General features: G+C 45.2%; 4 protein-coding genes across 5 annotated transcripts; 1 reads left to right on the plus strand and 3 right to left on the minus strand.

Moving 5' to 3' along the window:
* Nucleotides 1-46,866: 46,866 nt before the first annotated feature.
* Nucleotides 46,867-67,784, minus strand: LOC310776351 (pepsin A-like; the record flags this gene model as incomplete). The annotated part of the gene is made up of 13 exons (XM_083636547.1): nt 46,867-46,884; nt 55,615-55,627; nt 55,815-55,923; nt 57,419-57,432; nt 60,121-60,248; nt 60,505-60,603; nt 63,012-63,156; nt 63,251-63,367; nt 63,743-63,939; nt 65,223-65,341; nt 66,963-67,080; nt 67,336-67,477; nt 67,726-67,784. 13 exons carry the CDS (start codon nt 67,782-67,784, stop codon nt 46,867-46,869), a joined length of 1,278 nt encoding a protein of 425 aa, XP_083492673.1.
* A 2,532-nt stretch (nt 67,785-70,316) lies between these two features.
* On the minus strand, nt 70,317-75,114 carry wdr74 (WD repeat domain 74; the record flags this gene model as incomplete). The annotated part of the gene is made up of 6 exons (XM_083636548.1): nt 74,901-75,114; nt 73,760-74,086; nt 73,092-73,256; nt 72,182-72,559; nt 70,520-70,659; nt 70,317-70,395 (listed from the first exon to the last, which is right to left on the minus strand). The coding sequence occupies exons 1-6, from the start codon at nt 75,024-75,026 to the stop codon at nt 70,317-70,319; spliced, it is 1,215 nt and encodes a 404-aa protein (XP_083492674.1). The 5' UTR covers nt 75,027-75,114.
* A 312-nt stretch (nt 75,115-75,426) lies between these two features.
* On the plus strand, nt 75,427-121,197 carry iws1 (interacts with SUPT6H, CTD assembly factor 1). 2 transcript variants are annotated; one of them, XM_083637142.1, is made up of 15 exons: nt 75,427-75,583; nt 83,482-83,567; nt 86,441-88,193; nt 93,618-93,677; nt 96,834-97,020; nt 97,849-97,906; nt 98,597-98,706; nt 100,811-100,961; nt 101,699-101,781; nt 103,597-103,726; nt 104,279-104,396; nt 108,124-108,235; nt 114,331-114,387; nt 114,615-114,729; nt 119,158-121,197. In XM_083637142.1, the coding sequence occupies exons 1-15, from the start codon at nt 75,541-75,543 to the stop codon at nt 119,281-119,283; spliced, it is 3,189 nt and encodes a 1,062-aa protein (XP_083493268.1). In that variant the 5' UTR covers nt 75,427-75,540; the 3' UTR covers nt 119,284-121,197. The 2 variants fall into 2 exon arrangements, with proteins under 2 accessions (XP_083493268.1, XP_083493269.1); XM_083637143.1 differs by lacking the exon at nt 93,618-93,677.
* A 4,244-nt stretch (nt 121,198-125,441) lies between these two features.
* ostn (osteocrin) lies at nt 125,442-138,952 on the minus strand (the record flags this gene model as incomplete). Its single annotated transcript, XM_083636549.1, has 3 exons — nt 125,442-125,549; nt 125,708-125,940; nt 138,860-138,952. The coding sequence occupies 3 exons, from the start codon at nt 138,950-138,952 to the stop codon at nt 125,465-125,467; spliced, it is 411 nt and encodes a 136-aa protein (XP_083492675.1). The 3' UTR covers nt 125,442-125,464.
* Nucleotides 138,953-143,120: the final 4,168 nt, after the last annotated feature.

Here is a 143,120-nt window from a genome sequence, read left to right on the forward strand (position 1 = left end):
TGACTGACCGCCCAGGATAGGTGTGTCTGTGTGTGTGTGTGTGTGTGTGTGTGTGTGTGTGTGTGTGTGTGTGTGTGGGTGTGTGTGTGTGTGTGTGTGTGTGTGTGTGTGTGTGTGTGTGTGTGTGTGTGTGTGTGTGTGTGTGTGTGTGTGTGTGGGTGTGTGGGTGTGTGTATGTGTATGTGTGCACGTGCATGAGAGGGAGAGGGAGACAGAGAGAGAGAAACAGAAAGTATAACACTATCTGCAGCACGATAACCAAAGTTTAAAGGACAAAGGAGGAGAGATTTATGGCCTCATATCTTCAGATAGAGGGTGGACAAAATCATGGAAACACTTTTACTTTGACTTTACTTTATTGATATTTGGCAGACGCCTTTATCCAAAGCGACATACAACCAGGTTATAAAACAGTACAGCAATAAAAAGAAAAAAGAAAAAAAAATTGGAACAGACAAATGAAAACAGATGTACAGACAATAGAAGTGAGGATAAGAAGAATAGGAGGCAGCAAGATCAAAGATAAAAGAAATAAAAGTGCATAAGAATCAAAGTGCATGAACTAGAGAGGGTGTTACAGGGGGTCAAGATGTAGTCTGAAAAGATGAGTTTTACTTCGTTTCGAACTCGAGCTCTCACTCTAGTGCCTTATCCGCTGCGCACGCAGCCCACTGGAAGACTGTTATTTTTGCTCCAAAAATGACTTTTAACATTAAAACCGACCACCCACCAGTAGGTGGCGTGGTGCCCCCCTGGGGCTGATGCGGCCACCCACCTCACCCACGTGACTACGTCACACCCGCTCAGCCCCGGGATAGCCACTCTCCGTTCTTCCAGCCACGACTGAGGATGTGTTATCTCAAAGCTCCGTGTTAGCTCAAATTAGCGCTCTCAGAAGCTAAAGAAATAAGGGCTCATTCCGTCTCACTTTGCCCACCTCGAGAGGTTTTGTGTGGACGAGATTATTCAGGCTTCGGGGACCCGATCCTGTTTCTCTTCACCAGTGGCGTTGGAACAAGTCATCTAAAGCTAAGAGTGTCTTCTTTACAGTTAACACCTGTATAAAAGGCTACCGCCGTGTAGCGTGTTTCATTTTCCCCGGCTGGGGTAGCGAACGATAGGCTTGAGGGCTGACCAAGGTCCGCTCTCAAAATAGTGTGAAAGCTAGCTTGCATACGTGCAGATAGCATTAGTACTGTTTAGCACAGAACGATAGTATTGTTGCAGATAGATCGTTAGGTTTTCTTCTATATCAGACACAGGTTTGTGTTCCTACCTGACATGTTTCGACGGCAATGCTTCCGTCTTCATCAGAGGTGTCACTAGATGGTGTGTGACGTGCCTTAAACAGCTGATGTTGTTTACAGAGGCGTGGTCGTCCTGTCAGATTTGACAGGACGACCACGCCCCCCGCTGTCATTCCGCCGTTTGAGAACGCTGCTCCAGGTGGTGGAAAGGGGGGGGGGGGGGGGGGGGGCTTACATCGCAGTTCCCCCAGCCTGCGAAAGTCGCACAGCGGGGGGTTACTTCGATACGACACACGTCCTGCCCCCCCCATTTTCTTCCCCCATCAGGGTACCGGATCAGGTCCCGGTGCCCAACGATATACTCAGGACCAGGGGGGTGGGTTCCGCCCCCTTTGGCCACCAGAGACCATCTTTGTCCAACAGGCTCAAGGCCTGGGAGCGTCTATGTTCCCCATGGTTACGGCGCACCCTCCAGAAGGGATACGCCCTGCAGTTTGCTAGGCCCCTGCCCAGGTTCGACGGGATCCCCGATTCGGCCGTGGAAGGGGAGTCCAGGGACATACTCCACAAGGAGGTGATTTCGCTCCTCGCCAAAGGGGCGATTCGCTCGGTTCCCAAGGCAGAGGTGCGCTCGGGTTTCTACCACAGGTACTTTGTCGTGCCCAAGAAGGACGGCTCCATGCGTCCAATTCTGGACCTTTCGGCGTCTCAACAAGACACTAAGGAAGTTCCCATTCCGAATGCTCTCTTTTCCCCGTCTGTTCAACGCGTTGAGACAGGGGGATTTCTTTACTTCCGTGGATCTGAAAGATGCGTTCTTCCACATCCACGTGGTCGAGAGACACAGGAAATACCTGAGGTTCTCCTTCCTAGGGAAGGCTTAGGAATTCTGTGTCTTGCCATTCGGCATGTCTTTGAGCCCACAAACCTTCACGGTGTGCGTGGCGACAGCCTTGGCCCCCCTCCGCGCAAGGGGGACCGTGTCTTCCTATATCTCGACGACGCTCTCATAGTGGCCGACTCGAGGGTCTGTGCCACGGAACATACCAAGCTAGTGACCGATCACCTGCAAACCTTGGAGTAGAGTTGCCTCGTCCCAGCGCAGGCGGCGACCTTCCTGGGGCTCGAGCTAGACTCCCGGAGCATGCGGGCGCGCCTTTCGCCAGAGCGACAGGCTCGCGCGGTGCGGACAGCAAGGACGGTAGGCCTGTGCCCCTCGGTGTCAGTGCATCAGTGCACAGTCATGTTGGGCCTGATGGCCTCAGCACTGCATGTGCTCCCACTGGGAAGGCTACACATGCGTCCGTTCCAAATCTGGTTCCTGAGGCTTCGCCTGGACCCGGCCAGGGACCGTCATCGCAGGGTTCCTCTGACAGGTCAGGCCCGGCAGGCGCTGGCCATATGGGCGGACCCCTGTTACCTCTCGAGAGGCACTCGGTTGGGCCCTGTCCCGCTCAGGTTGGTGATTCGCACCGATGCCTCCCTCTGGGGATGGGGTGCGGTTTGCGGGCATTTTTCGGTGAATGGCCGGTGGGAGGCTCAGGAGCTTCGCCACATAAACGTGCTAGAGCTGGAGGTGATTCGCCTGGCTCTGCTTCACTTCCAGCGGATCATACATGGACAGCTTGTTCTGATTCGCTCGGACAATATGGCGGCGATCGCCCACCTGAACAAACAGGGCGGTGTGCGGTCGGAGGCGCTGAACCAGTTAGCGGCAGGGATTCACCTGTGGGCGTATCCCCGTCTCCTTTCAGTGTCAGCGGTTTATCTGCCGGGACGGCTGAATTACGGGGCCGACCTGCTGTCTCGAGGCAATCCCCGTCATTCGGAATGGTGCCTCCACCCTCAGGTGGTGGAGCAGATTTGGGCCAGGTTTGGTCGTGCCCACGTCGATCTCTTCGCATCGCGGCGCGCGACGCACTGCCCTCTGTGGTTCTCGATCCAGGAGGACAGCCCCCCATTGGGAGACGACGCGCTAGCGCACGCGTGGCCACGGGAGGGGCTTTATGCGTTTCCCCCGATCCCCCTGATCCGTCAGGTAAAGGTAAAGGTAAAGGTAAAGTCCTTGTGCTGGACAGGGTGAAGGAACAGCGCCTCCGGCTCGTTCTGGTGGCCCCGTTTTGGCCCAGGCAGACATGGTTTGCGGACCTAGTCTCCCTGGCGCAAGGTCCGCCCTGGGCGTTGCCGGTACGGGCGGATCTCCTATCCCAGGCGGAGGGGAAGGTGTTCCACCCCTCCCCAAGCTGGTGGAAGCTAGCAGTCTGGCTCCTGAACGGGACCATTTGCTAGCCCAGGGTTTGCCCGATAATGTGGTATGCACTATTCAGAGTGCTAGGGCTGCTTCGACCCGCTCTCAGTACACGTACAAGTGGCAGGTCTTTTCGCGTTGGTGCACAAGTAAGGGCGTGGATCCAGTGAACTGCAGTGTGCGACCAGTTCTCTGTTTCCTTCAGAGGCTGCTTGACGCGGGTCAGTCCCCGCAGTCGCTTAAGGTGTACGTAGCCGCGATTTCTGCTTGCCACATGGGAATTGAAGGGAGCCCCATGGGGGCATGCCCTTTGGTCTCGCGCTTCATGAAGGGAGTGCGTAGACTGCGCCCGCCGTCGCGGTGCGTCTTTCCCAAATGGGATCTGGTTACGGTGCTAACGGGTCATCCGTTTGAGCCCTTGGACTCCGGCGATTTGAAAATTCTGTCTTTAAAGAGCGCGCTGCTGCTGGCCTTGTCATCAGGAAAAAGAGTTGGTGACCTGATTGCCCTCTCGGTGCAGCAGGCCTGTATGGTTTTTGGGAATGATGGGTGCAGGGTTACGTTGCGACCTAACCCGGCTTACCAGCCTAAGAATATTAATGCCAGCATAGGTCTATGGTCATAGACTTGTCAGCATTCTGTCCCCCGCCGTTCAGTTCGGGTGAGGAGAGGCGCTTGCACATGCTGTGCCCCGTAAGGGCGCTCTCGGCCTATGTGGCCAGGACGCGTTCATTACGCACTACAAACCAGTTGTTGGTCTGCTTTGGGCAGAAGGCCCAGGGTGGGCCCCTTTCCAAAGATCGCTTATCACACTGGATAGTGGAGGCGATCGCTTTGGCATACTCTGCCGTGGGTAAGATTCCCCTGGAGGGTATCAAGGCGCATTCTACGCGAGGTGTTGCGACATCCTCCGCGTTGTTGCGTGGTGTTTCGGTGGAGGACATGTGCGCTGCGGCCTCATGCTCCTCTCATCACACGTTTGTTAGGTACTACAGCCTCGACGTGTCCGGTTCGCGGTTCGCGCACGCGTTACTGTCAGTGGCAAGAAAGTAGTATCGTTGCCACTCTAAAATGTCATACGGTCGGGCATGAACGTTATGCCATGCGGCCGTGGTTGACCGATGCCTCTCGGGTCGCTCTGTGGGGTGCTCCCGGCAGCAAGGGCGGTTGAATTTGGCACTAGAGTGAGAGCTCGAGTTCGAAACGAAGTAAAACGTTAGGGTTGTACTACAACCTGGGTTTTACGAGTGAGAAGGAGAGCTCTCACTACCCAGCCTTGCTGCGTCGATGCGTCGTTGGTTGCATCGATCCTCAGCGGGCTGGAAGAATGAGTGGCTATCCCGGGGCTGAGCGGGCGTGACGTAGTCTTGTGGGTGAGGTGGGTGGCCGCATCAGCCCCAGGGGGGCACCACGCCACCTACTCGTGGGTGGTCTGTTTTAATGTTAAAAGTCATTTTTGGAGCAAAAATAACAGTCTTCCAGTGGGCTGCGTGCGCAGTGGATAAGGCACTAGAGTGAGAGCTCTCCTTCTCACTCGTAAAACCCGGGTTGTAGTACAACCCTAACGTTTTTAACTGTTTTTTGAAGATGGGTAGTGATTCGGCCGTTCTTATTGCAGAGGGGAGCTCGTTCCACCATTTTGGTGCGAGATGGGAAAAAAGTTGTGATCGGGAGCTGTTAAAACCACGTAGGGGGGGAGGGGCGAGACGTCCTGAGCTAGTGGAGGGTCGGAGCGAGCGGTGAGGGATCTGGAAACTGACCATGGGTTGTAGGTATGGTGGGGCTGTGAGGTGAACTGCTGAGTAGGCCAGAACCAGTGGTTTGCATTTGATCCTTGCAATGATGGGAAGCCAGTGAAGTTCATGAAAGAGGGAGGTGATGTGGGAAAACTTTTGTTGGTTGAATACAAGGCGGGCTGCGGCATTTTGAATAAGTTGGAGGGGTTGAATGTCAGAAGCAGGGAGACCGGCCAGTAGAACATTGCAATAGTTCAAACACCACATGGAAAGAACTTAAAATGTGAAGTAATCAAATCACAATTACAAAGGCAGCTACATTATTATGAAAGGTAATTATTGGACCAAAATAACTCTACCTGACAGTGACTCTGTAGTTGTAGGAAATAGTCACACATATGTGTACTGTATCAATGAATTTGAAGTCACAAAATTGCAGACTTGTAGATTGTTCTCTCTCTCCCACAAACACCACACAACACTTTCTCAAATTCTTCATTGCAGGTGCATAAATTATATTCTTCGACTCACAAAACAAGAAAGTATGCTTACTTCTTTTTTGCACCAGTTGCGACAGTGAATATGGTGCAAAACACACTCACACAGCCATATCAAATAATATGAAATCAAGGACAAAATTTGAAGATCCGCAAATCATGATGTGGAATGAATGTTTTCTCACAAATATATATTTTTTCTATGATTTTTTTCTAGCACAAATGCAATTCAATAACTACAACTGCTTGAATCTGCTGTTATGAGTCTCAAATGCTGTTTTATCACTCACAAATTACAAGTTCCCCATGCTCTGCTTTTTCCACCACTTCAGTGAAATGTTGATTTGTACCTGTAGATCCTATGTGGATTTATCTGTACCCTTTGACGTATCAAAGGAGCTCATTGGCACCAATTGGCACCCAGGGCAAAATGTCTCTTTTCCCTCAGAGAGGAGCTACGGTACCTGGCTAGCTTTCCCCACCCATGCGCATTCATGGATGCGTGTTCATGGACCCCCAGAAAATACAGCTTAAATACGGCTCTTGGTGGAAAAAAAGAAAAATGAGTTCATGAAAAAATATTTGATAATTAAAAGAGTCATTTCCGACTTTGAGTGACACAAGGGAAAAAATGTGCCTGGGCTCAACAGCTGCTGCTTCCCCGATGTAAGTGGATGAGAATGTATCTTTCTCGGCTGCATGGTGTCACGTGACTTGTAACACAGAGCTTGGCTACCCTGTTCAATTTGCTTCACAGCCCAGCGCTGTTCCTGGGGTCCTAGTTCAGTCACCCAAAATACACATTCCAACAGCGCCAGAAACACTTACATGTTGTGACTTGTGTACTCACCACGCAATGAAATAATAATCCAAAGTTACGGGAAACGGTCATTTTCGAAGTAAATGCATAGCTAGAACTAATGTGCCGGCACCAAAGTTACTTGCGCGTTTGCCTGAGGTGCATGCGCTGTGTGCAGTCATCAGAGTTCCTGATGTGGAGCTGTTGCTAAAGCAAGAGGCGACTGGCCCCATGTATAGACATTGAGAATATACCCGCACTGGAGATTGATGCAACTGAGTGGCTAATCTGAGTTACTCAACTCGCAGAAGGCTGTTAAACATGGGTTATGTCCCAGCTTTATTTTAACATGCACAAGCTATATGTCTTAAACATTTGATAATGAAATAGCCATCTCAATAAAGGCTTTTAATTGTTTTTGCCAGAAGAGTGTCCTGGACCTTTATTTTTTAACTTGTGTTCCCCGGTCCACCAAAGAGCACCTTCATCACATCTGTTTGGACCTCTGTGAACTCTGGAGCCTTTTCTTTTTTCTTTTCAGAGTTACAGTTGGCATGGAGATTCTAAATACTAGCCACAAGCAATAAACATTTTCATAGAGCTGGACTATATACTTTAACAACATTACCACGTGATTCTCACACACCTACTCAATAAAAACCACAACGGCGAAGATTGAGCTGGTCCACTAGCCTGGGTAAACCCAGCCTTCAACGTGACGTCACAGGCAGCAGATGGAGAGGTGAAATGTTTTGCATTGTGCATGTACATTTTTTGCGGGAATGTCACCACATAATTACTGTCATATTACTGCAAATATGTATCAAAACTTTCATCAGTGGGCCAAGTCAAGTCAAATTTATTTGTATAGCCCTAATTCACAAGCATGTCTCAGAGGATTTCACAGAAAATATGTCTAGCTTAATCTAGCTGACACAACAGCAACAGATACAGTAGTAATAATAACAACATGATTGAACAATCATATGATAGAGAGAGACAGATAGAATGGGAGAAAAGGGGGGTGGAATGTGGGGGAGGGGAGAGCAGGGAAAGGGAGGAGGTGGGGGGGAGCAAGCGAGCGAGAGCAGGGGGAATGTGGGGGAGGAGAGAGCAGGAAAAGGGAGGAGGTGGGGAGGGAGCAGGGAGGGAGAGCGTGGGTATGTGGGGGAGAAGAGTGCATGGAAAGGGAGGAGGTGGGGAAGGAGCAAGGGAAGGGGGAAAGAGGAGAGAGCAGGAAAAGGGAGGGGGGAGCAAGGCAGGGAGAGCGGTGGGGAGGTGGGGAGGAGAGAGCAGGGCAAGGGAGGAGGAGGTCGGGAGGGGACAGGGAAAGTGGGGGAGGAGAGAGCAGGGAAAGGGAGGAGGTGGGGAGGGAGCAGGGGAAGGGGGAAGAGGAGAGAGAGCAGAACAGGTAGAATATAATGTGGCGGTCATAGGCTCAATCAGCTTTGTATTAGCTCATTTGGTGATAGTGATTTAACAGACATTTATTTAAATAAACAATCTTTGAGAGTAAAGTATCCAGACACAGTCAGTAGACACGATTCTGCCTGACCAATCAGTCGTCTGCAGTGTTTTCACGTCACCGTGGTACCGGCTGGAACCTCAACAAAGCAAGGACTAAAGCTAGCATGACTCAACCCGGGCTGTCCAGGTTTTTGATCGGTGGAATGACACAAAAAAGCAAGTCGAGCTGGGCGGGGCCGCGCTAATACCACTCTCTATGGTGCTGAACCTGCATGTCTTCAGTCATTTTGGCCACTAATTAGCTATTTTTGCCCATTTAGTCTGCCTACTGTAATTACCTAATTAAAAAATCCGGCTCTGCTAGGTCAACTGCAGGGGTGCTCTTTACACTTCCTGAAAGATAGCGCGATTGCATGTAAAATGGCATAGTAATTTAGTTGTCAAACACTTGTTCAGTCACAATTCTACACACACACACACACACACACACACACACACACACACACACACACACACACACACACTCACACACACACACACACACACACACACACACACACACACACACACACACGCACAGTGTCGAGTCTATCTCAATGTTATTTTTATATTATGCTATTGCTGTATATTTTATAACAGCATGGAATATGCCTGCCCAACCTAGGGAACAATCTCAATAAAATCACATGAACGAAAACAAAAAGGTAAGATATAATATTTATGGCCACCTACTTTGGCCTTTAAAGAGGAAGTCCAGCTCAGCAATAAAAAGACTATGCAGTGATTCCCAAAGTGTGGGCCGCGGCCCACTGGTGGGCCATGGAGGTACTGCAGGTGGGACGTGAGAGGCATACCTGCCTAAATTAATGAAGTACTGAGCAGATATTTGCGTTGTAATTATTTGATTCAAACAGCATGCAGAGTGAAGTGCTGTTCAGCCAGGCTCCTTTAGGGGGCGATATCAGCACACAGAGAGACCTTCTAGAGACCTTTGGAGTAGCCTAAATGTCTGCAAAGTGAGGTAAATTTCTCAAATCCTCACTTCTTCAAGGGTTTATATTAGTCTTAATATATTATCATAATATTAATATTAATATAATATTAATATTAGTCTCTTGAGGGACAATCTGAGGCAGGTTACGTTGCAAAGAAATAGCTCATTCATATACATTTAAGAATAAAAAGAGAAAAGACAAAAAGATACAGATATGACAATGCTAGAGCAAGGATTTATGGCCGTGGTTTATCTCCAGCTGGCCACCAATCTCCAACACACCACAGAGGCATATATGAGAGTCAAAGTGCGAGTGCCCTGGATTATAAATCTGAATCAATCTAAAGTCAAACTGGGAGTGCATGTTATAAGTCTGTAAGTGCTCAAGAAAGCACATAAGATAATGGATAATAACGTGCCCCTTATGACCACTTTGATCTAAATCCCTCAGGATTTAGCCTGCATGTAAACCAAACCGTATGAAGTTTGTTATTATTCCAGAGGCCATTCAACTTGTGAACAGCCACAGTGCAAGAAATGGCCCGTTTACTGCGTTGTGTTTCCACTCCACTCTGGCTTCTACCAAACAGCAGGTAGCATTCTGTACATGATTTGACTACATCTATTCAATAACGAATACAGTTCTTCTGCAAGTGATATTCAGTCATACAATTCCCGAACGTGACTGGTGCAATACATGGCATCCATATTCCTCCTGAACATGGGGCAGAATTTTGAGAATAGAACATCTTTGCACTGCCTCAATGTGCAGGTATCGATGGAGCACTTTCTATTGATCTGTTGTGCTACTCATCTGTGCATGACATGCAGGGACACATGCCGCGGTGGAGCAGAATGATAACCATTATTATTATCAGATTATGCATAATGTATATGATTTTGACATTGGATTATTCCAAAATGCTGCAGTAGAACCACTTGCAAATCATCAGGTAGGGAGAGTGGGGAGTAGTGAGCAAGAATCTGGTGGAGTTTTCACAAAACAAATTGATTTGAAGTTTTCATGGTCTTTTTAATATCAGCCTATGTGTCATATTATGCATAATGTATATGACTTTGACATCAAATTATTCCAAAATGCTGCAGTAAAACCACTTGTAAATCACCAGGTAGGTAGACTGGGGAGGAGTGAGCAAGAATCTGGTGCAGTTTGCAGAAAACAAATTGATTTGAAGTTCTCATGGCCTTTTGAATATCAAAAGGGCTATAGCGCCACCATGAGGTCAGTCTGACATAGATCCGTACCAAAATGTAATGTCTTCTTCCTTCGTCCATGCTTCACCCTTCCACCAAGTTTCATGAAAATGTGCATATTAGTTTTTGTCTAATTCAAATAAACAGACATACAGACAGACAAATGGCACCACAAACAACCTAATTGACAGAGGTACTTATTAGAAAAGTTGTCTTGAAGAACAATAAAGTAGCCTTAATGACAGATGTATGCATTTAAACAGGGGAAAGTGATTAGAAAAACATTATCTGTGCTGTTTACAACAAGCTATGTGGCCATTAGTATCTGTTTCTGAGTGTACGAGGCGTACATGAAGGCACCATGAGGGCTTCACCCACTCTTTACCGTACAAAGCGAAGTAGATGCTCAATTAATTTTATGTGCAGATAGCGCGACTACGCTTCCCCAAAGTGCGGATGGCGTGACCGCAGTTGCACACCTAGGGTTGCCAACTTCTTGAAATGGAAATAAGGAACGGGGGTGGTCCAGGGGGGGGGGGAGGTTGCTAACTAATGGCTTTGGCTTCAACCATTTAGACTACCCATTAATACAAGCAAACACACAGACCTGGTTTTCATCAGTTTTTGTGTTTTTGTGTGTGCTATGGATAGCGCAGTAAACAGTAGTGCAAATTACATTTTGAGATAGCCTAATTTATCTTCACATTATGTAGCCTACTCATTCAATAAATGTCTTTCAACAGTGCAAACAGCAATTTTACATAGTTATTCTTTTGAATAGACAGACCTGCAAGAGTTTACATCATTAGTGCAAAACATTTTAGATTTCAGATGAAATCGTCTGAATAATAGGACAATTAGGCTATTGAAAAGTGTGGATTATACTGAGGATATCTCTGATTACTGTAACAAATCTTACACCTGCAATAGCCTACTGTTGTCAGGGCCGATTTTACCAACGGGCTTACCCGGGCTGAAGCCCGGGGCCCGGGACATCAAGGGGCCCAAAAAAAAAAAAAATGTTTTTTTTTTTTTTTTTTTTGGGGACCCTTGATGTTTTTTTTTTGGGCCCCCTGTCCAGGGTCTATGCAAAAAATGTTTTTTTTTACTGACGCCATTCAAATTTTTTTGCAGAGTAATAACATCCACTGTGAGAGGGTGTCCACCCGCTATGCCGACCACTCGCAATGCCGACCTTAGGTTTAGGCGTGGGGGGTGGGAGAGGTTAGGTTTTGGGTTAGGGTCTGGGGGAGGTTAGGTTTAGGCGTGGGGGTGGGAGAGGTTAGGTTTTGGGTTAGGGTCTGGGGGAGGTTAGGTTTAGGCATGGGGGCTGGGAGAGGGGAGGTCGGAACAGTGAGAGGTCGGAACAACGACATGGAACCCTGTCAGAGGGCTCCCGAATTTATCGTGCTTAGGGCCTAGGGCTTAGAAAAGGAGAAGATACTGAATAATGACATCACAACAGTATAATCCTAATGTTGATTTAAAATGAGATATTCCTTTAAATACGGCTAAAAAAGGTAAAAAAAAAACACTCAAATTCTTTTTTCGACGGCGCCCGTTGGGCACCGTCGAAGCCCCCCCTTCCGCTTGAGGGGGGGGCCCTGCAGAGATCAATAGCCCAGGGGCCCATGAAGTGTAAAATCGGCCCTGACTGTTGTAAGCAGGGTTTGTACAGTGTTTAACATTAATTCAAGCACTTTCAAGGTACCTAAACCAGGCTCTCGAAGCCTTTATTATCACATCTAAATATATTGACAATGTGAAAAAACAATGGCATTGTGATGCCTGGTGAGTGAGGAACTTTTTTTGAGTGCTCCCTGTGTCCTGCGCACTGTCCACAGCCTCTCGCTAGGCTGCTGTAACATGACACCGGGCCGGTGTCACCGGCTACATAGGGGGAGAGGCAGTGGTGCCATTGCCAGCGGACGAGACTCCTCTGTGGAGTTTACTCACTCAAATCGCTTTGTACTACAGTGTCTCTCGAATACGGGACAAATCGCATCCCGTATCAGTTCAATACAGAACACGTCTTTTTGTTTGCAAATACGGGACGATTCCGTATTTTAAGGGATGGTTGGCAACCCTAGCACACCCTCTCTCTCGATCTCCGTTATTAGACGCAATCCCAAATTCTCTCATGTCCATCGAACTCAACAAAACGCTTTGTTATCTCGCTCTCTCTCTCTCACACACACACACTAAACTAAACATCTAAACATTACATTACGTCATTTGGCAGACGCTTTTATCCAAAGCGACTCCTAACACATTTTTGTCAACAATAGAGAAATCAACTATGCAACACAATCTATGACCACTTCTGAAGGAATACGTGCCTGAGTTTGAGCGTCTGACTCTAGCCGGCTGACCGGTTTACAATTTAAAAACTGCGACAGTTCACACAACCTTAAGACGACATGCATTATACATCAAACTCTTGAGCTAATTCTGCTCTCACGCAGAATGTCAAAATATAAGCAATGTGATATTAACGTTTGTTTGGCACAACTCACATAGTTAACTGCCACGGGGTTACGCATTTTTGGGTGGCAGTGACATCACGCTGAATCGTCCTATAGTGGGTTTTTTTTTTGAGAGAGAGAGAGAGAGAGAGAGAGATGTTAGTTCAAGAAGGGCCCAGATGGAGCCTGAAAAGGTGTGTTTTTAGTCTTTGCTGAAAGATCGGCAGTGATTTGGCCGTCCTGACCGAAGGTGGGAGCTCGTTCCAACATTGAGGTGCCAGGGACGAGAAGAGTCACAAAACGGATGAGCCCCTGTAGCGGAGGAGGGGCGAGGCATCCTGCACTGGTGGAGGAGCGGAGGGAACGGTGAGAGATTTGGAGCCCGACCATAGATTGTTATTTGAGTGGTTCAGTTACCTATTGCAGTGGTTCCCAACCGGTGGTACGCGTACCGTAGGTGGTACTTGCGACCCCTGCTGGTGGTACTTGGAAGGCTCTGTGAAAATTCAAATTTTTTTTTTTTTTTTTTTTTTTTTTTTTTTTTTTTTTTTTTAGTTTTTGTGCAAAATCCATGGTGGTCATTAGTAGTAGTTTTCAAACATGTGAAAGTGAAATAATAATAATAATTATTAATATTATTGGCAGTGTTTCTCAAGGTAGGTGGTACTTGCGCCCCCCCTGCTGGTGGTACTTGATCCCTGGAATCCCAATGTTTAAATTATGAAGTGGATCAAAACGGGAGGGAATCGTAAAAGAGCTGTAGTAGAGGAGAGCAGCAACGATGAAGCACAAGGAGGTGAAGACAGCAGTCAACCCAGCACAAGTGCAGCTGCTGCAGGTTGCACATAGGCTGCAGGTTGGAATAAATTTGCCTCCTGCGTGAACTGTGCATAGCTGAATACAGGCCCGTAGCTACCATTGAGGACACCGAGGTCATGACCTCGGTATTTTCCACACCAATTTTTTTTTTTTTTTTTTTTTTTTTTTTTTTAAATAGCCCTGGTCCCCAGATCTATTAATCTGTCATTGATGTTTTAATGCGACAGTTGATCGGAAATGCAACAATTTGCTTCCTCTCTGTGTGCTATAGAAGAGAGATAACTCACAACATTCAGATTTTGCATTGAGGCTAGATTGGGGCTAGACTTTGGGGACAGTTCTATTGAAGTGAATGGGTAAGTAACTCCCCTGTAAGTGATGTTTGTGTAGATGGGCAATTGTATTTAATTGAGCAGTATTCTGCCATGTGACCTGTATGCAGAATATAAATTATATCATATGGGGAGACATTTATTTTTTGTATCATTTTAAAGCAACAGCACAGTAAAGAGGATATTAATCTAACATGATGTATGTAGTTCTTTATAGATCTAGCCTCTTCATTTTGCTCTCAAAGTGCACCAGATTGAAGCATTTTACTTTAAAATGGACAACATTTTCTATCCGGGGGTGCACAGCCCCCCCTGGTCCCCCCACGCCGCGCTAAAATGACCTCGGTATTTCTCAAACTATGGCTACGGGCCTGGCTGAATAGACTGTATTTTAACGTCGGTCATATGGTGGTACTTGGAGAGCCAACTACTTTCTCAGGTGGTACTTGGTGTAAAAAGGTTGGGAACCACTGACCTATTGTATGGTATGGAAGTGAAATTGTGGTCCAAGCGTTTAATTTGTTGTTGGGACTCCGCCCACATTTTCCCTAGTCAGGATTTAAGCTCACAACACGAGCTCGACTCTCCTGTCGAGCCCTTCTCCCAAAGAGAGGCTCTGCTGTATTATCTAAAACTGTGGCTTCCAAACTGGGGGTAACACTCCCGATTTTCACGGGAGTCTCCCTCAGGGATGCAAACTAGTCTCTGTGATTTTTCATCCCAAAATAGGAGGATTTCTGAGTGGTTTTATGTTCGGCCCTGGTATCTATCACCTTTTTCATTCTCCATGACTTTGCATCCCTGCTCCCTATTTTTAACCCTTACTTGGTCATTTATCCTGTTACTATTTTTCAGAGGCTGTAGCGCGATTAGTTTTAAAGCCAGAATGAAGTTTCTGGTATCATGAAACTAGATGACCTAAAGCATCCATTGGTGCCAACCATGCTAGCTAAATAATGGCCGGTAAATGTTCCCTTTATCACAAAAGGGAGGCCTGACAGATAAAGTTTGGGAAGCATTGATCTAAAACATGCTCAATAAGGGATTTATATTATAGCTGCTAGCGTTACATATCATACTAAAGTGTTATTTTTATTATCTTTTTTTTTATTTTATTTTTTTATGGATTTTAGCCACTTTAATGATACAAGTTGTACTGTGTAGCGAAAATCATCTAATAGCGTTCAGTAAATATTGAATATTTAATGCACAGATCTCTCCTCTCCAGAGGTCACAGGAATTGACCTCTGGCTGCGCCTTGCATCTGGGGGCAGCCAAGAAGGGCCCATGGCGCCAGCCTGTCTGGAGATACCAAAGGAGTGATTTCTAACTACTGACAGTGTGTTTCGTCAATGTCCGTTCTGTCCAGTTGGCGGAGATTTAGTTCGCAGGTCACACGGACGGGACCCCGGACAGGACTCTTGAAGCAAAACAGTCATGCCCAGGCACTGAGTCTGGAAGCAAACAGTTTAGGAACTTGTGTACTGTACGTGCAACTCATGGAGTGTTTGGTATCAATATTCTCCGAATCACAACCCACATTGATCTATATAAATCATGGGTATGTTTAATAATGCTTTGTAAATGTACAACATGGTCCCATCTTCCTCCTTAAACCAAAGGTCATCGAATGGAAGTGGGGGGTCAAAGGCTATAAACCACTTCACATTCCTTTTTAAGAAGAGCCAGTAGACATTCACTGTCCTGGTCTTTTTGTGTGTGGCCAAAATGGAATTAACAAACCTCATGATTCTATACTTTGTCAAGTTAATTAGTATTACATACTTCTTGAGTAGGAATGTATATGTATAGTGTGTTAATCTGTGTGTGACAATCATTTAATTAGTTACCGTAGATCTAACAGTGTTGACATGTTATCGAATCTAGGGTAACTCTTTTTAATTCACCCAAGATAAGTGATTTAATTAAACCGTGGTTTCATTAGATATGTTTGTGTTACGTACACGTATACAAGATTTGGTAAAGATATGTGTTCCAGAAATAGTTTTGGTTTATTCCTTAAATATAAAGATACACCACACATGTTTGATTTCAAAACAATCAGAATAATGTGTGTGATGTAATTCTGAAAGTGTCATGGCTATGAAGTCATTTGATGAGATGTTTTAAGCATGTGATAAGTTTTAAAGGAAAGAGGTACATGTTTTCTCGCCGCTTGTCCCTGGATAAACAGTCATAAATCTTTCTTGGGCCATCCTGTGTAACAAGACCAATGCTTGTCTATACATGTATCTATTTTGTCTATTTACCTTTATCTTTTCCATCTATATTTTGTTTTTTTTACACCAAGAGTGATGTCAAGGAATATAAATAAGTTTGTAAAAGAGGTACATAGTTTAGTTAAGTTCTATAAATAGTGAAAATTACTATTCTGAATGTATCTCATTTGCATAAAGGAGGGCTATGTTGCAAGGGGCATTGCCTGCCCCTTCCTCCTGACACAGGGCTCACTAACAGTTTTTGAGCAGACGAAAGAAGAACTTTGGCACAACAACAAGGACTTTTTAGAACAGGCAGAGCCCTCTGCATTCAAGATGTAGTCCTATACTTTTAGGCCTCAAAAGATGCCATGCTTTTGAAGGCGATGATATGACTACCACCCAGTCAAGAGGCGTGATAGTCTGGCCAATTTTATATGCAGTCAGTCACTTGACAGCAGAGCAACAGAACACTGATGGACATTAAGCGTCTGATTTGAGGAGTTTTGGGCTTGATAACCAACCCACTGATATGATTTTTGGATCCCTTGGCCCTGACGGAGGAAAGCCGTGTCAGGTCCCATGACCATGAGACCGCTTCCCGAGAACAGGCATGTGGACAACCAAGCTCCATTCAAACAGTATTGACTCGACAAACAGATTTCAAGGAAAACCTGGCTCTCATCGAACTAAATATAGTGAGATTAGATGCCTTTTGTTGCTTTATTTTTGATAGGTGAAGCTTAAATAATTTTTGATTATCCCTTTTCAACGGGATGAGATCCTCTAACCAAGAGGATCATTAAAAGACAATTGAACCAACAGCCCGCCGGCCTCTGGGACCCCCTCGTCTGCCTGTCCAAGAGCAGACATGCCACCCGTCGTCGCCATGACAACCCAGGCCGCACCAGGCCAGAGAGAGGAGTCCGCCGGCTTGATCAGCCTCCCCACGTCAGGCAAAGTGACCACACGTCTTTCTGCTTATTGTGAGAGTGCTGTGAAGATAGAGTAACTTAGAATACTCACCTATTGAATTAGAATATGTATTTAATTAGGTTAGGTTTAAACTAGGCTTTCTTTGAATACCTTATTTCCTTTCTTTCACTTTCCTCCTACTTCCTCCTTACCTCTCAATCGAACAAGGTGTTATGCATAATACTGTGATTTTACTATTTGGTGGATTAAATAAACGCATTCTGTTTTGAAGTTAAAACTTGTTCTTTGCTTGTTATAATAATATCAGTCGATTAAAGATCTCCCTTCCTTTAGAACTGATTCTGATTCCCTGTGACCTACGGCAGGAGTAATATAGATTACTTATTAAAGTAATATAAATTACTTATTAAAGTAATATAAATTACTGATCAACTCCGGGGTTTTGATATTAACTTATTGAATCAATAGTGATATCAAAATCCATATTTCTATCTAAATTCCTTACATATTTGGTGCCCCGTGTGAGGCTTGACATATTATTTTGACAAGCACAAACACAAACAAACTGAACTATCATTGACCAAGGTGAATGCAATGTGTTTTTGCCATAAAAGCATGTGTTTATAAGACATAGCTGAGTATCGATTCTGAGAAAGAAAAAGAAGGAACACAGCATCGCTGTGTTAAGAGGACATTAATCTGAGGATTGTGAGTTCGTTATGATAATAGCCTATTGATTAAAGACCTCTTTTGATAACACGATTCAAGTGTTAGGAGGACCTTTCTCCGTCTGCTCAGTACAAACGGGACCAAACATTGAGTCAAATGGCCAGCCGCTGCGATTGGTCAGCTGGCTGGAGGAGCCAAACGTCTCCCTGCTCCACGGCTCAGGGCAGCAATACGCTGCCGTTGCTCTGTATAGACTGAGCTGATCTGCGCGAGACGCCGAGCGTATATCAGGGGGTGGAGCCAGGCGAGGGCGTCACTGCTCACAGCCCTACACCCTACACCGGAACCGCGTTGTTGACAAGTTAGCTGCTGCAGTGGCTACCTAGGCTTAGCTAAAGGCTAAGCACAGCAGAGCTTGCTGCTAACAGTGAATTGTGAACGAATGCAGAGTGAGGTTTCACTGCGCGTTGTCCGCAGTTTGAGAACTGATATAAAGGCCAAAAGATAGCTCTAATAAGAGGTTAATCATGCTACGATTCCTAGTTGATTTAAATCCACCCGGACTACTTCGCGTTTTTAAATCAGAATAGCTCCCTGATTTTATTGACAAGCTATATAAGCTGAGAAGGTTTCGAGTACTAAATCTGTGCGCGCGCCCGTGGAAAAAGGAAAGATATAGCTCTGGGATATGATTAATCATGCTACGATTCCTAGGACTACTTCGCGTTTTTAAATCAGAATAGCTCCCTGATTTTATTGACAAGCTATATAAGCTGAGAAGGTTTCGAGTACTAAATCTGCGCGCGTGCCCGTGGAAAAAGGAAAGATATAGCTCTGGGATATGGTTAATCATGCTACGATTCCTAGGACTACTTCGCGTTTTTAAATCAGAATAGCTCCCTGATTTTATTGACAAGCTATATAAGCTGAGAAGGTTTCGAGTACTAAATCTGCGCGCGTGCCCGTGGAAAAAGGAAAGATATAGCTCTGGGATATGGTTACTCATGCTACGATTCCTAGGACTACTTCGCGTTTTTAAATCAGAATAGCTCCCTGATTTTATTGACAAGCTATATGAGCTGAGAAGGTTTAATCTGGTTACAGAGAGTAGATATCTTCTTAAATTGCATTAATCGAGTATTGATCTGCGCGTGTGCCCGTTGGATTTCAAGAAAGATAATATGCTCCGGAATGAGGAATGAATCATGCTACGATTTCTAGCTGATTTAAATCCATCCGGACCCCTTCGCGTTTTTAAATCAGACTAGCCACCTGACTTTATTTGACCAGCTATGAGCTGAGAAGGTTAATCTTGTCACAGAGAGTGGAAAACTCTACACCTGTGAATCAAAACACAGATCAACCGCGAGTGACGCGCTCAGCAAGCTGCTTGCCCTGTGTTTTCTGCCATGTGCATTGGTGCTGCGTTTAACCAGCCCGATGCTGGCTAGCTAATTACTGTTATGACATGTTATGTGTACAGTAGAGTAGGCCTAGCCTATAAGCGCGCCGTCCTAAAACCTAAAACCTAGATGCTGACGTCAACACGTCAGTCTCTTATGGGGGGGAAGCAACCCCCCCCCTCCTTTCAGTCTCCCCATGAAAGCGGGGGTGCGCATCAAGCAGTGTTTTGCTTTTAAACGAAAATGCATTTTAAACTTGTGTGAAGTGTTCATCCTACCCCTGTAATAGCTGTAGGCTCTCAACACACACATGAATAGGCTAGTGAAGTCCCGAGTTCAAAGCTCAATCACTTTCAATCACTAACATGTCTAGGTCCACGGACCCCATGTTGAGAACCGCTGCATGCAACCTGCAAAGCGAATAGCCTACATTTATCCCACAAGCTGTGTGGATGGAACACTTCGGCACTGACATGTTGGGTTACCATGTTTGGCATAGCCTACGCGAGGAAGCAGGGGGGGGTTGATCTCAAACCCCCCAGTCATAGCTGCCGCCACACATATAATCTTATTGTACAGGCAAATATAATCCGCTTGCATGATGCATCCTTAACTAATAATTGCTTTGCATACATGCGCCTGCTTTGTCAGGATGTGAAAATACGGCCTGCCAGCCAGTATTAATTATATCGTTATATGATCAAATTCAGCTGGGGGCGCGTTTGTCCGTTTGAGCTGAAAGATTTCTCATTTTCAACATGGCTATAATGCGGTTATGACACCTACGTGACTGTTCGCCAGATATATTAAAAAAAAACCTGTTTGCTGTTGAATTAGAATTGTTCAGGATTCGGGTCCTTAGCCGCTGGTTGTGACTGACGGCCGGAAAGCAGAATTTACCCATCAGTCAGGACCATTGAATTAAATACAAGGCCATGTGATCGGGTTTATGTACGCTATGGTACCGTCACAGAGAATAGCCTACAGACACACACAGTCAATAAAGTGGTTATTTTGTGATATGGCAGTCTGGTGTACATGATAGGAATATAATGTCCCATATGTTCTAACCCTTTGTCACATGATGGAATAGGCACTTGACATTGTTATTGTGCTAGCCTATACCAAATTTTGATAAGATGTCTGAACATTATTTTCAAACAATGAAATCTGAACCGTGCCTGGTTTACAACCAAGGTGCGCTAAAAGCAACCCCTTGGTTGCGAATGAAACAGCCACTAATAAAATCGCTGGAGTAACCTCGTCAACCAGCAGTGAAGTGAGCGGGTTAACTATTCCACAGGAAAACCCATATTTGATTATGACAAAGCCACTTATCAACCTAGTGTATGAAATGTCTTAGTCGGCCGATTCATTAATGGTGAGAGAACTTAACTCTTCCACATTTCATACAAAAGGGGATGATAAAAAACGGTCAGCTTCCTGTCAGGATCACAAAATTAAATCCACACTCCTGTTGAGTTGGTTATTTCCTATCAAACTTTAAGAGGTTGTTTTTGGAGAAGTGATAAGCAGAATGGTTTCTTCTTAAGAGAAGGGGGGTTAGGTTCCCCCTTCAGTGGTTAAGTACCGGTCTCAGTGGTAAACTTTACAACCTATAAGGGCACTGTGCGTTAAACCAGAGTCTTCTCAGACTTCGAATAAAAGAACAACCTCTGGTATGTTTTCAGTTTTGACCGCTCACACAGATGTTGAAACTATTATTAAGAGTATAAGTGACTTCCAGATCACTAGGAATATGTGACATAGGTCATTCTAAATACGATAGGCAAAGATCTTATCTTTCCCTTTATCTGTTCTATCCCTGCTTCATCTATCTGCTTGAATATAAGGATACAGCACTCTCATGCAGGAACGTGGTCACTATGCATCTACCATCTGATTTCTTCTCCTTGTCTCCCAGAAGATCCGGAATGCTTCTAGGATACAACGGGGGGGATATGTAGCGAAAATCATCTAATAGCATTCATTAAATATTGAATATTTAATGCACAGATCTCTCCTCTCCAGAGGTCACAGGAATTGACCTCTGGCTGCACCTTGCATCTGGGGGCAGCCAAGAAGGGCCCATGGCGCCAGCCTGTCTGGAGATACCAAAGGAGTGATTTCTAACTACTGACAGTGTGTTCCGTCAATGTCCGTTCTGTCCGGTTGGCGGAGATTTAGTTTGCAGGTCACACGGACGGGACCCCGGACAGGACTCTTGAAGCAAAACAGTCATGCCCAGGCACTGAGTCTGGAAGCAAACAGTTTAGGAACTTGTGTACTGTACGTGCAACTCATGGAGTGTTTGGTATCAATATTCTCCGAATCGCAACCCACATTGATCTATATAAATCATGGGTATGTTTAATAATGCTTTGTAAATGTACAACATGGTCCCATCTTCCTCCTTAAACCAAAGGTCATCGAATGGAAGTGGGGGGTCAAAGGCTATAAACCACTTCACATTCCTTTTTAAGAAGAGCCAGTAGACATTCACTGTCCTGGTCTTTTTGTGTGTGGCCAAAATGGAATTAACAAACCTCATGATTCTATACTTTGTCAAGTTAATTAGTATTACATACTTCTTGAGTAGGAATGTATATGTATAGTGTGTTAATCTGTGTGTGACAATCATTTAATTAGTTACCGTAGATCTAACAGTGTTGACATGTTATCGAATCTAGGGTAACTCTTTTTAATTCACCCAAGATAAGTGATTTAATTAAACCGTGGTTTCATTAGATATGTTTGTGTTACGTACACGTATACAAGATTTGGTAAAGATATGTGTTCCAGAAATAGTTTTGGTTTATTCCTTAAATATAAAGATACACCACACATGTTTGATTTCAAAACAATCAGAATAATGTGTGTGATGTAATTCTGAAAGTGTCATGGCTATGAAGTCATTTGATGAGATGTTTTAAGCATGTGATAAGTTTTAAAGGAAAGAGGTACATGTTTTCTCGCCGCTTGTCCCTGGATAAACAGTCATAAATCTTTCTTGGGCCATCCTGTGTAACAAGACCAATGCTTGTCTATACATGTATCTATTTTGTCTATTTACCTTTATCTTTTCCATCTATATTTTGTTTTTTTTACACCAAGAGTGATGTCAAGGAATATAAATAAGTTTGTAAAAGAGGTACATAGTTTAGTTAAGTTCTATAAATAGTGAAAATTACTATTCTGAATGTATCTCATTTGCATAAAGGAGGGCTATGTTGCAAGGGGCGTTGCCTGCCCCTTCCTCCTGACAGGGCTCGCTAACAGTTTTTGAGCAGACGAAAGAAGAACTTTGGCACAACAACAAGGACTTTTTAGAACAGGCAGAGCCCTCTGCATTCAAGATGTAGTCCTATACTTTTAGGCCTCAAAAGATGCCATGCTTTTGAAGGCGATGATATGACTACCACCCAGTCAAGAGGCGTGATAGTCTGGCCAATTTTATATGCAGTCAGTCACTTGACAGCAGAGCAACAGAACACTGATGGACATTAAGCGTCTGATTTGAGGAGTTTTGGGCTTGATAACCAACCCACTGATATGATTTTTGGATCCCTTGGCCCTGACGGAGGAAAGCCGTGTCAGGTCCCATGACCATGAGACCGCTTCCCGAGAACAGGCATGTGGACAACCAAGCTCCATTCAAACAGTATTGACTCGACAAACAGATTTCAAGGAAAACCTGGCTCTCATCGAACTAAATATAGTGAGATTAGATGCCTTTTGTTGCTTTATTTTTGATAGGTGAAGCTTAAATAATTTTTGATTATCCCTTTTCAACGGGATGAGATCCTCTAACCAAGAGGATCATTAAAAGACAATTGAACCAACAGCCCGCCGGCCTCTGGGACCCCCTCGTCTGCCTGTCCAAGAGCAGACATGCCACCCGTCGTCGCCATGACAACCCAGGCCGCACCAGGCCAGAGAGAGGAGTCCGCCGGCTTGATCAGCCTCCCCACGTCAGGCAAAGTGACCACACGTCTTTCTGCTTATTGTGAGAGTGCTGTGAAGATAGAGTAACTTAGAATACTCACCTATTGAATTAGAATATGTATTTAATTAGGTTAGGTTTAAACTAGGCTTTCTTTGAATACCTTATTTCCTTTCTTTCACTTTCCTCCTACTTCCTCCTTACCTCTCAATCGAACAAGGTGTTATGCATAATACTGTGATTTTACTATTTGGTGGATTAAATAAACGCATTCTGTTTTGAAGTTAAAACTTGTTCTTTGCTTGTTATAATAATATCAGTCGATTAAAGATCTCCCTTCCTTTAGAACTGATTCTGATTCCCTGTGACCTACGGCAGGAGTAATATAGATTACTTATTAAAGTAATATAAATTACTTATTAAAGTAATATAAATTACTGATCAACGTGGTGGTGCTCCGGGGTTTTGATATTAACTTATTGAATCAATAGTGATATCAAAATCCATATTTCTATCTAAATTCCTTACAACTGCATAACTACCACTGACCATAATGCCGCAGCTGTGCCCTGCTACCAGCCTGCTACTGTCAGTTGCTTTAAAAGTGTCAGTGGTCTCAGTTTAATGTAGCCTATGTAAAAGATGTGTAATTACCTCATTTTAACACAAATTTCAGAAAAATGGCTCTTCACGATGTCAATAGAGCCGCAGCAATGGCCTTTGTGCCCTGGCATGTGGCCTTGTGCCCTAAAAAAGCGTGACGCCGAAGGCCAAATGGTCTTGCCTCTAAAATGATGAAACTCCCACCCTGGTCCAGACATCACCAACCTATCTGCATGGGCTGCTCAGTGACCACCCTGGTCCAGACATCACCAACCTATCTGCAGGGGCTGCTCAGTGACCATCCTGGTCCAGACATCACCAACCTATCTGCAGGGGCTGCTCAGTGACCATCCTGGTCCAGACATCACCAACCTATCTGCAGGGGCTGCTCAGTGACCACCCTGGTCCAGACATCACCAACCTATCTGCATGGGCTGCTCAGTGACCACCCTGGTCAAGACATCACCAACCTATCTGCATGGGCTGCTCAGTGACCACCCTGGTCCAGACATCACCAACCTATCTGCATGGGCTGCTCAGTGACCACCCTGGTACAGACATCACCAACCTATCTGCATGGGCTGCTCAGTGACCATCAACTAGAGATTGAAAAACGTTGTCATGAGTAGGAATGTAAGCCCACCCAGCGAGCATTTTCTGGTTGAAAAGACGTTTAAAAAACGTTTAGGTTCAACGTTGAATAAACGTGCAAGACAGGTTCAAAAGTGAACGTTCACATTTAGACCATATTTCACCAGGATCTTAATTTAAAAATGCAACACTTCACACAGGATTCAAACCACCAACCTCTGACATTCAGGCCACTGCATGCTCTACCAACTGAGCTATCTGTTCATTGAAAAGATATGGGGTGCCAGGCACATACTCAATTCATTATTCTATAGTGTGCTAAAGTATTAGTTGTGTCCTGGAAGCTTTTTGCTGGCAGCACATAGCCTATATACTGTAGTTCCATATTTATGATATTTCATGTGACATAAAATGCGTTGAAATGTAGTTTTTGTGTAGACCAGATTTTAACTCATTTACAGAATGAATTGGACAAATACCAATTCACACAGTATCAATATTGCCTCTATTTCAAGCTACGACAAACGTTTTAACAATATGATTAACCAAATTGTTGTTGTTTTTTGACACGTTGATGTTGTATTGTAACCGCATTTTAGCCGGTTGAAAAGAGGGTGGAATTAGGTCTTAGACATTCAAACCTAATATCAACACCCACTAAACTAAACTAAAATCAATGTTGAAAAAACGGTTTGCGTTCGCTGGGCAGAGAAGAGTAAGATACAAGGGAGAGCGGGGTTTAATGTGGAAATGTTGATCTGATATACTATCAGTGTTGGGCAAGTTACTTTCAAAATGTAATATACTACATATTACTAGTTACTTTCATTTGAAAGTAATACATTACATTACAATATTACTTTCTGTGTAGAGTAACTCGTTACTTATTACACCACTTTTGCATTACTTTCATCAAAACAACAGCAGCAGCAGAATGACATCGCCACCCTGGCACCATCCCGAAAAATAATTTCAACCGTCTTGAAGTCAGTGTAAACAATCCAAAATTCTAAATGTTATTCTTTTCCTTTGTTATTGTCATCTTCAATAGTGGTTATTTGCATAAAAACACACAGTTTGATTAGGAAATGATTGCATCTTTTTTTAAATATGTGCTTTGATTTAATAAAATGTAACTCAATTTGTAATTTGAGTTACTTGACAAAATAACTGGTATAATATTACTGAAATCCTATAAGTAATGAGTTATATTACTGAGTTACTGCTAAAAGTAATATATTACATGTAATATGTTACTTTTGTAATGAGTTACCCCCAACACCGTTATTACAACATGCATTTCTTTACTAATGACAATAAAGAATTTCACTGGCAAGGAGCACACCCAAAACAAGACTCGTTTCAATGATTTATTGAACATGATCGATGAGCTAATGTTTCTGCTTGCTGAATGTGTTGTGGAGGCTTTTAGGATATGATATGATACATTCCCCCCACCCCTCCCAGTATTACAAAGTGAATGAGTATATCATAAACCCCTGAATATAAAACCACTCATTCACATTGGTTGAGAAATGTAAACGTTTATAGTGCTTTTTTATCCAGAAAAACCGCAGTTCCCATATTTACTTGCCCCTTCAATATGGCGGCGACGTTGATGTATCGCAGCAACAGGCCAAAGCAGTCAATGTGGCAGCTATGCTCAGGACCCTACAAAGAAGAGGAGAGAAAAGACATGAAGAGAATAGGGTGAGGGGAGGGAGAGAGGGGCGCAGAATACGAGATTAACACATTGACTGCCAGCCGTTTTTTTCTTGCTGTAGGTAGCTACTGCCAAGCCGTTTTTTGAGGATTGTGGCTCATTTTACAAGCGCCGAGGATTATTTTCTGCTTGGAGTTTGTGAACATACAATATCTCAAAAGTACTAATAGAATGTGTACTTTCTCTGTCTAAAAGAGTTAGTTTGTAGAGTTAGTAGTTATGTAAGCATTAGCAGTTGAATACAGCATGGTTTTAGCATCAGAAAAAATATTCAGAGATAAACGGCTTTTTGTGAAATTCGATAGAGCTGTCACTTTAACCATTCATTTTTGGCTCTCTCTCTCTCTCTCTCTCCCTCCCCCTCTCGCTCTCTCTCTCTCTCTCTCTCTCCCTTCCCCTCGCTCTCCCTCCCTCTCTCTCTCTCTCTCTCTCTCTCTCCCTCCCTCTCGCTCTCCCTCCCTCTCTCTCTCTCTCCCTCCCTCTCGGGAGGGAGACGCACTAGGTTTAATCCTAGTGAGAGGGGGAGAGGGAGAGAGAGAGAGAGAGAGAGAGAGGGAGGGAGGGAGAGAGAGAGAGCGAGAGAGAGAGAGAGAGAGAGAGGGAGAGAGCGAGAGGCAGAGTTGCTTCAACTCCTCCCTCTTCTTGGCTGCAGCGGCCGTCAGTCTCAGTGCTTTTGCTGCTGTCCTGTGCCTATCTGCAGGCTGCTGTTTGAGGAAGTCGGCATGGACTCGCTCGCTTCTTGGGAGTTTTGGTTGAGAGAAGCTTTTGCGATTCTGGTCATATTTATGCTGCGTGTTTCAAAGTGTGTTCCACCTGTAATGTATTATGTAAATTTGCAATCCCGCATCGCCAGCAATCAGCGCGAAAACGAGAGCGTTTTCCCCCAACCATTTTCATGAGAATGTAATACTGTAAAATCGCCTCGCCATTTCCTTGAATGGCTTGCTCCCTTTTTCTTTGATTTCGCTCGTCTGGGGGAGCACTGTCAACACTTTGTGGGTCGGTAAAATAGATTATACACATTCAATACCTCCAATAATTGTATAGGAGACGTAAAAGGGATTGATCAACGCCCCACCGTCAAAAAAAAAAAAACGATTTTTTTGACATATCCATACGTCGCTGGCAGTGAACGGTTGGATTCTGCTTGACGTATCAGTACGTCGTTGGCAGTTAACGTGTTAAAGAGGAGAAAGAGGATTTGTGTGATAACTGATTGATTGATTTTATTCGATAACCAACATCGACTGCTTACTTTTTGGGGCTCTTTACCAAGTGATAATCTAACTGATTCTAGGCACTCTCCAGTTACCAACAAAGCAGAATCATCCATATACAAAAACATGGATATGCTGCCAATAGTAATAATAATAAGGACCAATAATTTTTCCTTGAGGGACACCACAGGTAGGCTAAGGTTTTTGGGCTCTGAGAGCATACCTCCGACATCTACCAGAAAGTATATTATGGATTATGGTAATGCCGAGGAGGTGTGTCCTGCTCCTGAAACTTGCTCGATAAGCTTCAAATTTGGAATTTAACAGATAGATGAACAGAGACAGGGAGAAAGTCAAGTTGCAATATTGATCTTGATTCAGTTGTTATTTGTTGAAAGGATAATACCAGATAATGTTTTCCTGTCTCCATTATGTCCCATGAAAACTCTAAATCTCCTCTGATGTATTTCCATTAGTCAGAAGCTCCTACTGTCTGTTCTGCAGGCTAGAACTCATATAGACTCTTATTGTTTTTCAAAATGCATTAAAAGACTCCGAGACAAACTGCTGCCTTGACGAACGTAATACATTATGATGTTACCTCCAGAGGGGGAAGGAGATGCCTTGCTGAAGTGGAACGGGAATTTTGATTTGATCGTTTTTATTTCGAACATGTAAAGATAAAAAGCAGATCAAACAAAAGCAAGAATGACAATAGATAAGAAAACAAGACTAGGTCGAACCTAGTCACTGGACGGTGTGGTAATAAGACTAAGATCAGAGATGTACTCGCTTTTTGCGTTCGCGTGCGTATCCCACTATCCTGCATCCATTAGGAGTGTGGCGTGCATTCATATCAAAATTCAGCCCAATGCGACCTGGGGTGTGGGTCACCTGAGATGTAGCGTTTCGGAGGCTGACTCACATCACTTTGGAAACGACACTTTGGAAAGTGCAATGAGCAAATTCTCATACACAACACAAATTAAATATGACTTATTTAATCCTACTGTTGGGCCAGACATATTGGAGTATTGATATTGATATTGAATTAACATTGATATTGAATTAACAGTGATATTGAATGAAAGACATGTTGTTTGAACACTGACATTGAATGAGAGACATGTTGTTTGAATACTGGCTGGTCCTAGTGGAGACAGTGGGAGCACCCAACCCCCACATACCTGGCCATCTGGGCCAATTTGAATACCACACCCGTGATAAAAACCACAGGGATGCGAGCCGATTCCTTTGTCCCACAGCAGCGAGATAAGGGGAACCAATCGGTGTGCCTAAACCACAGCAAAGACACGCCCTGCACCCCAAAACATATACAGGTTTGGAGCCTGAAAACTTCAGTTCTAAGTGACTAATCGTCGCGACAGGACGTGCGTTTGTATCCCGAGACAAACCGCCCTTCCCCCCTGCCCGAACCCGAGCAGCCAAGGCCGCAACCAGGCCGACGACCTCCACATCAGGGCTAAGCCAGCTCTGATATCCTGAAACCGACCCGCATCGCCTGAGTGCCCTCAACCCGAAGAAGCGAGCTGTGAGGTTCCCCCTTTCCTCCACTGAGACGACAGCAGATGCAAGAACCCAGCGTGGCCAGCTGAGATCGACTGCCTATTCTCAAACCCCCGCTCCTTCCTCCACTTCTTCCTCTTCGGGACAAGCGGCCGCCCGCTCCACGAGCACCCCTCCTCCCCGCTGGAGGAACCTTGCGAGTCCGACCGCAACAAACCTGCATCCGCGTTTGCAGAGCTGAACGAACAAGCCAAGTAAGCAGACTGAATTGATCACTCAAGTCCGGGCTTAGAATTGTTAGAGTTAGATGATATATATATCTTTAGATATACATGATTGACTGATATGATACTGTGAATGAATCTGTGACTGTTTATGTCTGACTGTGACTGTGGGTTATACATGCATTACTGAATCCGAGTGTTTAGACGCTAGCCAGTTACTTCTTCACCGATCCACGGAGTGGATCTAATATAGCCAACGAGCCGAGAGAAACTTGTTTCGCCAATTCAAAGTCGATTAACTAATCGTGGCGAAGTAAGAGCCTCGCGGCCCTGTTTTCATCTAGACGGTGGTATTTCTCACTCACGGGCACGTGCGCAAGCGCGTGAACGGACCCTTCCTCGCTAAATACTCACACACATAGCTACTAGTCGGCTAACCGCCATTTTGTGCCGAGAACACATTCCCTTAGTCTCCATCTTGGGCCGATCGCCATTTTGGCCCGAAAGCACACCCCCGTATCCTCCATTTTGTGTCTAGTCGGTCCTTCCGGGTCGGCCATTTTGAGGAGAGACCCCTCACTCACACACACACACCCACACACACACACACTCTGCCTCCCTCTAGTGTTCATCCGGTGCTTTACACTTTTGATGCAGATAAATACCCCTACCTCACATTTATCGACCATGCATTGAAATGTTTAGAATGTAACTCAGTTACAACTTGAATTCACTGACTGTATTGCCAATCCCTCTCTTTTATTTTATATATAATAAATATTGTCAACTTTTATTAGAATTCAACTGTTTCAGAGTGATTTTGTGGAATTGTGGTAAACTATTATCTAAGGTGTAAGAACTCTCCCCTTTTAGATTAGACTGAAGGTGATTCAGATTAGGTCCGGCGATTAAGCCGGTGGTGCCCCTAGGTTAATCCTTATCAAGGATTACATATTTGATTTTAATAATTTTATGAAATATTAATAATTTTCGGATTATTAATATTTTATTTTACCTAACTAAATTCACCCAAATAACGAGCACAACATTTGGAGCCCCGCCCGAGGCATCTTTCAGGCAGAGTTTACCACAAATATCACAATTTTGACTGAAACACTGAATTACCTAAATTGCATTGTGTAACCACTGAAGCGCATGCCAAGCACTGAATGCTAATAACCTCCCAAACAGCTTCCAGCCAGAACGAGCGGAGCCAGACAGAGCTACCACCGCTCAGACTGACACAGATTCAGACTGACACAGACAACTAACACAGTTCAATCGTTTTGATTTAAGAACCCCTTATTTCAAGCTTGCATAGCGACTAACTCGTAACATTAGGCAACGACAGTTGAATTAAAACCTGCTTATATTTAAAATTCAACCATAGGACTTTCGCAAACACAGTTTGACCACAAGCCTATTTTACGTTTGCCTCTCAAATACAAGCTATTTGACATTCAAGCTACAGGTACGAGCTCCACCTAAGCTTAAGAAGTGCACTGACTAGCAGGTAAGATGTCACAGCACAACGGCCAGAGTGCTGCTGCAGAGCACTCGGCCTCGCCCGACCAGCTGTTACATGAAACGCTCATGACGGTGGTTCCTCCTAGTGATGGACAGATCGAATATCTGCGGAAGCTCACACCAGAAGAATGTGAGAAAATGTTGGAAGGAAAAGCAAAAGCCATAAAACTTGACGGTAAGGTAGACGCTACCATCCTGTCAGAGATGCTTTATCTTGTCCTCCACAGAGATACCTTTTACAGGAAAACCAACGCACAGCTGCAGGAACGAGCAGCTGAGTTGGAAAAGCAAAAGGCGCATCTGGAAGCAACAGTCGAGGACCAAGAGAGGGAAATCGATACTTGGGAAAGGAGAAACGCCCAGAGAGAGGCGGACCTAGAGAGCGAGGAGGAGAAAAGGAAAACGGGTAGGTATGCAGCCCACCAGCTTGCATGTTCGTTCCTCACCCGACAGGTCCATAACCAGGAGCAACAGGTAATCTCGCCTCCACAGGTATCCTCATCCCACATGGCCCAGACACCTGCTGCATCAGCGCTATCGCGCAACGGGCCCGGTGGTGAGGTCGAACCCTCACTATATACCATAGACACGCCCGCCATGCCCGAGTCCGGGGTCAGGGGACCCCGACCCCCGTACGAGTCCACGCTGGTAAGGCCGTCGCGCAGGCACGAACAAGGGGGGTCGCTAACCCGTGAGAGTGGCCACAGTAAGGCCGCCTGGGAGCAACCACACTTCGAGGACAGTAGGACCGAAGTCTCCCCTCCACCAGAGGAGGGGGGGGAATAGACACAGGCGCGACCATCCCCCGCACCCACGCCCGGACGACCGCTGGGACAACGAACGCCGCACCGACCGCCCGGACGACTACCCCCCGCCCACAGGGCGGCGGGCAGACGACCACTGGCGCACCGACCGCCCGGACGACTGCCCCCCGCCCGCAGGGCGGCCGGCAGACGACCGCTGGGGCCACGAACGCCGCACCGACCGCCCGCAGGACGACTACCCCCCGCCCACAGGGCGGCGGGCAGACGACCACTGGCGCACCGACCGCCCGCAGGACGACTGCCCCCCGCCCACAGGGCGGCGGGCAGACGACCACTGGCGCACCGACCGCCCGGACGACTGCCCCCCGCCCGCAGGGCGGCCGGCAGACGACCGCTGGGGCCACGAACGCCGCACCGACCGCCCGGACGACTGCCCCCCGCCCACAGGGCGGCGGGCAGACGACCGCTGGCGCGACGAACGCCACGCCGACTCCCACCCACGGGAGGAGCAACGCCGGCATGGCCAGGAGAGTAAGAGGAGCGAAGGCTACTACCAAGAGACGCCCCTCCTCTTCTCGGGTCACATGGGGCGTGGCCTATGGGCGGACGACCTCAACGACTCATCGTCATCCGACTCCGAGCCAGCGTTCACCGCGCGGGAAAGAGATGTCCGTGACCGGCGAATCGAGTCCTTCGCCAGGGACATAGAACGCTTTGACCCGGCGCACCGTGCAGCCAACATCGATCGGTACCTACGAGACGTCAGTCGTTACCTCACCAACCTGGAGCGACCTACCACGCGGGAGAGGCTCTGGTTGGTTTGGAAGACCACCACGAGCACCGTCCGCGATTTCATAGACGTACTTCCCAGTCGGACTCAAAAGAGCTACCGACTTGTCTGCCGGGCCCTCCGACAGGAGTACCGCCAGTATTCTGACCCGATCATCGCGCGAAGGGCCGCCGAAGCCATCAAACAGAGAGTAGACGAAGATCCCAGAGAGTACTTCAGGCGCTTGTCAGCAGCCTACTTCCAGGGTAGAGGCCCCCCCGTCGGGGGGGGGGAGGGAGATAGGGAGTTCCTCCTCACCTACATGTCGAACCTGCACGAGAGCATACGCTCCGGTGTAGAGACTCATTGCAGGCTCCTCCAGTCCACACTGAGCTATACGCGACAGTACGCACAGTTGGCATGGGAAGCACGACCCAAGCCAACCAGGAAACACCTAGAGACCCCCCAAGTCTACCCAGTCATGGGAGACTATCCTCAGGAAGAGGAAGCCCAGCATAGAGGAGTTTACAGCGTAGAGAAGCCAGTACCTGACCGTCTCACCCTAGAGGGCGACGAGGTGCCCCAGGCCCGGAAGCCCACCGCTCCTCGACACCCTGCACCCTCACACTTAAAAGACAGGCAGCCCAGCCATCGAGGTAGGGGTAGGAAGCAGGAAAGGGGGGGAAAAAACAACCAGGGACGCTCCTGGCAGGGCCAGGACTGGGTACAGAACCAATCAGGGAAAGCTCACCATCCTAATCAGGGACGGCATTGGCAGAACCAAGAGTGGGAACAGAACCAGCCAGGGAACTCCTACCACCCCAGTCAGGGACGCTCTTGGCACAATCAGGACTGGGTACAGAACCAATCAGGGAATTCCTACCACCCCAGTCAAGAACGGCACTGGCAGAACCAGGACCAGTCAGGTAAGAAATCATACAAACCCAACCAGTATAAGAACCAGTCAGGGGACGACACCGACGGTAGGGATAGGCGAACAACCGCGGAAAACCAGTCGACCCGAGACGCGCTGAACGCTTTAAGTGACACGGTAAAATCGCTCCTTGACAAAGACAGACCAGCTGACCCCAAGGGGGGGCCACACAAACCCCCATCCGCATGACTAGGCCGAGAGCCTCCACCCGCCGCCAAAGTTTACTTTGTCGAATGGGGGAGGGGACCTCAGGGACCTAAACCGCTCCCCAACACCACTTCTCCACTTCCTCCTCACCAGTCTTCCCTAACCTTCCTGGGTGACCTTGTCCGCAAGGGAAACGCCCACCGCATCTACACCCCGGTTCTTGTAGGAGGGTGCATTCGCACCCTCGCCCTATTAGACTCAGGCTCCGAAATCAGCTTGATGTGCGCCAACACCTTCGCGACAATCCAAAAAGCCATGCTCGCAGCCAATAGATCGCCCCGGATCGAGCCTTGCAATGTTAGCATCACCAGCTACACTCAAGACCGATCCCCCATCATCCAACGGGCCCGTCTTGATGTCGCTTTCCAAGGGATGGCTCTGAACCACCCTATCCACATCTGTCTCCTTGATACTGAGCCACTCCTCATTGGCCAGGATCTCCTGGACCGGCTGGGTCCGCTCATTGACTGCCACGGCAACCGCATTTGGGCCCAGGTCCCAACGCCAAAACCCCTGGCGACAACAGGCCCTCGGCCTGTGTCAGACAACCAAGTCACGGTCGTCACAGAGGTCGAAACGCCCCGCCCGGCAAACCACCGTGCGGGTGAACCCTCCGTGCCGCCACTGCAGCCGCAACTGCAGGACCACCCGTCGTTCTTATGCTCACTGGTCAACTCCGACACCAACCTGTACAGCCCCCGCCTTGTCGGCGGCGTGCGCGTGAATGACAGGGAGGTCCCGGAGGCAATCCTGGCTCTGTGGTCGGAGAAATCCGTCATTAGCCAAGAATTGTACGATGACCTGTGTAAACAGGATCTGCTTCTCCCCGCATTCGCCATGCGAACCCATCGCCTTCTTTCCGCTGAGTCACCTCAGACCCTTCTTAAGGCAATCGGCGTGTGCGCTCTCACGATACAGATTGGACGGAAGCGGGTAGAACACTTCATGAGCGTAGTGCCCCGGCTTCAAACCCCACTCTGCGTGGGGGCAGACCTACTGGTCAGACTTGGCGCCCAATTGGACACAGTTAACCAAATCCTGTGGTCCCGGGCCGACGCCGCGAACCACCCATTGACCTGCGAACCTGAACGCATGACGTCAGGGCAAACCATCCCACAGGCATGTCAGGTCATGTGCGAGTTCCGCGTCACGGTCCCGGCTCGAACCGCGAGTGTCCCCATCCGCCTGGTCATCAGCCCTGGGCAAACCATACCCGGCAAACAGGCATTCTTCCAGCCACTGCCCCGCTTCTGGGAAATGAACTTGACGATCTGCGGCACTCCGTTCCTTGAACTGGACAATCGTTCAGCCTACATCTTGGTGCAGAACCTGACTTACGCACCCATCCAAGTCCCGACTCGACAACCACTGGGAATGCTAGTCGACAGCTCTTTTCATGACTTTGAACTGACGGTCCCAGTCATGGGAGACCTGCCCGCGTCCCTCGCTCGGGACGACACGTCCAGCGCAACCCTTTTCACGTATCCGACAAAAATGATCACAGTGACACGTCACGAAACCTTCCCCGACGAAGTAGTTCATAGCACGTCACTCAATGACAAGGGCGACCTCGTCGTGTATGCCCTCACGGCCCGGCCCGGGCCTGACGATCCTGGCCCGGAGCACACGCCGCCGCCGCCCGACGAACCCTACCCTGGGTTCGAGTCTGAAGTCGAACAGCAGATCGCGAAAGCGGACGCGCTGACGACTGAAGACGAGAGGGACGAGTTACGAAAGTTGTTCCACCACTTCCTGCCGATCTTCTCCAGGGACGCGCTCGACTGCGGGGTAACCGAACTTCACACGGTCCGCATCCCAACTGATCCAAACGCGCCTCCCACCTTCGTACGTCAGTACAGGATCCCACTAGCCGCGTACGAGTCAATTCAAGAGATCCTGGATCAGCTACTGGAGAAACAGATCATAAGGGAGTGTAACTCTACCTACAACTCGCCTATCTGGCCTGTTTTGAAACCATCCGGTAAGTGGAGATTGACGATCGATTATCGACCACTGAACAAACAGGTACCGCTTTCTCGCTGGCCCATGATCCACCTGGACCAGGAGCTCCCTAAGCGAAAGGGAGCCCGCTTCTTCTCCACGGTGGACGTGGCTAACGGTTTCTGGACCATGAAGGTCGACACAGCAGACCAGTACAAACTGGCCTTCTCTTTCTGTAACCGCCAATACACCTGGAATCGGTGCCCCTTCGGGTATTCAAACAGCCCCGCTGAGTTCAACATCTTTCTCCACAAAGCAATGAGCGATGCCGCCGCCCGCGGGAACCTCATTTACGTGGATGATATCTTGATGCGAAGCCACACCTTCCAGGAACACTTGGCAGAGATCCACCACGTGCTTGACCAACTTGCTGCCGCTGGGGCCAAATTGGCAGTCGCCAAAGACCAGTGGTGCCGTACCAAAGTCGAGTACGTGGGGCTGACAGTGGGCGCAGAGGGCATCGAACCCCAAGCCGGGAGAATTCGGGCCATCCAAGATATCAAAGCCCCCACCAACCTAACAGAGGTCCAAAGCTTCTTAGGCGTTTGCAACTACTCGCGGCAATTCATCGAAGAGTACGCAGAGGTCGCAAAACCCCTCACGGAGCTCACTCGGAAAGACAACCCCTTTCAGTGGGGAGAACCACAACAGCGGTCTTTCCTCCTGATGAAGGAGAAACTGTGCACTGCACCTTGTCTGGCCTATCCGGATAAAGACAAAGAGTTCTTCTTGGAGGCAGGCTTCTCCTCCCTTTGCCTCAGTGCCGCCCTGGCACAGAAATATGACACTGACAGACGCGTCGTTGCATACGCAAGCCGACCGCTGAACGACGTCGAGGTAAAGTTCTCGGACTGCGAAAAGTCCCTCTTAACCACCGTATGGGCTGTGGAACACTTCCGCAGTTACATCGGGGGCCAAAAGGTGGTCATCGAGACCTGCCACCAACCCGTCACCTTCCTGAACAGCCAACGGCTGAGGGAAGGACGCGTGTCGAACAGTCGCGTTGCATCGTGGATGATGGCATTACAGGGTTATGACATCGAGATCAAGTACGCCCAGAACCACAAGATGGCACTGGGGCAGGGCTTGTCCGAATGTCAACACTGCGAGTGCGAGAGCGAAGCAAGCATGCAACCTCCGCTCGCCCCCACGCCAACGCTTCCATCCGACCACCATTACCACGACGACAATGCCTGCACAGGCCTCCCCAAGGTCTACATTGATGGCTGCGCTTTCCATCACGAGAACCAAGCCCGGGCCGGCGCGGGCGTGGTGTGGGTGAACCACAAGATGGCCGAACCCGATCACTACCAACTCGGCCCTAAAACCAGTCAGTATGCGGAAGTCGCAGCGGTACTCATTACACTCCAGCAGGCCGCCAGGCAGGCCGTGAGACAGCTGGTAATATGTTCTGACTCCAACTACGCCCGCCACAGCTTTGTCTCACACTTCCCCTCGTGGAAAGCAAAGGGCATGAAAAATGTCCGCAACAAAGAGGTCAAACATTCTGAGCTTTTCTTGGCGTGCGACCGCCTCGTCGCAGAGCAGGGAATGACCGTGTACTGGAAGAAGGTCAAAGGTCATTCCCAAACGTCAGGACCTGACAAGGACGGTAACGACGAAGCCGACCGCCTAGCCAAACTAGGAGCTGAACAGGGCACACCTTGGGAGTTTCAGGACGACTGGCTCCCGGTCCCACAGGCCCACGCCGTTAACGCCATCACGCGACAGCAGGCAAGCGGTCAGAAAGACACTCCCACGACCTGTCTCCAGGCCGTGTACCTAGGTCGTCAACCCGACGACACAGACTTGGCTGACATGCAAGAGCGAGATCCAGCCATTCGAGCTATCAAACGGACTGTTCTCCTCTCAGAGAACAGTCCTGAGGCTGGGTCACCAGCCCCAGACGACACAGAGGAGCTTCGAGCTCTCCGCCACCAACTCCCCTATCTCAGGATGGAGGGAGACCTACTGGTCCACTCAGACTGCGAGCTGGCAGCCGCAAAATGGGTGGTACCCGCCGACCATAGGGGGGTGATGCTGAGTCACGCCCACGACCTCCCCGTCGGAGGACACCGAGGGTACAAAGCTACCCTGGAAACGATCCGACAAGTCGCCTATTGGCCACACATGTCCAGCGACGTCAAAGCGTACGTCCAAGGGTGTCTCGTGTGTAGCCAATTTCAGCCGTCGCACCCGCTGAACCGAGCTCCTCTCCAGAAGAGGGGGGTGAAGTTCCCGTGGTCCCACCTCCAGATCGACTGGGTCGGACCGGTACCGAAGTCATCTCGAGGTAACAAGTACCTCCTTTCGGTCACATGCGCGTTCACAAAATGGGTCGAATGCCTTCCGGCTACTAACGACACCGCAGTCACAACCGCGCTTCTGCTTCTGAACCACGTGTTCAGCCGGTGGGGTCTTCCCCTCTCTATCGACTCCGATAGAGGCACCCACTTCACCGCCGCCGTGACAACGTCACTATGCAACCTTCTGGGCATAGAGGTAAAGTTTCACATCTCCCACCACCCCGAATCCTCGGGCCAGGTCGAACGAGCGAACCGCACAGTCGTTCACATACTTAAGAAGTACGTGAGCGAGAGCGGAAGAGACTGGGACGTGAAACTTCCCCTAGTGTTGATGGCCATCAGGGCCACACCGCACCGCGCTACGAGGGTCACTCCTTTCGAGATGATGACAGGACGCGAAATGACTCTTCCGCTACACCTCCTGTACCACCCCGAGGACATCAGTGTCGCAACCGCATACACAGCAACCCAGTATGTAACCGACTTGAGGGCCCACCTCAGGTCCACGTTCGCGTGGGCCCAGACAAACTTGGAGGCTAGCGCCAAGGGAGCCAAGGCCTACTACGATAGGAAGGCATCCCAACGCGAGTACGAAGTAGGTGACCAAGTCTTCTATTTCATTTTCGACAAGCCCGTGGGGGTCTCTAAGAAATTCCTCCCCAGCTGGGCAGGACCCTACGAGGTCATGCGAAAACTCTCCCCAGTGGCCTACCAAATCAAAATCGTGCGCTCAAGGCGCCCACCGGTCCTGAAATGGGTGCATGCGAACCAAATCAAGCCCCATCGACCACACCCATCTCCAAGGGGGGGGCCAAGCCCAACCCCGGAGGAGGTGAACACAACTTCATAGGGTAGCCAGGAAGTGCATGCCCACTCACTCCTCAAGCATGCACTAACCACTAACCTAGGTCCTCCAAAACCCTAGCGTTAGTAACCCAGATCCTCTGATTTGTTCCAGGATGAAGCTCTCATGGGTCCTCTGCATTCTCCTCGCACTAAACGCCAGTCTACCACAGGACTATGCCAGTCGGTGGTCGAACCCGGACCACCGACTGGCATAGTCCTACAGGGGGTCCCCGGACTCCTGCTCACCCGCTGCCGCATCTACACCCAGAGAGTGTACGTGCGCCTAGACCCCTGGGACGTGTACCGTAAGCACGGCCCCGCACCCCGACTCACTGAAGGTAGGCCCAGCGCTACCCAGGTCCAAGACACGGTGGATCACGCAAAGCAGACCACCGAACACATCCTCGAGCAACTCCAGAAATTCCTGGTGACCGAGAAAGATTTGAGCGGGCACAAACGCCCCAAGCGGTTCCTGGGGGGTCTCCTCATGATAGCCGCTGCCGTGGGTTCCCTGTTCTCAGTGGGGGTCTCCGCAACTAACGCAGTCAGCATCAACACGCTGCAACGACACATGAGCGAACTAGAGGGTGAAATGCCAGAGATCCGAGAGAGCCTCATTCTCCAACAAAAACTAGCACAGGACCTCAGTAAAACCCTTCAGGGCACTCTAGTTGCTGTGAACCTCCATTCTGTCCTCATTAACCGCACTGCCTACGCCCTGCAGACTCTAACCGACGTAGTCCGAGAGGACATGACCTTGGTGCGCGCGACCAGAGACTTGATGCAAGACCTTACCCGGGAGATAGCCTCCTCAGTCACCAGTCTGAGCGGGGGTAACATACCCCCCTACCTGGTCTCCCTATCTCTGGTTGAACAAATCTTAAAATCCGCCACGACCACCGTGGTCCAATCCTCTCAGGTACACTTGGCATATAGTCTTGGCAGTGCTATCCCAATCTTCGTAGACCCCCAGCGTCTAGAAATAGGATTCCTTATCAACCTACCAATCATTGAACAACAAAACATATACAGGTTGAAAACAGTGTTGAATGTTGGTTTCTGGAAGGGCGACACCCACGTGCACCTTGAGACACCAACCTTCATCGCGTACCACCCAGAGGACCCCTCGCTCACTCTCGTACCCAACCTAAACATGTGTGTCAAAACAAAGGACATCCATTGGGTTTGCCCAGGCAATCCCTTCATCAGAGATGTCACCAAGTATCTCTGCGGCCTGAGAGCCGGATCCACTGAGCAAAAATGCAAAGGCAGCATGTCCATTAAGGACGAGGGAATGGGTACCAGAGTAGAGCAAGCCGGTGACCGATGGCTCCTGAACACACCTGCCACCGAAGCCCTAATGTCACATGAGCGCCATGACACAGTCACTAAACTGAGCCTGCCGAATCAGACCATGTTCCTCACAGTTCCCCAGGGAGCCACAGTACATATCGATGACACTGTCCTCCATTATCTCAACCCCGACAGACATGACGTGGACATTGAGATAATGGACGCATTCCAAGGTCACAATCTCACGATTGGGGACACCCTTCAACAGCAACTCCTGGCTGAAGGGACCAAGCGAGTCCAGTTCAGCATCAAGCCGACGGGACTCACTACCACATTTGCCCAACACGCAAGCCGCCCATCGCAGTACCAAGAGCACCCCATCAGTCTGATCGCTATTGGCCTCCTCCTTAGTGGCTGGGTCATCACCGCGTTTCTCGCATACATAATGTACAAATACATCCAGAAGCTGCAAGCTAAGCTAGAGTCCTACACTGCCGCAACACCACGCTTCGCCCTCCTACCAGGAGAAGGTACCTTAGCTAGCCCACAGCGTCATTAGAAACCCCACTACCTCACACCCCTTCTCTCCCTTCCCCTTTATGCAAATCGTGTAAAAACGAAGAGCTAAATGACCAAGATAGAGAACCGGGCCCAGGCCCTGCCTAGAAAACTTGAAGTATGACAATCTGAATGTATTGCTTCGTGTGATGTAGACTAGTATGACAATCTGAATGTATTTTTTGTGTGATATAGTATAGGATGACAATCTGAATGTATTGTTTGTGTGATATAGAGTGATAGAATAACTTGAGAAAAGTCCTGCCCGGACACAGGTGATCTGCCCGGACTTGAGCCCACATAGGACCACATAGCGTAGGACCTAACGAACTTGCTCCTTTCAGCCTCACGGACTAGGCAACCAATGGGTCGCCACCCGCAGGCCGCATGGCCCTGGAGATGCTTTAAAGACTGTGCCAGAACACACCCTTTCAACCATCGGGGGGATGTTGGGCCAGACATATTGGAGTATTGATATTGATATTGAATTAACATTGATATTGAATTAACAGTGATATTGAATGAAAGACATGTTGTTTGAACACTGACATTGAATGAGAGACATGTTGTTTGAATACTGGCTGGTCCTAGTGGAGACAGTGGGAGCACCCAACCCCCACATACCTGGCCATCTGGGCCAATTTGAATACCACACCCGTGATAAAAACCACAGGGATGCGAGCCGATTCCTTTGTCCCACAGCAGCGAGATAAGGGGAACCAATCGGTGTGCCTAAACTACAGCAAAGACACGCCCTGCACCCCAAAACATATACAGGTTTGGAGCCTGAAAACTTCAGTTCTAAGTGACTAATCGTCGCGACAGGACGTGCGTTTGTATCCCGAGACAAACCGCCCTTCCCCCCTGCCCGAACCCGAGCAGCCAAGGCCGCAACCAGGCCGACGACCTCCACATCAGGGCTAAGCCAGCTCTGATATCCTGAAACCGACCCGCATCGCCTGAGTGCCCTCAACCCGAAGAAGCGAGCTGTGAGGTTCCCCCTTTCCTCCACTGAGACGACAGCAGATGCAAGAACCCAGCGTGGCCAGCTGAGATCGACTGCCTATTCTCAAACCCCCGCTCCTTCCTCCACTTCTTCCTCTTCGGGACAAGCGGCCGCCCGCTCCACGAGCACCCCTCCTCCCCGCTGGAGGAACCTTGCGAGTCCGACCGCAACAAACCTGCATCCGCGTTTGCAGAGCTGAACGAACAAGCCAAGTAAGCAGACTGAATTGATCACTCAAGTCCGGGCTTAGAATTGTTAGAGTTAGATGATATATATATCTTTAGATATACACGATTGACTGATATGATACTGTGAATGAATCTGTGACTGTTTATGTCTGACTGTGACTGTGGGTTATACATGCATTACTGAATCCGAGTGTTTAGACGCTAGCCAGTTACTTCTTCACCGATCCACGGAGTGGATCTAATATAGCCAACGAGCCGAGAGAAACTTGTTTCGCCAATTCAAAGTCGATTAACTAATCGTGGCGAAGTAAGAGCCTCGCGGCCCTGTTTTCATCTAGACGGTGGTATTTCTCACTCACGGGCACGTGCGCAAGCGCGTGAACGGACCCTTCCTCGCTAAATACTCACACACATAGCTACTAGTCGGCTAACCGCCATTTTGTGCCGAGAACACATTCCCTTAGTCTCCATCTTGGGCCGATCGCCATTTTAGCCCGAAAGCACACCCCCGTATCCTCCATTTTGTGTCTAGTCGGTCCTTCCGGGTCGGCCATTTTGAGGAGAGACCCCTCACTCACACACACACACCCACACACACACACACTCTGCCTCCCTCTAGTGTTCATCCGGTGCTTTACACTTTTGATGCAGATAAATACCCCTACCTCACATTTATCGACCATGCATTGAAATGTTTAGAATGTAACTCAGTTACAACTTGAATTCACTGACTGTATTGCCAATCCCTCTCTTTTATTTTATATATAATAAATATTGTCAACTTTTATTAGAATTCAACTGTTTCAGAGTGATTTTGTGGAATTGTGGTAAACTATTGTCTAAGGTGTAAGAACTCTCCCCTTTTAGATTAGACTGAAGGTGATTCAGATTAGGTCCGGCGATTAAGCCGGTGGTGCCCCTAGGTTAATCCTTATCAAGGATTACATATTTGATTTTAATAATTTTATGAAATATTAATAATTTTCGGATTATTAATATTTTATTTTACCTAACTAAATTCACCCAAATAACGAGCACAACATTACCCATGCTTAACTAGCCTATTTATCCATAAACCCATATTTACAATTAAAGAAATTTAGTAATTATTTTAAGTATAGATTATTAATACACTATATTACTATTCATACTTGACATATGATTTGAACTAGTGAGCTTAAGCCCACTTCTCTTCCCTTTAGGATGCCCGCCATTGTTCTGGATAACATTACAGTTCATTCCAACGTAAAGCACTGACTGTCACTGTGACAGAGGAAGGAAGAGACTGGAAACATGACAGTCATAGTTAACTCATTGAGTGCCAATGACGACAATCGTCGTCAATTCGAATACTAACGTAGAGTGCCAATGACGACGATTGTCGTCAATTGCGTTTTTTGACGGTGGGACGTGGATCAATGCCTAATACATCTCCTGTAAAATTTTGGGGCATGTTGAATGTGTATAACCTATTTTACCGACCCATTAGGTGGCGACAGTGCTCTCCAGATTAGAGAAAGTTGAGTAAAAACAGCAGAAAAAGCCGTGATGAAACTGTCATGGAAAATTATTGATCAAATGCTTATTGATTGATTAGTTATTAGCTATGGCAATTCCATGCTGTATTTAGTGAACTGTGTTTTTCAGCAATGCAGAGGATTGCTGTTCTGTGAGAACAAGTATCTTGTTTTGGGGAAGTGTCTAGAGAACATGTGAGTTCCTGTGGGAACCTGTGTCTTGTTTTGGGAAGTGTCTGTGAGAATAGACACTTGTTATGTATTCCAGTGAACATCAGATTAACTATGGACGTCATGGAGAAGGACTGAGTTGGAGGGAGGTGCAATGAACTGCCCTCCACGATGAGGGGCGGGCATCGATAGTTTCAGTATATGATGTGAAGTAAACAATAATTCGGGGCTCTTGTATCGTCAAATGTAGATGAGAGGAGACCTCCGTGCACGGAGAGATGATTGTGGAAATAAAGAAAACCTCCTATGAACATTTAAAACGGATATCTCATTATTGATGAATCAGCAGAGCATTGCAGTGGATTTTTCCTCCACAAAACCATTCTCATGAGAATGGTTTGGCTTTTCGCTGTCGCGCTGGGAGCCGGCGCACAACGGTGGGGGGCTCCGAAAATAGACTCTGGGTGCAGCACACTTTGAAACGCGCAGCAGAAAGCCCAGAAAGCCCAGAATCGGACGCAGCTTCATCCCAGCTCACAACCGAAACCCCAGAAACGAGCGAGCCCGATCCAGACTCCCCCGACGAGCGGCCGCCATCCGAACGTGGATCCGCAAGCAGCAGAGACTCGCCTGACAAGCAGCAGAGCGAGCAGAGCCACCAGAGACACACCCACGGAGGAGGAGTTTGCAGTAGAGGGGGGTAGGGGTGCTGTTATATTGAAGGAAATTACTGTTCAGATGTTTCAGGTCAGAAAATATTAGCTTCAGAGTCAGTGATTTGCTTGAAATGCTTCATTTCACAAAAGGCTCAATATCTCAGCTTCTAGATGGAAACGCCTGTTTTTGCTGTTTTTGACCTATCTTCACCGGCTGATAACTAAAGAACGGAAAATGATATCAATAAACTTTTTTTTGCTGCTGATACAATAGAGTCTCATCGTTCTTTGTGCGTGTTCGGTGTTTACATAGTAATATCACACAATATTCTGTGGGCCTCAAGAAATCACTGAAAACGCTCTGTAACTCTGGCACTGGGAGCGTCCGTTCTCCAAAAGTGGCTGGCACTCAATGAGTTAATGTCATTGTTGGTGTTACCTGAGCAGGTGATCTGCAGGCTGCTAATGGCAAGGGAAGGGTCTGTTAGTACACACTCCCTCGGTGCAGACCCAGAGTGAAGACAGTCAGACATGATCGTCCAGACATTGATCCCATCATCGTCGCTTTTTTTTGTTGTTGAGACAGCAGAGCCACAGTCCAGCTGTCTACACACCACAGCTGCCGACGTCAGGTTCCAGTTATAGAACCTGTCATTCACTGGTTTCCAGTCTCCATACTGTTTCACCTCCAGTCCACCAGCACAGCGGCTGGCTCCTCCCACCAACCTGACATTATCCAGCTCTGAACAGAGACAACAGTAAGAGTAAACGCGTAATTAGTAAAAGAAAGTAAATTAAAGTCACTTTGATTAGAACAGAAATTAAGCCAAATCCAAGCTGCAGCTCCTCTGCTACCTGAGCAGGTGAGTCCAACAGCTTTGCCAGGTGAGCAGGTGTTTCTAGCTGAGCCTGAGCTTCCACAGTCCAGGAGAGCAGACTCATTGCCTTCACACTGGAACTCTTTGTTCCAGATTGGAGCCTCCACTTCTCCATAGAGCGCCCCCTGGAGGACTGAAGGAGTGCCACAGCCAAGTTCCCTACAGACCACCTCGGCATCCTGCTGGTCAAAGTCAGCTTCACACACTGAGGACCATGTCTGGTTAGACTTCACCTCCAGTCTGCCTGAGCACAGACCAGTCCCATTCACCAGCCTCACAGACTCTGGAGAGAGAGAGAGAGAGAGCGAGAGATTAGAACAGTTGTAAGACTGCAGGGCCAAACTTACAGGTTGTGAATAAACATCCTCCATAGTTCCTTTAAAAGCCAGTACAGAGAGGCAGGCCATAGACAGTCTCTTCCTTGAACACTCAACAGTCCACGTCTCTATTTGATAAGACATCATCCAGCTTTGTATACATTAAAACATGTTGTTCCAGTCTCTCTTTTTAGAGCACTTTATCCTACTATTTTAATCCATGCGTTCCTATAATTTTATTTTTTATCCTAGTCTCTGGTGATTTTATTGTTTTTTATGAGTGCATATAGTTGCCTTTTTTAGTCAAAACTATTGCTATTACATGCTCTTTCATGTACTGAGTGTCTTGTCTTCACTGTCTGTTATTTGTATCTTGTCGAGTATGCTGATTCACCAGAATGAATTGCTGTGTCCTTGTGATGCATTTGGCAATAAAGTGTTTCTGATTCTGATTCTGATGTTCCCAGTGCTTATTTGAATCCTACACCACCCCTCTCCAACCATTAGTCCCTCTCTTTTACCCCTTTGTTGACTAAATCAAACCAGAATTGTTAACATTTCCACCAAAACATCAACATTGTTTTGTTCTTTATGATAATTAGCTATTACATCATAAGATAAGCAGACAGTTGGAAAGTTGAGTTCATGCAGCCCCTGCTATTGAGCTATTAAGCTGCTATTAAGTTTTGGTCCGAGTGAAATGTTCTATGGTCTCTCCTGATTGCAAATGTAGTTCTCAACGTAAGTTCAAGCCAGGAAGACTATAATATATTTTACACTTCCTTAATTCACTTTATATCTCCACTCTTCAATCTACTCACAAGATCACAATAAGCTATCAATTTCCGGGTTTCAATGATCAATCAGCTGGTTGCCGCCCAGTCTCTGTTAACCAATTGCATAGTGTCACATCACTGCTCTCATCACCTCTCACCCCACACACCTCCAGTGTAAGCCTATCACATTGCTCCTCAACCCAGTCGTAAGCCAATTGCTTGGAGACAGGTTCCTTAAATATGCTTGTTTCTGTCTCATTCAGCCTCTCAATCACCGCTGCTGTCAGGCTCGCACCCTCCTCCTCCCCTTCTCCTCCCGGTCATCGCAGACCTATCCGATTCTTCAGTCGGAAGAGGCTCATCATGAGTCTCAGAAGGAGATCACCAGCACCACCAGTATCTAGACACTGCAGGAGGATATATCTGGATGCTGATCTGGGCTGGTGCAGCTCTCTCTCAAGATCTCCCTGCGGTGTCTAACCGCCAAAGACTAATAACAATACTAGCTAATCTATACCTTCTTCATTTTAAAAAGCCTGTTAAATTAGCCGTGCCTAGTAACCTACTAGCAACGGGCTACGCTTAGCATACTGGCTACAAACAAGCCGACGCTAGATAACGCTAGCACTGCCTAGCTAACTGCCAGCCATCCTCCTATGGTCGCAAAAGCTCTCCTGCAACCGAGAGCCACTGATCACCGTCTACAAGAGCCCGGCTATCCAGGAATTCTCTTCTTAAGAGCCTGCAGAACCGGGAACTCTCCTTTGTGTTTGAGGATCCAGGAACTCTCTTCTTAAGAGCCTGCAGAACCAGGAACTCTCCTTTGTGCTTGTGGACACAGTGTAAGCATGGATTTCTACGCCATGATACTAACGTGGCTACTGTTTCATCTAGCCTGCAATCTTGGACACGCTCTTCTGTCTCCTGATCGCCCATCACGGCTGTCTTCTGATCGTCCACCACGGCTCCAGTACAGCAGAGAGCTGCTTCTTCGCTGGAACACACATGATCCTCCTGCTGATCTCAATCCGGTTAACTTCGATGGATTCCAGATGTCCGGTTCCCGTGACCTCTCCGGGGGACGAGACCGAAGGACTAGGACTAGAAAACGAGGAAGAAGAGGCGGCGTTCGACTGAGGCTGAAAACTCAACCTCTCTCCCGCATCGCGTTACCTTCAATTATCCTCTCCAACGTCCAGTCTCTGCGCAACAAGGCTGATGAACTCCAAGCTCAAGCTCGTTACAGTCACGATTTTAGAGATGCCTGCATCCTAGCCTTTACCGAGACTTGGTTGTCTGACAGGGATACAGACAAGGACCTAGAGACGGTGGGTTTTGGGGCGCCTATCCGGCTGGATAGGGACGCCGTTGCAACAGGCAAGTCATCTGGGGGGGGGGTGTGTCTCTACATTAATGAACGTTGGTGCAAAAATGTTATTGTCCGCGAAAAGCTATGTACCGCTGATATAGAATTGCTCTCTGTTTCCTTACGTCCTCCATATCTGCCTCGGGAATTTCCACAGATATTCGTAACTGTTGTTTACATTCACCCAAGGGCTAATGAAAAAAATGCATGTGAAACCATACATCAAGTCATACAGAGGCTACAATCTATATCCCCGGATGCCCCCAATATTATCCTTGGTGACATGAATCACTGCACCCTGAAAAATACACTGAGAGATTTCCATCAATATGTTACATGCCCGACTAGAAAGGACAAAATTCTAGATCTATGTTATAGCAATGTGAAAAATGCATATCTATCCCCCTTCCACCCCTGGGCTTGTCCGACCATAGCTGCATTCAGCTCATACCGGTCTATCGCACTGTACTAAAGCGAGGTGCAGTACAGAGCTTTCGTGTGAGAGACTGGAATGAAGACGCCTGTCTCACTCTGCAGGGCTGTCTGGATGCGACCGACTGGGACATGTTTAAAGATTCCTCCGATGACATAAACGAGCTGACTGATGTTGTGAGCAGTTGGGTTTCTTATTGTGAAAATTGTATTATTCCTGACAAATTAGTGAAAGCCTATCCCAATGGTAAGCCGTGGGTCTCAAAGTCTCTTAAAAAGCTTCTGTATATGAAGAAAAAAATCTTTAGAGAAGGGAATAGGCTAGATCTATATAATCTACAGAAAGAAATTAAACGTGAAATTAGGTCCTGTAAGCTGAAATACAAAGATAAAATTGAGTCTCAGCTCAGAATGAATAATCTAGGCTCTGCCTGGGACAGCTTGAAAACAATCACGGGGACCAAAGAATCAGGTAGAAAAAAAGTTCAGCTCAAGGAATACAATTCAGACGCTGAGCTGGCTCAATGCCTTAATGATTTTTATGTTCGATTTGATGTTCATGATTTTAACAACAAGCACTCCGAGATCAGAAACAATCTCCAGCTGGCTCCACCGTTGAATCCTTTTTTTGATGAACACGATGTAATCTGTGGCTTTAAAAAGTGCAAGCCCAGGAAAAGTCCTGGCCCCGATGGACTTAGCGGTCGCCTACTAAAAACATGTGCTGACCAGCTTGGTCCTATTTTTAGTTTCATTTTTAATTTGTCTCTCTCTCAGCAGAAGGTGCCATCCCTATGGAAACAATCCATAGTGGTGCCCGTGGCTAAAATAAACAGTCCCAAAAGCTTGAACGACTTCCGGCCTGTTGCTTTAACCTCTCTGGTTATGAAGCAATTTGAAAAGCTAGTTAAAGCAGAGCTCCTAGCAAAAACTGAGCACATGCTCGACCCCTTTCAGTTTGCGTATAGAGCACAGAGAGGTGTACAAGACGCCACAGCTACCCTACTCAACCTTGTCTGTAAGCACTTAGAAGGCAGTGGGAACCACGCCAGGCTGCTTTTTGTGGATTTTTCTTCAGCGTTCAACACGATCCAGTCTCACATTTTGGTTGAGAAACTTGTACGCCTTTTTTGCTTAGACGCAGGTCTTGTTGGATGGATCTTGGACTTCCTTACAAATAGATCACAACAAGTAAGAGTAAACGGAACTCTGTCCAGCTTCTTAACATCCTCGACCGGCTCACCACAAGGGTGTGTTTTGTCTGCCTTCTTGTATATTCTGTATACAAATGACTGTTTTAGCCGTCATGCCGACAGATTCATCATCAAGTACGCTGATGATTCTATTATTGTCAGCCTGCTTGATGGGGATGAGGTCGGTCATGGCCAGGTTTTAAATGATTTTCTGTCCTGGTGTGAAGAAGCCTTCCTCCAACTTAACGTCTCAAAGACTAAAGAGATCTGTGTTGATTTTAGACGATCCTCCCCAGTTCCCCAGAACAGTGTTGTCCATGGGCAACCAGTAGACTTGGTGACCAATTATAAATATCTTGGCACTATTTTTGACAGCAAGTTGAAGTTCGATCTAAACTGTGAAATGCTGTGCAAAAAAGGTCAACAACGTCTCTTTTGCCTAAGGAAGCTTGCTAGATTCCAGGTTGACAGGACTCTGATGAAACTATTTTATTGTGCCTATATCGAGTCTGTAATCTCATTCTCTATTATCTGTTGGTATGGAAACCTTGGTATTCAAGGGAGGAACTCTCTCGGGAGGATCGTGAGAGCGGCATCAAAAATAGCCGGAGTAAATTTTAGTAGCCTGGACCACATTTTTAACAAACAGGTGCTTAAAAAGGCCATGTCCATTCGCATGGACGATACTCATCCTCTCTGTCCAGAGTATGTGCTGCTCCCTTCGGGCCTTCGGCTAAAGGTTCCGAGGGCTACGAGAAACAGATATAAACTGTCTTTCGTTCCTGTTTCCATCACAGCTTTAAATGCTGCTGAGAGGAGGAGATAGTGCACTCTCTCTCTCTCTCTCTCTCTCTGTCTCGCTCTCTTTTCTCTGTCTCTCGTGCAGCTTAAACGCTGCTGGGCGGAGGAGATGATGCACTCTCTCTCCTTGTCTCTCTTCTTAGGTAGGTATTGCTGCTATAAATATTCTTTATATATTTTATATTCGAGATATATCTTTATTTATTTTTTACCTACCTATTTATGTGAGCTCAAATAGTCCTGGACTCTTATTACTTTTAAGTTCATGTACGTGTCTTTTACTACTTTTAAGTACATTGTACGTGTCTTTACTACTTTTAAGTACATCGTACAGATCCCTTGAGGTGTGTTTTTATTTTGTTTTTATTTTACTTTTATCCTGTGTTTACTTGATCCTTTTTCTGCTGGAAAACTGCTGCCATGCTCCATGTTTGTTTTAATTTGTTCATGTTTTGTTTTTTCATGTATTCGCTATGCTTTTTATGTCTGCTGCACACAAATTGCCCTTCGGGGACAAATAATAAACTTGAATCTTGAATCTTGAATCTTGAATCTTGAATCTTCTCACTCCGAGCACGTAGCATATTGGCGCTTTGTCCCGTCCCTTGTGCGTCACTTGTTACTAACATGGTACCCTTGAGCGACCCATGAAACGACTTGGGCTTAACGGGTTGGATATTTTGTCATAAGGTTTTGCATTATTGGCGGGGATTTCTGTGCACCTTGGTGGACGTTAAAAACCGCCGCCCGTTCTCTGGGATAGTCAGGTCTTTGCGGTCTGTCCAACATGGTTGCCCAAACTCTAAATGCTATGATGTATTTCCAGAGTCAAAAGCTCATATTGTCTATTAGCTTGACTAACGTAATGCACCATTATGTTAACAGCTCCATTATAGCAGTTAGGGGGAGCTGCCTTGCTGAAGGGAACTGCAGTAAAAGAGGGGCATTTGAACTAGTGAGCTTCTAGACCCCACAACCCCACTTCTCTTCCCTTTAGGATGGTATTGTCCTGGATAACTTGACAGTTCAGTCCAATGTAAACCACTGACTGTCACTGTGACAGAGGAAGAAAGAGACTGGAAACATGACTCTCATAGTTGATGTCATTGATGGTGTTACCTGAGCAGATGATCTGCAGGCTGCGATGGGAAGAGTGAGGCTCTGTTTCTACACACTCCCTCAGTGTAAACCCAGACTCAAGACAGGAAGAAGTGATCCTCCATATATCTCTTAAGGGTGAGGAATAATCATCTCTCCTTTCTGTTGAAACCACAGAGCCACATTCCAGCTCTCTACACACTTCAGCTGCTGCCTTCAGGTTCCAGCTAGAGTACCAGTCATCCACTGGTCTCCAGTCTCCCTGGTGTTTCATCTGCAGATCACCAGCACAGCGGCTGGCTCCTCCCACCAACCTGACATCGTCAGCTGAAGAGAGACAAGAGAGTCATTGGTAAAAGAAGTAAAGTCACTTTTGTAGTGACCACAAATTGACCACTAATGACTCAGTCCAAACTGCACTTGTGGTTTATGTTCGTTATTCCCACTAGAGTTCGCTAGTGGTCACTTTGTAGTTATACCACACTTTGATTACAACTTAAATGAAGCCGAATCCAAGCTGCAGCTCCCCTTCTACCTGAGCAGGTGAGTCCAACAGCTTTGCCAGGTGAGCAGTTGTTTTTAACTGAGCCTGAGCTTCCACACTTCAGGAGTGCGGACTCACTGCCTTCACACTGGAACTCTTTGGTCCACATTGGAGCCTCCACTTCTCCATAGAGCGCACCCTGGACGAGTGAAGGAGCCCCACAGCCGAGCTCCCTACAGACCACCTCTGCATCCTGCTGGTCAAAGTCAGCTTCACACACTGAGGCCCAGGACTGCTTAGACTTCACCTCCAGTCTGCCTGAGCACAGACTAGTCCCATCCACCAGCCTCACAGACTCTAGAGAGAGAGAGCATGAGAGAGTCACAGTCTTGCTATAGTAGAACACTTCAGAAAAACATGGAGGCTGTAAACACTGTAACTCAGGAGACACAGAGGATGAGCAGCATGTCTTGCTCTGGTGCTCCAAGTACAAAGGTAATAGAGAGAGAGAGATTTCTTTAAATGTGTTGACAAAATACCAAGATTCCATGATCTGTCAAGAGAAGATCAGTGGCTCCTCTGTGCCTCACAGCCTGGAAACCCTGTACTTGATTTGATCAACTTTCTGTTCCCCTCATAATCACTTTATGTGTTATCATTGTTGATTACTATCATAATTATTGTATTATTATATTTTGATATTTTTTTACAAGTTTGTTTGTTACATTCATTTTATTATTTTGACACAACCATTAATGACTTATAAGACTACTGACACTCACTGTGTGGTGAAGAGTCTGAGTATGCGAGCACATAAGGGTCAAAGACTTTTTTAAAGGAACAGCTCACCCTAAAATCCAAATGACATGTTTTTCTTCTCACCTGCAGTGCTATTTATCCATCAACATTGTTTTGTGTTAGTTGCCTGAGTTTTGGAGATATCGGCCCTAGAGATGTCTGCCTTTTCTCCAATACAATGGAACTGGATGGCACTCGGCTTGTGGTGCTCAAAGTGCCAAAGAAATACATTTGAAAAACTCAACAGCAATGTCTCTTTCCAGAAATAATGGCCCGGTTACTCAAGATAATCCACAGACCTAGTTATGAGCAGCTTCATATAGGAACTATTTTCTTTCAACTAAACTACTCCCACAGCTGCTAGCTGCAGTTTCATGTAGGAATTAGCTAGTGGGTGTAGTTCGGTCTAAAGAAAATAGTAAAAATAATGAAATTGAGAGGAGAAGAGACAGACAGACAGACAGACAGACAGACAGACAGACAGACAGACAGACAGACAGACAGACAGGCAGACAGACAGACAGACAGACAGACAGACAGACAGACAGGCAGACAGACAGACAGACAGATGAAAAGAGACAGGCAGAGAGAAAGTCAAGTTGCAATATTGACCTAGATTCAGTTCTTATTTGTTGAGAGCAGGGCCATGCACAGACCAGAGGTGCTCAATGCTAAAAAATGGGCAAACACAGACCTTGCGAAATTATTTCTGAGTACCACAATAGTATAACGCTTGATTCACATGCTTTCGCAATTTGCACTACTAACGTTTAGTTTGCACATGTCATTATCCATTATTATATGTTATAATTTGGTTATTAGCCATATCATCAAGTTCTTCAATATACAAATAGGCTATGAAGAAAATAATACAATCAATCAAAAATAAGTCAAAAGTACAGTATATGTCACATAGAAGTGCAGGTACATCATCTGAAAGCTGGGAACCTGAAGGTTAATTTGAGATGCAGCTCAGCACCATGGGTCAAAGATTTCTTGTCTGTAATAATAATAATAATAATCTGTAATAAACATTGTGTTTTGGTGAGGCATCTATTAATGTTGAATGTTTAGAGTATGGGCTTACAACATTATGATGGAAATATGATGGCCACCCCCATGCCATGCATTCCCTGAATGCCCTAGGTCTCTAGTTTGTGGTTCTAAAGCACACATGGGCAAAATGCGGGCCCAGGGCCGGACCTGGCCCTTGGACCATCTCAATCCGGCCCCCGAGGTGCTCAAAGAAAAACACCGACATTGTTTAGGGGACCCAGTATACATTGCAGAAATATTCAAATATAATTGGCAAAAAAATAACACAATTATACTACATGCAAAAAACTGCATGGTTAAATAAAACATGGGATTAGCATAAAGTGGGCATGTCTGTAAAAGGGAGACTCGTGGCTACCCATACAACCCTTTCTCATTCACATATCTTGAGGTAGGAGGTCAGGGAGAGCTGCCTTGCTGAAGTGCACCACAGTGTAAAAAAAGAAGATGAAGAAGAAATTGGGGGGGATTTGAACCAGTCAGCTTCCAGCAACAAGCCCACTTAGGATGCTATTGTCCTGGATCACTTTGCAGTTCAGTCCACTGTAACACACTGATTGCCAGCTGTGACAGAGGAAGGAAGGGACTGGAAACATTAATGTCACAGTTGATGTCATTGTTGGTGTTACCTGAGCAGGTGATCTGCAGGCTGGAAATGTCTGAGCCAGACTTTGTTTTTAGACACTCCCTCAGTGTAGACCCAGATAGAAGACAGGGAACTTCAATCCACCATACAGAACGTGAGGAATTATTTCTCTCATCCGTTGAAACAGCAGAGCCACAGGCCAGCTGGCTACACACTGCAGCTGCTGACTTCAGGTTCCACTCACTCTTATACACTGGTCTCCAGTCTCCATATTGTTTCATCTCCAGTTCACCAGCACAGCGGCTGTCTCCTCCCACCAACCTGACATGAGCAGGCTCTGAACAGAGACAAGAGAGTCATTAGTAAAATACATAAAGTAATTTTGATTATAACAGAAATTAAGGCGGATCCAAGCTGCAGCTCCTCCTCTACCTGAGCAGGTGAGTCCAACAGCTTTGCCAGGTGAGCAGGTGTTTCTAGCTGAGTCTGAGCTTCCACAGTCCAGGAGGGCGGACTCACTGCCTTTACATTTGAACTCTTTGGTCCACGTTGGAGCCTTCACTTCTCCATAGAGCGCCCCCTGGAGGACTGAAGGAGCCCCACAGCCGAGCTCCCTACAGACCACCTCTGCATCCTGCTGGTCAAAGTCAGCTTCACACACTGAGGACCATGTCTGGTTAGACTTCACCTCAAGTCTGCCTGAGCACAGACTAATCCCATTCACCAGCCTCACAGACTCTGGAGAGAGACAGACAGACAGACAGACAGACAGACAGAGAAAGGGGTGATGGAGAGAGAACAGGGGGATTTTTGCCTATATATATATATATATATATATATATATATATATATTAGGGGTGTCACGATATTTCGTCGCACGATATATCGCGATATCGAAACGTCACGATATGCGTATCGTCAGAAATAATGATATCGTAAAAAAAAATAAAAAAAAATAATTGCTCCTGAATAATAATAGAACAAATTTATCAGAATCAACACGCATGAGTGAGGGGGTAGACTACTACTGGCATGGCAAAACAGCTCAAGGGGTACATAAGATTACATAAGTTTAGGGACCATTGAGCATGAGTTATTTAAGAAATAGATTGTATAGGCCTACTTTATTTTTCTTTCACCATGCAACAAACATTTAGTTTGTGACAGTGTGACACATTCTATTGCAAGAGAAGCATTATCTTCCATGTTGTTTTCTAGTTATTATAATAACAATTTCCAAAAACAGCATTTGTTTTGTATTTTGTGTATTTCAAATGAAAGACTATTTTTCCAGTATTTTCCCAGGGCTCCCTTGAAAAGAGGTTTCGATTTCAACGGGACTCACATGGTTAAATAAATGATAAATAAATACATAAAAATTATTTACTTTTGTTAAAAAAAATATTGTTAAAATATCGTATCTTATCGTTATCGTGAACCCAATATCGTGTATCGTATCGTATCGTGAAATTAGTGTATGCATGAAATCCACTTTTCTGTCTTCAAAATTTTCGGTTTTTCAAAGACAGAAAAGTGGATTTAATGCAACAATTTGGAAGAGTCAACTAGGGCAAGGGGGCGCCAGTAGGGCCCGCATGAGTCGGGCGCGGCTGCCGGTGGACGCAAGTCTCTTGGCTGCCCGCGTTACGCGTGCGACCCCCTATATGTCATTAAAAGAAGAGGATGTTGCGCATCGGATAGCGTCTTCTTCACTTCAAGTTTTTGGCTCAGGTAAGGGTTCATTTTTATACCTAGACGTGAGAGCGACACAATTGTTTGATGGGAAATGCGTTGACGTTCGCCGGGCGCTAATGCTCAGTATGAGCGAGAAGCGCCCGGCTAGCGGGGTAAGGCTGGGCACAGTGTTTTTTGGTGTGTGGGAAATGTTTGTTTGAAAAGCTTGTGTGTTACGTTTTCATTAGCGTTAATACACTAATAATTTATTTCAATGTCTGCTATCAAGAGCAATTCAGTTGGTTCATGAAATCGCTGGGCTGCGTGCCGTGCAGTGGTTGTGGTGTGGGAGATTCCAGCTGTCAAAAGAAGACAAAAGACTTGCTCCTGGCCAATCCCGGCGCTTGACTGCTGCGTAGGCGGGCACAGGGCGTGGTTTTTGCGTAACCTATGTGCGATTCGAAATAACGCCACTGTGACAGAGGAAGGAAGAGACTGGAAACATGACTGTTATAGTTGATGTCATTGATGGTGTTACCTGAGCAGGTGATCTGCAGGATGGAAGAGGAATAATATGGGTTATCTAGAACCTGTCGTTCGACACACTCCCTCAGTGTAGACCCAGAGGGAAGACAGGCAGATTTGATCATCCATACAGATCTTGATGAGGAATCCTCTCTGCTTTTCGTGGAAACAGCAGAGCCACAGTCCAGATGTCTACACACTACAGCTGCTGACTTCAGGTTCCAGTCAGAGTAGTACTGGCTATCCGCTGGTCTCCAGTCTCCCTGGTGTTTCATCTCCAGTCGACCAGCACAGCGGCTGGCTCCTCCCACCAACCTCACATCTCAACAGATAAGAGAGTAATTGTTAAAAAGTAACCTAAGTAACTTTACTTTGGGAGGGGGGGGGGGAGGAATCCAACCAAATCAGACAGCCGTTTCTAAAAAAAAATATTCTCCATTAAGATCAGATCAGATCAGATCAGATCAGATGATCAGATCAACTTTCTTCATCCCAGTCCAGTTTATCGTTGAGGTGAACACCCAGGCATTTGCAGTTTTTTTTAATTCCCATATTTACCTGTTTGGTTTTCTTCAGGCTGGGGTCCTGAGCAGAAAAAAAAATAGTATCATGATTTGATGATTAGTTTTCTCATGTAAATAGTTCAAATTCAGTTTCAGTGACACTATTATTTCTGTCCATACATGGCTTTCATCCTACGTTCAGCCCCGGCAGAATGGAGCAAAATGTTTATTTAAACAGAAACGCTGGTGCACTGAACACCCTGTTGTGTTATGCAAGCATTGCAATTATCTGTTGGAACCATTGTGCATTCCATGAATTGTAGCAGCTCGGGCGGCTGGTAACTGAAGGTGACCGAGCCTTTGCTGTTGGAGCTCAAAGCTTTGGACGTCCCTGCTGGAGGAACTCCAGATAGTCAGATCACTCTCATCTTGTGAAGCACCTCTCAAAGTACATTTATAGAAGCCTTTTTATAATGTTCTTTTATGTTCTATGTTATCCCAGTTTGTAAGCCTGCACGTCTGTTTCTTTGTCATTGTATTTTATTTTGTCTTTATTCCCATGTCTGGTTTCCTTTTTTATCTACTCTGGTCTCAGGTTCTTTGTTATTATTTGTTTGTCAGCAGGATTACAAAAAAAAACGACTGGGTGGATTTTCATGAAGGGTGTAGCATGGGCCAAGGAAAGAACCCGTTACATTTAGGAAAAGATCCAATTGGACTCATGGAATTAGCATAAAAAAGATCCAATTGGACTCATGGAATTTGCATATCTGCACTCTCTCATAACTCTAGTTATCTTATTTTTGGAAAGCACATTGTAATTGCTTAGAAAAGTGCTATGTAAATAGCACTTTAATCATACTATTACTACTGATATGACTGCTTTTAGTAGCCTGCTATTAATAATAAAACAACAATAATGTTCCTTACCATCGACAAATACTGGCCGGTAATAACTAGCCAGGCAGGTCTGCAGCAGGAACAGCAGAAGAACAGCAGCTGGTTTAGATATTGGCTCCATCATGATCCAAACCTTCAACCCCTGTGCTGTCTGTCTTTATTTATCTGTCCTATCTGTCCCTTCTCTCTCTCTCTCTCTCTCTCTCTCTCTCTCTCTCTCTCTCTCTCTCTGTCTCTCTCTCCCTCTCTCTCTCCCTCTCTCTCTCTCTCTCTCTCTGTCTCTCTCTCTCTCTCTCTCTCTCTCCAGTCAGGTCATGTCCTCATATTTCTCCACATGTCCCCAAACCCCCTCTAGTGGGATTAGGATTCATGACCTCAGTATTTCTAAAATCCTGGTTAGGACCCTGTGCTTACCTTGACCTGGCAAGCTGGAGGCAGGACAACACAACAACACAGAGACATACTCCAGAGTTTCTATTGATTCAGCCTCTGACTCACAAATCAGACCAAATATTGACCTATTTATTTAGGAACATGGCATCATCAAAGTCCTGCAGCAGAGCCTGATAGCCTACATGCATGGTCACGGTACAGTACCACAGCTGAGAGCTCAGCTTGGCCTCAGACAGAAGTTATTTCTACGCCAGAACCGTGCGCTGGGACCGCCAAAACCGCTCGTGCAGTGGTGCATGGGGCTGAGGTCTACGTCCAGTCTATAGAACCGGACAAAAGAGAGAGCCCAGACCCAACTTGCCACCCTGCAGATGTCCTGGGGAGACAGGACAGAGAGGATGAAGACATCCCACGAGTAGAGTAGGGAAAAAGGGGGGTTACCGGTATGTCCAAGTTCCCTCAGTGGAGGCTGAAGAGACGATAGGGGGTTGCTATCGATGCGGCACTTCTGAACATTCTCTTCGGGTAGGGGACATGTAGAAAGGTTACAGTTGCTCAGACTAGCCTTCCTTGTAAGGGCTAACTTACTGCGAACAGTTAAGCTAGGTAAGAGCAACAATAGCGATAGACTGCTGCGGTCGAGAAGAGAGCATATAAACTAAAGAGGCACCCTTCTGCCTGGGCTATCCACCTTATTTTTGAATGCCCCGCTGTAGAATAATTATGGGTGCAAGGTCCGGTCTAGAACATGACGTGATTTGCTCCGTTCGCCTGCAGCAAACCGAGGCTGCCTGAAGCAGCCCAAAGGAGAATTGATGGATTCACGTTCATTTATGAACGATATTATGAGGATATGAACCGCTATGTTGCAGAAAATACGTTATTTACAGTGTGTACTACATATCCCCTGTTTTTGCCCATTTTGGCCAGTTCCAGGACTCTACTTGGAGCTGAATATCTTCTATGGGGATCCGAAGGAAACCAAAATTATCTGGGTGAGTAAAACATAATATTTTAATCTGGAAATAAGGTCTCCTTTAATGTTGATAGCCATACTTTTTGGATGGCTTCCCTGCTGAGTTCTACAATGTTTCTGGATTGCAGTTTCCCCATTGTTCATAAGGATGATAGCAGAACTCACAATCACCTTCAAAATACCTCCAGCTATGAATAGAGCAATGATCAGCCTTGTGCGGTACTCCTGGAAAATTAAGATAATAACTAAAGATGTTTGTATATTCATCGTTTTTTTTAAAATCAACAAATAAATGAGCTTTTAATATGTTGACATTCAGATCAGGAGATTTGATGTTCAGAGTTTTGTTTAATGTTGCCATCACAGTTTCTACATAAAAAAAATATGGACGCAGACTACTTGGCAGCATTATTTGATAACAATGTAACAATGTTAACTAATGTGTTATAGAGAACAATCAAATGAAAATTTTTAAAGTTGTGTAGAAGTCCATTCATCAAGCATTAAACATACTTTTTTTGTGATCAAATATTTCTATTTTCTTTCAGGAGAGCAAGACTTTTACATCCATTATATGAGTACATGTAAATATATACATGTGCATGCATATACTGTACACACACAAGCATATCATGCAAGAATTACCTCACTCTCCTCTTGTACGCATTAAATATACTGTAGTGTAGCCCCTCCAGTTGCCATGACATTTTATTTCCAGGGGTTACAGAATTCCAGTTGAAAATAAACAATTTAAATGTAAAAATGGGTAAGACTTTATATCAGGGGAGTCCAAAGTTTTTTGAATGGGGCCAGATTAGATCATGTTAAAATACCGCGGGGGCCGGCCAGCTGCTTCTCGCATCATAAGGATAATTAAAAAAAGAAATCACATACAATACAATATTGTAGTCTAAGGATTTTGTTTAGTCTACCTCGATGAGGTTAGCCTACCTCCTCGATGAGGTTAGCCTACCTCGATGAGCTCGATGAGGTTAGTCTACCTCGATGAGGTTAGTCTACCTCGATGAGGTTAGGGGCGACGGGTGACTCGCCCGGCTGGTTTCCTATAGAGCCCTTGTGTGAGATCTCAAGTACATCGCCTGCAGCACATAAGCACCTTACATGGCTGGTAACACCACTGTAATGTTGAATGTTGTATGTTTTTTTTTCTTTTCTTGTGAATGTTTTGTTTTGTTTGTGTTCTATAGAAAAATTAAAATAAAATATTGGAAAAAAAAAAGATTGCCAAGATCTACTGATCATTTTCCCTTGATTTTAATTCATGACAGACTTGATGACGAATTGATAGTGATGCTGTTTATTCAGCTTCCAAATACATGTTCTCCTACTTTTCTCTGCTCCTTTCATGCTGCCCCCTCTCCACTCCTCTGCTCTCCACTGCTCTGCTCTCCACTGCTCTGTAAGACATGTTTTAAGGGGAACTTGAGGAGTTATGCCGTTCCCCCTCTCGTTCTCGCCATTCCCTTTCAATGTTTACTGTGGGAACTCCGTTCCAGGCGTTATTTCCACCACTGAATATAATCCACTTCCGTTTGGTTATAGTTTCCATCACAGTCAGACTCACACAAGAACACCAGCAGAATTGTTTTACTTGCTTATCTATTTATTGCTAAGCAGCTACAACAGCTTAGTTTCACGTACTTCTACATTCTTTAATCATACAGCCCCTATAGGAAATCATTGATCTGTAGATGTTCCATCAGGTGTCTTGCTTGATTACACTGACTTGGCCAGACCAACGTATTGACTCTTGGCGAAGACGGTGTAGTACTCCCTGATGAAGACATCTCCCAGGATCCACAGCTCCCCAAAGGACTGACTCTGGCCAAAGCCTGCGGTGCAGCCATAGTCGCTCTACAGAGAAGACATGGAGAGAAGAGATTTCACTTCCAAAATGTTCTGGACTTGTAAACATGCAAATGAGGGCCATTCAGCACTCTTGCACATGTGTGTGTGTGCGTGCGTGTGTGTGTGTGTGCGTGCGTGTGTGTGTGTGTGTGTGTGTGTGTGTGTGTGCGTGTGTGTGCGTGCGTGCGTGTGTTTGTGTGTGTGCGTGTGTGTGCGTGCGCATAGAGGATGAAGGTGGTGGTTTGGGGGCGGGGCTTCTGACCTTAGTGACATATGCAGATCCAGGGATGGTGAAGGCTTGTCCGTTGATGTTAAAGGTGACGTCAGGCATGCTCTGGATGTTCTGGCAGTTGACTATAGCCTGTGTGCAGAAGATCACAGAGTAGACATTTGTGAGGCAGCCCTAGTAGTATTCATGTTGTTGTAGTCCTACTGATGGAATTATGAACAGCAACCTTTTCCATAAAATAATGGCTTATGAGGGGCAGTTCGATTATATATATATACAGTACAATATATATACCGTAAATTCCGGACTATAAGACGCACCGGTGTATAAGCCGCGGGACCAAAATTGACTATTTTTTTCTTCTATAAGCCGCACCGGACTATAAGCCGCGGGTGTTTTGATGTTTAATTACCATATGAAAGGGTTCGTGCACAGAGAGGAATGTCGGGAAAGAGATCGCTGTTTGGGGAAGCTCCCATTTATTAACATTTCAACAAAACAAAACAAAAGTCAGGTCACTAATCCCCAGACAAAATCACACAACAATAGGCTATATGTGCAGCAAACCTGTAACCAGAGAAGTCAAGTCACTAATGCTCGTCTTCCTCTTCTTCCTGCGTACTGAAACCACCAAAGTCCTCATCTTCAGTGTCGGAAACGAACAGGTTCAGGGTGGCTTCGTCAACCACTCTCCTCTCTCCTTCATTGTCACTCCAACGAACTCCTCTTCATCTATAGCTGTGTTTCCATTACAGTTTTTCGCAAAAGAATTGCGATATTTCTACAACTTCGACAATGTACAATTGCGACTTGTAGGCGTTTCCATTGAAGTTGCGTTTGAGTGATTCCCCGTTGCAGCAGCTGCCACAGTGATTACGCACGGGGATCTGCCCCATATCCCGTCCCCTGCATGCTCAAATCCAACCAATGGTCAATGGAAATCCCAACATGAAGTTACAATGCATATAAACGAGCCTGATTATCAATTCAAAAGAAAATGAGTCGCAAAATGTTGCTGGCTGCGTGAATGCAGTCAGCGCGACAGGCAGAGGAAAAAAGGTAGCCTAATAGCCTACAACTGGTCCGATTTAGAGATGGAGGGGGGAAAAGGCTGATTTGGTTCTATAATTGCACCTGAAACGTGTGCAATGTATTAGCCTACTCACAGTCACTGTATTCACTTCAGACAGCACCACCGCACCAGTGTGTGCTTTTCATCCTCTCATCTCGCCGCTGTGCCAAATGCGCGCACACAGGCAGCCTGCTGTCACCATGGACCGATTTCTGCCATTAAACATTATCTAATTTGCCCGGCTACGCTTTTGCACAACACTCGTCTTTCTGCTAGGTAGCGTTGCTTCAAAGTTTTCCACTTGCTGCGGAGGTTTTGACACGGCTATCGAACCTTACTTACCAAACTTATTTTCCGCTCCTTTTCCAAGGGATAATATGGGTCACATGACGTGCAAATGCGAAAAATGTGTTTCCATTACACTTTTGCGATAAACTGCTATATCGACACGTCTGAAAAACCACCTCATGATCATCTACTGCTCGTTCTCATGCTGTCGAGAACGAGCAAAGCTTTTTTTTGGTGAAAGAATCCTCCAGGGCGCTTCTTGTTAACAGTCCGAGTGAGTGGCAGGTCGAACGTCAAAGGCACTTCATCCATATTTATGATCTGCTCCGGTTCGATGGAATATTCCTTGATCTTCCTTTGTGTGAATTCGCCGAAGTTTGTGATTTTCTCCTGGTAGTCGGGGGAGGGAGTTGATGGGCTTGTGGCCGTTTGCTTACCGTAATTACCATATGTAAGTGGTCACGCACAGAGGGGATTGTCGGGAAAGAGATGGCTGTTTGAGGAAGCTCCCATTTACCGTATTACCGTAACATTTCAACAAAACAACATAACACAACACCACCTTGTTTATTTTTACAGTGCACACAGTGTCCGCGGTGTGGTGAAAAGAGGGCAAGAGAGGAAATTAAAACAGAAGTGGATTTATAGTTAGAAAGAGTGCTAAAAAAGAGAGATTTTTTTTTTTTTTTTTTTTTTTTTCTGAAAAAATCCATAGATAAGACGCACCGTTATATAAGCCGCAGGGGCCAAAAAACGGGAAAAAAGCCGCGGCTTATAGTCCGGAATTTACGGTATATATATATACGTATATATATATATATATTAGGGATGCGCATCGAATTTCGAATTTTCGAATAATCGTTGTTATTATCAAGGTCGACTTTTATTATTGAAAGTCGAAATTCGAAGAAAAAAGTAAAAAAAAAAAAAAAAAAAAAAAAAAAAAAAGTGAGTGAAATCTTGCATTGTCTCCCCTGATTCTAAGTATAGTCGAATCGCTTGGTTTGAGCAAGTAAATTTTTTTTATAAGCATTTTAAGCAAGGTTTATGGAAAACTTCATATATATGCTTCAATATATATATATAAATAATATGAATATATGAAATCCAAATGAACTAGAGTCATATGATCAAATGTTTGTCCTCTTTAAGGTAAAGGCAAAGGCATGGTGTGACTCACCTCTCCGTATTGGTTTGCAGTGGCTCCAATAGTGGAGAAGATGGTCTGCATGTCACTGGTCGGGCCAACAATGAGGGAGGTACCAGTGTCTACGAAGGCCTGGCAGCCAGCAGCACAGGCCACAGTCTTTCCATTGATGGTGACACTGTAAGAAAGAAGAGCAGACAGCAGATCAGGCCAGGAGGCCTCTTATGTCTGTCACTGAACGTTATGCCAAGAGTCACTGTTTTTCTTTGCACCTGTCCATTTTGATCTGCCAGTAGGTTTCTGAGGTCAGGGGGATCCAGGTGATCTGTCCAGTGAAGTGGCTTTGATCATAACCACCGAAGACCACCTCACTGCCCTGCTGCTCGTTGCTGGGGGGACAGGAACGATAGATGTCATATACACTGACTATACTATCCAACACAGTCTCACAGAATATTGTAAAATAGCAACGTTTTGGACCAACGTTGGTTGCTATGTTACAATTTCGGCTCCAAAATTGTAAAATGGTAACAACGTTCTGAGATTTTAGGGTTAGGGTTAGGGTAGGGGGAGGGAGGGGTTAGAAACAGAAAATCTCCGAAAACCACGCCCACCCCTGTAGAAACATACATTTACCATTTTACAATTTCGGTAGCCGAAATTGTAACATAGCAACGTTGGTCCACAAACGTTGCTATTTTACAATTTTTTGGGAGATCGGGCAGAAGATAACACACGCCAAACACGCCATAGTATTTCAGTACCCGCTCAGGTAGACCGAGAAGAGTGGCTGGGACACCAGATTCTGCTTGACCATATTGTCAAAGACAGGCACCACATTGTCGGAGGCGAGGGACTGGAAGGCCAATCCCAGGATACCGTCAGACGGCATGTAGGACTCGAAGGGAGCCTCTTGTTGGCTGAGTCCAAACACCTGCTTGGCCACCGTTATGCCACCCACCTGGACACACAAGGCAGCTGTCTGTCACTCCCAATTCAACAGATCACAGCCACATGCCTGTTTGAAAAATACAGTAGGTCTGAAGAGAAGTACTACAGTGGAATCCGCTTATAGTGATCCCGGGTTATGTGATCAACCACTTATATTGATCAAAAAGCTGGGTCCCAAATCATTTTCACATGCTGTTTGAACATTTGCTTATAGTGATCAATACGCGCTTACAATGATCATTTTGGGCCTTTGTCACACCTGAGAACAATGGATTTTCTTTTTTTACTACAGTAATTCTAGATATTTTAAGCGGTGCAACAGCTTCTATGTGTGACTTTGACCGTATGAGTTCACCTGGAGTTCACCTGGAAGGGGGTTAGGGTTAGGCAGAGTCACCTGGGCGAATCCATCTCGTGCGAGTGATGTCACTGGCAGGCAAGTGATGTCACTCAACTGGAAGTGATGTCACGCAATTGCTCGACTGTGATATTATCAGGCAGTTTGTGATGTCATCAGTGATGTCATTCAAGCAAATGTTGAATGCATTTGCAATTGCCCAACTGTGATGTCACTCGAGCAACTGTGATTATCTTAGTCACAATTTGTGACGGAAGTGATGTCAGTCGGGCAGTTTTGTGCGTGTGTGTGTGTGTGTGTGTGTGTGTGCATTTGCAAATTCTCAACCCAAGATTTGGGTCTAGATTTGGGTCTGGATCGAGGCAACAAGAAGGAGGGCGACTGTGATGTCATCAGGCAGTTGTGATGTCATCGGTGATGTCACTCGAGCAATTGTCTTCTTCTTAAAAATGGGTTAAGTGGTGCCTGTATGTCTGCACACCTGGGTGTGATTGTTTACTTACAAACTGTCAAAAATGAGCCAACGAGATGCAGCAGCGATACTTGGTGCATGTCTGTCTGTAGATATGGAAAGATGGCAGCATCTCTGTCTATGCAAGACCGCTATATTTTAAACAGCTGGAGTATAGGCTAACTTACTAGTATGTATTTTTAAAGTCAATAACATCCAGTAAATAGTGAAGCTGTCCGTTTCATTACTTTATATGTAGCCTACTGTATTCATGTAATAAATGTACAAATGTCAATTAGATGGTAATCTGCATAAGGCATAAAGAAAAAGAAAACAATCGGTTATAATGATCATCCACTTATAGTGATCAATTTGACCCGTCCCAAAGTGGTCACTATAAGAGGAGTGCACTGTAAGCATGTTGTTCAGGGTGTTGTTGTTACCACAACAGTGTCAGTGATGTTGTTCAGGGTGTTGTTGTTACCACAACAGTGTCAGTGCCCAGAGATCCAGTCATCCAGCCGGTACCATACGAGATGGACAGAGCCTGGTCGCCCCACACGAAGGTGGACGACTTTGATGGGTCGAATTTCCGGTGAGTCTCTGCAGAGGAATTGTGTATTTTTCAACTGTGTGTTTGAGACAACGTCAAGCAACTTGCACTTATTTGTGGAGTAACAGAAGTGAATGTGGGCTGCAATGCTAGTGTCAGTGGTAGACTACTCAATGCTAGTCTCAGTGGTAGACTACTCAATGTTAGTCTCAGTGGTAGCCAGGCACACTCAATGCTAGTATCAGTGGTAGGCTACTCAATGCTAGTATCAGTGGTAGACTACTCAATGCTAGTATCAGTGGTAGACTACTCAATGCTAGTCTCAGTGGTAGACTACTCAATGCTAGTCTCAGTGGTAGGCTACTCAATGCTATAGTCTCAGTGGTAGACTACTCAATGCTAGTCTCAGTGGTAGACTACTCAATGCTAGTATCAGTGGTAGGCTACTCAATGCTAGTATCAGTGGTAGACTACTCAATGCTAGTCTCAGTGGTAGGCTACTCAATGCTATAGTCTCAGTGGTAGACTACTCAATGCTAGTATCAGTGGTAGACTACTCAATGCTAGTCTCAGTGGTAGGCTACTCAATGCTAGTCTCAGTGGTAGACTACTCAATGCTAGTCTCAGTGGTAGGCTACTCAATGCTATAGTCTCAGTGGTAGACTACTCAATGCTAGTCTCAGTGGTAGACTACTCAATGCTAGTATCAGTGGTAGACTACTCAATGCTAGTATCAGTGGTAGACTACTCAATGCTAGTCTCAGTGGTAGGCTACTCAATGCTATAGTCTCAGTGGTAGACTACTCAATGCTAGTCTAGTGGTAGACTACTCAATGCTAGTCTCAGTGGTAGGCTACTCAATGCTAGTCTCAGTGGTAGGCTACTCAATGCTAGTCTCAGTGGTAGACTACTCAATGCTAGTCTCAGTGGTAGGCTACTCAATGCTAGTATCAGTAGTAGACTACTCAATGCTAGTCTCAGTGGTAGACTACTCAATGCTAGTCTCAGTGGTAGGCTACTCAATGCTAGTATCAGTGGTAGGCTACTCAATGCTAGTATCAGTGGTAGGCTACTCAATGCTAGTATCAGTGGTAGGCTACTCAATGCTAGTCTCAGTGGTAGGCTACTCAATGCTAGTATCAGTGGTAGGCTACTCAATGCTAGTCTCAGTGGTAGGCTACTCAATGCTAGTCTCAGTGGTAGGCTACTCAATGCTAGTCTCAGTGGTAGGCTACTCAATGCTAGTATCAGTGGTAGGCTACTCAATGCTAGTCTCAGTGGTAGGCTACTCAATGATAGTATCAGTGGTAGGCTACTCAATGCTAGTCTCAGTGGTAGACTACTCAATGCTAGTCTCAGTGGTAGGCTACTCAATGCTAGTCTCAGTGGTAGGCTACTCAATGATAGTATCAGTGGTAGGCTACTCAATGCTAGTCTCAGTGGTAGGCTACTCAATGCTAGTCTCAGTGGTAGGCTACTCAATGCTAGTCTCAGTGGTAGGCTACTCAATGCTAGTATCAGTGGTAGGCTACTCAATGCTAGTATCAGTGGTAGGCTACTCAATGCTAGTCTCAGTGGTAGGCTACTCAATGCTAGTCTCAGTGGTAGGCTACTCAATGCTAGTCTCAGTGGTAGGCTACTCAATGCTAGTCTCAGTGGTAGGCTACTCACGGCAGGGCTGGCTGTTGCAGTAGACTGAAGGAATCCAGAGGTTGGAGGATCCAGTGTCAAAGAGAACGGTGAAGGACTGGGGAGGGGTGCCAACGGAGATCGCCCCATAGTAGAACAACTAGAACATACAGTATGTAACAGAGGTGCACATTAACACATATGACAAAGACTAACTTTGCCCAAACTATAAAGTTTGTATGTGAATCTATTTTGTGTTTTACAATTGAATCCTTGTCCAGCAACAGTGAAAGGGGTGGATCGTACATTTTACTTTACTCAATATTATCATCTGCCAGCTGCTTGTGCATTATTACACTTACAATTATTACAATACAAAAAATCTACAAAATGTAAGTCTGGTCTGGAGACTTACGTCAGCATCGTTGGTCATAGACTGAGTGCCACTCTGGTAGAACTTAGCCATGGGGTTGTATGGGTACTGTGTCCTGTACTCGTCCCACAGCCCTTTCTCAAGCAGGGATTGCCTGGCGGTCTTTAACTTGATCAGAGGAACCCTGCATACACAAAGAGGATCAGCAAATATGCAAGGCTGTCCGTCAAGTCGGAGTTATCTCTTGGTTCCTACTTGCAGGCTTGTGCAAGTTTGACAAAGCTTGATAGATTAATGCAAGATGGCCTGTGGTTTCCCCTCAGGATAGATAGATAGAAACACTTTCTTACAACAATTCATTCAAGTCAAATAGAAAATAATGTTGAACAAATGAAGGTAGAGGTTGCTGTTGTTCAACCACGGCATACGTACTTGTGAAGGCATTCAGACAGAGCCACGAGGGCAGTGAGGACGACGAGCCACTTCATCATGGTCGCTCACTTTGCTTTTCAGTGAGTGAGGTTGCAGTCCAGACTCCATCCCTTATATACAGCATGTCAAGGTTGCTGCCAAGGTGGTGCCCAAATTGTCATACTGCCTAACTCAATATCGTGAGGAATGGAGATAAGAAATATGTGATATGCTGATAAAAAAAAAAAAAGATAAATATCCCATTAAACAATGATAGTTCCCGCCCCGCCTCTATGTAAAATTCTTGTTTAGGAACAACTTGTGGGACCAACTTGTTGGACTATATAGTCAAGGAATATTGCAAAAAATCTGGGAACAAATTCCTTGTGAAGAAATGTCTTCACAAATGTGTTTATAAAGGTGTCTACTACTAAGACACATCAACAAGTTTTGTTTTTTAACTCCCCTAGGAAAATCTGTGACAACTGTTGAAAGTCGGGGTACCCCACGACCCAGAGCCTTATATGGGAACAATCGGAAATGTTTAATTCTGCCTGAATCAGCTTGAGAAGTGTCAAACCTTTTTTGATTTCATTATTCTGAATCAATTGGAAGCATTTGTTTTGCACCAAAATCCTTGTAGAGAAAACAGCCACGCCCACTTTCCCCCTTGTCCTAAAAGACAATTTTGTGTTTGTGAAAATACACATTTACATGTTGGAAATCATCTTGTCAATGGTTTGGCCTACAGTGCTGCACAGTACTTACTTTATGGGACTTCAGAATTGATCTTGTTTTGATTATTTGACCTATTTTTGTAACCTGACGCTGCCAGATGTAGGTTGCTTCACATTTGTTTCACAATGTATTGTGAACTTGTCAACTCAATACCACCTCCATCTGGCGGCGCCAGGTTACTATTTTTGACCCTCAAATCGGATTCTCAGCTCCTAAAGGTCAGTTTTTCAAAGTCGTCGTAGAGCCTTCGCATTAGGCTCTGCTCTGCTCATGCTGAGTTATAAACAACATGTAAGTGGACACAGAGGTCGTCTCAGAGGTAAAAAAAAAAACCCACATCAACATTTGTGGTTCATGAGAAACAAACCTTCTCTATAGTCACTAATTTCTGAATGAATTCAATTGAATGATAGACATTCATCGGAATACATTGGCATATTGTACATCAATATCCACTTTAGTATAAAGTATTTTGCAAGGTATTTAAACTGAATTTACAATTTTACAATGATTAGGACATGGACCCGTCTGACTCTTCATCTGAATCTGTTGATTCTCCACACTCAATCATCTGAACAGTCATGAAGTGTGAGCTGCTACATGACTCATTAGAAGCTCTTCTGAAATGTATAACATTAAGTACATATTGCTGGTGATCTGTTAGTTGTTGTTAATGGGATCATAACATCAGCTAAATGCTGAGACACAATATGATTTAAGCTAGGCCTTATTTGAACATTTATTTATCAGTGCATTTTATCAGTTTATCAGTTGTTTGTTTGCTTTTGTGAGCAAAGATGACCTTGTGGTGGTGTTGAATGTGCTACTTCTGGGTTAAATCATGCAACGCTACATCTGAATCATGTATCGCAGACGATCGCCCGTTCTCCGTCGTCTGGTCAGAGGCACGGTTGGATAAAATGATAAGATGTGTTGATATAAACTCATATATATATAAAGATGTCGGATGAACGTGAAAGGGAGCCGACCAACCCTGGAGCACAGAGGACGTCGAGGCACAGAAAAGGAAAAACACCCTGCTAGCAGCCTTCAAATCTGAAAGCTTTAGGTTTATATTGATTGAAATGTGGCGATATCTCAAACACTTCGGCACATGCAGCATGGATTTCGAGGGATGTGACCTAAAATAGCCACTTTTCATTTCAGCTTGACTTGAACATTACCGACTCCCCCTGGTGGCGTAGACTTGTGCCAGTTGCAGAGATCAAATATATAATAATTAGCCCCATCTGCATATCAACTGTGTCAAATGGCCATTGCACAGGTTGAAGAATGGCGACTTGCCCGAAACGTCCATCGTGTGGACAACAACAACAACAGTCAATTTGGAGTGATTTAAAACAGAAAGGTAAGCAGGACAGGAGATTTTATTTGTTTACCTATTAAATCAAAGTAATTATTTTGTCATCTGGATCCAGATAGAATAAAGTACAAAAAAGCACATTAAATCATGAAACAACTGGTACATTATGTCATTTAGCAGATGCTTTTATCCAAAGTGACTCACAATAGTACATTTGTCAACTGTTAACAGTTTTCAGAAGATACCTTTTATCTAAATAAACCTCTGGGGGCCATACAGTATCTTCACCCAATGCAAGGGCAAAATCTTTGCTAGTTTCTAGCACTCAAAATCACATTTTTCCCCCTCTTAATTACCACTGGGTCAGTACATCAAAGGATGGGTTTCAGTGACCCAGTGGTAATCACCAAAAAAGGGAGATTTTGAGTGCTAGAAACTAGCAAAGATTTTGCTCTTACACTGGGTGTAAGACATGGCCCTTGGACTGTTGCAGAAATAATACATATCTGTCAAAACAGAGTTTTAACATACATAATTGAGTTCAGTCAGTTTAAGTCTCAGATGACCGAGAGTCCGGTCCAGATCCAGTTCCAGGACCTTTGGGAGCCAGCTGTATGGACTGGGCACCGCTGGACACATGAGTCACCTTTCAGTTCAGTTGAGTTCCGTTTCTGTCCAATGACCACAGAAGAGTCCGCTCAGACACGCCCCCCCCCCCCCCCCCCCCCCCCACACACACACACACACACTCACTCTTGTCCCTTTTTCCTTTTCTTCTTGCTCTCCTTCTGCACGGCCTCCCCCTCTTCTTCTGTGGTTTTTCTCTTGGGCGTCTCCTCCACGCACTCCATGGCGTCCCACACCTCGTCCTCCTCCTTCTCCTCCTTCACCTCCTGCAGTGTGAATTTTAACAAATGTCCATTTACTTTCAGTCACAGTCTTTGAATACAATTACATTTATGGTAGCACTTTACATTACAGCTGGGTAACAACATGGGAATAGGGGGTAACAGTCAGGGTTTTCCTTTTTTGGGGGGGACGGCCAATATGGCCGTTAATATTCCAGAATTCTTGAAAGACATAATAGCTTACATTTAAACAGCAAAAAAACACAATGACAATTGCTCAATTGCACGAGTATGCAAAACTAGAAATGAGCGTGTGATGTTTCTAGTTTAGGGCTGTCCACGCGAGTCGACGTAATCGGTGACGTCGACTACGTAATTACGTCGACGCACGCTACGTGCCTCGACACGCATCAGAATCGTCACAAAAGAAAAATAGTGTGGCTAATGTTAGTGGCTAACTGTTACTTGTCGTTACTTTACATGGCAGTAAAATGCCACTGAATGACCAAATTGATTTAACTTTTAACCATTTCGATTTCCACTTTCCATACGGACCCTCAGCATTGGTTAGTTGTTAACGTCGTGACTATATTTATAACGTTATAACGTACTCCGGTTTGCAGTTTATAATTGAGGGCTGAATACAGCCTATCACCGTCATGTTGAAAGTAATTTCTGCACCGCAGCGAACATAACACCATTTAGCGGTGTTATTCGGTCGTTTAACGTTAACGTACATATTTCCGTTTGCTTTCACGGCTAACATGTAGACAATTGATTAAACTAACGTTACAGACCATTGTTAGTATGTTGCTGCTCACGTTAATTTACTGCGTGCATCATTTAACAGTGCTATTCGGCTGTTTACATACTTCTGTTTGCGTTCACGGCCATGTAAGATGAGATCAAAACTAACGTTACAGACCATTGTTACAGTCTGTGACAGTCTGTAAATCGTTTGTATTATTTATTTCCTTACCCCCACACTGATGCAAACATACATTTGGCTGAGTTAGCTGCACATTACTCTAGTGATTAAATAAATCCATGTCCTGTAAAAATACTGATCCTCCTCAGTTTAGGGAAAGGGTTCATACAGCGATGAAGCATGATGATCAATTTTGCACACCATTGTACTGTAAGATGATGATTTTATGTTGGACTGCTGCTAAACTCAGTTGACATTGCACAAGGTTTTTGGTATTCCTCCTGAAAGTGACTTGAATTTTATTTATTCTACTATTTTATTTTGAATTGCACTATATTCATTTTATTTGAGGACAAGCTCTTGCTTTAATTTTATTTGAGAGATTTTATGTTGGACTGTTAAAGAGAATGAGATGGTTAAATAAAATACTGAAATTGAGAAGTTTTTGGTTATTTATTTGTTTTGGGTAAATTTATTGTTATATACCGGTAATAAAAATAAAATAATAATAATAATCGTTAGATTAATCGTCTAATCGAAAAAATGATCGTTAGATGAATCGATAAGAAAATAATCGTTTGGGACAGCCTTATTCTAGTTACAATAATGGTTAGTTGCAGCCCTGAACTGAACACTGACCTCCTGTCCCTCTCCCCCCTCCTGGTCGGGCCGTGCAGACAGCAGCAGGCAGTTGAGTCTGGACTTCAGGTACACTTTGTGCAGCAGCGTGCGGTCCTCCAGGCTGTGGACCCTGAGGAAGCGGTCCAGGCCGCAGGAAGCAACCAGGGGGCGTGTGGGGTGGCACTGCAGTGCTCGCACGCCGCCCGCCAGGCCCTTCAGAGAGCCGCACACGGCCCCGGCCCGCCGCAGGTCCAGCACGGCCAGCTGCCCCCGCGTGTTCCCCACCACCACGCTGTGGCCCGAGGCGGGCAGGGACAACGCCGTCAGAGGGTACTCCTCGTACTGCACCTCCAAGACGGGCCGGCGCTGGGGAGACGACGGGTCGTACACACGCACCTGACAAGAGGACATGCAAAAAAAAAAAACATTATACAGGTTGGACACGCACCTGACAGACAAAACAAACTATTACTAGCATCGATTCCTAGGCTCACCCGCTGGCGTGCTCGCCCACTGCTACGCGGCATCACTGATAACATCATCACAGATTACATTACTGATGACATCATCACTGATGACATCATCACTGAACTTATATAGCCTCAGCCAGGAAGGATGACATCACTGATGAGGTAATTAGGGCAATCACCTTAATTAAAAAATACGTCAGGTCACCCGCATGGGTGTGCTTTACACTTCCTGAGAGTTTCAGCCCAATCATACGTAAAGGCCAATAAGATGTATGCCGAATGGAAGAGTAGAACCTAAAGAGTCTAAAAAGGCCTTAAGTTATTTTCTACCAAGTTGCAATAAGGAAGTAAACTTTAAAATGCTGGATATTTGAATGGAGTCTGGTATAAAGTCAGGCTTGAGTGTAGAAAACCGGAGGAAGTTTGGTGTAAAGTGGATGTCAGTAGCGCAGACAGACCTGGTGGTGGCCCGTGCAGGTGACCACCTTGTCGGAGCCGGGGATGAAGGCCATGTCTCTGACCCACTCGGGCTGCCGGAGATCCAGCCAGTCGTTACGCAGATTCTTGGACGCGAACACGGGCTGCTCCGGGCGCTCCAGGTCCCAGATTTTCAGCCCATTCTCCTGAATAAATAATAATAATCAACTTTATTCACACACACACACAAACAATACATTTAATAAATAATAATCAACTTTATTGAGACAGCACCTTTCAAACACAAAATGCCAACATGCTTTACAGCAAGATGACTGATCAAGTTATAAAACCATGTGTTAAAGGAACATTCCACCGATTTTCAAAAAGGCTTTGTATCCTTACAAAATCAGTAGTATATGAGACAACTGTAAACAGTTAGCAGACATTCATTTAGTTTGACAGTAATTGAGAGTAGATTTGAGGTAAGTTGTGAACCAGTGATGTAATTAATGCACAAATGACATCACTGGTCCACAACTTAACTCAAATAAACTCTCAATAACTGTCCAAACTAAATGAATGAATGACTTCCAAACGTTTTCTGATATACTACTGATTTTGTAATGATACAAAGCCGGTTGAAAATCGGCAGAGTGTTCCTAACTTCTGCATCTTCTCGGGGGAAAAAGAAGGGGGACGTAATAACCTTGCCGCCGGTCGCCACCTTGTGGCGGTGAGCGGGACTCTGCCTCATCCTGAACACGCTCTTTCCGGCGTCCAGTTCGGCCACGTGCCCACTGCTCTCCTCCTTCCACACGCGCAGCTTCCCGGACTCCACGCACGTCACCAGGGCTCCGGCCTCTGTCACGGCCAGCCCCGTGAAGCCCCCCTCCTCGGCCCCGGGCACCCCGCTGCAGCGCCGCGTGTCCGTGAACACGCCCTTCTCCGTGCTGAACGTTCTCACGGTGCCGTCAGCCAGGCCCAGGAGCAGCTCGCTCTCCGCAGGGTCCGCCCAGCACAGCACGCGCACCTCCTACAAAGTTGTTATCGTTAGCGGAAAGTCACGAAATAACAAACTAGCATTTACTCAAGCACTGTAGACACAAGTGACGTGTGGACTATTTGGGGATGGAAAAAGGCGAAAGGTAAGACTAGTTTGCATCATTGACTACCCAAAAGTATAGCTAAACACGTTGACAACTTTAAAATGCTTCTTACATGTACAATAAATCAGTATTAATATAGTTCAATAATTTATGAAAAATATAACTCTAAATAGACAGTTTGCGTAACTAGTATGTTTACAACGATACTTTAATGCCAATACTTAGTAGTTTGAATGCGGCAGTTAACTAGTATGAGTTGTGCCAAACAAACGTTAATATCTCAAAAAGTATAGATCACATCGCTTATTCAAGAGTTAAGACTTATACTCAAGAGTTTGATGTATAATATAATTATGCATGTCTTGTTAAAGTTGCGTGAACTGTCGCTGTTTATAAATTGTAAACACGGTCAGCCTGCTAGAGTCAGACGCTCAAATTCAGGCTCCATAGGGTTCCATTGCCACCCAGTGACGCGGTTTGTTTACCAAAATGCTGCTCGGCTGATCCCTCGTATACGACGTAGGGACACTCACGCGCACGGGGACCCGGAAGCGGGGGAAACTCCCCATTCGCAGATTGCCCCCCACGCTACCGTTGCGCAGCAACATGACCGGAAGTTACTCCAGAGTGTCCCGACGTATTGCTGCTACTTTGACTGAAGTAAAAGATCTCAGACAGTAACGCGTTACTTCTTGTGAATGTCGCGGCGAGACGGTGTATCTTGCTGCGTGCTGTACGCACCTGGTCGCGGCTCAGGCTGCTCACATGGCAGAAGTTGAAGGCCTGTCTGCGGGCCAGGCTGACGCCCTTCAGGATGCCGGTCTCCGAGCCGAGCCACACCGAGCACAGCCGGCTGTTCTCAGCCATGTCAGCCCGTGTCAGGCGGCTGGAAGTCAGACAGAAAAGACTAGAAAACTGTGTGCTGCTTCCACACTGTCAACACACACGCGCTCTTCTTCACAGCGTCGCGCAGTGATGTCGTCACCTCGGATCTGCCCCCGGCCCGCCCTCCCCCGATTGTTTATCGCAAAAGTCCGAAATGTATAGCATTTGAAAATTAAATCACAACAAAACTATTTTAACAAAAAATAAGTGAAAATGAAAGAAAGCCATCTATTTGACTAACTTCTATTGTCAATAAAGATGTCAAAAAAGGGGGGGGGGACAACAACAACGAATGCGTCATTGCAGTGCGACTACATCTGCGGCGCATGCGTATAGGGCGAGATCGACACCATTTTGATCAACATCTCAGGGGCTACGGCGGGTAGCTAGCTAGCTCTCAGACAACAGGGGTACTCTCTTGGTTTTGTTGTGCTTTCTTATTAAAGAGTTAGTGAGCAGAGGTAATTTAGGTCGTCAGCTTCCTGCGTCTGAACACATGGACGGAGAAGAAGACGAGTTCATGTCGGGGAGTCACTCCGGTAAGAAGAGCTTCCTTAGCTTTAGCTTTAGCTGCCTTCACACAGAAAGCGTCAGTGGGCCATTTGTTCAACTAACACTTAACACGTTATATATATTACCGTCTAAACTGTGTGGTCAATCTATTAACGTGGTTCATGTATGGAGGTCAAACCTTCTGCCCTAGTCATGTAACGTTAACGTGACTCAACAAAATTGACATCTCACAGCTCATTCTTTCATAACGTTAGCATTAAAGCGTTAAACATACACATGGTTGATGTTAGAGTCTAACAAGTTATTGAATCGTTTCATTTGCACAGTTATTAATTAAAAAAGCAGTTTTATTTGATCAACCAAAAATAGTTATGCTAATTGGACTCTAGGTGACGTTTCCCGCAAACACGACAAGCAATTGCTGCAGCAGAAAGAAAGGGGTTAGAGAGCTGACAATATTTAGGCAAATAAAACTTACTGGAGGAGAAATGGCACGCACAAACATCGGCACTTATCTGACTTTACGCCCGGGAGCTCGTCCCTCACCTTGCTTCATGCCCGTTCAGGAATGGCGGGCAGGTAATTGCACGTACAGACCATGGTACGGACAGTACAATATCCTCGTCACGTTTCTCTGTTCCTTTCACACTGGACTGTCTGTCTTGTAATCAGGAGTCGTGTTGGTTTTCACACTATATATGACTGAGCTGCGACAGGGGGTCACACATTACAAGATATTCCACCAGGAGGAGTCCCGGACAAGTCTGTGTCTGGTCTCCAAACCACGTTTTGTCACATAAACACACGAGAAATGCGCTGCTTTGCAAGGAAGAACGAGGTCTGCTCTCTTTTTAGCCGGCTTTATTTCCAAACACGTGCTCTCAACCAGTGTTGGGCAAGTTACTTTCAAAATGTAATATACTACATATTACTTAGAGATGCTGCGATCAAGATTTTTCAATTCCGATCCGATTTCGATATTTTAGCTCAAAACCGATCCGATTCCGATCAAATTTCGATACCCGATTCGATACCGATTTCGATCCGATACCGATACAGCACATATTTAAGTCTCTCTATGCTGTCTGATAGCTAGCAGGCAACAAACATTTTTAGGGTTAGGTATGTATGTGTGTGCTTTGGTAATATAGTATGTAAACAATTTAGTTCATCTAATTCATTTGATGTAAAACTAAAACATAACAATCAAATTAGGGCTGGGCGATATGGCCTCTAAAGAATATTGCAATGTTTTTCGGCTATATAGTAGGGTCATCTGTGGCACTTCCGTGACCGTGGAGAGCGAAGGTCCGTTTCTCAATGGATTTGTCATCTAGGAGGGTTAATAAACAAATTTAGCCGGGGTGTATTTTTAAAAAAGGCGGGGAAAATATTTGAGAGACCAAAATCCAAAATGTCTGCCGTGGAAATTAACTTTTTAATGGTTTGACCTACAATGATGCACAATACATGGTTTCAGAGCTTATTCTGGTCAAGGAATACATATTTGGTGTTTATATAATGATTTGACTTATTTTTTACCTTCAAATCCAAGATGGCTGCCAATTTTGAGCTCTAAAAGGCAGTTTTTTCAAAATCGTCATAGAGCCTTCATATTAGGCTTGAATGACAGGTCTTCTCATGATGAGTTGAATAATATACAGTATAAGTACACAGAAGTAATCTCTGAGGTCATTAAAGTCAATGTTTGTGTGTAAACAACAGCTGCTGATTTGCGGTTTCCCATTAAATAGGGTAGGCTACTGAGAATATGGTGTCCAGTTCATCCCATCACATTTTCATAATGAACCAAAAACAATTTTGCACTATAGCCTAACATAAAATAGTATTCTGTATGCAAAGCTAGCAAGGTTAGTTGCTTGAGCTGAATTTAAAGGTCAACTCAAAACAAACAATGAAATTAACTTTGAAATTATAACTGAATCCTAGGCTACTAAATTTCATCAGCACACAGTAAAGGAAACTTGTCTTTGAACTCAGCTGACTGTCTAGTCCTAATCCCTGTTGTGCAATGTCCCTTTTCAGTGAAGTTTTAGTTTTTGTTAACACATTGACTGCCAGCCGTTTTTTTTTTACTGTAGGTAGGTTCTGCCAGAGGGTTTTTTTGAGGATTCTGGCTCATCTTTCAAGACCCGAGGATTCTTTTCTGCTAAGATTTTGTGAACACACAATATCTCAAAAGAACTAATAGAATGTGTGCTTTCTCTGTCTAAAAGAGTTAGTTTGTAGAGTAGTAGTTATGTAAGCATTAGCAGTTGAATACAGCATGGTTTCAGCGTCAGAAAAATTATTCTGAGATAAACGGCTTTTTGTGAAATTCGATAGAACAGTCACTTTAACCATTCATTTTTGGCATCAGTAAGACGTCAGACATCTAAACAATAGTTTTGAACAGTAATTTCCTCCATAACAGCAGGAAACCCCCCTCTGCTTCCAACTCCTCCCTCCGTGGGCGTTCTCCTCCGCCCTCCTTGGCTTTTTCAGCAGGCAAGCCGCCGGGGGACTGCTCCCTAGTCCGATACCTCACGAGTCCGACGACACCTCATGGTTTTGGGTTAGGGTCTGGGGGAGGTTAGGTTTAGGCGTGGGGGTGGGAGAGGTTAGGTTTTGGGTTAGGGTCTGGGGGAGGTTAGGTTTAGGCGTGGGGGTGGGAGAGGTTAGGTTTTGGGTTAGGGTCTGGGGGAGGTTAGGTTTAGGGTTAGTGAAAAACGGGGAATATAGAACCCGGGGAACATAGAAGCCGGGGAACATAGACATGATCCCCTGTCCAATGCCTCTTTTTTCGGACTCGTGAGGTGTCGGACTCGTGAGGTATCGGACTAGGGAGCATGCACCAGCCGCCGAGCGCTTCATGATGTGCACGTACCGTCACCAGGCTCACTGCTTTGCTGCTGCTGTGCCTGTCTGCGCGGCCGCTCTTTGAGGAAGTCTGGATGGACTCGCTCGTTTCTTGGAGTTTTGGTTGAGAGCTTTGATGAAGCTTTTGCGATTCTGGTCATATTTATGCTGCGTGTTTCAAAGTGTGTTCCACCCGTAATCTATTATGCAAATTTGCAATCCCCCACCGCCAGCAATCAGCGCGAAAGTGAAAGCGTTTTCGCCATCCATTTTACTGTATGAGAACGGCTTCCTCGCGCTTTTCCCTCCAGTTTTGGCTCGCCTCTTTCTACTGTGGAGAGACATGTCGCCACTCAGTGGGTCGGTAAAATAGATTATACACATTCAATACCTCCAATTCTGGTATAGGAGACGTAAAAGGGTTAGATCAACGTCCCACCGTCAAAAAAAAAAAATCGATTTTTTTTTTTACGTAAAAACACGTCATTGGCAGTGAACCGTTGGATTTTGTTTGACGTAAAAACACGTCATTGGCAGTGAACGTGTTAAGAGTATGGACTTTTAATCTTGACCTTGTTGGTAGGCAACGGCCCTTTTTCAGTCAAGCATTTTCAGATTAGCTCAGTCAGTCTGTGAAGCAGTCAGTGTCAGCACTTGCGCGAGCTCGCTTTTTCTCTAACTAATGTTAACATTACACACTTTAAGGCACTTTGTTTGAGGATATAAAAGGAGGTACGGTGGTGTAGTGGTAAGCACTATTGCCTCACAGCTCGAAGGTCGTGGGTTCGATTCCCACCTGGGACGATGTGAACGCTAAAGGAATGCGTGCCCGTCCGCATGTCCTCGAGTGCCCACCGCCCGGGTGGGGTCATCAAAAGGGCCTTTCTGTGTGGAGTTTGCATGTTCTCCCCGTGCCTCCCGGGGGTTTCCTTCATATAGGAACCCCCTTCACCAAAAACATGCAATATCCTGGTTGCTAATGTGGTTCCTCCTCTGGTCGTTAAGGGCGCCTGTTCAGAGGGAGGGGAACTGGTTGGAATAGTGTGAACCTCCCACGTGCTATGTCCTACCGGTGAAGCTTCCCCTGTCAGGTGAAAAGAAGCGGCTGGCTAACTGCCCATGTCTCGGAGGAAGCATGGAGCCAGTTTTGGCTCTCCCCAGATCGGCAGAGGGTGGAGTAGCAACCAGGATAAAGAAATTACGTTAGCACTAATGGGGGATAAAAATGGGATAAAAAATCGGGGGGGGGGGGGGGGGAATATATAATAAAATAAAAAGAAAACTTTGTTTGAGGTTATCAACGTTATTCACTAGTCTAAAGATAGTTCTACCATCAAGAACATATAAAACAAAAGCAAAAACAATTTTTATTTGCAGAAGTCATCATTGATATTTGGTGTTAGCTAACGTTAGGTAACGTTATTATTTTTAGCTAAAGTTAATGTTATCTGTCTCCACAATTCTGTCAACTGACATATGCATTTGCTTTTGAAAATAAACAGCGTATAACAGCAATATAATATAACAGTAATATAATAGCGAGTTGCTTTCCCTCCCAATGAAAGACAAAGCACACAATGTCCTATGAATGTGTCCTAAAATGTGACAAGCCTTGCAAGCCCACCGATACAATAAATCAAGGCAAATGGGACAGCTTACAATTAAAAGCCCAAGACTGGTCAGGACTTGATAAATTTGATGATGTTTACACCACCACCTCCTGGGAAGATGGGGCAACCAATCGGTACATGCATTCGTCATGTTATATTTCTATTTAATCTTCAGTTATGCTTAAGCAAGCCAGGCTGTTTATTTTCAAAAGCAAATGCATATGTCAGTTGACAGAAGTGTGGAGACAGATAACATTAACTTTAGCTAAAAATAATAACGTTACCTAACGTTAGCTAACACCAAATATCAATGATGACTTCTGCAAATAAAAATTGTTTTTGCTTTTGTTTTATATCTTTAGACTAGTGAATAACGTTGATATCCTCAAACAAAGTGTCTTAAAGTGTGTAATGTTAACATTAGTTAGAGAAAAAGCGAGCTCGCGCAAGTGCTGACACTGACTGCTTCACAGACTGACTGAGCTAATCTGAAAATGCTTGACTGAAAAAGGGCCGTTGCCTACCAACAAGGTCAAGATTAAAAGTCCATACTCTTAACAAAAACTAAAACTTCACTGAAAAGGGAGATTGCACAACAGGGATTAGGACTAGACAGTCAGCTGAGTTCAAAGACAAGTTTCCTTTACTGTGTGCTGATGAAATTTAGTAGCCTAGGATTCAGTTTTAATTTCAAAGTTAATTTCATTGTTTGTTTTGAGTTGACCTTTAAATTCAGCTCAAGCAACTAACCTTGCTAGCTTTGCATACAGAATACTATTTTATGTTAGGCTATAGTGCAAAATTGTTTTTGGTTCATTATGAAAATGTGATGGGATGAACTGGACACCATATTCTCAGTAGCCATACCCTATTTAATGGGAAACCGCAAATCAGCAACTGCTGTTTAGACACAAACATTGACTTTATTGACCTCAGAGATTACTTCTGTGTACTTATACTGTATATTATTCAACTCATCATGAGAAGACCTGTCATTCAAGCCTAATATGAAGGCTCTATGACGATTTTGAAAAAACTGCCTCAAAATTGGCAGCCATCTTGGATTTGAAGGTCAAAAATAGGTCAAATCATTATATAAACACCAAATATGTATTCCTTGACCAGAATAAGCTCTGAAACCATGTATTGTGCATCATTGTAGGTCAAAGCATTAAAAAGTTCATTTCCACAGCAGCCATTTTGGATTTTGGTCTCTCAAATATTTTCCCCGCCTTTTTTAAAAATACACCCCGGCTAAATTTGTTTATTAACCCTCCTAGACGACAAATCCATTGAGAAACGGACCTTCGCTCTCCACGGTCACGGAAGTGCCACAGATGACCCTACTAATATCGCGATACACGATATATATCTCGATATTTTTGAAATCTCTCATAAATGCTCAATTTAACCCTTCAGGGTTCATACACATTTTGACCAATGGATTTCCATGACTTTATCATAAGTTCTTAACCTGTATTTTATGCACACCTGGGGTAAAAAAGAAGAAGAAAGAAAGGGCAAATGTTGTGAGCAAAGATGGATTTAATATTCCATAGCTCTGACCTAAGCAAATCTGACATCACTATTGTGATATAATATTTTTTTTAGTAAAGTGTATCACTCAATAGTCATTACAAAAAATAATGGCTTTTATAGAACCGAAAGCCTAGCTGCTTAGTCTGCAGATAAAACATAAAAAAATACATTTAGACTCTTATTGGCATGACGGCAACATATAAGCGGTCTGAATTTTGCATGGGGCCAGTTCTATAGTGAGGCATGGAAAGCCTCACTATACGCCATCTGTGTCGTTTCACTTTTGACTGAAAAATGATGCCTGTAGTCTAGATTAAAGAAAATACATGTATGTGATGTTGACAATTATGCAGGCTATGTGCGCATTCGTTTTCCTTATAGATCATGAGTGCTCCGCAGCTAGCTACGTTAGCTTGCATGTAACGTTAACGTTAGTTGATTTTGGAGACACAAACCCTGGACGTTACATTTTGAGTAGGCTAATGCATGAGGTTCTCTATGGTTTACGCCAGCTCTGGGAGTATGAAATGCTTTAAATGCGGGGGTTTTGGTCACAACAAGCTTGTGGAGCGCTTCCCTGCAACTAGATAGCCTAACCAGCTAGCTAACGTTAGCCCCGTTAGCCATCATCACAACAACTAACGTTAACGCCAAAACAAATCCGCTGCCTCATCCCCACGTTTGGTTTAGCGTAACGCCAGCTCAGACTTTCCCCTAATCTCAGAAACCTTGCGGGACATGTCTTGCAAATTGCAATAGTGGTTGTTTCTGTCAGCCACACTGGGGGCAGCCATGTTTTGCCAGTCTATGGTGCGGACGCGTGATTTCGAATCGCACATAGGTTAAGGACGGGTGTGTCTGACGTTTTGGCCCTGGCCTCTGTGTGCTGCTGCTGCTGCTGCTGCATGCTGGATAGAAATCCTGGAGCGGAGTCATGGAATGGAGTGCTTATATCGAAGCCTTGGATCGGTCATTTTCGCTGGAATCCGATCCGATCCGATCCATGTTTTTTGGCTGATATCGCGCCGATATCCGATCACATGATCGGATCGCAGCATCTCTAATATTACTAGTTACTTTCATTTGAAAGTAATATGTTACTTTACAATATTACTTTCTGTGTAGAGTAACTCATTACTTATTACACTACTTTTGCATTACTTTCACCAAAATAACAGCAGCAGCAGAATGACATTGCCGCCCCGGAACCATCCCGAAAAATAATTTCAACCACCTTGAAATCAGTGTAAACAGTCCAAAATTCTAAATGGTATTATTTTCCTTTCTTATTGTCATCTATAGTGGTTATTTGGTAATTCCAGCATAACATTATACTGCAAAGCATGTAGCCTACAACAAGCCTACAACATACACCTCGACCAGGACATCCTTCAAAAATGTTTTACACCGCGTATATGTGCTGAGGAATGATTTGCATCCGTGGCCTGTCAGCCTGTCATACGGGCTGAGAGAGAGAGGGATTGCAGGGCCGCTTCTGGGCCTTTTGGGGCCCTATGCAACATCAGAGTGGGGGCCCCAAACCACTGTCATCATAGTATCCCTGAATGAACATGAGGAGGCATAGGCTACTTCATTATCAATAACGCTTTTAATTAATACATTAAGCACAATATGAACAATAACTGTTAAAAAATATATGAAAATGAAAGTTCACAAATATTAGTTAAACAAATCCTTTCAGTGCAAAAACAGTCTAATCTTAATGTAAATGGTCCTCTAATCTGGTTTCAAGGGGCCAAAAATTTTGCGCTGCGCCCGTTGGGCGCCGGCATTGTCCCACCACAACTACTGGCTGCTCTGGTAAGATATCTGGCTGGTCAGAAGTTTGGGGAACTCTCTGGTGATGTGAAGATGCTCCACTCTGCTCTTGTATCTGAACTGTTGTTTCTCCTCAGATGACGGCGGCGGCACTCCGGTTCTGGACGAACACCCCGGGTCAGACGGCGAAGAGGAGATGAGGAGCGACAAGCATCAGTCTGAGGTACCGTTTGCCTGGGATTGTCCCGGTTTCAAGTAGAGCTGTCACTTTTTATTCGAAATTCGAATTTAACTTCGAATGTGAGGGAGGGGGGGCATGTTCGAATGTAATTGACCTGTTCGAAATATACAAATGTTTTAATAATAAAAAAATAAAGAAAAAATAAATGTTTTTCTAACTTAGCATCGATGCTAGCAGGACTTACCCAGCTATCATCATTGCCTGCTTACTGCTGCTTGCTGGTAATGTTAATCCCTTGTCAGAAAAAGTCGCGTTAGTCTCTTCTGAGAAAGATTGTCTCCAGGAGGGTCTGAAAAGTTGTCTCGAGTTGGATGCAGCCAAGTTTGTGAGGCAGTGTTGTGACTGTGAGCGTCCAAGCTAACACAGCAGTGGAGAGGAGCTGACTGACTGGACCATGAGGACAGCTGAGGATTTTTTTTTTATATTCTTTTAATATTTTATATTATATATATTTATACGATGTAACCCGCAGGCACGGACTGCATAATCGGGCACGTCGGGCCGATGGCCTGGCCTGACCTGGACTTTTTTTAATTAACCACTTAACTTCGAATATATTCGAACATTTTGCGGGCAATTAAAGTTCATTCAAACTTTATTTTGTGAAAAAGTGACAGCTCTAGTTTCAAGATGGCTGTCCCGAGTCCCAAGAAATATCAATCTGTAAAACACTAAATTGTCCCGGTTTTCGATATTCACTACCAAATTGTCACCACAATTGAAATAATAATAGTATTATACCGTACTTTCCGTACTATAAGGCGCACCTGAATATAAGCCGCAGCAGCTAAATTGAATGATTGTTACATATATAAGCCGCACTGGACTATAAGCCGCAGGTGTTTTAATGTTTAAAACTGGTCAGGAGGAGGCGTAGGGCCTGCCTGTAACAGAGATCTCCGTGTCTTATCAGCGGAGACCATTTTGAGTCCTTACCCTCATCGTCGTAACACAGCCAGTTCTCCATCTTTTGAAGCATGATGTTAGATTACAACGAGCTAGTTGTGTGGCTTAGCCTTCCAAAATGTTGCCGTTAATTTTTTAGAATGTAATACATAGAATTGGGAACGTTACATTCAATTTCATTCAGACTGTCTTTCTGGCTCAATCGGCGCCATTTTTCCCCTGGAGCGAGGGAGGGTGGGAGGAGGGAGGGTGTTTTACAGTAGTGGCTGAGAGAGCGTAGTGGCTCAGTGCGCTCCAAGCAGGTCGCGAGGCACATTTTTTGCAACATCATCCAATCAGGGTCTGTCTGTCTTGCTCTCGTTCTGTCTCTCGTACCAAAATCCATAGATTTAGGAGGTCCCCTAGTGGCCGTTAGCTGTAAAAATCCATAGATTAGCCGCACCGTTATATAAGCCGCAGGGCCGAAAAATGGGGAAAAAGCCGCGGCTTATAGTCCGAAAAGTACGGTACTTGTTTTCAGCGCTTACATAGGTATTTATCATGTTCTGTCCCGCTTATTATTACCTAACCCGATAAAAAACAGTAAGCGATTATTAGGTTTTTGTGATTTTTTGCATACGTTGTTAAATAGGTGCACTGTATAACCAAGGATCTGATCTAAAATAGATTTCAGCTCGACTTTAAAGGTCCCGTTTTGGGGGTTTGAAAATGTGGTCATTGATTCTAGTCACTTCACTCGCATTGTCATTAACTCATTGAGTGCCAGCCACTTTTGGAGAACGGACGCTCCCAGTGCCAGAGTTTCAGAGCGTTTTCAGTGATTTCTCGAGGCCCACAGAATATTGTGTGATATTACTATGTAAACACTGAACACGCACAAAGAACGATGAGACTCTATTCTATCATCTGCAAAAAAAAGTTTATTGATCCCATTTTCCGTTCTTTAGTTATGAGCCGGAGAAGATAGCTTGATTCATCCAAAAATAGCAATTTTTTTCTAGAAGCTGAGATAATTGGCCTTTTGTGAAATTAATCATTTCAAGCACATCACTGACTCTGAAGCTAATCTTTTCTAATGTAGTCACACCTCAAAAATAATTTCCTTCAATAAAACAGTTTAGGCCAGGGAATTTTGTTTGGCAGAATAATATTTTTAGCTACAACCAGCAGCGCTGGCCCCTGCGTGCGCTGCTGGTTGCAGCTTCTTGCTGGTTTTGATTTGCTGCTGGTGGGTATCGGATATTCTGGCTTGCGTTTGTCAATCCTGTCCTGCTGCCTGGGTCTGTCTGGGTGTTGTGTGTGTGCTGCTCTGCGTGCCCCCTCCCCCCCCCCCCCGCCCCGCCCCGCCCCGCCTCGCCTCGCCTCGCCTCAACTGCACACTCCTCCTCCTGTCTGTGGTGGCTCTCTGCTGAGTTTGCTGTGCGCACAGTGAAGGGTGCGGAACAGCCAGGCTTTTTTACAGCGTTCCGCGTGTGTTTGTCACCGGCAACGATGCTTCCAGTTGAGAATAATAACTCCACGGTGTGGATGTGCAGATGTGCTGTCGCAACCGACACAGAGCGGCTCAATTGTGGGAGCAGATTGGCTGCTGCAGGCACAGCTGCAGTAACGTGCTTCAGCATATCGATGCATACGGATGCGATGCGATTTCCGTTTCCATAACGACTTCTTCTTTGTTTTTTCCTTGCCTTTCTGTTATGTGGAGAGCACTGTCGCCACCTAAGGGTTCTGTAAAATAGGTTATAGACCTCCAATAGCTACAATAGTTGTACCAGAGATGTATCAGGGATTGATCCACGTCCCACCGTCAAAAAACGCAATTGACGACAACCGTCGTCATTGGCACTCTACGTCAGTATTTGAATTGACGACAGCTGTCGTCATTGGCATTCAATGAGTTAATTTGCTAGGGACTAAAAAAAACTCAAATTGGGTTTGTTGTTGAACAGGAAGAGGGCAGTGACGGTGAGGACGCCTCCCGCCGCATGGAGACCAATGGGTCCGACAACGAGGGCCGGCGAGGGGCTGACAGCGACTCGGAAGGTGGGGCCCCCAAGGGGCGCCACGATGACAACAGCGACTCAGAGGGCGAGCCCCCCAGGGGGCGCCGCAACAGCGACTCAGAGGGTGAGTCCCCCAGGGGGCGCCGCAACAGTGACTCTGAGGGCGAGGCCCCCAGGGGCCGCCGTGATGACGACAGCGACTCGGAGTCGGAGGCCCCCAGGGGTCGCCGCAACAACGACTCGGATGGCGAGCCCCCCAGGGTACGCCACAACAGCGACTCAGAGGGCGAGCCCCCCAGGGAGCGTCACAACAGCGGTTCAGAGTGCGAGTTCCCCAGGGGTCGCCGCAACAGCGACTCGGAGGGCGAGCCCCCCAGGGTGCGCCACAACAGCGACTCGGAGGGCGAGCCCCCCAGGGTGCGCCACAACAGCGACTCGGAGGGCGAGCCCCCCAGGGTGCGCCACAACAGCGACTCAGAGGGCGAGCCCCCCAGGGCGCGCCGCATCAGCGACTCAGAGGGCGAGCCCCCCAGGGTGCGCCGCAACAGTGACTCAGATGGCGAGCCCACCAGGGTGCGGCGAGACAGCAACAGTGACTCGGAGCCGGAGGCCCCACGGCCCGCCGACAGCGACGAGGACTCTCAGCTCAAACGCAAGAGGAGCGGCTCTGACAACGAGGAGCAGCAGGAGAAGCGCAGCAGGAGCGCATCGGACAACAAGCAGTCATCACCCGTCAAACACAGCGCCTCCGATAACGAGGAGGAGTCGCCCATCAAACACAGTGCCTCCGATAACGAGGAGGCAAAGTCGCCCGCCAAGCGTCGGGGCAGCACCTCCGACATGGAAGAGGGGGAGGCGGGGGCGCGGGCGCGGCCCGTGGACAGCGACTCGGACGACGAGGGCGGCAAGCTGGCGAGGGCCTCCCGCAGGGGGCGCCCTGACGCCGACAGTGACTCTGACACGGAGACGACGACTAAACGCAAGCCAGGCCCAGCACAGATAGACTCTGACTCTGACACTGAGAAGACGGCCAAACGCAAGCCAGGCCCAGCACAGATAGACTCTGACTCTGACACGGAGAAGACGGCCAAACGCAAGCTAGGCCCAGCACAGATAGACTCTGACTCTGACACGGAGAAGACGGCCAAACGCAAGCCAGGCCCAGCACAGATAGACTCTGACTCTGACACGGAGAAGACGGCCAAACGCAAGCCAGGCCCAGCACAGATAGACTCTGACTCTGACACTGAGAAGACGGCCAAACGCAAGCCAGGCCCAGCACAGATAGACTCTGACTCTGACACGGAGAAGACGGCCAAACGCAAGCCAGGCCCAGCACAGATAGACTCTGACTCTGACACTGAGAAGACAGCCAAACGCAAGCCAGGCCCAGCACAGATAGACTCTGACTCTGACACGGAGAAGCCGACCAAACGCAAGCCAGGCCCAGCACAGATAGACTCTGACTCTGACACTGAGAAGACGGCCAAACGCAAGCCAGCACAGACAGACTCTGAGGAGGAGGCGGGGCCTGGGAGTCAGGAAGTGGAGGCAGGGGCACGGGGAGGGGGGAAGTGGAAGGCAGTGGTGCAGTCTGACAGTGAGGAGGAGGAGGGCACGAGGAAGGCTGCGGCGGGGAGCGACGGAGAGCAGCAGGACGGCCAGCAGAAGGATGACAGCGACGATGACGACAAGCCAGGTACCCACCACAGATTGATAGAGTCCATATTAGGGCTGCGCGATATTGGAAATTACTGACATACCGCTATATTTTGTTTCTGCGATATATATTGCGATATGGAAAAAGAATACTGGAATTTTCACCACATGACATGAATAGATCTGTCAAGCCATGCCCCTTAACACTTTGAGTGCCAAGGCCCTTGGGCAAAAGGTTGCTTGCTGTGCCACATAGGCCGCAATGCATTTTAAAACAGTCATATAATTTTTTTAATAATTACTATGTAAACACTGAACACGCACAAATAACGATGAGACTCTCTTCTATCACCTGCAAAAAAAAGTTTATTGATCCCATTTTCCGTTCTTTAGTTATGAGCCGGAGAAGATAGCTTGATTGAAGCAAAAACATCCCTTTTTTTCTACGAGCTGAGATAATGAGCCTTTTGTGAAATTAAACATTTCAAGCACATCACTGACTCTGAAGCTAATTTTCTGATGTCTGGGTCTGTCTGGGTGAAGTGTATGCTGCTCTCATGGATGTAGGCTGCTCTGCGTGCTCCCCCCCCCCCCCCCCCTCAACTGCACACGCCTCCTGGGTGTGTCTTATGTGTCTGGTGGCTCTCAGTCTCTGCTGAGTTTGCTGCGCACACACAGTGAATGGTGCGCGACATTCAGCTTTTTGGTTCCGCGTGTGTTTGTCACGGGCTGGCATGCTTCCAGTTCGGAATAATAAGGCTGATTATGTGAATGTGCTGTTGCAGCGTACATGGAGGTGCTCAGTTGTGACAGCGGATGCTGCTGCTGGGGGCACAGCTGGCGTTGTGCTCGTTTATGGAGGCACGTCGATGCATACGGACGGATGCGATGCGATTTCCTCATTTTCCCCAGTGACTATTTCTGTGTGTTTGGCTCCTTTTTCTCTGATCAGGAAAGTGCTGTCGCCACCTAATGGGTTTGTAAAATAGGTTATCGACCTCCAATAGCTACAATATTGTTAGAGGCGACGTAAGAAGCTTAGATCGACACCCCCCCGTCAAAAAAAACAATTTGGAGTTATGACGCCATTTGGCGTCGCTGGCACTGTACGGTAAATTTCTAATGACGCCATATGGCGTCGCTGGCACTGAACGTGTTAATTAAGAAGGTGGCCTTGTGGGTAAAGTGAGTGTGTTTTTAACTGCAGCCAGGGTGAGTTAAGTGACTAAAGTTAGCATAGTTAGCAGGAAAAGAGCTTAGAACGTCACACAGACCGTGCATTATGTTCACTGCTAAAATAAAGTGCCAGTGCAGAGATGGTCCGGACTCTTAAGCCACTTCTTAACATGCAGTGGAATCCGTATTATAACCCGCTCCTAGCCGGTTGGCCTGTATGTTAAACAACAATTTGCTGGCCTACGCGCACTCCCGCGAGTCCGTATCATATTCATCTCGGTCACCGGTGTAGCGCAAAAGCAGCTGCTGTTTAACTCTGGCAGCTAATGATCCTGATCATGTAGGCTAGCTGTTATTTGGGCGGGTGGTGGCACTTCACGTTCACGTAGTTTATTAATTAATGAATCGTTCGGGCAATTGCTTATATCAACGAATTAAACGAGCAAACTCACGGTTTCCTCAAGTGCTGCAAAAACGGCTTGAATTGTTTGGTAGAGGGATCCCAACGTGCTTCAGCTATGCAGGCAGGCAGGTCCGGTGCATCAGGAGGGACACTTACTGCTGCGCTGCTTGCTTGCTCCCATGTCAGAAAAAGCCTAACTTTTGTGGGGAGAAATACATTGAAAACTAGTCAGATATGACTTGAATGTCACTTGTAAAATAAATCACCCACAGTAATTGACGACGATCAGACCACTATTTTGACTGGGCGGCTTTATGTAGCCTAACAAAGGCGGAAGCGCTCATTTTTGGCACATTGCCACCCCTCGTGGTCGGAATGGACTCCGTTAAAACGGCATGTTTTTGAATGGAGTTTGGTTAGACTCACACGACACGACAACTATTTGCCTTGTAGGGAATAACGTGCATGCTCCCGCACCCCCTCCCCCCGCCCACTGGCAGAGAGAATGCTGACCATTTCCAGCTGTTTCTAAACAAAGACCCCTCATGTTTAAAAAGGTAAAACCGGAAAATATCCTGCTCTGGCTAGCCAGAGATGATCCAGACTTCATGTTTAAAAGCCACTCTAGTAAAACCCTTGTTAGCAGCTAGGAGCCAGGCTGAGCTAAGATAGAACAGCACAACACGGTTTGGAGCCGCAAAAGCTGGAGAGGTAACATGCACTACTCTTAACAAACCCTTAAATAAAGCTGGAGAGGTAACATGCACTACTCTTAACAAACCCTTAAAGGAGAATTTCGTTTTTTTTTAACCTGGACCCATCTCCTGGCAATAATTATGATTTGGCCACTCACCCAGCGATGTCCGTGGGGTTTCTGGCCGTCCTAGCGTTGTTTTGAGATCAATAGCGTCCAAGTCAGTTGTAAAATGGAGCTGATTTGGGGCCAAGTGTGAGCCTGTCTTTCCTGCATCTAAATAGCTATTTTTATTCCCGTTTTCACCACATATCATAATAATGTGATCCCTCAACATCCACCAGAGTGATATTTCGCCCCAGGCCATTTCCTGGACTCTCACAGGGATCAAATTACCTCAAACGTGATCTCGGTCACCAAGTCTCGTGAAGTCCCGCGATACTTTCCTGCCGACTGGCCAACTACAGGTAGGACACTTTGCGGTGGTGGTTTTAGCGTAACCTATGTGGGGTTTGGCATAACCTTCGTTATTTCAAATCCCACATAGGTTACGCCAAACCCCACATAGGTTACGCTAAAACCACCACCGCAAAGCATGTACCTGTAGTTGGCCAGCCGGCAGGAAAGTATCGCGGGACTTCACGAGACTTGGTGACCGAGATCACGTTTGAGGTAATTTGATCCCTGTGAGAGTCCAGGAAATGGCCTGGGGCGAAATATCACTCTGGTGGATGTTGAGGGATCACATTATTACGATATGTGGCGAAAACGGGAATAAAAATAGCTATTTAGATGCAGGAAAGACAGGCTCACACTTGGCCCCAAATCAGCTCCATTTTACAACTGACTTGGATGCTATTGATCTCAAAACAACGCTAGGACGGCCAGAAATGCTGCGGACATCGCTGGGTGAGTGGCCAAATCATAATTATTGCCAGGAGATGGGTCCAGGTTCAAAAAAACTGAAATTCTCCTTTAAATAAAGCTGGAGAGGTAACATGCACTACTCTTAACAAACCCTTAAATATCGGAGTAAATTGAGTTCTAGCAGACAGACTTATCTTGTACCTTTTGTCATGGAAAATGAGAACATGAGGTCAAAAACTCTTTTTCTTGCTCAGTGAACCAAAACCTTTTTCTCTAGAAGAGTGGGTAAATGCATCAGTCTCAGATGTAATGTCATCAGTGGGCTCACTCACAGCGTAAAGGTGAGTAGAAGACATTGTTATCTAGTTGATGCCTCTGTTGTTCACAGTTCATGACAACAATAGACCCCCCTTTTATCTGCAGACTTGATCACAATATCAACAACATAGCTGTCAAAGACATACCTGATCGTCAGTCAGCCCCTAAACGTGCAGACGGAAAAGAGTGCTCCACTGTCTGTAATGTCTTGTGAAGCACTTTGAATTGCTTTATGTATGAAATGTGCTATATAAATAAAATTGACTTGACTTGACTTGACCTCGGGTAGTCTTTGTGACGTGGCCACAGGTCAAACGTGTTTCTATGTCTCTCACTGTTGAGCACCAGGACTTGGCAGAAGCGCGCTGGACTTTCTGTTCTACACTGTAAGTAAGCGACTCCTCGTGTTTCCTTCAGACCCGTGCCACACTCAGGCGAGCTAACATTAGCTCTAGTTAGCTCGCTAGCATTTAACCGCTTGATAATGTTACGGTTTTGCTCGTCTTTCTTTACTCTTATCCTGCTTATTATAACATCAGAGTGGCATGCACAACAACAACAGAAAATTAAACGATGGCTCTGAAAGCTAAACGTTAGTCGCTTTGATTGAACCTTGAACTACCGAGACTCAATCGGAAAGGGATAAAGTTATCTCTCAGTTGGGCCGGGTTGCCAGGTGCAGCTGGTGGTTTCCAGCACAAAGACTGCTCGAAAAACCACCAAAATGCACAGGAAAAACCGCCCAAGTAAATGCAGGTATTTTGGAAACAATCTGATGTGTGCTACCTAAAAGCACATGGTTTGGTGAACGTAAATATTGAGGTAGAAAAACATTAGCCTGGGTAAACCCAGCCCCCAGTGACCTGCTCTCAGGCTCACCCTGCTTACAGTCACAAGTCGCTAGTGACTGGGAACTGAGAGAGCAGGTCACGTGGGGGCTGGGTTTACCTAGGCTAGAAAAACATGTATTAACCAGGACTTTGATGGATGAAATGCATGTAATGGAAACTTGTCAGACCTATAATACTGCTATAAAAGCTGATATAAGGAAGGGGGCCATGATGGCATGACGAAAAAGCCATCATGCATCATGAGAATACTGTACTTTAATTGAATTCAACTAAATTGTAATGTACCAGAGATTAATCAAATCGTATCGAATAGGCTGCGTGCTATATAGGCTACGTGCTAATAGGCTACGTGCTATATAGGCTACGTGCTATATAGGCTACGTGCTATATAGGCTGCGTGCTATATAGGCTACGTGCTAATAGGCTACGTGCTATATAGGCTACGTGCTAATAGGCTACGTGCTATATAGGCTACGTGCTAATAGGCTACGTGCTATATCGTTCTGTACTATTTCATTGTGCCCCTAAAATTCTTTATGTGCTCCTAACTTTTTCATCTTAGGAGCACGATATGTTAAAGTGATAATAATCACACCACAGAAACCCAGTGCATAAATGCTGCAATACTTACAATGCAAAGCCCATCAATGGGCCATAGGCTCAATCACCATTGTGTTAACTCAGTTGGTGATAGTTAATTAACAGACATTTATTGACACGAAAATCGAATAAAGTTTCACTTTAAGAAATTCCCAAAATGTAGGCTGTACAAAATGTTACATTCAAGTTGTGCACATGATGTTTTTGGACATGGCTCTGCACTCTCTTGACTCTTTATTTTTTAAATGCCCTAAACGGATGTCCGTTTAATGTAGCAGTGAAACTACATTAATTCTAGGGTGAGTTTTCCCCCTATATCCTCATTCTAAAATCAATGTAAATCCACCTTTTAAAGCTGATATTTAAAAAAAATCTTCCGGGGGAAGCATTCCCCCAGACACCCCTAGGGGTTCAGCGGTTCGCATTTCTCTCACCTTTTTCACCCCTGGTGAGTTTGCACCCCTGCTGGTTATCGGTTGACATCCCTATTCAGCTCTGATCTGTCTTTCAGCACGATATAAAAAATAAAACGTGTGCTTGTGTGTCTGTTTCCAGTGAAGAGGAAGAAGGCCATCCTGTCAGACAGTGAGGATGAGGAGAAGACAGACAAACCAGGTATGACTGGACCTAACCCTAACCCCCATAAGTTCAAAACATATACGCACACATTAGCAACTTAGCTTAATAAGCAACGGTAACTTACATCTGCATCCTGTCATGTTGATTGTTCGTTTTTGTCCGTTTTCCTCAACGGCCGAATGGTACCATCGCCTTGCTGCCGCATGGAATTGTGGGACCGCATTAAGGGTCTGGCATACTCTTTGCGCTGGAGGCGGGGCTCCGCGGAGGGCACGCGCACTCTGCGCGGGCCAAAACAGAACATAGTCAGTGCGCAGCTCGCTCCTCCCACCCCCCTCCTCCTGTGGAAGCTCAAGGGGAAAATGGCGGCGATTAGTGCCAGGCAGTCTGAATTAAATTGAATGTAACGTTCCCAATTCTATGTATTAAATTCTAAAAAACGACCCTCAACATTTGGGAAGGCTAAGCCACACAACTAGTTCGTTATAATCGAACGTCATGCTTCGAAGGCGACTTTACGGCGATGAGGACGGTGAGGACTCAATCACAGCAGATATCCGCTGATAGCCTACCACGGAGCTCTCACAGGCACAGGCAGCTTCCTCAGCTCCGAGTGTGCTGGCGATTTCTCGCCAGGAATTGGTGGACTTCTGCTGGTCCTTGTGGTCTCTCCGTGTTGTGTCATAGAGATGTGGGTAGAGGCGGACTTGCTCTGACAGTCTTCCCTCAAAAGCGTCCATGTTGACAATGTGCCAAAACCCGACGCACTGATAGAAAAATCTCCATGGACGCGCCGCGCCGTGCTCAGGCCTCGCCCCCCGACACGCCCCATGCGATGATGTCAAAATCGCCGCGCGCCCTATGCGCTTGGCTGGGCGCGAAGACTATGCCAAAGGCTTTAGCAGTAGGGCTGACCTCTTCTGGTCGGTTGGTTGATTGTTTAGTCCAGGGGTTCCCAACCTTTTTTGTGGCAAAGACTGGTAGATACATGGAAAAAAAAGTCGCAGACTGGTTGTCAATTTTAATGGTTTTAGTTACATATATATTTACTCACCAGGTGGCGACAAAGGGTAACAGCCTTTTGTGTTGTACTGTATGTAGCCTATACAGTATTTATGTTTTTGTTTCAACTACAAACATAAATAAAGGTCAACTTGAAACTATGTTTCAACTACCACACACAGCCTATAATATTATAGCCTGTTTATTTAACACATTGACTGCCAGCCGTTTTTTTTTGCTGTAGGTAGCTTCTGCCAAGCTGTTTTTTGAGGATTCTGGCTCATTTTACAAGAGCCGAGGATTCTTTTCTGCTTGGAGTTTGTGAACATACAATATCTCAAAAGTACTAATAGAATGTGTACTTTCTCTGTCTAAAAGAGTTAGTTTGTAGAGTTAGTAGTTATGTAAGCATTAGCAATTGAATACAGCATGGTTTTAGCGTCAGAAAAAATATTCAGAGATAAACGGCTTTTTGTGAAATTCGATAGAACAGTCACTTTAACCATTCATTTTTGGCATCAGTAAGACCTAAACAATAGTTTTGAACAGTAATTTCCTCTATAACAGCAGGAAACTCCCCTCTGCTCAACTCCTCCCTCCGTGGGCGTTCTTCTTGGCTGCAGCGCCGTGTCACAAGCACTTTCCTACCTGTGCAAATGCACTTTCTCATACTCTCGACCTCTCAAATAAATTTCTGAATAGAAATTAAATTACTCTAAATTAGAGCGAAAAAGAAACAAAAAAGAATGGGTTGAAAATCCCATTCTAAAAGCCTTTTATGGCTGTTTCCAATTTGCAAAATAGCCTGCTGCACCACAAGCGTGTCACCAGTCTCACTGCCCCGCTGCCGCTGTGCGGCTGTGCCTGGCTGTGCCTGTCTGCGTGGCCGCTCCCCGAGGAAGCCCGGCTGGACTCGCCCGCCTCCCGGAGCCCTGGCCGAGAGCTCCGATGAAGCCCCTGCGACTCTGGTCATATTTACGCTGCGTGCCTCAAAGTGTGCTCCATCCGCAATCCACCATGCAAGTTTGCAATCCCGCACCGCCAGCAATCAACGCGAAAACGAAAGCGCCTCCGCCAATCCATTTTCATGAGAATGGAAATGGATCACACTGCTTTTTGCTTGCCTTCCTACTTCCTTGTCGCTACTTAGTGGGTCGGTGGAATGGGTTGTACACGTTGTACACGTCCAATACTTATATAAGAGATGTAAAAGGGTTAGATGCACAACCCACCGTCAAAAAAAAAAAATCGATGCCAACGACGTGTTTACACGTCGCTGGCAGTCAACAGCTGGATTCTGAAAACGTGTTTACACGTCGTTGGCAGTGAACGTGTTAAAAATATATATATATATATATATATATTTTTGGACCGGATATTATAAATAATATATATTTATGCGTTGCGGCCCGGTGGTTGGGGACCACTGGTTTAGTCGATACGCTCCAGTCCGACCACATTCCCATTGGTTGGACAATCACTGGTGTTAATTTCATGAGAGAAAATCAACGGCTAACGTTAAGTTACCGGTACATACCTTTATGAGATGAGAATAATGCAATACTGGCCGTCCTCAGCGATATACTCCAACTCAGGTAGCATTAGACAAACTTTCAGATTACTGAAATAAATCTCAAAAGGATATTACTGTCTCGCTCAACTTTCTGCCTACTAATTAGCCTAATTTAGCCATGCCACAGTGCTAACGTTGGATAACCGTCCATAACCATCACACACGCTTTCTGACAGCTGTTTCGCATCGCAGCTGAATATGGGCAGGTACAGGCTGATCAGCTCTTGAGTCTGTTATCATTTCAGTAACCTTACAATGCTGCAAATAATAGCTTTTATTTATAATTGATTTAGACTCCCATGTATATAGCTCTGGACCAGGACTCTTATCTGCCTTGTAACAGTTTGCTGCTCAGTGTATCCTATGCTAAATGAGAGAAGCCAGGAAGCATTGAAGCGCCTTTCCTCAGCATTTAGAGAGTTCAAACAGCTCTTATCATGGCTGCCACTTGGGTGCTTCCAGGGTAATTTCACTCAGTTAGCAACCTTCCTAACCAAACAGACAATTCGAGCGCAACCCATGTTTTTGACCGTGGTAATTTGCATCGTGACGATCTGATGGCGGTAGTGTTTGTTTACCTTCTGTCTGCTTTCTGACCACACCTGATCGTCTCTCAGCGGTGAAGAGGAGTCGGGCGGTGTCTGACGACGAGAACTCGGACAGCGACGGCGCTCCTGAGAAAAACCACGAGGCCAAGCTGAGAGAGCTGGGCTCCGAGGAGAGCGACGCCGACGAGGACAAGAAGAAGGACGAGAAGACGCTGTTCGGCAGCGACAGCGAGTGCGGAGGAGGAGACGCGCAGGAGTGAGTACTGGAGTCTGCCTCGCGCCACTTCCACCAGCTCAACTGAGCTGGAACACAGGGTTCAGGATTAGAGCTGGATATTGGTTAAAATTTCAAGAATCGATTCGATTCCGATTCACAAGGTTGCGAATCGATTAATTTCGATTCGATTCGATTCCGATTCGATCAATTTCAATATTGATTTGGTTAGTGATACCAAAACGTGTTTTTTGAGCTGTACCCTGAATTACATGACTGTCCAGTTATGTAACACAGGGGTTCCCAACCAGCCAAGTAGATACATGGAGAAAAAAAGCTGCAGACCTGTTGTCAATTTGAATGGTTTTAGTTACACATTTACTCACCAGGTGGTGACAAAGGGTAAATAACAGCCTTTTCATCTGTCAATAAAGACACTTTCACAATTATGCACAGTGATTTGATTTAAGCCTATATAATTTCTAAAAGGAGATATTGATGATCAAACATTTCCATTCATGTAGCTTACAGTATTTATGTTTTTGTTTCAACTACAAACATAAATAAACGTCAACTTGAAACTATGTTTCAACTACCACACACAGCATAATATTTTAGCATGTTTATTAAAAAAAAAAATATATATATATATATATATATATTTTATTTTAAATAAAAAAATCGATCTCTGGACATATGAATCGATAATCGAGGATTAAAATAAAAATCGATTAAAAATCTGAGAATCGATTTTTTTGAACCCAGCCCTATTCAGGATCGTTCACAGGGTTCAGGATCGTTCCGTTTGATTCACCCTCTCATTTGGATGATTACTATACACAAATAAAATGGCACCTCTGTCTTTTCCAGGTCGTTGATTGCAGACATCTTTGGAGAGTCAGAAGACGAGGAGGGAGAGGAGTTTACCGTGAGTAGTCTAGACTTCTCAGCTCCCTGCGCCCTCAGGGCAGACTCTGCATCAGTTTGCCCATGACACACAGTATATCATCTCAGCCTGGTTCAAACCATCTGGATCCGTGAACTCACCTTCTGTTTGGTTTCGTGGATCCGTCTGGACCTCTGCACTGTGCACAGTCATTTCACTGGGTGGAAGCAGCCGGTCCTTCAGCCAATCGACAAGACAATTGTCGCATAAATGATTTGATTTTTTTTTTTAGATATATCTTAATGACTTTCGGAAAATCATGACCCATCCCTGCTAAGCAGGCGCTTGTGTCATGTGACCTCTCAGACTCCGCTAGTCAGATTCTGATCAAACTTATGAACATGATGCATCTCACCGCTGTGTTTCAGCATGTTCAGACACCGATTGGTCCAAATACAGGTTAAAACAATTAGACACATACTGGCTCCTGATTGGCCCAGACTGAGACTGTATTGCTGAATCCAAAACGCCGGCACTTCAGCGGACTTTATGCTGTAGTATTTATTCCCCCCACAATTTTACAAGGAACAATAGTGTAAAGAAACGACTGTTGTTGCAACTGTTTGTTTTTTTACCCTTTTATTTCAATTCCAAGAGTGTTTTGCTGTACGTTTCTCCAGCTCAACCCTGCTTCACATTTACAATCTCTCTCTCTCTCCTTCTCCCCTGCAGGGTTTCAACCAGGAGGACCTGGAGGGGGAGCAGAAGGAGGTGAAGGAGGTGACGCAGCTGGCGGAGGACGACTCGGACTCAGACGAGGGAGTCGACCGCAGCGGCAAAGAGTGAGACGCGGGACGGGTCAATTCACTTTGATACAGGCCCAATGGAAGTGGACAGTTAGCAGTACAGTCTGACGTTGCAGTCAGAGGATAGTAATGTTTTTGTTGCAGGGTTCTATGCAGATCTAGAGAGTCTGGAAATGTTTAGAAAACAAATTAATACATTTCATAGGGCTTAAAGTTGGGAAATTGCACAAAAAAAGTGTGAAAAAATCAATATTGAACTGTTTTGATATGCATACTAGTCCACATCCACTCAACATGTCTCACATTTTGAGAAGATGTGAGAAATGTCGAGTTACAAATAATGCATGTTTAAATGTTTAAAGCTATAGTGCTGAACTTACAACACCATCTTACTTTCACGAAGCTTACCAAACGAGTTCCAACATTGTCGATTGAGCCAAACACGCCACGGCCAGATAACACTCTCTGTATTCACAGTGTATCAGAGTTTTTAACCCATTGATACCTGATGCAGCATTTGCGTGTATATCCCTCATTTGTGTGTGTATCCCTTTAACACATTGAGTGCCACAGCGCTTCAGTAAAATTGTCTGGAGCCTGTGCCAGATTCACTTCCATTCAGTTGAAAACAGCTATAGAATTTTTTCTATTAGGGCTATATGGACAGGGCTGGACTCTAATGAAACATTGGACACTCCTGCTTCTTTCAAAGAAGAAATGTTGTTTCTAGACAGTTCCATTATGAAATGACAGCCTCTGAAAGAAGAGCACTTTCAAGGGTTTTCTGCTGTCTTTTTTTACTTTTCAAGATAGTCACTTTTATGAATACTTTTTGCACTCTAATTTCAAGCACATTCACTGACTCTGGCTAATATTTTCTGATGTAGTGACATGGTGTAGTTCTGTGCAGCCTGCGTGCCCCACCCCCCTCTCCACCCCTGAGCTGCGGGCTCCTCCCCACACGCACACAGTATTTTCGCGGCCTCCGTTTTTGCCCCGGGCGGATCCCAGCGCAACAAGGAAATGGCAAACGGGACTGCAGGAAGAGGTTTGGCCGTTCGGCTTCGGGTGCTGCCTTTCTGGCAGGTAATCGTGTGGAGGAACTATATGCAGACGGATGGACAGAGGCAGAAGAGCTCAGTTGTGGGTGCGGATCGCAGCCAACTGTCAGCTGCAGACAGAGCAATCTATATGGCTCTGGCTGCAGCATGCATCGGTTTCCCCTTTGATCACGGCTTTCTCCGCTTTCTCCTGCACAAAGTAAAGGATCTGAGGTGGGTGGCGCAGCTCCCGTGTAGATTTTTAAGGTGGCGCCGTGTGATCCCTTGAAGGGATTCATGCTCACTGGCTGGGTACGACCTTAAACAGCAGAATTATGGAATAATATGAATTATGATTTTAGGACGTCCACAGACGTCCTTGGCACTTCTCGTTACTTTTTTTTAGGACGTCCACAGACGTCCTTGGCACTCAATGTGTTAAGACCAACGCGGTTCGCGGTCTTAAAGGGATACACACACAAATGCTGCATCAGGTATCGATGGGTTAATCTGATGTCTGTGGCGACATTCCCGTGCTGGCCTGGAGCATGTGCACCACAGAAACGTCCTCTAGCCGAGTCGGCAAACCTCCGGTTAGCCCTCTGCAAGAATTCAATTGTACGGCTTTTCTAGACTTTCCAAATGTGATTGGACCGAATGGATCACATTCTGTTAGTGAGAGGAGTCATTTTGTGACGCTCAATTCCCCCCCCAAACCGAAGTGATGGCTAGGCTACACCGGAAATGCTGCGTTCACGTGCTCCTCGGATGCTCGCATTTCCCGAGTTGGGAAGTCCTGTCGATCTGCGTGTACGTGAGCTTTTAAGTGGTAATGTAGAAACAACATGGCCGTTACAAAGATGTGTTGTACGTTATTGCTCAGAGCTTTTAAACAACACGTTGACGCTACATGACAACGACGAGCAATGGAAAGGATCAGGAACTCAATTTTCCGACACCACTTGAATGTAGCACATGCCCTCACTGCCAGGAGGGGGAGACAGAAGTTCTGCACTATAGCTTTAATGTCTTAATTATTTTAACCTGTTGGACCTTTTTTAATTGCAAAACAACTTTAATCCTCCATTTCTTCTGTCCAGTATGAGTTTCATGTCAGACTTCGACATCATGTTGGCGAAGAAGAAAGCCCAGAGCGGCCGGAAGAGGAGGAACCGGGACGGAGGGACGTTCATCAGCGACGCAGACGACGTGGTCAGCGCCATGATCATGAAGATGACCGAGGCCGCTGAGGTCCGCCTGCCTGCGCACATCACGTTTTCTCTGTTATTCAGGGTTCCCACGGTCAGGGAAAACCTGGAAAAGTCATGGGATTAGTCAAATCCTTATGTTTTGGAAAAGTACCGGGGTTTAATTTATGAAACTGCTTGCTTAGGATCCCTACTAAGGACTCCTACTAAAGGAACGACTAAACCTATCCAGTGACTGCGCGCACACCTGATTATCAATTGATAATCGGGCTCATTTATATGCATCATGTGGTAATTGGCATTGACCAGTTATGGTTGGATTGGGGCGAATCCACATGCAGAATGTCCCAGTTGGACTATGATTGATAACGGCGTCATTGCCTGCAGCAGTTTTGAGCATTTGTCTCCCAAAATGTGCTAAAGCGCAAGGGTCACGATTAATTTAAATGATTGGCCTAAGTTGTCTTGTTTACTTTATAACTGTGAGGTAGTTATTATTTTTTAGGGCTGTCAAACGATTCGCAATGAATTGCTTGAGTTCAATAGTTAATCGCATTTTTATCACATGTTTAAAATTCCATCCTTTTTGCATTTCAAGACAGTTTTTATGTCCATATTAACAATTACAAACGCATTACATGGAAATTCTGATATCGATCCTTGAAAAGTCGTGGGAAAGTTGTGAACTTGTATCCATGAGAATGTGTGGGAACCCTGGATATTTCAGTTTGGGCCGTGTGGGTGCTGTGCGTTTGTCTTGACTTTTCATCGTGTTTCCAGGAGGATCGAACTCTGAACAGTCAGAAGAAACCGGCGCTGAAGAAACTGACTCTGCTTGGTTCAGTCGTCATGCATCTGAAGAAGTAAAAGCTGCACCCAATCAGTGACTCCAATCAATTATGTTTGTCAGTTTAAGAGATACTTTTGCAAGTCAAGAAAGTCACAGTTGGTCATTAAAGTCGAACTGAACCCGTTCGTCACGTGCATATGTGTCCGTTTCAGACTGAAAACATAGTTTGTCTAAGATGACAGGTTGAGAGGCGGGTCATAGTGTCATGTCGATGATTTTATTTGACAATTCTGGGGACTGGATTGGGCTTTGGCCAATCCTGGCGTGTTCCGCCTCCAAATCGAGTGGGATTCAGTGTGTTGTGGCGCTCCCCTCGGGAAGAGCCTGGTGACGTGAGGTTAGTGGCTGAGTGGAGCTCAGCGAGCCGCAGGCAGCCAGCTGCCTTTGTGTTGCCGAGCAGAGAGTGCAGCACGTCGGCCTGGAATCGCCGAAGTGCGACCCCAAGCTCTCGGATGCGCGCGCCATTATCGCTGCTGTAAATACGATATCCCTGGAAAATTGTTTTTTGTTCATGTTTCTAACAATTGGCCAAGTTAGTAGTTAGTTTATGGGATAGGAATTCTGCCAGATGACAGGCACTAGGCGCCATTTTCGACTTCATTTGGAAGAGAAAATTATCCTGAAATGAAGATTTGATTGACAGCTGCATGTCGTGATATGATTGGTTGAAATGGGATAGAAATTTGATAGTACTAGGTGACGTCAGCAAACTGTAAATTACTGTTATCAATGAAATCTTGAAAAATGAACTTTTGATGTGAAAAAGTGTAAAAACTAAAGAAATTAGATTGTTGTGATTTGTTTTGCATACATTATTAAATAGGTGCACTGCATACCCAGGTATTTGAACTAAAAGAAAAGAAAAGTCATTTTTGGGTTCAGCTCGACTTTAAGTATTAGATGGTGAAAGTACATAATTAAAAAGACGACGGACCCAAAAGTCGCGTAAGTGACGTCATAACGTTCTCTCTCCACAAGCTAGCCAGAGCCGCTGAAGCTATGTCCCTCTCAGTAGTATTCTACACCATCTGGAAGGTAGACATGCCTGTTCTTTGGGTCCCCGGCTGAGAGAAGGAGCAGGAGTCCCTGGATAAAACTCCTCAGATAAGAGACATTTGTGCAAGCAATGTTTGTGACGTATATTGTGCGGGACGAACACAAAGCTAACCTTTACTGTTTTACAACAAACCTGAGACTTTCTTGACTTGCAGTTAGCTTTTAAATTGACAGACATCAGATAATGTAATTTATGGCACAATTAAAACTGGATCAAACAGTTATTTATCACTCACCGTATATTTAGTCCAAAATAAGGTCCCATGGGGGACAGCAGCAGAAGAGGAGGGACTTCACCTCTCTATGCCTCCTGACTGCCAATCCAGATCAAATAACAGGATTGACAGATCATAACATTTTGATTATTTGTGGTCAGCCGCTGCACAATCATAGATCAAATGATCATCTGACTTATTTTACAACATACTGATATCACAATTATCAGTCTGGATCCCCCCCCCCCCCTTATAACAGCATTTTGACTGGTTCTAACAAGTAGGTGTTGACAATTTTAGTGTTGCTTTTGCCACTTTTCTACCAGTATTAATGAACTTGGAATATCTGGTTCTGTGCCATTATTTGTACCACCTAAAAATAATAGTAGGTCCACCCTTTGTAGTTTCATTCAGTGTCAGTATTATTATTGAGCAATAACCCCAAGAGTCTAAACGGTGGTTTGAATGAAAGTCCGATGGGCTTGGTGTTTATTTCTGTGTGCGTGGAGTTGGAGGTGTGACTGCCCTGTCTCTCTCTCTCTCTCTCTCTGTCTCAGACAGGACTTGAAGGAGACGTTCATCGACAGCGGAGTGATGTCGGCCATTAAGGACTGGATCAGTCCTCTGCCCGACAAGAGCCTGCCGGCGCTCCGCATCAGAGAGGAGCTGCTCAGGATCCTGCACGAGGTGAGGGTTCGATCCCCGTCTGTCCGTATGGAAGCTTTGACACTGAACCTGACCCTGCTGTAGGCTGTCGTTCCTGACTGCCTCTGGACCTCTGGCCTTTGCTCACTCAACTTTCCCAGCTCAGATTCCAACCAACAACCAGTCCAGTAGTCAAAATCCCACTTCTCTAACCTCTAGCTTCCCCATTATCATTTGCTTTTTCTGTGTCGTTTCTCAGTCTGGCTATAACCTTTCACTGACTTCAGATGTTCACTAAATAAAAGTCCTGAGGGTTGTGGGTTCATCTCTCAGCCCAGAAGGTTGTGTGGGTTCAGCTCTCAGTCCAGAAGGTTGTGTGGGTTCAGCTCTCAGTCCAGAAGGTTGTGTGGGTTCAGCTCTCAGTCCAGAAGGTTGTGTGGGTTCAGCTCTCAGTCCAGAAGCTTGTGTGGGTTCAGCTCTCAGCCCAGAAGGTTGTGTGGGTTCAGCTCTCAGTCCAGAAGGTTGTGTGGGTTCAGCTCTCAGTCCAGAAGGTTGTGTGGGTTCATCTCTGTCCTGCCTCTGTCTCCTCTGCAGCTCCCCAGTGTGAGCCAGGAGACGCTGAAGCACAGCGGGATCGGCCGCGCTGTCATGTTCCTCTACAAACACCCCAAAGAGTCCCGATCCAACAAAGACCTGGCTCTGAAACTCATCAGTGAGTAGCTTCACGCCTCCTCTTGCTCTTCACACACTGACACATTTTCATCCAGGTGAGGTTGTCAAAACTATTGAAGGCATAAAGACAATTCTTCCCTGCAGTGTTTGACACAGCTACTGGTACTCGTGATGCGCTTTTCATTTCTGCCTCCATTCAGTCGTTTGTTGTGTTTTTCTTCTTGGTGGATAACTGCCCACCTGGATTATAGCAGTCCATGTAAACGTAGTCTATCATACACGGAGAAATCCATCGTAGAAGAGGCCACAGTCAAGCCCCTTGCCCAAATAGTAGGGTCATCTGGGGCACTTCCGTGACCGCGGAGAGCGAAGGTCCATTTCTCAATGGATTTGTCATCTAGGAGGGTTAATAAACAAATTTAGCCGGGGTGTATTTTTAAAAAAGGCGGGGAAAATATTTGAGAGACCAAAATCCAAAATGGCTGCTGTGGAAATGAACTTTTTAATGCTTTGACCTACAATGATGCACAATACATGGTTTCAGAGCTTATTCTGGTCAAGGAATACATATTTGGTGTTTATATAATGATTTGACCTATTTTTGACCTTCAAATCCAAGATGGCTGCCAATTTTGAGGCAGTTTTTTCAAAATCGTCATAGAGCCTTCATATTAGGCTTGAATGACAGGTCTTCTCATGATGAGTTGAATAATATACAGTATAAGTACACAGAAGTAATCTCTGAGGTCAATAAAGTCAATGTTTGTGTGTAAACAACAGTTGCTGATTTGCGGTTTCCCATTAAATAGGGTAGGCTACTGAGAATATGGTGTCCAGCTCATCCCATCACATTTTCATAATGAACCAAAAACAATTTTGCACTATAGCCTAACATAAAATAGTATTCTGTATGCAAAGCTAGCAAGGTTAGTTGCTTGAGCTGAATTTAAAGGTCAACTCAAAACAAACAATGAAATTAACTTTGAAATTAAAACTGAATCCTAGGCTACTAGACTTCATCAGCACACAGTAAAGGAAACTTGTCTTTGAACTCAGCTGACTGTCTAGTCCTAATCCCTGTTGTGCAATGTCCCTTTTCAGTGAAGTTTTAGTTTTTGTTAAGAGTATGGACTTTTAATCTTGACCTTGTTGGTAGGCAACGGCCCTTTTTCAGTCAAGCATTTTCAGATTAGCTCAGTCAGTCTGTGAAGCAGTCAGTGTCAGCACTTGCGCGAGCTCGCTTTTTCTCTAACTAATGTTAACATTACACACTTTAAGACACTTTGTTTGAGGATATCAACGTTATTCACTAGTCTAAAGATAGTTCTACCATCAAGAACATATAAAACAAAAGCAAAAACAATTTTTATTTGCAGAAGTCATCATTGATATTTGGTGTTAGCTAACGTTAGGTAACGTTATTATTTTTAGCTAAAGTTAATGTTATCTGTCTCCACACTTCTGTCAACTGACATATGCATTTGCTTTTGAAAATAAACAGTCTGGCTTGCTTAAGCATAACTGAAGATTAAATAGAAATATAACATGACGAATGCATGTACCGATTGGTTGGTCCATCTTCCCAGGAGGTGGTGGTGTAAACATCATCAAATTTATCAAGTCCTGACCAGTCTTGGGCTTTTAATTGTAAGCTGTCCCATTTGCCTTGATTTATTGTATCGGTGGGCTTGCAAGGCTTGTCACATTTTAGGACACATTCATAGGACATTGTGTGCTTTGTCTTTCATTGGGAGGGAAAGCAACTCGCTATTATATTACTGTTATATTATATTGCTGTTATACGCTGTTTATTTTCAAAAGCAAATGCATATGTCAGTTGACAGAAGTGTGGAGACAGATAACATTAACTTTAGCTAAAAATAATAACGTTACCTAACGTTAGCTAACACCAAATATCAATGATGACTTCTGCAAATAAAAATTGTTTTTGCTTTTGTTTTATATGTTCTTGATGGTAGAACTATCTTTAGACTAGTGAATAACGTTGATATCCTCAAACAAAGTTTTTATTTTATTTTATTATATATTCCCCCCCCCCCCGATTTTTTATCCCATTTTTATCCCCCATTAGTGCTAACGTAATTTCTTTATCCTGGTTGCTACTCCACCCTCTGGCGATCTGGGGAGAGCCGAAACTGGCTCCATGCTTCCTCCGAGACATGGGCAGTTAGCCAGCCGCTTCTTTTCACCTGACAGGGGAAGCTTCACCGGTAGGACATAGCACGTGGGAGGTTCACACTATTCCAACCAGTTCCCCTCCCTCTGAACAGGCGCCCTTAACGACCAGAGGAGGAACCACATTAGCAACCAGGATATTGCATGTTTTTGGTGAAGGGGGTTCCTATATGAAGGAAACCCCCGGGAGGCACGGGGAGAACATGCAAACTCCACACAGAAAGGCCCTTTTGACGACCCCACCCGGGCGGTGCGCACTCGAGGACATGCGAATGGGCACGCATTCCTTCAGCGTTCACATCGTCCCAGGTGGGAATCGAACCCACGACCTTCGAGCTGTGAGGCAATAGTGCTTACCACTACACCACCGTACCTCCTTTTATATCCTCAAACAAAGTGTCTTAAAGTGTGTAATGTTAACATTAGTTAGAGAAAAAGCGAGCTCGCGCAAGTGCTGACACTGACTGCTTCACAGACTGACTGAGCTAATCTGAAAATGCTTGACTGAAAAAGGGCCGTTGCCTACCAACAAGGTCAAGATTAAAAGTCCATTAACAAAAACTAAAACTTCACTGAAAAGGGACATTGCACAACAGGGATTAGGACTAGACAGTCAGCTGAGTTCAAAGACATGTTTCCTTTACTGTGTGCTGATGAAGTCTAGTAGCCTAGGATTCAGTTTTAATTTCAAAGTTAATTTCATTGTTTGTTTTGAGTTGACCTTTAAATTCAGCTCAAGCAACTAACCTTGCTAGCTTTGCATACAGAATACTATTTTATGTTAGGCTATAGTGCAAAATTGTTTTTGGTTCATTATGAAAATGTGATGGGATGAACTGGACACCATATTCTCAGTAGCCTACCCTATTTAATGGGAAACCGCAAATCAGCAACTGTTGTTTACACACAAACATTGACTTTAATGACCTCAGAGATTACTTCTGTGTACTTATACTGTATATTATTCAACTCATCATGAGAAGACCTGTCATTCAAGCCTAATATGAAGGCTCTATGACGATTTTGAAAAAACTGCCTTTTAGAGCTCAAAATTGGCAGCCATCTTGGATTTGAAGGTAAAAAATAAGTCAAATCATTATATAAACACCAAATATGTATTCCTTGACCAGAATAAGCTCTGAAACCATGTATTGTGCATCATTGTAGGTCAAACCATTAAAAAGTTCATTTCCACGGCAGACATTTTGGATTTTGGTCTCTCAAATATTTTCCCCGCCTTTTTTAAAAATACACCCCGGCTAAATTTGTTTATTAACCCTCCTAGATGACAAATCCATTGAGAAACGGACCTTCGCTCTCCACGGTCACGGAAGTGCCACAGATGACCCTACTAAAAGGCATTCTGGGAAATGTAGGAAAGACACTTCATCATAATTCATTGAACGTCACACAGGCTGATGTTTAAGAGTATCTGATGGGGGATAGCAAGTTAGTAGCGTAGAAATGGGCATTTTCTTTTTTTTTAGAAGAGCCACTGTTTTTTGACCAATTATTTGCCACGTTTGAGTGGTGGTGTTGGTGCCAGGTACTGATCCTCCTCCTCTCTCCAGATGAGTGGTCGCGGCCCATCTTTGGCTTGACGTCCAACTACAAGGCGATGACCAGGGAAGAGAGGCAGCAGAGGGACCTCGACCAGCAGATGCCCCAGAAGCGACGACTGAGGTACCCATATAACCCCGAACTTTAAAGTTAACCAGAATGATCCTGCCAGGAAATTGCGATTTTGCAATCACAATAATGAATGCAAATTCAACCAATCAGTGATCAGTGTGATCAGATGATGACATCACAATCGTGACAGACACTGCCGCCAACCACAGACACCACCCACTTATGTTTTGTTTTTTTTTGTCAATAGGTTTTTAAAGACATCTTGCAATAGGGGGCCGTGGTCAAAGGTTAATGCTATTTGGAGGGCCTTGGCATGGAAAAGTTAGGGAACCCCTCAACTTTAACAGTTAACCCTAGTCTACCACTACCTCCACTCCACTACTAATCTTACCCTAACCTCCACTACTAATCTTACCCTAACCCTACCCCACAGTCCTTACCCTGCTCTATACCCTACCAGTGATTCACCACCAGGGGTACACGCACCTCTAGGGGTACCTGAGCACCCTGCAGGGTGTACTTACAAAGATTGGGGATTATAATTTATTTCCAAAAGAAAAAAAAAAAAAAAAAAGTAATTTGTCATAAGCCCATTGTTAGTAATGACTGTAAAGCAGTGTTTCTCAAACTTTTTCAGACCAAGGACCACTTAAACCAATGAAAAAAACGTGGGGACCACCTAACTCCCAAAACATCCCCAAAAACTATAGGCCTACTACTTCAACTGTAAATTACACATTACAGGCTAATTAAATGACAAATAGCAGTACAATTAATCAATTCTTTGGCTTCCCACAATTATGAAAACCGATATAAAAAATATATATGTAATTTATTTTAGTTAGTCCATTTACTTTTTTTTTTGTTTACATTTATTTCCCCTGTTCAGTTCAAATATTTTCAAAGTTCAAAGAAAGTTTTTTCAAGTTCAATAAATGCACAATGTTGCCAAAGTCAAATAGCCTATCTTTTGCCATCTTCAAGTTGCATTCAGTGATGTTTTTGTGTTCAAATAAGTGTTAAATGGCTCTATATTCTGACAGCAATTACTGAAATAGAGTGTTTGGTCAGTAACTTTGGAACTCCCAACCACCCGCTGTACTCTGTCTCTCTCCTGTAGCCCTGCAGGCAGAGTGGACGTATCTCCGCAACCGTAAGTCGTAGAGAGTCAGGGGTGGTGGCGTTGGATTCGGGATGAAAAAATACATATAGTCTTCTACAGGCATCTTGATCTGACCTTGAGTTTCCCAGAAAATGTAAACATTTCTCTGATTGGATAGTGGGAGGTAAAAAAAAAGGAAAACATATAAATCTACTCGCGGACCACTAGGGGGCGGTCCGCGGACCACTGTTTGAGAAACACTGCTGTAAAGCAATAAGTCCATGTTGGAGACGATGGCTCTGGTAATATTCTTAGTTCTCGTGTTTCTCCACGTTAAGACTGCATCTCCCCTTGCTTCATACCCTCCACCTCTTCATGGTCAAATGTTGAGTTCTTACCTTCCATCCTTTCCTCTCATGCTAATTATCATTTAATTTAGACTCCTCCCCCTTTACACCTCCATCATTCTTCTCTTTCATTCCTCCATTCAACCCCCCCCCCCAGTCAGCCTCAGAAGGTGGAGCGGGCTGAGGAACCTGACGTCTTCTCTCCTCCAATCAGGTTCAGTGGGAAAATTGCATGTTTGCACTGCAAGCCCCGCCTCTTGACTGACTGTAACGGTCTTTGGTGTTTTGGAGTCATGTCACTGTTAAACTAAAGAGGTGATCCTTAATCCAAAAGCAGGAGAGTATTTGGGTGTAGTGTGTTTTGTTGTTTTTTACCATTTTCTTTTTTCTTCAGAGTAAGCACTTAATATTGTATATAGATGATATGTTTATAGGCTAGACCCCAGGTTGGGACTTCATATTTTTAGGTTTAGGCGGGGGAGATTCTGGCTGTAATGGCTGGCACTCTGGTATACCTTTACAACCAAACACCGAAAGTACCAAACAGGCTCATTCCAGATGCAATTGTTTTCAGCGTGTAGCAACGAGCTAGCATTGATGATGATGTTTCACAGCGGCGCAGGCATTTGAGATCAACAGATTTGACACGCACAGCGGCAGAGGCATTTGAGACAGGCAGATTCATCACAGAGCGAGCGGAAAGGAAATCCATATATGGTCGCAGCCAGTCAGTCAGAGTGGGTCGGAGCCAATGGCAGAGCTTACAGGGGGCGACTGAAATGGTCGGCACCAATAGCAGAGCTTATACCAGCAGCCTGTTTCCATGCAGCCAGACTTCTCTCCTGGCAGGGAGGGAAGTCTGGCAAGCGAAACTAGTATGATGTTAAATCTGTTTTTTTTTGTCCATGCCCAAATCAACAAATGATGAAATTTTGTAGAAATTTGATGTTTACGTCTGTATCATCTGTCTTTAGTTTGTTTGATTGATTGATTGGTTTGAATCTGAAGGTCTAGAGTCAAAACTCTATCACATGTTTCTGTCTCTTAACTACAGGGTAACTAACCCTGTCACCTAGTAACTAACTCTGTCAGTTACCTCAATCTCTGTCACTTAAGTCTATCAGCTGAACGTCACCTAACTATCTCTGTCACTTAAGTCTGTCAGCTGAACGTCACCTAACTATCTCTGTCACTTAAGTCTGTCAGCTGAACGTCACCTAACTAGCTCTGTCACTTAAGTCTGTCAGCTGAACGTCACCTAACTATCTCTGTCACTTAAGTCTGTCAGCTGAACGTCACCTAACTAGCTCTGTCACTTAAGTCTGTCAGCTGAACGTCACCTAACTATCTCTGTCACTTAAGTCTATCAGCTGAACGTCACCTAACTATCTCTGTCACTTAAGTCTATCAGCTGAACGTCACCTAACTATCTCTGTCACTTAAGTCTATCAGCTGAACGTCACCTAACTATCTCTGTCACTTAAGTCTATCAGCTGAACGTCACTTAACTATCTCTGTCACTTAAGTCTGTCAGCTGAACGTCACCTAACTATCTCTGTCACTTAAGTCTGTCAGCTGAACGTCACCTAACTGTCTCTGTCACTTAAGTCTATCAGCTGAACGTCACCTAACTATCTCTGTCACTTAAGTCTGTCAGCTGAACGTCACCTAACTATCTCTGTCACTTAAGTCTATCAGCTGAACGTCACCTAACTATCTCTGTCACTTAAGTCTGTCAGCTGAACGTCACCTAACTATCTCTGTCACTTAAGTCTGTCAGCTGAACGTCACCTAACTAGCTCTGTCACTTAAGTCTGTCAGCTGAACGTCACCTAACTAGCTCTGTCACTTAAGTCTGTCAGCTGAACGTCACCTAACTATCTCTGTCACTTAAGTCTGTCAGCTGAACGTCACCTAACTAGCTCTGTCACTTAAGTCTGTCAGCTGAACGTCACCTAACTATCTCTGTCAGCTAACTAAGTCTGAGAACAGAGCAGCCTAGCTTCACTCATCATGGAGCTACTTCATAGAAACAAACAAGTTGAATTCACGTGAACACGTATGCACATTAGGTTGAAAATGTGTGGAGTTTGCTGTGTTTAAACTAGAGACTATCTCATGAAGTCAAGCGTTAACTTGATCGACTGAATGGGGTGGGGGTGTGCTAATGTTATTACTACAGCTACAGCTTTCACACTGTTGATGCGGGAGTTGCCATCTTGGATTTTGAGGTCGGGGTTGATGAAGTTTTCCCAACTTTCGGAGTAGGAAATCCCGAGTTCAGGTGACATCTTTGAACTGGGAAATTCCGAGTTCCAATTCCAGTCCAAATGGAATGCGGCATTAAAACCTTTCAGAGATTCAGTCAGGCAGGGACCATATCAGCAGCCTCCAGCTAAATGCTAGGCCTTTATTTTATTATTATTATTATTATTATTATTATTAGAGATGCTGCGATCGAGATTTTTCAATTCCGATCCGATTCCGATATTTTAGCCTCAAAACCGATCCGATTCCGATCAAATTTCGATACCCGATTCGATACCGATTTCGATCCGATACCGATACAGCACATATTTAAGCCTCTCTATGCTGTCTGATAGCTAGCAGGCAACAAACATTTTTAGGGTTAGGTATGTATGTGTGTGCTTTGGTAATATAGTATGTAAACGATTTAGTTCATCTAATTAATTTGATGTAAAACTAAAACATAACAATCAAATACACACTTATTTTGTAATGGGTGAACACTGGACACAAATAATTATTGTTTCCTCACACATACACCCCCACTCTGTCTCACACAGGACACATACACACACAGCCCTGTCCCTGTCTCTCTCTCTCTGTCACACACACACACACAGCCCTGTCCCTGTCTCTCACACACACACAAAGTTTGTGCATACATTTCCACTGCCAGATTGGAGGAGTCTTTTGCCATTTTCTAATGTTACTTCTCTTCAGTGCAATACGTTTTGATAACGACCTGCTGTACAGCGCCGTTCGCTCAGTCAACTATGTGTCGTTAACGTTAGTTAGAGGAGAAAGATAGCTGGTGTTAGCTAGCTAATTAGCCATGTTAGCTGCCTCAGTGGGTAACGTTAGTCTATAGAGAGTATTTATCTAACGTTTATGTTAGCTACTCCTCAAACCTGCGGGTGGAAATGGTTTATGCGATGCGATGTATGTTGAAGCAAGACAACGTTTTGGCCCTGGCCATCCTAGGCTCAACGCGGCCTCAGTGTGCTGCATGCTGGATAGAAATCCTGGAGCGGAGTCATGGAATGGAGTGCTTATATCGGAGCCTTGGATCGGTCATTTTCGCTGGAATCCGATCCGATCCATGTTTTTTGGCTCATATCGCGCCAATATCCGATCACATGATCGGATCGCAGCATCTCTAATTATTATGTTGTTGTTGTTGTTGTTGTTGTTGTTGTTGTTGTTATTATTCTCATCATCCTCGGTTGGTACGTTAAGCATCATTAGAAGTCGTATTCTGTTGATAATCAAGGTGGCTGGCAAAATAGTGGAAGTGGTGAATTTACAATTTTACCTGTTGCTGTGTCCACTCCAAATTAAAGTAATCCAAGTTTGCTGGCAGTGTAGGAAATTAAAATACCGGTATGTATATATATATTTTCGGGGCACTTAAAAAAATCTTTAAAAGTAATTTGTCCATTAAGTTGCTAATGCGTAGTGTGAACAACAGTGCTGTTTGTGTGTGTTTTTCATCGTCGCCTTCTGGCAAACCAGCTTGCACGTGCTGAGTGTGTGTTAAGAGATGGAAATAAAAATAAAATTATCAAAATCTTGGTGGCAATTTTTGCCCCTCAATCACAGTTTTTAGGGGCATTCTGAGATTTCCCGGGGCATTTCTTGCCCGCGGCTACTTTCCTACACGGTTTACTGGCTGCAGCCGAGGCAGCGAGGAGGATGTGTTGTCATGGTGACATGGCAGCCGAGGCAGCGAGGAGGATGTGTTGTCATGGTGACATGCTAACTAACCGCTGTGAGGAGGATGTGTTGTCATGGTGACATGGCAGCCGAGGCAGCGAGGAGGATGTGTTGTCATGGTGACATGCTAACTAACCGCTGTGAGGAGGATGTGTTGTCATGGTGACATGGCAGCCGAGGCAGCGAGGAGGATGTGTTGTCATGGTGACATGGCAGCCGAGGCAGCGAGGAGGATGTGTTGTCATGGTGACATGGCAGCCGAGGCAGCGAGGAGGATGTGTTGTCATGGTGACATGCTAACTAACCGCTGTGAGGAGGATGTGTTGTCATGGTGACATGCTAACTAACCGCTGTGAGGTGGAGAATGCCAGTAACAGCATGGAGACTCAGCCGCTGGTCTGCTCACGTGGGAAACCCCCACCGGGACGCCTGCTGCTGGTTACAATGTGTTTGAGGCTGGTCGGTTTGTTCCACCACAAACACAGCAGACTGTGGGACTGTTGGTTTGTTCAAATTGCCATTTTGCTCGGTTTAAAAACATTCTGATTTTTTTTGTTGCTTGGTTCTGCCTTGGTTCTGGTGCGTTGTCACCGAATGGTGAATTGTTAATTGACTATCTCTGCCGTAATCCAAAATGTCTCTCTCTCTCTCTCCCTCCCTCTCTCTCTCTCTCCCTCTATCTCTCTCCCTCCCTCTCTCTCTCTCTCTCTCTCTCCCTCCCTCTTTCCCCCTCTCAGTTCAGGGGGTCAGACGCCTCGGAGAGACCTGGAAAAACAACTGACTGGAGAGGAAAAGTAAGTCCGACTTTAGTTTTCAGATGAATTTCCGCAGCAACTGTCCACATCAGACAGCATCTGTGTACGTTTTTAGGGTCCTGTTAGCTGGGTAGTTTTAAAATATAAGACCTGTCTGATGTTTAAGACGGTGTGGGGAACTCGCTGTGTAGGTGTGTCAGCTAGTGAGTTGGTCATTTGTGTTTCTTGTGTATCATTATTTTCATCTGTGCCTCCCCCTTCCCCAGAGCCCTGCGACCCGGGGACCCAGGGTTTTGTGCGAGGGCCCGGGTGCCCATGCCCTCCAACAAGGACTACGTCGTTCGGCCCAAATGGAACATCGAGGTGGAATCCAGCAGGATGGTGAGTGGAGGATGGATGGCCTCTGAATAGCCTCGATAGTTAGTCGATAGAACTCTGAATAGTTCCCATTGAAGAGTATTTCTGTTTGAAATGTCCATGGATGGATGGATAATGGACAGATCCCGTCACAGTCAAGTCTTTTTTTTTTCTTCCCCCCCCCCCCTCTAATTTTTTATCACATTTTTATCCCCCGTTAGTGCTCATTTTTTTATGTATTTATCCTGTTTGCTGCTCCACCCTCTGCTGATCTGGGGAGAGCCCAAACTGGCTCCATGCTTCCTCCGAGACATGGGCAGTTAGCCAGCCGCTTCTTTTCACCTGACAGGGGAAGCTTCACCGGTAGGACATAGCACGTTAGAGGATCACGCTATTCCAACCAGTTCCCCTCCCTCTGAACAGGCGCCCCTAATGACCAGAGGAGGAACCACATCAGCAACCAGGATATTGCATGTTTTGGTGAAGGGGGTTCCTATATGAAGGAAACCCCTGGGAGGCACGGGGAGAACATGCAAACTCCACACAGAAGTCAAGTCACAGTCAAGGAGTCTTAATGACAGAGGCTGGAGAGGTTGCTATATATATACTGTGTGTGTAGGGACTGCAGATGAAAATTAGCCTGTATGGCTAAATCTGGCACATTTACATGATGGACTCACGTGCTCATGTTAATTAATGTGCATTGTCCCTTTTCTTAAATAAATAAACAAACAAAACAAACAAACATACATATCTATATATATATATATATATATATATTTAAGCAATATATCACGAGAGCAAGTGTGTTGTGGTGAATATATCCCCCTGATCAGTTGTTATCCCACGAGGCCGCAGGCCGAGTGGGATAACAACTGAGCAGGGGGATATATTCCACAACACACGCTGCTCGAGTGCTATATTGCTTTTATAAAAGGGTTCCAAGTATAATAATATAATAATAATAACACTATAAGTCCGACTGGCATGGTATTCTGAGAGTCAGTTGAAACACTACTGTAAGGCGGGACCTCTAGCAAGAAGATAGACCTGCGGGTGATTTGATTGGATCGTTCTGGAGACTGAAGTCGACATTGGCCAATCCTGGCGCTTGCTGCGAACCTGAGAGCTTTTTGCAAAGTCCGACACCAGAGCTGTACCAAGTAACGTTACGTCTTATTTAGAGATGCGGGGTTAAGAGTGAGGGCGCGCGAGAGAGGGGTTAAGACATTAGCCCGCGTCTATTCTTGTACAAAACATAATTTTCTGCGAAGTATTAGTAAAGTTATAAGCGAAGATCGATTCACAAGGATCTGAAAGTTGTCTCCGCCATTTTGTTTTCAAAGCCTTTTAGTAAGAGAGTTGCGCCATCATGCGTCCATAATGACTCATTGTACAAAGACTTGAAGCAGTAGTGACCCTCCATACAGCAGATCAGGAGAAAGCTGTTTGGCTTGCCCGACACCAACTAACGTTACGGGGTTAAATGCGGGGTTAAATGCGGAGTTAACAGCCTTTCTTTTGCAAAGAAGACATTAGCCCGCATCTATTCTTGTACAAAACATCATTTTCTGCGAAGTATTAGTAAAGTTATAAGCGAAGATCGATTCACAAGGATCTGACAGCTGTCTCCGCCATTTTTTTTTCTACGTTGTCATTTGAGGTAAGCCTTATTATTACTCTCTTAGTAAGAGAGTTGCCATGGCAACCAATAACCCATGGCCATGGGTTATTGAACTCGGTTACTGGAATTATACAATGGCTGTGAACCAATCAGATTGCTTGATTTGAGAGAGCCATTTTATAAATATATATATACATATACACATACACATACACATACACACACACGAGGGGTTGCATTTAAACTCTGGCAGGAATCGGACGTTCAAATTGATTTAGTGTTGATTGTGTAGAATAGAGCTGCCGAAAATAATCGATTCAGAGATGCATCGCGATGCTTAATAGGACGATTCTGAATCGATTAACAAATATCAAAAATCGATTATTAAAAAAAAAAAAAAAATTTTTTTTTTTTTTATTATAATCAAATAAAATAGAATGTAAGTACATGCAGTTGTTTATTTTAATTATGGATCATAATACAATGCAATTCCAAATGCACTTTTATTTTAAAAGTAGCCACACAGTGAGAAAAAAGAAAGTGAGAAAAAATAAATCATGTATTGCGGAAAAAGTGATGCATCGATTTAAGATGCATCGTATAATCGAATCGAATCGAATCGTAGACTTGTATAATCGAATCGTATCGAATCGTGAGATCAGTGAAGATGCACAGCTCTAGTGTAGAAGGAGCAGCAACTCAATATTTTGGACATGCAGTAATGAGAGCATTATGAGAATTTGGGAAATAAAACTGTCCAAATGTTGAAAGAAAGCTGTCCTGAGGTGAGTGGAGCTCTGTGGTTGGCTGTCTCTCTGTCTGCATCGCCCTCCTGTGCCAGGAAGTAAGGTTGTGAGCTGAGATGTGATTGGTCCTCCGTAGAGCGGCATTAGGAAAGGCATCAGCCGGCTGGAGAAGCACAAGCGGCGTCTGGCAGATCAGAGGAAACGGAGCCGCCTGCAGGGGGCGGTGAAGATCAACATCGACGGGAGCAGAATGCCTCTGTAGCTGCTGCTGCCGCCTGTAGGGGGCAGTAAGTCCTGCTGCATGGTGTGGCTCTACAGCGTGCAGTGGGTGGTTTAGGGCTGAGTGGTTTAGGCATGCAAACCAAGGAAATTCATCCGCGGTTCTAGTAAAATTTCGTGAAATGCTTATAAAAATAGTTTTCCCAATTTCCCCCCGGGGATCATTAAAGTCTTTCTGATTCTGATTTTACTTGTTCAAACCAAATTGTTCAGATATATTTAGAAACAGGAGAGACCGCATAACATTTCACTTGGACCAAAACGTAAAAGAAATGCGGGTTTAAAGAAAATGTTTTTTCATGTTTGTTTGTTTTTGTTTTGGTCCAAGTTAAATGTTCTATGGTCTCTCCCGATTCTAAATGTAGCTGAACCGTTTGGTTTGACCAAGTAAAACTCTTTTTCTAAGCATTTTACAAAATGTCTATGGGAAAATAAATTGCGGAAGAAAATCTCTGGTACAGTGTGGGAGCAGGAAGTGACGTTCACTTTGCCTCTCTATAGGGCCAATGATATTTGGGCGGCCTTTGGCTCTGAAAAGTTTGGGAACTCCTGGCTTAACACACCTACTAATGTCATATTTACATCAAAGGGCTTATCCATGGAGCCCAGCCCAATGTAATGGAGATTTAAAGAGTGATAGTGCCATCTTGTGGTGATTTTTTTTTTGTTTCAACTGGCTGAAATAATGTCTAGTATTTGAGGGACTTATTCCATTACCTTTAAAAATGCACCAGATTATAGGACCTTGATGTTTTTTCTCCTTTTTTTAAACCCATAACAGGACAAATATTTCTTCATGTTTGTGTGTGTGGCTGTCCTGTCTCGTGTTGTCTCATCTCATGTTGGTGTGTGTGGCTGTCCTGTCTTGTGTTGTCTCGTCTCGTCTCGTGTTGGTGTGTGTGGCTGTCCTGTCTCGACATGTTGGTGGTGTGTGTGGCTGTCCTGTCTCGGAGTTCCCACGGGTCCTTGAAATCCTTGAAAGTTTGTGAATTTGAGAAAAAAATGAGGTCCCTGAACCTTTTTGAAAATAGTCAATATGTATATATATATATATACAATATGTATCGTTGAGATGAAATCTCATATCGTGAGAAAAAGAAGCTGAACATGGTGGCACTGATCTGCATCTGATTGCATGCTCGCTCTCCTTTTCATTGCTTTGTTTGAACAGACGAGGGACGTTACAGACACGGAGGATGAAAATGCTGAAATTACTAAAATTAGCGTGGAGGATGCCCCCTCAACTTACAAATCGATCGCAAAAAAATATTGTTAAAATATCGTATCGTTATCGTGAACCCAATATCGTGTATCATATCGTATCATGAACTGCAAGAAGAGAAATGCAAGTTCTCAAATTCTGCTGTGTTGGGTCCTTGAATTTGAGGCAATTGGGCCTGCAAAGTCCTTGAAAAGTAATTGAATTTGATGTTGAAGAAGGTGTGAGAACCCCGTGTCTGGCGCATGCGTGTGAAATTTGACCGGCACAGATAATTGAGACTGACTCCCCCTGCATGGCTCTGTGTGTGCACGGCGAGCTGTGTTGAGCAGTAGCTCCCGGGGGCTAGCCTACAGAAGCCCGTTAATTTGTGTGTGTCCATACATTTAATGTAGTCAGTGTTCCCCTGATAAGGAGTACATTTGCTTTGTTTTCCCCCAATTAACACATTTGGTCTTACCCAACAACTGCGTGTGGAGAGTAGAACACAAAGGGAATGTGTCAAAACGTCTCTACTTCTGTACTTTGTTGCACTCCCTAATGTTCTCCCTCTCCCTCCCTCCCTCTCTCCCTCCCTCTCTCAGGGGCCGATGAAGAAAGGTGTGTCTCGTGTGGACAAACAGATGCGTCGTTTCGCCGACATCCGCCGCCTGACGAAGACCGGTCACGCCGTCAAGATCAGCGTGGAAGGCAACCGCATGCCGCTCTGATTTTAAACCTCCGCTAGGATTTATAGTCACTTTCTTTTCTTTTAATGTTTCATTCCTCAACCCCCCCCCCCCCCCCCCCCCTTTCAGTTGCCACTTCTCAGAATGTGAATATATGCTGCAAGTTGTTTGTAAATGAAGTTAGTTTGTTTTATTCACACAGCGGCCATGTTTGATTAAGTCAGACTCAGGGTGGGGAAGACTGAACAAGCAGGAAGCTCACTGCACTAATGGGAAATTCCCACTTCCTACTAGGAAAAGAAAACCCGGAGTTCCTTGCCGACAACTCGGGTATGATTTCTCTCAACCCATAGTTGCTTCCAGTTCGTCATTTGACATCATTTCAACATGGCCACCCTCATTGTATGGTGAAAAAAACACGATTGTATGAATCCAAAACACATTTCTGGCACTTTTTTTGTTCAACTTAGTATGCTTTCAGGCCATACCAATACAGTAGTTGGTTTAAACCCACGCAATTAAATGTTATTGTTATTAGCTGTTCGTTATCTAATAGCTGATGCTATTGGCAACCATGGTTTTGCGACTTGAAGCTTGAACGCTCGTAGGTCGGAGATTGCGCGTTTCCCACCTCCGACCATAAACGAATGCAGCATAAATGATAAGGTGGCAGACCCAGATCAAAGACTACAGACACTGGACTGATGGGCCGTCATGTTAGCTAACGTTAGCAGTCTGCTACGTTAAATTGATCTCCAAACCAACGAGGCAGAACTGTGCAATCTCTTACTACTTTAATGAGGAGAGGGGTTCCGCGCAGCGCGGCGTGTAAAGTTAACCCGCTAACATTAAACCGTTTGACTTTAAAACAAGCACCGTTAAGGATATGAAGAATAATGTTGGTACATTACTAATTAAACTAAAGCTGCTGGCTGTTGATGCCGACAGTTAAAAGTAATTTGACTGCAAAAGTCATTTAGGATTAAATTTTTCTGACCACAGTGCGATGCTTGGAACCTGCCACTCTTCTGGTTGGGGTTATGATGTCATCAAACATGGCCGCCGCATGGATAATGACCCCGACTTTACAGAACATGCTATTTGATGTATTATTGATTTGGAGAGAAGCCCCCCCTCCCCCCCCACCACAACCCTGACGTGCCCGACCACATGTATACTTTTAGCAACCCGGTTTAGATGCAAGCACACCCGGAACTCATTTGATTGGTCGCCGCAACTGCACCTTGCCGTCCCGCCAAAGCAAGCCACTCCTCCGAACTCCTCTGCTGAAGCGAGGCGCACGTACACACGGCTTCCCCGCCATACACATCAGTGCCCCCCCCCCCCCCCGCCACCACTACTGACGACAAACTGCCGTAAACAGCAGAGGCGACTCCGCTGCACCCCGAACGCCTCTCTACGGCCAAAGAGGACCTCCTTTCCCCGAAGTAGAGTGTGTTTTCCCCGTTTCTCCTCCCCCTGGAGATGTAAGATAACTCTTTTCCCTCAAGTTGAGTGTGTTTCTCTCCCCCCTCCCACCCCCGGAGATGTGTGGATCGGAAAACTAGGAGCGGGGAGCAGCGCATCACGGCTTCGTTATGCACCGGGGAGAACACACTCTACTTCGGGGGAAAGAGTTATCTCTGACTGCCTGGTTGTCAGGGGCGGCGGAGGGCAGCGACCAATCAAATGAGTTCGGGCCTGTGTTGCCAAAAGTATACGCGCTGCCCAGCCAACCCCCCCCCCCCCTCCCACACACACACACCTTTTTCTCTGTCCCCCTTTTCTGTGCCTGTAGAGACTGTACAGAAATCAGAGAGCACTGTCTGCTGTAGAGACTGTACAGAAAGCAGAGGTCACTGTCTGTAGAGACTGACGTCAGGAGTGACCAATCATGTCTGTGATCGCAGCCTGTCTGTCCTGCGTCGCTTTTCATAATAAAGAGGTTGAACTCTCCGTTCCGCTCTGCTTATTTCTATTCCTTTTTGAAAAATTGTATTTGAAACGTAAAATACACAAATCAAAATGTACATAGGCTACAACATGTAAAGGAGCTTGATAATCCTCCATTCATTCTTCTCTTTGCTGTTGGCTTTAAGATACAGTGCATCTATTGTCTTGACCAAATTCATTCACATGAATGTTTTGATGAGTGAGGGCCAATTTAGGGACCCATTGCATTGAGGGCCGCCCAAGTAAAAAACGACACAAAATAATTCCAAAACAAATATTTTCTAATATAGCCTGTTCTCGACTAAAAGTCAGGCCAAATGTGAATCATATGATATATATATATCAAATCCCATTTGTAGATGTTTTAACATGCACACCATAGCTGCCAACGTTAGGCTGTGAAAAAGAGGACCCTTTTGAAAAAGTTTTCTCCCTCGCCAAGATTTAGCCTAACATTGGAGTGTTATTTAACCACCGTCCTGACAAACTAGCATGACACGGTTGCTACCAATGGATGCTTTAGGTCTTCTAGTTTCATATGCCACTGGATCTTCACTCTCCCTTTAAAAATGAGCCTGCTACAGCCTCTGAAAGACCGTAGCCTATAAACCTGGAATTTGACCAAATACCATCATGTTGCCCAACTCATCGCGGGCCACCAGAAACCTTCCCGAGGGCCACACTTTGAGAACCCCTCGACCGGAGGCTTTTTTCAAACTACTGTTGACCTCAGTGTCTTGCAGCTAAATAACTAAAAGGTAAATGAAACGCAATCTCCTCTGTTTGAGTTTTCCTCACTCTGCATTTGAACCTCAGAACAAAGTCACAGCTTCAACACGGTGAACATTGACTCTTTAATGTGCACAGTTTAACATTCAGACATTAACAAGCGTGTGAAAACACTGAGCCGCTACAAGACTGAGTTTACACAGGGACAAGGTCAGATCATTCTCAACTCCCAGAAATTGAGGGGGGGGGGGCAGTCATATTATTATTCTATTACACAGACTCTCAGGTTGCAAATGTCATACAAGCAAGATGGCAGCTTGCTGAAACGAGATATTTTGGCTTCATTTTTGCATGGCGGTAGGAAGTGGAGACGGGTCGTCCATCTTGTATAGAGTCAATGGGGTCAGATCAGCAAGACGAGTCGTCATCACAGACGAGACAAACTGAAGGAGCAGGAGTGGCGGTCATGCTAGTGATCGATGGGGAAGTGCCGAAGATTTGGAGTGGAACGGAAAACAAACACAAATCTATGTTGTCAGGGAGCAGTTTGATTTGCATGTTGATTTGCTCTTTAAGGACGTCTGATGGGTCTGGAACAGTGGTTCTCAACGTGAAGTCCGGGGACCACCAGGGGTCCTTGAGGGGGTCCCCATGGATGAATTGTTCATTATTTAATTTACAAGATGTTGACAAAATTAGAAGAATGACTATTTTCTTGATAATAGTTTCGCTATCTCTCTATAGGCTACCTACAATAGAGATAGTCATGGAATTCGGGACAAAATCATAGCCTAACAATAAAAAATATTTGCAGATTTGGGTCTAAAAGACAAAATCTCAATGGTCCGACCATGGCTAATGTGGACTAAATTAGTTGAGAATCAGTTGAAAGTGAAAGTTAAGTAACTGCTTCGTCTCAGAATGCGTCTGGTGGGGGAGAGGGGGGAAATAAAGCAATATCTTGTACACAATTATGGACTTCTCTGTCTGCTGCATATCTCATGACTATAATAAGGTGAGGGGTTCAACACGGCACGGCTCAGTGGGTGGCAGGCTGCTCTGGTTCAGATGTTGCTGTAGTTACATGTGTGTTGTGAACAGGGTCCATAGTCAAGCCAGACCCGGTCCAGCTCCCATCTTGCTCCAGTGCCATATGTCGTCCCGGTGTAAACTCAGACCTGCAGCTTAGGAGAAAAAGCTACGAGGAAAAACCTGGAGTCAAGTTGTGTCAGATAGAAACCTGGAGTCAAGTTGTGTCAGGTAGAAACCTGGAGTCAAGTTGTGTCAGGTAGAAACCTGGAGTCAACTTGTGTCAGGTAGAAACCAGGAGTCAAGTTGTGTCAGGTAGAAACCAGGAGTCAAGTTGTGTCAGGTAGAAACCAGGAGTCAGGTTGTGTCAGGTAGAAACCAGGAGTCAGGTTGTGTCAGGTAGAAACCAGGAGTCAAGTTGTGTCAGGTAGAAACCAGGAGTCAGGTTGTGTAGGATATAAACCTGGAGTCAAGCTGTGTCAGATAGAAACCTGGTGTCAAGTTGTGTCAGGTAGAAACCTGGAGTCAAGTTGGATCAGGTAGAAACCTGGAGTCAGGTTGGATCAGGTAGAAACCTGGAGTCAGGTTGTGTAGGATATAAACCTGCAGTCAAGTTGTGTCAGGTAGAAACCTGGAGTCAAGTTGTGTCAGGTAGAAACCTGAAGTCAAGTTGTGTCAGGTAGAAACCTGGAGTCAAGTTGTGTCAGGTAGAAACCTGGAGTCAAGTTGTGTCAGGTAGAAACCTGGAGTCAAGTTGTGTCAGGTAGAAACCTGGAGTCAAGTTGTGTCAGGTAGAAACCTGGAGTCAAGTTGTGTCAGGTAGAAACCTGGAGTCAAGTTGTGTCAGGTAGAAACCTGGAGTCAAGTTGTGTCAGGTATATAAACCTGAAGTCAAGTTGTGTCAGATAGTTGGAGCGTCGAGGCATTGGCCTCCGGTCAGAGAGTGGACAGTGAGGAGGGGAGAGCGTGTGAGCAGGTAGAGGCAACAGATCCAACATTTAATCAGTAAGATAATAAAATAATAATAATAATCTCCGTGATCCAACCACATGCACGACTACGGAGCCCCTGAGTGGCCATTGGAAGAGAAAAAAGTTATACTGAGTCCACGATTTACTGTAAGACGTGGACTAAAACACGCACATGTTTAGGTCTTTTAGGTCTATATATATATATGTAGCCATGACTTAAATTATTTTTATCCCGATTGCCACTCCCGGGCTCCGTATATCGCAAATAGAAATCAAGATTTTCATCTTTATTTTTTGGAAAGCACAATAGTTTACGAGCAGCACCTGAACGCACCATGATCAAACAGTTCATCATTGGCACGTGTGGGTGTGGGAGGTGGGAGGCAGGTGATTGGCAGTTGTTGGGAGGTGTTCGGCTGGTGATTGGCAGTCAGTGATTGGCTGCTGCTGGTGTGCGTTTCCGTGGTGATTCCTCTGGAGAGAAAAAACAAACAAATGAGAGGGGAAACTGGTGTGCTCTGCTGCTGCGTTTGTGCACAGTAGGCTAGTATACCAGTACAGTATCTGTGACACTCACTCAACTTAAGAAAAACAAACTTAAAAGTTGTCTGTTGGTGTTTTCCAACAGATGGCTGTGTTGAGGCTGCAAAGTACAGAGCCCCCCAAGGGTCACGTCGATATATATATATTGTTACAAGTTCAGTAGGTTAGGTCTAGGCTCGAGTCTAGGGGTGACCAAATGGTACCGCAACTGGTTTGTACCTCTACAGCAGGGGTGTCAGACTCATATTAGGTACAGGGCCGGATTTGTTCAACTGAGACCTCATGGCGGCCGGATTTTTTTTTTTACTCAAATCAATTCGACTCATTTACCCATTTACTTCACAAAAGAAATACTGCTCTTTCCATTTCTCTTGAAACTGCCTGCATTCCGTGTCAACCTTTCTCTTTTTCGACAGCATCTTGTTGATTCCTTTGTTTTTTGGTAGGTAGCCGAATGCGCGATTCAATTCCAGCGTGGCGGCTTTGTTTACACCTGATGACCTACTGACATACTTCCTTGTAGTGCAGGTTAATTAACTTATGAATGAACTCTTAGCTTGCTTATTAGCCACACGTAGTTCATGATAATGGGGTGCGAATTTAATAATAATAATAGAAAAAAAAAAAAAAATAATAATAATAATATTCCAAAACATCTCGCGGGCCGGATGAAACCTGCCCCGCGGGCCATATCTCTGACATCCCTGCTCTACAGTCTACTACCTAGACATCCCTGTAACTCACATTCAAATCATGCCAGCCCACATCACAGTAGAGCAGTGATAGTATGGTGCTTAAGCATAAACTTAAAGCCATAAGGGGATGCCTAGACAGGTGAATAACTGACATGTCTGTTATATTGCCATGACCTTTGGGGGCTCCGTAGAAAGCGTCAAATTTCTGATTTCCTGTTCCTGAACGCAGCATGCAGCAGTACTGTACCTGTCCAGAGGAGGGGGTTGTGAGGGGGAGGGCCTGGCATGGGGAGGGGGTGTGGCCTATCCTCGGCTGCTGGGTAGACGACTGACTCCGATCCTGTCAATAGGTGGACTGGCCCGTCGCCGTGGCGACTCCACCACCTTCCTACAGACAGACGACAGACAGACAGGAACAGATGGAGGGACAGACAGACAGAGGGACAGACAAGAACAGATGGAGGGACAGACAGTTAGGAACAGACAGACAGGAACAGACGGAGGGACAGACAGGAACAGACTAAATTATATTTTGGGTGGTCCTACTTCTGTTTGTTAGACGCCTGTTTGGTGTCCATGGCGGTGATGGACAGGCGGTCCAGCGGCGTGTTGTTGCTGTTGGAGAAACTCCTCTTCCTCTTGGGCTCGATGACCTCGTTCTCCATCCGCACCACGTGGTCCAGGAGGAGGAGCTTAGCAGTTAGCTCCTCCCCCGCCTTCTGCATCCCAGAACGGGACTGAAGCCTGTGCTGGGACCCCGACATGACCCGGTCTACAAACTGAAACACAAGGACAGGGTCGGATAGGTCTACGTACTGAAACGCAAGGACATGGAGGGACCCTCAGCTTCACCCTGAGGAGGAACGGCTGTTCACCTTCCTCTGAGTTCAAATGACATCTTGCCCGAGTCCTAAATGCAAAAATAACCATAGCCCTCGTATCTGTATCTCCCCACATCGGCTCACTCCTCTTTTCAGAGAATCTCTCCGCTCCTCCAGACCTCCATTCTGCCCACACAGAGCCCTGACTCTGCCCACACTGAGCCCTGACTCTGCCCACACTGAGCCCTGACTCTGCCCACACAGAGGCCTGACTCTGCCCACACAGAGGTCTGACTCTGCCCACACTGAGCCCTGACTCTGCCCACACTGAGCCCTGACTCTGCCCACACAGAGCCCTGACTCTGCCCACACAGAGGTCTGACTCTGCCCACACAGAGCCCTGACTCTGCCCACACTGAGCCCTGACTCTGCCCACACTGAGCCCTGACTCTGCCCACACTGAGCCCTGGGTGTGACTGGAAAGCTGAGACTCTTGTGGATTCAATGACCCCAAATGTATTCATGTGTGATGATGTTAGTCGCCATAGTAGCCATTTTATTGTAGTGAGACAATTTTTCAAAACTTGACTTCACTGTATACCTATTGTGACTTAGGATAATCACAGCTTCACCACTCAGAAAAGACCATCACCAGTTTTTATAGAAGCTATCTGTAATTCTGTTCTTGAAACTTGATGAGCATCAACAGTTTAAACTTGTTCAAAAAGCACAGGCCTAGAAAAACATCTGAAATTTTGGTCGCAACTTAATGACTACGGAAAAATGTGGGTCAACTGTAGTTTGGCTAGTTGTCTGGTTCTGTCAACACGTCATGTTGATGTAGTTTGGCTAGTTGTCTGGTTCTGTCAACATGTCATGTTGATGTAGTTTGGCTAGTTGTCTGGTTCTGTCAATGCGTCATGTTGATGTAGTTTGGCTAGTTGTCTGGTTCTGTCAACATGTCATGTTGATGTAGTTTGGCTAGTTGTCTGGTTCTGTCAACATGTCATGTTGATGTAGTTTGGCTAGTTGTCTGGTTCTGTCAATGCGTCATGTTGATGTAGTTTGGCTAGTTGTCTGGTTCTGTCAACATGTCATGTTGATGTAGTTTGGCTAGTTGTCTGGTTCTGTCAATGCATCATGTTGATGTAGTTTGGCTAGTTGTCTGGTTCTGTCAATGCATCATGTTGATGTAGTTTGGCTAGTTGTCTGGTTCTGTCAATGCGTCATATTGATGTAGTTTGGCTAGTTGTCTGGTTCTGTCAACGCATCATATTGATGTAGTTTGGCTAGTTGTCTGGTTCTGTCAATGCGTCATGTTGATGTAGTTTGGCTAGTTGTCTGGTTCTGTCAATGCGTCATGTTGATGTAGTTTGGCTAGTTGTCTGGTTCTGTCAACATGTCATGTTGATGTAGTTTGGCTAGTTGTCTGGTTCTGTCAATGCATCATGTTGATGTAGTTTGGCTAGTTGTCTGGTTCTGTCAATGCATCATGTTGATGTAGTTTGGCTAGTTGTCTGGTTCTGTCAACGCGTCATATTGATGTAGTTTGGCTAGTTGTCTGGTTCTGTCAACGCATCATATTGATGTAGTTTGGCTAGTTGTCTGGTTCTGTCAACGCATCATATTGATGTAGTTTGGCTAGTTGTCTGGTTCTGTCAATGCGTCATATTGATGTAGTTTGGCTAGTTGTCTGGTTCTGTCAATGCGTCATGTTGATGTAGTTTGGCTAGTTGTCTGGTTCTGTCAATGCGTCATGTTGATGTAGTTTGGCTAGTTGTCTGGTTCTGTCAACGTGTCATGTTGATGTAGTTTGGCTAGTTGTCTGGTTCTGTCAATGCGTCGTATTGATGTAGTTTGGCTAGTTGTCTGGTTCTGTCAACATGTCATGTTGATGTAGTTTGGCTAGTTGTCTGGTTCTGTCAACGTGTCATGTTGATGTAGTTTGGCTAGTTGTCTGGTTCTGTCAATGCGTCATGTTGATGTAGTTTGGCTAGTTGTCTGGTTCTGTCAACGTGTCATGTTGATGTAGTTTGGCTAGTTGTCTGGTTCTGTCAACATGTCATGTTGATGTAGTTTGGCTAGTTGTCTGGTTCTGTCAATGCGTCGTATTGATGTAGTTTGGCTAGTTGTCTGGTTCTGTCAACATGTCATGTTGATGTAGTTTGGCTAGTTGTCTGGTTCTGTCAACGTGTCATGTTGATGTAGTTTGGCTAGTTGTCTGGTTCTGTCAACATGTCATGTTGATGTAGTTTGGCTAGTTGTCTGGTTCTGTCAACGTGTCTTGTTGATGTAGTTTGGCTAGTTGTCTGGTTCTGTCAATGCGTCATATTGATGTAGTTTGGCTAGTTGTCTGGTTCTGTCAATGCGTCATATTGATGTAGTTTCACACTCTGTGTGGAGTTTGCATGTTCTCCCCGTGTCCGTGTGGGTTTTCTCCGGGTGCTCCGGTTTCCTCCCACCATCAAGAAAAACATGTATGTTAGGGTTAATACTCCTGTCAGTGCCCCTGGCCAAAGGTACTGGCAAAAAGAACTGGAGTTGATCCCGGGGGCTGCACAGTGGCTGCCCACTGCTCCTAGTTCTAGGAAGGTTCCTAGTAGAGGATGGGTCAAATGCAGAGGGTGAATTTCCCCAAGGGGATAAATAAAGTATAAAGTATAACTTAACTTTGGCTAGTTGTCTGGTTCTGTCAATGCATGCAGGAAATAAGAAATATAAATAATTGTAAAACATGTCTCCCATCTAATATAGATGGGGTAAGTGGCTCTGATGCAATTTCACAGTTATGGCAGAAACAATATTCAGAACTGTTCAACTGTGTGATAAGTAATCAGTTTGTAGTGGATAATGCAGAGTTGAATGATGATGTCATTGTCACTCCTGGGGAGATTTATGAAGCTGTTCTGAAGCTGGGTGATAACAAGGCCTGTGGCCCTGACAATTTAACTGCTGAACATCTTAAATGTGCCAGTGAGAAACTGTGTCCTATAATTGCAATGTGCTTTACAGGCTTCTTTGTTCACGGGATTTTACCTAAATCTATGCTCTCTGTGGTGTTAGTGCCAGTCATCAAAGACAAAGTAGGCAAGCTGAGCAGCTCAGATAACTATAGGCCCATAGCCTTGGCCAGCGTCTTGTCCAAAGTTTTGGAAACAGTTATTCTTAGTAGACTTGAGAAATACATTGTGTCTACAGATAACCAATTTGGCTTTAAACGTAAGCATGGCACAGACATGTGTATTTTTGCTCTTAAAGAAATTTTAGATAAATATAATGGACACAATTCTACTATGTTTATGTGTTTTATTGATGCATCAAGAGCTTTTGATCGCATTAATCATGAGAAACTTTTTTATAAATTATCGCAAAGAGGGGTCCCTAATTTCCTAGTCAGAATCCTAGTCTTCTGGTATGCTCACCAGACGATGAGAGTAAAATGGGGGGGGTCAACCTCTGCTCCCTTTGGGGTAAACAATGGCGTCAGGCAGGGCGGGATTTTATCCCCTTTTCTTTTTAACGTCTATATGGATGATTTATCTACGGAATTAAATGCTTGTGGTACAGGGTGTAGGGTTGGAAACCTGCTAATTAATCACCTTATGTACGCAGATGATTTGGTCATCTTTAGTCCATATAGCGCTGGCCTTCAACAGCTGCTGAGTGCATGCTCACAGTACGGTGCTGACTTTGACATTAAATATAATGCAAAAAAGAGCAAGATCATGATTGTCCGTAGCAGGGAAGACAGACATTTAACCTTTCCTGACTTTTATCTCTCTGGCTCTATCCTTAGTGCCTGCAGTGAGATTAAATATTTGGGCCACATCATCTCGAATGACCTCTCTGATGACAAGGATATATTTAGACAGCGTCGGATGCTGTATGCACAAGGAAACATACTGTGTAGAAAATTTAGCATGTGCTCAGTACCGGTGAAGATCTCACTTTTTAAATCCTTCTGTACACCCCTGTACACCGCCCACCTGTGGTGCCGCTACAAGCAGGCCAGTATCAGACGATTGACAGTGGCATACAATGACTGTATGAGGCTGCTTCTGAGAGCTCCAAGAAGCTCCAGTGCAAGCCAAATGTTTGTCAGTGTTGGGGTTCCCACCTGCTCTGCTGTGCTACGCAATCTCATGTATAAATTCATGTGTAGGGTATCTGAGTCAGTAAATGACATCATTAATGTCATCACTAACACGATACGTAGTTCTGTCAGGTTCTCCTCCAGACTGTGGAACCATTGGCGAACTTGTCTGTATGTTCGAAACTGAATATGGTGGAACTCTTTTTATTGTATATTTCTTTCTATATTATTATTCTTTTTATCTATTGTGTTGTTGTTCTGTACTGTGATATGGATTCCCCTGAGTCTGCAATAAAGAATCAATCAATCAATCAATCAATCATCATGTTGATGTAGTTTGGCTAGTTGTCTGGTTCTGTCAATGCATCATATTGATGTAGGTTGGCTAGTTGTCTGGTTCTGTCAATGCGTCATATTGATGTAGTTTGGCTTGTTGTCTGGTTCTGTCAATGCGTCATATTGATGTAGTTTGGCTAGTTGTCTGGTTCTGTCAACGCATCATGTTGATGTACTTTGGCTAGTTGTCTGGTTCTGTCAATGCGTCTTGTTGATGTAGTTTGGCTAGTTGTCTGGTTCTGTCAATGCGTCTTGTTGATGTAGTTTGGCTAGTTGTCTGGTTACACTGTCAACGCGTCTTGTTGATCTAGTTTGGCTAGTTGTCTGGTTACACTGTCAACGCGTCTTGTTGATGTAGTTTGGCTAGTTGTCTGGTTACACTGTCAATGCGTCATATTGATGTAGTTTGGCTAGTTGTCTGGTTATACTGTCAATGCGTCATATTGATGTAGTTTGGCTAGTTGTCTGGTTATACTGTCAACGCGTCTTGTTGATGTAGTTTGGCTAGTTGTCTGGTTATACTGTCAATGCGTCATATTGATGTAGTTTGGCTAGTTGTCTGGTTATACTGTCAACGCGTCTTGTTGATGTAGTTTGGCTAGTTGTCTGGTTATACTGTCAATGCATCATATTGATGTAGTTTGGCTAGTTGTCTGGTTATACTGTCAACGCGTCTTGTTGATGTAGTTTGGCTAGTTGTCTGGTTATACTGTCAACATGTCTTGTTGATGTAGTTTGGCTAGTTGTCTGGTTACACTGTCAACGCGTCTTGTTGATGTAGTTTGGCTAGTTGTCTGGTTACACTGTCAATGCGTCATATTGATGTAGTTTGGCTAGTTGTCTGGTTATACTGTCAATGCGTCATATTGATGTAGTTTGGCTAGTTGTCTGGTTATACTGTCAACGCGTCTTGTTGATGTAGTTTGGCTAGTTGTCTGGTTAAACTGTCAATGCGTCATATTGATGTAGTTTGGCTAGTTGTCTGGTTATACTGTCAATGCGTCATGTTGATGTAGTTTGGCTAGTTGTCTGGTTCTGTCAACGCGTCTTGTTGATGTAGTTTGGCTAGTTGTCTGGTTACACTGTCAACGCGTCTTGTTGATGTAGTTTGGCTAGTTGTCTGGTTATACTGTCAATGTGTCTTGTTGATGTAGTTTGGCTAGTTGTCTGGTTATACTGTCAACGCGTCTTGTTGATGTAGTTTGGCTAGTTGTCTGGTTACACTGTCAATGCGTCATATTGATGTAGTTTGGCTAGTTGTCTGGTTACACTGTCAATGCGTCATATTGATGTAGTTTGGCTAGTTGTCTGGTTACACTGTCAACGCGTCTTGTTGATGTAGTTTGGCTAGTTGTCTGGTTATACTGTCAATGTGTCTTGTTGATGTAGTTTGGCTAGTTGTCTGGTTATACTGTCAACGCGTCTTGTTGATGTAGTTTGGCTAGTTGTCTGGTTACACTGTCAATGCGTCATATTGATGTAGTTTGGCTAGTTGTCTGGTTACACTGTCAACGCGTCTTGTTGATGTAGTTTGGCTAGTTGTCTGGTTACACTGTCAATGTGTCTTGTTGATGTAGTTTGGCTAGTTGTCTGGTTATACTGTCAATGCGTCATATTGATGTAGTTTGGCTAGTTGTCTGGTTACACTGTCAACGCGTCTTGTTGATGTAGTTTGGCTAGTTGTCTGGTTACACTGTCAACGCGTCTTGTTGATGTAGTTTGGCTAGTTGTCTGGTTACACTGTCAATGTGTCTTGTTGATGTAGTTTGGCTAGTTGTCTGGTTATACTGTCAATGTGTCTTGTTGATGTAGTTTGGCTAGTTGTCTGGTTACACTGTCAATGTGTCTTGTTGATGTAGTTTGGCTAGTTGTCTGGTTATACTGTCAATGCGTCATATTGATGTAGTTTGGCTAGTTGTCTGGTTACACTGTCAACGCGTCTTGTTGATGTAGTTTGGCTAGTTGTCTGGTTACACTGTCAACGCGTCTTGTTGATGTAGTTTGGCTAGTTGTCTGGTTACACTGTCAATGTGTCTTGTTGATGTAGTTTGGCTAGTTGTCTGGTTATACTGTCAACATGTCTTGTTGATGTAGTTTGGCTAGTTGTCTGGTTACACTGTCAATGTGTCTTGTTGATGTAGTTTGGCTAGTTGTCTGGTTACACTGTCAATGCGTCATATTGATGTAGTTTGGCTAGTTGTCTGGTTACACTGTCAACGCGTCTTGTTGATGTAGTTTGGCTAGTTGTCTGGTTACACTGTCAATGTGTCTTGTTGATGTAGTTTGGCTAGTTGTCTGGTTATACTGTCAATGTGTCTTGTTGATGTAGTTTGGCTAGTTGTCTGGTTATACTGTCAACGCGTCTTGTTGATGTAGTTTGGCTAGTTGTCTGGTTACACTGTCAATGCGTCATATTGATGTAGTTTGGCTAGTTGTCTGGTTATACTGTCAATGCGTCATATTGATGTAGTTTGGCTAGTTGTCTGGTTACACTGTCAACGCGTCTTGTTGATGTAGTTTGGCTAGTTGTCTGGTTACACTGTCAACACGTCTTGTTGATGTAGTTTGGCTAGTTGTCTGGTTCTGTCAATGCGTCATGTTGATGTAGTTTGGTTAGTTGTCTGGTTACACTGTCAACGCGTCTTGTTGATGTAGTTTGGCTAGTTGTCTGGTTACACTGTCAACGCGTCTTGTTGATGTAGTTTGGCTAGTTGTCTGGTTCTGTCAACGCATCATGTTGATGTAGTTTGGCTAGTTGTCTGGTTACACTGTCAACATGTCATGTTGATGTAGTTTGGCTAGTTGTCTGGTTACACTGTCAACATGTCATGTTGATGTAGTTTGGCTAGTTGTCTGGTTCTGTCAATGCATCATGTTGATGTAGTTTGGCTAGTTGTCTGGTTCTGTCAATGCATCATGTTGATGTAGTTTGGCTAGTTGTCTGGTTCTGTCAATGCGTCATATTGATGTAGTTTGGCTAGTTGTCTGGTTCTGTCAACGCATCATATTGATGTAGTTTGGCTAGTTGTCTGGTTCTGTCAATGCGTCATGTTGATGTAGTTTGGCTAGTTGTCTGGTTCTGTCAATGCGTCATGTTGATGTAGTTTGGCTAGTTGTCTGGTTCTGTCAACATGTCATGTTGATGTAGTTTGGCTAGTTGTCTGGTTCTGTCAATGCATCATGTTGATGTAGTTTGGCTAGTTGTCTGGTTCTGTCAATGCATCATGTTGATGTAGTTTGGCTAGTTGTCTGGTTCTGTCAATGCGTCATATTGATGTAGTTTGGCTAGTTGTCTGGTTCTGTCAACGCATCATATTGATGTAGTTTGGCTAGTTGTCTGGTTCTGTCAACGCATCATATTGATGTAGTTTGGCTAGTTGTCTGGTTCTGTCAATGCGTCATATTGATGTAGTTTGGCTAGTTGTCTGGTTCTGTCAATGCGTCATGTTGATGTAGTTTGGCTAGTTGTCTGGTTCTGTCAATGCGTCATGTTGATGTAGTTTGGCTAGTTGTCTGGTTCTGTCAACGTGTCATGTTGATGTAGTTTGGCTAGTTGTCTGGTTCTGTCAATGCGTCGTATTGATGTAGTTTGGCTAGTTGTCTGGTTCTGTCAACATGTCATGTTGATGTAGTTTGGCTAGTTGTCTGGTTCTGTCAACGTGTCATGTTGATGTAGTTTGGCTAGTTGTCTGGTTCTGTCAATGCGTCATGTTGATGTAGTTTGGCTAGTTGTCTGGTTCTGTCAACATGTCATGTTGATGTAGTTTGGCTAGTTGTCTGGTTCTGTCAATGCGTCGTATTGATGTAGTTTGGCTAGTTGTCTGGTTCTGTCAACATGTCATGTTGATGTAGTTTGGCTAGTTGTCTGGTTCTGTCAACGTGTCATGTTGATGTAGTTTGGCTAGTTGTCTGGTTCTGTCAATGCGTCATATTGATGTAGTTTGGCTAGTTGTCTGGTTCTGTCAATGCGTCATATTGATGTAGTTTCACACTCTGTGTGGAGTTTGCATGTTCTCCCCGTGTCCGTGTGGGTTTTCTCCGGGTGCTCCGGTTTCCTCCCACCATCAAGAAAAACATGTATGTTAGGGTTAATACTCCTGTCAGTGCCCCTGGCCAAAGGTACTGGCAAAAAGAACTGGAGTTGATCCCGGGGGCTGCACAGTGGCTGCCCACTGCTCCTAGTTCTAGGAAGGTTCCTAGAGGATGGGTCAAATGCAGAGGGTTAATTTCCCCAAGGGGATAAATAAAGTATAAAGTATAACTTAACTTTGGCTAGTTGTCTGGTTCTGTCAATGCATCATGTTGATGTAGTTTGGCTAGTTGTCTGGTTCTGTCAATGCGTCATATTGATGTAGTTTGGCTAGTTGTCTGGTTCTGTCAATGCGTCATATTGATGTAGTTTGGCTAGTTGTCTGGTTCTGTCAATGCGTCATGTTGATGTACTTTGGCTAGTTGTCTGGTTACACTGTCAACGCGTCATGTTGATGTACTTTGGCTAGTTGTCTGGTTACACTGTCAACGCGTCTTGTTGATGTAGTTTGGCTAGTTGTCTGGTTACACTGTCAATGCGTCATATTGATGTAGTTTGGCTAGTTGTCTGGTTATACTGTCAATGCGTCATATTGATGTAGTTTGGCTAGTTGTCTGGTTACACTGTCAATGCGTCATATTGATGTAGTTTGGCTAGTTGTCTGGTTATACTGTCAACGCGTCTTGTTGATGTAGTTTGGCTAGTTGTCTGGTTCTGTCAACGCGTCTTGTTGATGTAGTTTGGCTAGTTGGCTGGTTACACTGTCAATGCGTCATGTTGATGTAGTTTGGCTAGTTGTCTGGTTCTGTCAACGCGTCTTGTTGATGTAGTTTGGCTAGTTGTCTGGTTCTGTCAATGCGTCATGTTGATGTAGTTTGGCTAGTTGTCTGGTTCTGTCAATGCGTCATGTTGATGTAGTTTGGCTAGTTGTCTGGTTCTGTCAACGCGTCTTGTTGATGTAGTTTGGCTAGTTGTCTGGTTCTGTCAACGCGTCTTGTTGATGTAGTTTGGCTAGTTGTCTGGTTACACTGTCAACGCGTCTTGTTGATGTAGTTTGGCTAGTTGTCTGGTTCTGTCAACGCGTCTTGTTGATGTAGTTTGGCTAGTTGGCTGGTTACACTGTCAACGCGTCTTGTTGATGTAGTTTGGCTAGTTGTCTGGTTACACTGTCAACGCGTCTTGTTGATGTAGTTTGGCTAGTTGTCTGGTTCTGTCAACGCGTCATGTTGATGTAGTTTGGCTAGTTGTCTGGTTCTGTCAACGCGTCTTGTTGATGTAGTTTGGCTAGTTGGCTGTTTACACTGTCAACGCGTCTTGTTGATGTAGTTTGGCTAGTTGTCTGGTTATACTGTCAATGTGTCTTGTTGATGTAGTTTGGCTAGTTGTCTGGTTACACTGTCAATGCGTCATATTGATGTAGTTTGGCTAGTTGTCTGGTTACACCGTCAATGCGTCATATTGATGTAGTTTGGCTAGTTGTCTGGTTCTGTCAACGCGTCTTGTTGATGTAGTTTGGCTAGTTGTCTGGTTACACTGTCAATGCGTCATGTTGATGTAGTTTGGCTAGTTGTCTGGTTCTGTCAACGCGTCTTGTTGATGTAGTTTGGCTAGTTGGCTGGTTACACTGTCAACGCGTCTTGTTGATGTAGTTTGGCTAGTTGTCTGGTTATACTGTCAATGTGTCTTGTTGATGTAGTTTGGCTAGTTGTCTGGTTACACTGTCAATGCGTCATATTGATGTAGTTTGGCTAGTTGTCTGGTTACACTGTCAATGCGTCATATTGATGTAGTTTGGCTAGTTGTCTGGTTACACTGTCAACGCGTCTTGTTGATGTAGTTTGGCTAGTTGTCTGGTTATACTGTCAATGTGTCTTGTTGATGTAGTTTGGCTAGTTGTCTGGTTATACTGTCAACGCGTCTTGTTGATGTAGTTTGGCTAGTTGTCTGGTTACACTGTCAATGCGTCATATTGATGTAGTTTGGCTAGTTGTCTGGTTACACTGTCAACGCGTCTTGTTGATGTAGTTTGGCTAGTTGTCTGGTTACACTGTCAATGTGTCTTGTTGATGTAGTTTGGCTAGTTGTCTGGTTATACTGTCAATGCGTCATATTGATGTAGTTTGGCTAGTTGTCTGGTTACACTGTCAACGCGTCTTGTTGATGTAGTTTGGCTAGTTGTCTGGTTACACTGTCAACGCGTCTTGTTGATGTAGTTTGGCTAGTTGTCTGGTTACACTGTCAATGTGTCTTGTTGATGTAGTTTGGCTAGTTGTCTGGTTATACTGTCAATGTGTCTTGTTGATGTAGTTTGGCTAGTTGTCTGGTTACACTGTCAATGTGTCTTGTTGATGTAGTTTGGCTAGTTGTCTGGTTATACTGTCAATGCGTCATATTGATGTACTTTGGCTAGTTGTCTGGTTACACTGTCAATGTGTCTTGTTGATGTAGTTTGGCTAGTTGTCTGGTTATACTGTCAATGTGTCTTGTTGATGTAGTTTGGCTAGTTGTCTGGTTATACTGTCAACATGTCTTGTTGATGTAGTTTGGCTAGTTGTCTGGTTACACTGTCAATGTGTCTTGTTGATGTAGTTTGGCTAGTTGTCTGGTTACACTGTCAATGCGTCATATTGATGTAGTTTGGCTAGTTGTCTGGTTACACTGTCAACGCGTCTTGTTGATGTAGTTTGGCTAGTTGTCTGGTTACACTGTCAATGTGTCTTGTTGATGTAGTTTGGCTAGTTGTCTGGTTATACTGTCAACGCGTCTTGTTGATGTAGTTTGGCTAGTTGTCTGGTTACACTGTCAATGTGTCTTGTTGATGTAGTTTGGCTAGTTGTCTGGTTACACTGTCAATGTGTCTTGTTGATGTAGTTTGGCTAGTTGTCTGGTTATACTGTCAACGCGTCTTGTTGATGTAGTTTGGCTAGTTGTCTGGTTACACTGTCAATGTGTCTTGTTGATGTAGTTTGGCTAGTTGTCTGGTTATACTGTCAATGCGTCATATTGATGTAGTTTGGCTAGTTGTCTGGTTACACTGTCAATGTGTCTTGTTGATGTAATTTGGCTAGTTGTCTGGTTACACTGTCAACGCGTCATGTTGATGTAGTTTGGCTAGTTGTCTGGTTACACTGTCAACGCGTCTTGTTGATGTAGTTTGGCTAGTTGTCTGGTTACACTGTCAACGCGTCTTGTTGATGTAGTTTGGCTAGTTGTCTGGTTCTGTCAACGCATCATGTTGATGTAGTTTGGCTAGTTGTCTGGTTACACTGTCAACATGTCATGTTGATGTAGTTTGGCTAGTTGTCTGGTTACACTGTCAACATGTCATGTTGATGTAGTTTGGCTAGTTGTCTGGTTACACTGTCAACGCGTCTTGTTGATGTAGTTTGGCATCCATTACAGGACCATGTCTCTCACCTGCTGCTGACAGATGGCAGACATGACAGCAAACATGGCTTTCCTCCTCCAGCTGAGAACAGAGCTCTTTGTGTTGGCTTGTCTCTGATGTTACATCATCTGATATGATGTGATATCAGCGCAGTGACGTGCATCTGTCTGGTCCAGACGCAGCCCAGAGCCCCCTCTGGTGGGAGGGAGGGACAGTGCTGCTGTTTGCTTTGGCCTTTGGGATGTTTTTCTATGACACCATCTGATCTGCTTTTCACTGTCTGACACTGACTCCGCTGTTAAGCCATGCTTTATTGTCCCACTGAGGACATTCATACTCTGCTCATCCTCTAGTAGGAGCCTTCCTTCCTAGAACTATAGAGCAGTGGGCAGCCGCAGTGCAGCGCCCGGGGATCAACTCCACTTCTTTTAGCCAGTGCCTTGCTCAGGGGCACTGACAGGAGTATTAACCCTAACATACATGTCTTTGACACTAGCGGTCATGTGAATAAAAGCCCAGTCTCAGAGTTTGATGAAAATATAACCTCGAGTCGTGCGGGATTTGAACCTGGGGCTGCTGGTTCGACAGCCGCCTGACGGCTACCAGTTCCCTGCTGTCCATACCCCTAACTCTAACCCACACCCTAACTCTAACCCACACCCTAAGCCTAACCCACACCCTAAGCCTAAGCCACACCCTAAGCCACACTCCACTCCTAACGTTGTTTGGAAAAAAGCTTGGTTTTTACAACTTGCTTGGGCGGAAGTTGCGTAGTACCTTTTCTCTGCCACTGATGGGATCTAGTCTAGCAGACGTGCTGATATGGTCATATTGCAGTGATACGACGTCATTGGTCATATGAGTTGCAGGATATGTTGCAGTACTTTTTCTCTGCCACTGAGGGGCGCTAGTCTAGCAGACATACTGTATGGTCGAATTGCAGGTATTGCACTATTATGACGTCATTGGTCTATGAGTATGAGTTGGAGGTCATGTTGGTACGTGCGTGCGGGACTGAGTGTGTTCTGACCTGTGGCGGCCCCTGGTGGACGCTCAGGGCATCCCCACAGTGCAGCAGAGTGACGGATAGCAGGCAGGACAGCAAGCAGCCGCAGCCCAGCATCTGAAACACCACGCGTCGCACGGACGCACACACACACACACACACACACACACACACACACACACACACACACACATTGAGGAACAGCCCAACACCGCAGACACACTGGGGGACTTTACAACACTAGATTATCAGGCCTGATAATCTAGTTTGGTGGGACTCTGGCCCTGTGTTGTGTTTGTAAGATCTGCGGTGTGTTTTGGGCATAACAGCCAGACGTAAAACCATGTAACAGCCAGACCTAAAACCATGTAACAGCCAGACCTAAAATCCAGCCAGACCTAAAAGAGCCGGACGTAAAACCACGTATGTGTCAGACATAAAACCACGTAAGAGCCAGACGTAAAACCACGTAAGAGCCAGACGTAAAACCACGTAAGAGGCGAGCCAGACATAAAACCACGTAAGAGGCAGACCTAAAACCACGTAAGAGCCAGACATAAAACCACGTAAGAGCCAGACGTAAAACCACGTAAGAGCCAGACGTAAAACCACGTAAGAGCCAGACGTAAAACCACGTAAGAGCCAGACGTAAAACCACGTAAGAGCCAGACGTAAAACCACGTAAGGTGGTGAGCGTCGCTTTCGGCTGCGCTGTTTAGGAGAGCGCTGCCGCATCTTTCAATAAAAACAATTGCACATTATGGTGTGCCTAAACCCAACTCATGCCTAAACCCAACTCATGCCTAAACCCAACCAACACAACTGGCCAATCCTATCGCTTGAATGCTAAGCAGGGCGGGTCCAAGAAAAGTAGTGGGATCTAATTTATAATGCCCAACAAACACACTGGTGATTCTACTGGTGAGCTCAGTGAAGTCGCTCTGAGAGTCACAATGAGTGCGTTTACATGCACACCAATAAACTGATAACTGTGAGTAATCAGTTTATGGCAATAATCTGATTTCTGCGTTTACATGCACTTTAATAATCCGACAATAGGAAAACCCGGGGTTTACATGATTCAGTCAATTAGTCGGATTTCTCTCCAGAAGGCAGCAGCCAGCAGTAATTCCGCAAAAAAACAACAGAAGAAGAAGTCCACGCCGGAAAAACTCAAACTTCCTGTCGTTTCATGACATCCTGTGGGGTTTCCAACATGGCGTCGCCTGCAGACTTTCGGCACTGGGTCAGGCCAGTCATTATTTGGGAGTTATTGCAGTTGCAAAATGTGTTTTATGTGTCTTATCCATGAGTCTAAAGTGGGCTTTGGTTTTAGCCTTGCCACTACTGCCGCCGCTCGCCATGCTGCTTTTAGTTTTCACTTCCGCATCGGCTGCAACTTGTACATGCGCAGTGCAGGCGCAGTGCATGTGCAGTGTATGTGCAGTGCATGTGCAGTGCATGTGCAGTGCATGTGCAGTGCATGCGCAGATGTATAAACCCACAAGAAACCTGACACGCTGTATACATGCACTCAAAAGACGGGTTATTGGCCAAAAACCTAGGTATGTTTATCGGTTTATTCATAACCCGATAACGGCGATAAACGGATAAAGCTTATCGGTTTATGCTGTTTACATGACCATTTGAATAATCAGGTAACTCCAGAAATCCGCTAATAAACTGTTTGTTCTCTGCATGTAAACGCACTGATTGAAATGTAAATGGACTTTATCTGGCATTTATATATATAGCACTTTCATCCAAAGTGCTTTACATTGCTCACATTCACACACCGATCGGGGGCAAGCTGGCATAGCCATCAGGTGCAGTCTGGGGGCCGCACTTCGACATGCAGACTGGAGGAGGCGGGCATCGAACGAGCGACCTCTTTTATCCAAAGCTATTAGCGGATGACCCACTCTACCTCCTGAGCCACAGCTGCCCAACATGTCAAAAAGTTCTTACTCAACCTGTAGTTAAATCAGCTGTTTCAATAGTGCCTATTCCAAATGACATACAAGGAACACACACAGGGGCTAGTGTCTTCGCCTGTGTGTGTGTGTGTGTGTGTGTGTGTGTGTGTGTGTGTGTGTGTGTGTGTGTGTGTGTGTGTTCGTCTGCCATGCTGTGTTAGTTGTAGACACGCAGCAGGTGTCTTACAGTAAGTGTGTGTGTGTGTGGGTGTGTATGTATGTGTGTGTGTGAGTGTGTGTATGTGTGTGTGTGAGTGTGTGTATGTGTGTGTGTGTGTGTGTGTTCGTCTGCCATGCTTTGTTAGTTGTAGACACGCAGCAGGTGTCTTGCAGTAAGTCTGTGTGTGTGTGTGTGTGTGTGTGTGTGTGTCTTTGCCTGTGTGTGCCTGTGTGTGTGTCTGTGTGTGTGTGTGTGTGTGTGTGTGTGTGTGTGCCTGTGTGTGTGTGTGTTCGTCTGCCATGCTGTGTTAGTTGTAGACACGCAGCAGGTGTCTTACAGTAAGTCTGTGTGTGTGTGTGTGTGTATCTGTATGTGTCGTGTGTGTGTGTGTCTGTGTGTGTGTGTGTGTGTATTCAGACACTCTGGAGGCTCGTCGGGTTTCAGCAATACCTGACCCTATTTACCTTTACCCACAATGCAACCTGTGAAAACAGGGAGGCTGTGGGAAGGCTGCGATATGGCAGGAAGTTAGAATATTATCTGTTATCTGTACGGTGTGTGTGTGTGTGTGTGTGTGTGTGTGTGTGTGTGTGTGTGTTATGTCTGAAGGGTGAGATGAGCTGAATGGACACACCTTGGCCCGCCCTCTGGCCAAACACATGACATCAGCCAGCAGCACATAGGCTACTGATACAGAGACCCACGTGTTTGATGGAAGTGTCTGATGATATCGTTATTAAATAAAGGACGTGTCCGTATAGCATTTTCTGGCGGCTGGAAAAATCGCTTTGTGAGGAGAAATAACTGAGTGACTGATGAAGGTACACCATTGGTCGGCCGTGGGCGTGTCGCACACCCACACATGGTATGGCATATATAAGCCTGTTTCGTTTGCGACAGCTGGCAAGCACTTCTAGACCAGCTGCTAACCGTTAGCTACAGATCGATAGCGGTTACCACAGCTGTTCCCAAAACCCCATCCTGCCTAAACCCTAACCCAGGCAGCAGTGTTTACAAAAGTCTCCGTTTTAGGGCTTCGGAAACCCCCGGAGTAGTGTGGATGCTATAGGCGTAAACGTAGCAAGAGTGATGCGTTTTAAATTGATTGATTGATTGAGTTCTTTATTGATAAGGAACAACAGTATATACATATATACATACACAGGCCCACCATTATCAAAAGGATAAAAAACGCAATAAAGCTAACAGCTTATTTCCATTGCGGTCCTTAAGATGACTGTGATAAAATGTGCACTGTTGTGTGTATGCCTGGATGTGTGTAAGTGTATAACAGTATGAGTGCATCAAGCACTTGTCAGAGTCTGCGGGTAACGTGTGGGTGTGCCTGCCACGCAGGGGGGAGGATAACATGGGGAAGTAAGGCACAGTGAATAATCAATAAAAATAAGCATAAAATAAAATAAAAGACAATTATCTGTTAAAACGAAGTGTGACGTAATGTTATCAGATCCATCACAGACAATGGTCTTCAAGCCTTCAAATGCAGAGCTCATAGACACCTCCTGACCACGCCTCTCATTGACTGTTGAGCTGCAGTGAACCTATGATTGGCCAACTGGATTTAACTATCTCTGATTGGCTATTGTTCACAATTAAAAAAGTGAAAGGGGGAAAAAAGATAAGATATCAAGCAGGTTTGCGCCCCAGACTGCGTGCGCACGGCGCAGCTTTGGGTGTGGCCACCTCAAATCCTGGCGTTATGCTATCTTATGGGGGCAGGGGGCGCTGCAAACAATTGCACATATAATCTCAAAGCACTTGTTAACGAGCGGTCAGTGCGTGAGCGCACTGACCGCTCGTTAACAACCGACAACCGACAACACTCCAGACCGCAGTGCAGGTGACATCCTTGGATAGGTCGTTACGCACGGATGTCGCATTAAAATACAAACGCCAGGACATCAAATTCTGCTGCTAAAATTGCAGAACAGCAGATTATTCAGTGAGGCAATCAACTATTATTCATTGAAAAACCTTTATCACAAACATCATGATATCGTTTTTTTTATCCCTTTATCTCTCTCTCTCTCTCTCTCCCTCCCTCTCTCTCTCTCTCTCTCTCTCTCTCTTCTCTCTCTCTCTCTCTCTCTCTCTCGCTCTCTCAAACTCTAGATCTTCAAAATCTTCA

This window comes from Poromitra crassiceps (assembly GCF_964638095.1).
Source record: "Poromitra crassiceps genome assembly, chromosome: 5".
In the NCBI taxonomy this organism is placed as follows: domain Eukaryota; kingdom Metazoa; phylum Chordata; class Actinopteri; order Beryciformes; family Melamphaidae; genus Poromitra; species Poromitra crassiceps.

Excerpts from the sequence above, each read along its gene's own strand:
- iws1 (XM_083637142.1), top strand. The coding sequence starts at position 75,541 with ATGGACGGAGAAGAAGACGAGTTCATGTCGGGGAGTCACTCCG. Across the intron at positions 83,568-86,440 it reads GCGACAAGCATCAGTCTGAG|GAAGAGGGCAGTGACGGTGA; the intron begins GTACCGTTTGCC and ends GTTGTTGAACAG. Across the intron at positions 97,907-98,596 it reads AGGAGGGAGAGGAGTTTACC|GGTTTCAACCAGGAGGACCT; the intron begins GTGAGTAGTCTA and ends TCTCCCCTGCAG.